At 43.9% G+C, this 143,167-nt stretch overlaps 7 protein-coding genes and 2 non-coding genes across 27 annotated transcripts in view; 2 read left to right on the forward strand and 7 right to left on the reverse strand.

The window, feature by feature from the left end:
* The first annotated feature begins 10,916 nt into the window (after nt 1-10,916).
* On the forward strand, nt 10,917-10,988 carry trnac-gca (transfer RNA cysteine (anticodon GCA)). Its single transcript has one exon. It is a non-coding gene; the product is annotated as a tRNA-Cys (tRNA).
* Nucleotides 10,989-18,071: 7,083 nt separating this feature from the next.
* On the reverse strand, nt 18,072-18,143 carry trnac-gca (transfer RNA cysteine (anticodon GCA)). Its single transcript has one exon. It is a non-coding gene; the product is annotated as a tRNA-Cys (tRNA).
* A 6,186-nt stretch (nt 18,144-24,329) lies between these two features.
* LOC118384473 (transmembrane protein 98-like) lies at nt 24,330-33,095 on the forward strand. 5 transcript variants are annotated; one of them, XM_035771046.2, is made up of 9 exons: nt 24,330-24,476; nt 24,864-24,911; nt 26,614-26,851; nt 27,341-27,412; nt 27,649-27,780; nt 27,988-28,021; nt 28,112-28,227; nt 28,325-28,384; nt 28,558-33,095. In XM_035771046.2, the coding sequence occupies exons 3-9, from the start codon at nt 26,721-26,723 to the stop codon at nt 28,757-28,759; spliced, it is 747 nt and encodes a 248-aa protein (XP_035626939.1). In that variant the 5' UTR covers nt 24,330-24,476; nt 24,864-24,911; nt 26,614-26,720; the 3' UTR covers nt 28,760-33,095. The 5 variants fall into 5 exon arrangements, with proteins under 5 accessions (XP_035626939.1, XP_035626945.1, XP_035626940.1 ...); XM_035771052.2 differs by lacking the exon at nt 27,341-27,412; XM_035771047.2 differs by lacking the exons at nt 24,330-24,476; nt 24,864-24,911 and adding an exon at nt 25,263-25,929.
* LOC118384474 (supervillin-like) lies at nt 32,893-79,822 on the reverse strand. 13 transcript variants are annotated; one of them, XM_052518668.1, is made up of 33 exons: nt 78,617-79,822; nt 68,213-68,902; nt 67,389-67,553; nt 67,000-67,173; nt 66,304-66,338; nt 62,635-62,696; nt 61,257-61,405; nt 59,463-59,694; nt 58,428-58,969; nt 58,000-58,108; nt 53,357-53,407; nt 53,100-53,162; nt 52,839-52,913; nt 52,596-52,752; nt 52,384-52,479; nt 52,210-52,290; nt 51,833-52,034; nt 51,438-51,610; nt 51,144-51,263; nt 50,881-51,017; nt 50,482-50,629; nt 47,249-47,394; nt 46,860-47,035; nt 46,623-46,761; nt 45,817-46,251; nt 45,506-45,608; nt 45,183-45,390; nt 44,939-45,072; nt 40,675-40,830; nt 39,887-40,030; nt 36,016-36,128; nt 35,624-35,779; nt 32,893-33,574 (listed from the first exon to the last, which is right to left on the reverse strand). In XM_052518668.1, exons 2-33 carry the CDS (start codon nt 68,545-68,547, stop codon nt 33,488-33,490), a joined length of 5,103 nt encoding a protein of 1,700 aa, XP_052374628.1. In that variant the 5' UTR covers nt 68,548-68,902; nt 78,617-79,822; the 3' UTR covers nt 32,893-33,487. The 13 variants fall into 13 exon arrangements, with proteins under 13 accessions (XP_052374628.1, XP_052374633.1, XP_052374632.1 ...); XM_052518673.1 differs by having other exon boundaries at nt 52,596-52,749; nt 68,213-68,905; XM_052518672.1 differs by having other exon boundaries at nt 51,144-51,260; nt 68,213-68,905.
* A 126-nt stretch (nt 79,823-79,948) lies between these two features.
* cdk21 (cyclin-dependent kinase 21) lies at nt 79,949-83,951 on the reverse strand. 2 transcript variants are annotated; one of them, XM_035771056.2, is made up of 7 exons: nt 83,787-83,951; nt 83,115-83,298; nt 82,798-82,930; nt 82,434-82,601; nt 82,086-82,246; nt 81,842-81,974; nt 79,949-81,727 (listed from the first exon to the last, which is right to left on the reverse strand). In XM_035771056.2, the coding sequence occupies exons 2-7, from the start codon at nt 83,174-83,176 to the stop codon at nt 81,650-81,652; spliced, it is 735 nt and encodes a 244-aa protein (XP_035626949.1). In that variant the 5' UTR covers nt 83,177-83,298; nt 83,787-83,951; the 3' UTR covers nt 79,949-81,649. The 2 variants fall into 2 exon arrangements, with proteins under 2 accessions (XP_035626949.1, XP_035626948.1); XM_035771055.2 differs by having other exon boundaries at nt 83,115-83,375; nt 83,787-83,948.
* Nucleotides 83,952-84,224: 273 nt separating this feature from the next.
* Nucleotides 84,225-99,436, reverse strand: LOC118384475 (all-trans-retinol 13,14-reductase-like). Its single transcript, XM_052518680.1, has 11 exons — nt 98,917-99,436; nt 97,865-98,047; nt 97,132-97,373; nt 93,271-93,472; nt 92,870-93,067; nt 92,669-92,788; nt 91,829-91,967; nt 89,705-89,814; nt 88,877-89,046; nt 88,526-88,685; nt 84,225-88,344 (listed from the first exon to the last, which is right to left on the reverse strand). The coding sequence occupies exons 1-11, from the start codon at nt 99,074-99,076 to the stop codon at nt 88,199-88,201; spliced, it is 1,830 nt and encodes a 609-aa protein (XP_052374640.1). The 5' UTR covers nt 99,077-99,436; the 3' UTR covers nt 84,225-88,198.
* Nucleotides 99,437-101,867: 2,431 nt separating this feature from the next.
* LOC118384477 (uncharacterized) lies at nt 101,868-108,935 on the reverse strand. The gene is made up of 8 exons (XM_035771058.2): nt 107,668-108,935; nt 107,235-107,431; nt 106,911-107,110; nt 106,683-106,782; nt 106,229-106,591; nt 103,813-103,969; nt 102,787-102,914; nt 101,868-102,602 (listed from the first exon to the last, which is right to left on the reverse strand). Exons 1-8 carry the CDS (start codon nt 108,218-108,220, stop codon nt 102,231-102,233), a joined length of 2,070 nt encoding a protein of 689 aa, XP_035626951.1. The 5' UTR covers nt 108,221-108,935; the 3' UTR covers nt 101,868-102,230.
* A 5,465-nt stretch (nt 108,936-114,400) lies between these two features.
* Nucleotides 114,401-130,003, reverse strand: LOC118384479 (glycylpeptide N-tetradecanoyltransferase 1-like). Of its 2 annotated transcripts, none has more exons than XM_035771063.2 (12): nt 129,835-130,003; nt 127,536-127,644; nt 127,125-127,269; nt 118,894-119,012; nt 118,628-118,719; nt 118,308-118,424; nt 117,946-118,116; nt 117,729-117,837; nt 117,400-117,570; nt 116,976-117,143; nt 116,152-116,289; nt 114,401-115,776 (listed from the first exon to the last, which is right to left on the reverse strand). In XM_035771063.2, the coding sequence occupies exons 1-12, from the start codon at nt 129,981-129,983 to the stop codon at nt 115,756-115,758; spliced, it is 1,509 nt and encodes a 502-aa protein (XP_035626956.1). In that variant the 5' UTR covers nt 129,984-130,003; the 3' UTR covers nt 114,401-115,755. The 2 variants fall into 2 exon arrangements, with proteins under 2 accessions (XP_035626956.1, XP_035626954.1); XM_035771061.2 differs by having other exon boundaries at nt 127,530-127,644.
* Nucleotides 130,004-132,796: 2,793 nt separating this feature from the next.
* Nucleotides 132,797-143,167, reverse strand: part of LOC118384478 (1-phosphatidylinositol 4,5-bisphosphate phosphodiesterase delta-3-A-like) — a 32,232-nt gene continuing 21,861 nt past the window's right edge. Inside the window, exons 3-15 of the mRNA XM_035771059.2 lie at nt 141,945-142,173; nt 140,714-140,843; nt 139,598-139,823; nt 139,058-139,259; nt 138,799-138,943; nt 138,178-138,330; nt 137,035-137,175; nt 136,767-136,920; nt 136,415-136,531; nt 135,774-135,952; nt 135,415-135,550; nt 134,809-134,958; nt 132,797-134,723 (exon numbers count right to left, since the gene is read on the reverse strand). Of these exons, the coding sequence (XP_035626952.2) occupies nt 134,575-134,723; nt 134,809-134,958; nt 135,415-135,550; nt 135,774-135,952; nt 136,415-136,531; nt 136,767-136,920; nt 137,035-137,175; nt 138,178-138,330; nt 138,799-138,943; nt 139,058-139,259; nt 139,598-139,823; nt 140,714-140,843; nt 141,945-142,173 (2,111 nt within the window). The 3' untranslated portion in view covers nt 132,797-134,574. The remainder of the gene's footprint in view (nt 134,724-134,808; nt 134,959-135,414; nt 135,551-135,773; nt 135,953-136,414; nt 136,532-136,766; nt 136,921-137,034; nt 137,176-138,177; nt 138,331-138,798; nt 138,944-139,057; nt 139,260-139,597; nt 139,824-140,713; nt 140,844-141,944; nt 142,174-143,167) is intronic.

Genomic DNA, 143,167 nt, shown 5'->3' on the forward strand with positions numbered 1-143,167 from the left:
TTAATGAGACTCTACATGCCACAACAGCAACCCAAACAAAAGCATTGACTGGTTTTATCTGCAGTAAGTGCTTTTTGTTGGGTTATCTGTTAATGGCCATTCGACAACAAGCATTCTGTGGTGCACTTCTGAACATGGTTAATCTCCTAGCTTCACATTAAAGTTACCTTAAATGGAAGTATACATTTTTTGCTGGAAGAATAAGTGCTTCTCTTTAGGGTAGCCATAACTGTTTTGCCACTAAGCTCTGCTCTTGAACATGCTGAATTCTACTTCAACTTGAGCACCTTTCTTTTATCACACAACAGAAAGTGCTATTAAGTTGGAGTATGATTCTGCATTGAATGACAGAAAACACTTTTTAATGAGACTACATGTACCTACATGCCACAACAGCAACCCAAACAAAAGCATTGACTGGTTTTATCTGCAGTAAGTGCTTTTTATTGGGTTATCTGTTAATGGCCATTCAACAACAAGCATTCTGTGGTGGTTTTCGGAACATGGTTTTCGGAACATGATGCAAAACACCTTTTCCTTTAGGAGGTACACGTTGTAATGCATTCTTCTGTTCTTTGGTGCCCAGATCTTCTTAAGTTTCAGCCTTATCTTAGCCAAAACCAGGTAGTGGTAGTAGGCTGCATCCACTCTCCTTTGAACCTGTATGCTGGCCCAGAACAGAACAGCATGTCTTGCCCTTCAATGTACACTTTGGGCTGATGTCAACACTATCTCCCTCACCAACTTCAAACATCTGCTATCTGAGCAGCTAACCGATCGCTGCAGCTGTACATAGTCTATCGGTAAATGGCCCACCCAATTTTACCCACCTCATCCCCATACTGTTTATATTTATTTACTTTTCTGCTCTTTTGCACACCAATATCTCTAGCTGTACATGACCATCTGAACATTTATCACTCCAGTGTTAATCTGCAAAATTGTAATTAATCGCCTACCTCCTCATGCCTTTTGCACACAATGTATATAGACTCTCTTATTTTCTACTGTGTTATTGACTTGTTAATTGTTTACTCCACTGTGTTGTCTGTTCACACTGCTATGCTTTATCTTGGCCAGGTCGCAGTTGCAAATGAGAACTTGTTCTCAACTAGCCTACCTGGTTAAATAAAGGTGAAATAAAAAAATAAAAAATAATAAATTAATGTCAGTCTCAATGTGGAGGAGATACTGACTGCATCAATTCTAGTTTTTTTTGTGAAATATTGTGTTTAATTCCAAATTGTCTGTATAATCAACTTCCATATAGCTTTGACCGATATACTTACCACACGAGACATGCCACCAGGGGCCTCTTCACAGTCCCCAAATCCAGATTAATTCAATGTAATGCACAATGTTATATGGAGCCATGATCACAAGGAACTCCCTTTCATCTCAAATTACTCAGGCAAACAGCAATATTAGCTTTAAAATACTAATAAAACAACACAATGCCTCCCCCCCGAGCTGACCCATAACCTATTTAAGGAATATGTATATGTAGTAATGTATGGTGTAAGTCTATAATGTCTATGTAAATGTTTTGAAATGTATGTACATTTTGGTCTATTTGTCTGTAGTGTCTATTTAGTTGTGTCAGACACCAGGAAGACTAGCTTTCGCCATTGGCATCGGGCAAAGGGATCCCAAATAAAATCTTCATCTAAATGTCTTGCATTGATTTCCTAAACGTCTGCACAATACAAATGTGATCTATTTGATTCTCTGTCCTCTGGTCTGGGGAGATCCATGTTGCTTTGTGTATTCTCTTATGGGGAAACACTCCCTCCGTTGACAAGCTTGTTTGATGCGCATATGTTTGCAAACATCTCCCAATTCTCATTAATCTCGCCGAGTCCATGATTTCCTCAATGCCACTGTTGTCTGCTCCTATCTTAGCATTGAAATCTACCATGAGTATTGTTACGTTTCTCCTTCTGCTTGTCCAACGTGTTTTGTAGTCCATGGTAGTGTTGGGTTCTGCGAATATGAAATATACTTATTCATGTCACTGAGGGAGGGCTGAGGTTTAGAGGGTCTACACCAGAAGTGAATGGTTATAGGAGGAAGGAATATAGTGTGTGCAATTAAGCTTGGAATGTGTTGAGTGCAGGGAAGCGAATACATGTGGCAGGCATTGATAAGGGGAGAGAGCCATGGATTAGTGATGGAGGAGGGTTTGAGGTCAGGTCAGGTCACCTTAATTAAGGGATAAATAAAAGTTTATGGCCCGTATCACTAGTGCCCTGCCTAGCAGTAAAGAACGATGTTTGTACAGATATGTAGGAGAAGAATCAGCCGATGAGGAAGGGTTAAATATCAGTGCTTGTGTGAATGTCTTTGTCTGAATGCAGCTGTTGATCCTCTGGGAAGAATAAACTTGGTTAAAGCTTTCATAATGTCCGTTGAGTTTTTTAGTCCGAGAATTAGAACCTAGCAGTAGAAAATATCCTTTGAATCCCTGTCCTTATCTTTGCTTGGGGCGTGGCATTGTATGATTGAGGGCTCGTTCTGATTAGCTTCAGGTTTTTGCTGTTTCTCCAATGTGTTGTTAGTGGAGTTGTCACGACTTCTGCCGAAGTTGGTCCCTCTCCGTGTTCGGGCGGCGCAATAACAAAAGTTTATCTCAATACTTTGTTATATACCCTTTGTTTGCAAAAACGTTTTCTGTAAGTCTTCACAAGGTTTTCACACACTGTTGCTGGTATTTTGGCCCATTCCTCCATGCAGATCTCCTCTAGAGCAGTGATGTTTTGGGGCTGTTGCTGGGCAACACAGACTTTCAACTCCCTCCAAAGATTTTCTATGGGGTAGAGATCTGGAGACTGGCTAGGCCACTCCAGGACCTTGAAATGCTTCTTACGACGCCACTCCTTCGTTGCCCGGGCGGTGTGTTTGGGATCATTGTCATGCTGAAAGACCCAGCCACATTTCATCTTCAGTGCCCTTGCTGATGGTAGGCTTTGTTACCTTGGTCCCAGCTCTCTGCAGGTCATTCACTAGGTCCCCCCTGTGGTTCTCGTATTTTTGCTCATCGTTCTTGTGATCATTTTGACCCCACGGGGTAAGATCTTGTGTGGAGCCCCAGATCGAGGGAGATTATCAGTGGTCTTGTATGTCTTCCATTTCCTAATAATTGCTCCCACAGTTGATTTCTTCAAACCAAGCTGCTTACCTATTGCAGATTCAGTCTTCCCAGCCTGGTGCAGGTCTACAATTTTGTTTCTGGTGTCCTTTGACAGCTCTTCGGTCTTGGCTATAGTGGAGTTTGGAATCTGAATGTTTGAGGTTCTGGACAGGTGTCTTTTATACTGATAACAAGTTCAAACAGGTGCCATTAATACAGGTAACGAGTGGAGGACAGAGGAGCCTCTTAAAGAAGAAGTTACAGGTCTGTGAGAGCCAGAAATCTTGCTTGTTTGTGACCAAGTACTCATTTTCCACCATAATTTGCAAATAAATTCCTTAAAAATCCTACAATGTGATTTTCTGGATTTTTTTTTCTCATTTTGTCTGTCATAGTTGAAGTGTACCTATGATGAAAATTACAGGCCTCTCTCATCTTTTTAAGTGGGAGAACTTGCACAATTGGTGGCTGACAAAATCATTTTTTGCCCCACTGTATATACTGTACTCTGTACCATCTACTGCATCTTGCCTATACTGTTCGGCCATCGCTCATTCATATATCTTTATGTACATATTCTTATTCATTCCTTTACACTTGTGTGCATAAGGTAGTTGTTGTGAAATTGTTAGATTACTTGTTAGATATTACTGCATGGTCAGAACTAGAAGCACAAGCATTTCGCTACACTCGCATTAACATCTGCTAACCATGTGTATGTGACAAAAAATACGATTTTCTTTAGTAGCCGTGGACTTTAATGCGGGGAAACTTAAATCAGTTTCACCAAATTTCTATCAGCACGTTAAATGTGCACCCAGAGGGAAAATAACTCTGGACAACCTACACTCCACGAACAAAGATGCATAGAAAGCTCTCCCTCGCCCTCCATTTGGCAAATCTGACGATAATTCATCCTCCTGATTCGTGCTTACAAGCAAAAAATTATAGCCGGATACACCAGTGACTAGATCAATAAAAAAGTGGTCAGATGAAGCTGATGCTAAGCTACAGGACTGTTTTGCTAGCACAGACTGGGATATGTTCCGCAATTCCTCCAATGGCACTGAGGAGTACATCACATTTGTTATTGGCTTCATCACTAAGTGCATCGATGACGTCAACCCCACAGTGACCGCACATACATAACACGACCTAAAGCAATGGATTACAGGCAGCATCCACACTGAGCTAAAGGCTAGAGCTGCTGCTTTCATGGAGCGGAACTCTAACCCGGAAGCTTATAAGAAATCCCGCTATGCCCTCCGACGAACCATCAAACAGGCAAAGCGTCAATACAGGACTAAGATCCAGTCGTACTAAACGACGAGCTCTGACGCTCGTCGGATGTGGCAGGGCCTGCAAACCATTACAGACTACAAAGGGAAGCACAGCCGAGAGCTGCCCAGTGGCACAAGTCTACTGACGAGCTAAGCTACTTCTATGCTTGCTTCGAGGCAAATAACACTGAAACATACATGAGATCACCAGCTGTACCGGAAGACTGTGTGATCACAATCTCTGCAGCTGATGTGAGTAAGACCTTTAGACAGATCAACATTCACAAGGCCGCAGGGCCTGATGGATTATCAGGACGTGTACTGCGAGGATGCGCTGACCAACTAGCAAGTGTCTCCACTGACATTTTCAACCTTTCCCTGTACGAGTCTGTAATACCTTCAAGCAGACCACCATAGTGCCTGTGCCCAAGAACACTAAGGTAACAAACACTAAGGTAACCTGCCTAAATGACTACCGATCCGTAGCACTCATGTCTGTAGCCATGAAGTGCTTTGAAAGGCTGGACATGGCTCACATCAACACCATCATCCCAGAAACCCTAGACACACTCCAATTTGCATACCGCCCCAACAGATCCACAGATGATGCCATCGCTATTGCACTCCACACTGCCCTTTCCACCTGGACCAAAGGAGCACCTATGTGAGAATGCCATTCACTGACAACAGCTCAGCGTTGAACACCATAGTGCCCTCAAAGCTCATCAATCAGCTAAGGACCCTGGGACTAAACACCTCCCTCTGCAACTGGATCCTAGACTTTCTGACGGGCCGCCCCCAGGTGGTAAGGGTAGGTAACAACACATCCGCCACGCTGGTCCTAAACACAGGGGCCCCTTGGGTGTGTGCTCAGCCCCCTCCTGTACTCCCCGTTCACTCAAGACTGCACAGCCAAGTACTACTCCAACACCATCATTAAATTTGCAGATGACACAACAGCGGTAGGCCTGATGACCAACAACAATGAGACAGCCTATAGGGGGGAGGTCAGAGACCTGGCCATATGGTGCCAGGACAACAACCTCTCCCACAACGTGATCAAGATAAAGGAGAAGATTGTGGACTACAGGAAAAAGTGGACCGAGCACGCCCTCATTCTAATCGACGGGGCTGCAGTGGAGCAGGTTGAGATCTTCAAGTTCCTTGGTGTCCACATCACCAACAAACTATCATGGTCCAAGCACACCATGACAGTCATGAATCAGGCACGACAAAACCTATTCCCCCTTAGAAGACTGAAAAGATTTGGCATGGGTCCTCAGATCCTCAAAGGTGTCTACAGCTGCACCATCGAGAGCACTGGTTGCATCACTGCCTGGTATGGCAACTGCTCGGCCTCCGACCGCAAGGCACTACAGAGGGTAGTGCGAACAGCCCAGTACACTACTGGGGCCAAGCTTCCTGCCATCCAGGACCTCTATACCAGGCGGTGTCAAAGGCCCTAAAATTTGTCGAAGACTCCAGCCACCCTAGTCATAGACTGTTCTCTCTGCTACCATGCGGTAAGCGGTAAGCGCCAAGTCTAGGTCCAAGAGGCTTCTAAACAGATTCTACCCCCAAGCTATAAGACTCCTGAACTCTAGTCAAATGCCCCCTCCCCTCTCCACACCACTGCCACTCTCTGTTGTCATCTATGCATAGTCACTTTAATGAACTCTATCTACATGTACATACTACCTCAACTAGCCAGTGCCCCCGCACATTGACTCTGTACCGGGAACCCCCTGTACTGTTATTTTTTTTACTGCTGCTCTTTAATTACTTGTTACTTTTATCTCTTATTCTTATCCATATTTTTTAAACTGCACTGTTGGTTAGGGACTCGTAAGTAAGCATTTCACTGTAAGGTCTACCTGTTGTATTCGGCGCATGTGACTAATACGATTTGATCTTCAAGAAACAGAAATTAGCAAAAAGTCAGTGGTGTATTTGACAAACATTTATTGAAAAAATATAGATTTCAGCAAAAGAAGAAAGGCAAGAACTACAGAGGACAAATAATCATAAAACACAGGACGAGATGTTAACAACTGCCCATTGTGCCAATAGATGGAATGCACTCACATGAGATTTGCCGTGATGTTGACAGATTGGCATGGGAGGTTTATTTCTTATACTGGGTTAAGATGTCCATTTTGGGACACATCCTCAGAAGTGTGCCTTCGAATCAGTGGGTGTTTCAGCCTTTAATCACTAAACACCCTCATCAAAGGTGGCCGGCTAAAGGGTGATCAAGCCTTAGCTTGTGTCCCATGCCCAATTAAGATGTCCCATGGGACTATGCAAGGCAGGGGCGTCCTCTTCCCTGAGCCAGCCCTACAGCTGACCGCATATCTCATATGCCCTCCTCAAGTTGGAGGGATCTGAATTGGGTTCTCAGGTGGGGGTCATGAAGTTATAGCCCAGCAAGGGTCCTTCCGTTTGATCCAGATCCACTGGCTGCCTCTTTCAGCTGCTTGAGAAACTGCTCTGACGGTCTGCCGCAGAGCCTGTCCATGGATTCCAAGTTCTTTCAGCAACCTGATGGCGGAAGAAGCCACGAATCCTCTGCATCCCACTTTAACTGGCCAGACTTTTGCATTCCAGCCACGCTGAGTTGCGTCTGCTGCCAACTCTGTGTAATGCAGTTTCTTACGATCATAGGCCTCTTCAACAGAGTTTTTTCCACGGGACTGTGAGCTCTATGATGTACACAGCCTTTCATGAAGGGGACCAGAGTACCATGTCTGGCCTAAGGTTGGTAGAAGCAATCTCAGGTGGAAAAATGAGTTGCTCGCGAATATCGACAAGCATCTTCCAGTCCCGGGCCATGGCTAGGTGTCCAGTTTCTGGATTCGTAGGAGGATACTTGGGCCTTTTCTGTCCCTCCCGGATGAATGTTGTTGTTTTGACGGGATTGCTTATTTTTGGAAGTAATGAATTGGTTGCACTCCTCTTGGTCTCAAGCGCTGCAGCCAGGCTCTTGAGGACCTGATTGTGCCTCCAGCTGTAGCGGCCTTGTGAGAGGCTGGTCTTGCAACCTGTCATTATATACCTGAGAGTCGCTGGAGCTGGGCAGAGGGGGCAGGTCGGGTCCTCACCATACCATTGATGTAGATTTTTTGGTGATGGAAGCACATCATAAACAGCTCTTATGATGAAGCTGATGTTGCTTGTCTCCATTTGCCAAAGCTCACTCCAGTTGATCTTTCTCCTCTCCGGGCCTTCCCACCACGTCCATTGCCCTTGTTTAGCAAGAGAGACAGCCTTTGCACCTCTTGCAGTCTCCTCCTGTCTGCACACCTCCTCGACCACCAGCTTCCTGCGTTCAGATGTTGTTGCCTTATGGAGCGTTGGTTTGCTTGCTGCCAGGCCAAAGTCTCCTCTTTCATGCTGGATATTCCCCACAATGTCTTGGTGTCTCAGGGCTGATGTTGCTTGCTGCACAGCCTTGGATGATGTCCATTTCCGTCCAGTTTGTAGGGGAGGTGCAGCCTTGCTAATGGTCTGGTCTTTGGAGTCCTTCAATGTCATCTGAAGTCTTACTTTAGAGCACTTGTACTCCTCCGTTAGACTTGTAAGAGGTAGTTCAAGGACCCCTTTGCCATAGAGGCCGATGTTACTCAGGCATCGTGGGATACCCAGCCATTTCTTCACGTATGAGGTAATGGTTCGCTCCATCTTCTCCACTGTTGTTATTGGGACCTCATAGATGGTGAGTGGCCAAATTACCCGGGGGAGAAGTCCAAACTGTAGGCACCAAAGCTTGAGCTTCCCATGCAGTAGGGTCTTGTTGATGTTCTCAAGACCGTCGGCGATGTCCTGCCTTACTTGCTGCACTTGATCTTTATCCCAGAGGCTTTCGTTGTACCATCTACCCAGGCTCTTGACGGGTTGCTCAGACACCGTTGGTATCGGGTCATCTCCAATGCAGAACCTCACATCTTTAAGCTGTCCCTTGACTATGGAGATGCTTCGAGATTTGCTTGGCTTGATTTTCATCCGTGCCCACTTGATGTTATTCTGCAGTTTTGCAAGTTGCCGCCTGGTGCATGCTGCAGTGGTGGTCAGTGTAGTCATGTCATCCATGTATGCTCGGATAGGTGGGAGACAGAGCCCTTCCTTAGTTCTCTCTTACCGCCGACCACCCATGTCGATGCCCTGATGATGACTTCCATGGCCATAGTGAAGGCCAGGAAATTGTACAGCCTGCCATTATGCCTACATCCAAACGCTGCCATGTTGTTGTGAAGTCAGGTGTTGTGAAACACAATTGCAGGTCTTGAAAATAGGCCTTTACCAGTGAAGTGATGGGTTCTGGTACGTGGAAAATGTTGAAGGATTCCCAGAGGAGTTCATGGGGAACTGAGCCAAAGGCATTGGCCAGGTCAAGGAAGATGACAGAGGTCTCTCTTGGCCTTCTGAGCTGTTTTGATCTGGTGCCAAATCATACTAGTATGTTCCAGGCAACCAGAGAAACCAGGAATGCCTGCTTTCTGTACAGATGTATCAATGTACTTGTTCCTTTCCAGATAAGTGGACAGCCTCTGTGCTATTATACTGAAAAAGATCTTCCCTTCGATGTTGAGAAGGGAGATTGGTCGGAATTGACTGATGTCTGTTGCATCCTTCTCTTTCGGGATTAGCACACCACCAGCCATTCGCCATGCCTTTGGTATCATTTCCTTCTGCCACACTATCCTCATGAGCCTCCAAAGAAAGTGTAGAACATCCGGGGCGTTCTTGTAGAGCTTGTATGGTACACCATTAGGCCCAGGAGCCGAGGCCGCTCTTGCTCTTCGGACAACGTTCTCTACTTCCTTCCATTTTGGAGGGTCAGTGTCCAGATTGAATTCTGGTGGTTGAATAGGTGGGATGTCATGTGGGATGATTATCTGCCTTTTTATGTCCTGGTGGACCTTTTTCCAGATGTTCTTCCAGTTCTGGCTTTGGAGTTTTTTTAGGATTCCGCACTTTTCCTTTGCGAAGAGGTCTTTGACAATAGACCTATAGAACTGTGTTCTTGAGTGTTCCTTCTTCCTACGAAGTTTCCTTAAGTTTCCTTATACATCGGTGTTTCATTGAATATATATTTTTAAAGAATTAACCAATGTTGTCAGAGCTAGATTCCACCACGCCTGGTCTCTGCTCCACTCTGTTGGTGAAGTTCATCATAAACATCCTTCGCCATGGAGTGGAGTTTAGTCTGCTAGAGATGGGTAAACGTTCAATGAGAACACACACACACGCACACACACACAAATTGTCCATCGTTGACAATGATAACAAATGCTCCTCTTGTGATTGGGGTAGGGGTGGTTGGGATCAACGCTTCTGGCCCTGATGCCACTTCATGTGGCTGTGGAGGCCGTTGCGGGAGCCGCATAATCTGCTGCTGGTGGGACACGTATGTTGGAATTCCGATAGCGTGATTCCAGCTCCGCGTTGGAGACTCTGGGTGCGTTTCTCACTTCTCTTCTATAGGATGGCACCTTCCAGGTGCTGAACCTCCCTGGCACAGGTGGACTGCCAGGTGGACCTGTCGAATACAAGGGTTTCCAGGCTTGAGGGATCAATGTTGCAGTGCTTCAGCGGGTCCATGCTGTGGCCTTTTAAAGTGCTTTTGTTTGACCTCCCGCAGAGCGTTTGGCTGCACTCAGTTGGCTGTAGAGAACTCGGCGTGGGAGGCAGTGTTCAGGCATTCGGATTAGCCGTTTAGCTTGCTTCGATACAGGTCGACGAAATCTCATTATGGGATAATCTGTCCTACCAGGTTATCCCAAAGATGCATTGGAGGCACCTGATGTCGAAGGCTTCCAAGATTTTGATGTGGCGCCTATACGGGGTCCAGGTCTTTGAGACATAAAGCAGGGTGGAGAAACAAACAGCATTGTATACTGCCACCTTGGTTTGGGTCTTGGGGTTTCGATTTTTTAAAGATCCTGGCACGATGGCGTCCAAAGGAAGCAGAGACTCTATTGACAGAGTGTGGACTTCGGGGAGAGAGAAGCACCTAGGGTGGTGAAATGGGGTACCACTTTGAGGGGAACACCACTGATGTTAAAGGTAGGGAGTGAGGGGGAAGGAGATGAGAGTTGTGCAGTTATTTCTGTCTTTTGCCACTTCATGTGTTTTTATATTGCTGCTTCTTGCTGTTTATTATCTATGCATAGTCACTTTACCCACCTTTACCTACATGTACAAATGACCTTATCTGTATCCCCACACATTGTTATTTTGTGTTACTTTGTGTTTTGTTTCTTTACTTTAGTTTATTTTATTTTATTTTATTTTGGCTTTCCAGTCCATCACCTAAACCACTCAGCCACAACAACCTGATTGTTTTGTCTGTGAGAACTCTGTGTCCTGACAAGCACACTGAAGTGACCTGAGCCTGAAAGAATGAAAAGAGGGTGGTGCACTGGCCTGGTAGTTGTGATCACATGGCCCTGGCCTAAACCCAACGACGTAATGATAACAATTCTGTTTGCAGCAAGATTTCAACAGGGGGTATAGCTCAGTGGTAGAGCAATTGACTGCAGATCAATAGGTCCCTGGTTCAAATCCGGGTGCCCCCTCATTTTCTCTTAGATTTTCCTAATTACCTATCAAAAATACAAGACAACAGTACACTGTAAAAGGGTTACTGTAAATTTGATGGTGATTTACAGGCAGCTTGTGGCAAGTAAAGTTATGTATTTAATATCTCAATAGTTACTGTAATATAAATATGGTATCAAAGCAAGCACTGTCTAATGACACACAGTCCAATAGCGTAAAATGCACTGTATTATACGGTAAAAAGGTCAATGCTACCGTAATCAGAACTAATTCAATTCATTGAGGGGAAGGGTTTGTATGTCCCATATTTTACTTTAATTACAAGGGATTGGTTCAAGCAGGTTGGCTGCTCGGTAAAGTGTTTACACAGTACAGTGTATTAATTAATATGCAGTGTTTTATATCGCTTGCACTTCTAGAGGCCTTAACAAAGGCTTCCAAACTGTGCTCAGGTACAGTTATTTGGTTGTAAAAATGTAACATCAAATTCAGTTAAACTTAAATTATAAACAATAAAAAATAAATTCAACTTAAGTTAATCAAATCATAAGAAAAAATAAACAATTAACAAAGAAATGACCATTTACTGCTCAACCATGCTACTCTAATATGTCCACTATACATTTTAAATTGATGGGGCATTATAACCACCATAGGAGTTAATTGGTACAGTATTCTCACACACACGTGCAAATGAATATGGCCTCCTACAAGGCACACCTCAAAATATGTTAATGAGACCAAAACAACAATACCATGCAACCACTAGTGGTCAAATGTTTTTTGCCCTCCAAAGATACGGTACAGTACGGTACTATATTCTGTGGAGTGGAATTACAGTACCATTTGAAATACAGACATTTTTTCAGAATTCATCATCATTTACAGTATGCTGCAGTAAAACGTTTCAGAGGTTTTTTACTGTTTTCCATAACAGTCTCGGGGGTGGATAAACATTTGGTGATACACATGCACACATTGACCTGCCTGAAGAAAAGTCTAACACTTGTGGTCCATCCCATAACTCAAAACAGATCATCAAAAAGTTTTTTTTTTTCAAAACTTTAAGCACATTTTCCATTGACTAAGTACAACACATAAAAAAAATCACATAGTAACTTTTTCACCACACCTAATCCGTGTTTCATCAAGAAATAGCTTTCATATAAAGTCATTGCCTTTCCCAATGCAATGCTCACAATACACATGACTCTCTTCTCATTTGTTTAAATACACTTAACTATCACTTAATCCAACTGCTCTTACTGGTTAATCACTTAACCGTTAAGTAAACCTATAGATTGTAAACTGGTTTGTCTACTATACTGTATATGGATTTTGAGAACTACAGAAAAAAAGTGTGTTTGTAAAGTATAAACATCCAAATGACATGTATGATACCTGATAACCATACATAATGACTACTGGTTATTGCTAATTGATTCCACATAGTGGTAACCACATTTGGTCACCATTTAAAAGGGCGTGTGTGAACCACTTGATATTTCTTTCAACATGGAGCAGAATAGACAGCAAGGCAGAGGAAGAAATCAAAAGAGCTCGTGGACAAGGGGCCCCTCAAAGAGGTGGGCCACATCTAAGAGGTGAACATCAGAGAGAGGGAAGCAGACGGCAGGAAACTGTTGCCTGATGTCGTCCGCGTTTTTGTCGTTGACCATGTCAATTTGATCCTGAGAACATTTCAGCAAGAAAAGCAGTAAGTCTGCAGGATATGCACAATGCTCAACCATTACATTTACATTAAATGACAGAATGCAAATTCACAAAACTTACTGTAATAATACTGTAACGTGATCTATTGACAGTACACTCTGTTTTACCCTCAGAATTGATAGAAGACCCCAGGGTGGTGGTCGTGGCCATGTGCTGCCCAACCAACAGGAGTGGGCAGTGGTGGAAATGGTGAGTGCATGAACAATGAGGACATTCATTGTGATGTGGTGTGAGAATTTATGGCCAAATGCTCAAGACAGGCTTGATGCAAGTTAATGCATGCTTAACCCTTAACATTGATTTATTTTTCATTTAATTTGTTTTATTTAATTTATATATATTTTTTTTTACAGACAGTACAACTATGTCGTAATTATATCTGATGGATTAAAAAAAGAAAAGAATTGCATAAACGATTGTAGAGAATGTCTTCGTTGATCACATATTGGATAGATATTATGGAAACTATAGCTTTTCTGTCAATTTTGCTAGGTAATGTTACCTAGCATTACCTACTGTGAACTGTGTAATCTACTATAATTTACAGTACTGTAGCATATTACTTTCAGCACTTCAAAGGGCGATTTGAAACACGTATCTTGCATTGTTTGCTATTGGATTAACTGGTAGTTAAAACTACTAAATTAAAAGTTATCATTAAGTTGCATTTGATTGATTTTGTACTAAGAGTTGTGAAAATGTGCCACATACTTGTGAAAATAGTTTCAAAGCGATTTTAAAAAAATCTAAGCTTCAGAACAATGGGGACTCATTATTCCATAAGGCTCTCACTGACTGGCTGGATGGCTTGCTGACTCACTGGCTGACGGACCTCTCCACAAACACACGCCATGCTTCTCTCTTTGTTTATCTCTGCAGGTGAAAAAAACAGCATTTTGAAAAGTTTCCTTTGGGAATATCTGGGATGTGACGCAAATTCCAAGTAAGGAAGAACTCATTATTTTGTCAGGTTTTCACACACTGTGTTATGTAACCTGCTACATGCAACCAGAGGTTCCATTTTTCAATTGAACCCAGTAATGAAAATAATATGGTGATTAGAAAGCCAGGGGCCCATTTTTATACACGCGCAATCTACTCTACGCATAAACCACTCGCTTCTTACACACACACATGTAAATGCACTCCCCCCACACACAATCCAAATGGAGTCATGCACGCACACAAACACCCCCTTCAACAGAACTACAAATGCCTTCCGGAGAACACCGCTAGACAATTATCCATCTTCAATGAAGGAGTCTCTCATACTAAACTCTAGTAACTTCTTAGCTGTGTAAGAGCACACACACACACACACACACACAAACACTATGGTTCCCAAAAAGGGTTCTTCGGCTTTCCACATAGGAGAACCCTTTGAAGAACCCCTTTTGATTCCAAGTAGAACCCTTCTGGGTTCCACGTAGAACCCTTTCCACAAAGAGCTCCACATGGAACCCAAAAGAGTTCTACCTGAAATCAAAAAGGGTTCTCTTATGGGGACAGCCACAGAACCATTCCAGAACCCTTTTTTTCTAAGAGCGTACACACACAGAAGAAAGCAAGTTCTGTGCTGGAGTGGAGCAGTGTGTGTCTATGTGAACTCTTCCCACTCTGGCACAGCAGAGTGGGCGAGATCCAGGGCTGAGGCAGGAGCACAGCCGTACCCAAATTCTAATTTCCCTGCTTCAAACAGCCAACATCCAGGCAGGCAGAGTTTCATGTGCAAGTCAAGGCTTCCCTCTGCAGCATTCTTACTAGAGGCAAGTACTCTCTCCCCCTCTCCCTCCCCTGCCGTACAGTCCATTCTCTCCCTCTAACCCCGAGTAGAACATTAACCCCAGGCCCCTTCTCAATCCGTCCTTTAAGCACTACCCAGCTAATTGAAGCATGCGGTCTTAATTAACAGCGTGTCTTAATAGTAAACGGCACCCCTCATCAACCTGCTGTTTTCCCTATGAGGGGGGACTTGCTCTATTCTGATGACCATTAACTCTTTGTGTGCTGCCCGCTCCTCTGTGGCCTCACTCTAACATGTGGTCAGCATTCCAAATGGCAACCTACATAGTGCACTACTACTTTTGACCCGACGCTGTAGTATCTCCACACGTTCAAATGGATGTAGGGGTTGATGGGAGTGAATCCCCGGGGTCGTCGTCCTGTAGTCGTCATGTGATTTATGGGTGCAAGTAGCAGCAGTGCAGAGCTCTAGGTACATGCAGGAATCAATAGCAAACGTAGTCACACCGAGATGAGGGCATAGAGCAACCGATGCACTTCAAAACTACAGGGATTTCAAATCGTGTGTGTGTGTGTGTGTGTGTGTGTGTGTGTGTGTGTGTGTGTGTGTGTGTGTGTGTGTGTGTGTGTGTGTGTGTGTGTGTGTGTGTGTGTGTGTGTGTGTGTGTGTGTGTGTGTGTGTGTGTGTGGTACAGAGTAACAACAACACACAGACTCATTTGGCCTAGTGTCTTTTCCTGCTGCTGAGTGAATGCTGGTGGCTTTGTACACATAGACAAATGTGCCCTACAGGAGCACCCGCTGCCCTGCAGCTCCCCCATGCCTCAACCTAATGAATTTTTAAGGACAACATAAATCAAACTGCAGGCCAGATCAATAGACCACAGAGTGGATATCATCAGTGTTGCAGTGTCGAGCAGAGCACGGCTGTTACACACATCGCTTCCAGCCGGGCGCCTTGTCATACGCTCACTCACCACCTCCATCAGGAAAAGAACATGCCTGCCCGTGTAACATACCAATGTAGTCATATTCTTATTTCTCTCTCTTATGGTTCCATTCAATCGGAGACTCAAATTCAAGTTAATTCTGCCGCTCTCCCCAGCCGTACTGGATGAGCTGATGCAGGTCTGCTTTGTTAAATGCCACACAGAGGGTGTTCTACTCCACAGGGGTTCTCTGAATGTTGGGTCTGTTAATTCACTTTAATTCTCCCATCTGGATGATGAAGGCTGGCTCTCTCCTTCGACTCCTCTTACTGCATGGCTTCACGACACCATTGAACACGTCCAATTACCAAGCTGGGCGAGTGATAAAAGTCCCCCCTTAACTATCACTGCTGTCTCTGTGTGTATCCCGAATGGCACTATATAAAAGGAGTAGAGTGCGATTTGGGACGCAAGCTCTCATACCCACACTTAGGCTCAGCGAGAGGAGAAATTGCTCAAAGATTGGATACAAGATCTGAGCGGGAACCATTTCTCTGAGATTGGAGAGAAAGATCTAAAGGTGGAGTAATAAAGAATTCAAAAGGGGAGTAATCGTATTAACTTAAATAAAAAAATGTAGGGGAGAATAGTCAATAAGGACAATATCATGGATGGAAGCCGGAGGAGAGTGATTTCTCTACAGGGAGCCTTGAAATACAGGGAGAAGAGTTTGAGAAATGAGACTTGTACAGACAGACTTTACGGTATGTTGCCTGTAAAAAATATCTGGCAATATTTTTTTTATCGAATCCATACTGTCCCATTTTTATCCGATTATTATCTCCAGTGCACATGCCGGCAACTTTAAGAGTGGCGTTACGTGGCTGATGTGGGTGTCTGTCCAGCCTATCGGCTACGTAGTTGCGCCACGCACATGAAATCAATAGGTATCTTGTTCATTTAACAGACATGGCTACCCTGATCACAGTCAACACACATATTTTACAGTAGGCTACATAATGAAATATACCAGATTAAAATACAAATAATATTATTACCACACAGCTTGCGTCAAGGCAACATGTGGAACTGCTTTCATATAAAAAAATATATATATTCTGAAACAGAGCCCAAGGCAAGTCTATGCTTTTTTGTTCCACGTTTTATGTCATTCCTACCATCACTCTGCTTTCTTAGGGAATAGGCGTAGGGTCTTACATTGAGAGTATCTTCATAATACTAATAGAAAATAATAGCAATCTATATTTTCAAGAGCATGTGTGTCTCGTGTTCATATTTCACAACCTCCGCAGGCTTTTGGAGTTGCCTATATGCGATCAAGCAAAAATAATAGGCCTACTTGATTTAGGCTACATTATAGCAGTGGCGACCCGTCATTCAGTTTTGCATGTTAAATGATTGTCCCACTAAAAAAAGCATTCCAGGTGAAGCTGGTTGAGAGAATGCCAAGAGTGTGCAAAGCTGTCATCAAGGCAAAGTGTACTACTTTGAAGAATCTAAAATATATTTTCCTTTGTTTAACACGTTTTTGGTTACTACTTGATTCCATATGTGTAATTTCATAGTTATGTCTTCACTATTATTCTACAATGTAGAACATAGTAAAAATAAAGAAAAACCTGTGAATGAGTAAGTGTGTCCAAACTTTTGACTGGTACTGTATTATTGAGTTAATAAAGCCGCATACAAACATGGTCTCTTTTTGTTTTCTCATTGCACCCATACAGCTCGCGCACGTCAACGAGTGCCTGGGGAGCCAAGCGCTCAAATAGAACTTGGTTCTATTTGTGACACTTGACGCGCTGCAAGTCTCGCATCTCCTCATTAGTTTTTAGGAGCATTTACCCACGTGGGTGATTGAAAGATGAACTGAGGTCCAGTTGGTGGTGTTAATGCACCTTAAAGTTGGTTGTCAACCGCCATATAAAGTCCAAACAAGAAGAAGCCTGAAGGAGGAGAGATCACTAGAAACTAACTATGTTTACCCTTTTATCTGTGGATTAATTGTCGCAGTAGAGGACCTTGTGCATTTCAGGTAAAATAACACCCAAATGTTTATATCCCAGGAAAAATTAGCTAGCGACAGCTACCTAGCTAAATTGCCATACATGTTTAAGGCTTTTCAACCTGTCCCCAAATGAATGTAGTTGGTTCAGAGTTAGTTTTGATATTTCAACCTGCATGACCTGATCTTGTCTGGTGTGGGTGGACAAAATTAACATGCACGCGATGGCACCTGCGGTCTTGTCAGCAAATAAGCCGTAGGCAGAACTTTACCGCAATTATGACTAAGTCGTTTGGCGGAAATAAAAGTAGGCTTTGTCTCCGGCAATACCATTCACATAAAACGAAAAGTTGGCAAAAAGTTGCCGGGATGCTAAAGTTGGCAGAGAAACGTATTGTTTTGAAAGGTGTATTGGAAGGCAGAAGCAATCGCTCCTGCAGATGGACAGGAGGATGGAGCGATCCCTGACAGATGAGGACTTAGATGGAGGGGGAGAGCAATCATTTGTCAAACATCTCCGTTCTCACCGGTGCTGTTTGCTGACTGACTGATATCGCGGGGTTATCTGATCTAATAAGTGACTACAGACAGAGAAAACATCATCAAATTGCATGAGTAAAGCAATTGTATTGTGACATTTGACTACTACAGAAATCCAAGAGAAAATGAGGGGGCACCCGGATTTGAACCAGGGACCTATTGATCTGCAGTCAATTGCTCTACCACTGAGCTATACCCCCTGTTGCAATAAAGTGCAAACAGAGGTGTTATCATTGTATTGTTGGTTTTAGGCCAGGGCCATGTGATTACTGCCAGGGCCATGTGATCAGACTGGGGAACCACCTCCTTTCTCTCATTGAGTATCGGTTATTGTGTGTGCATGTGTGTGTCAACAGCACCAGAGGACAGAAAGCCACTCAACCTCACACTGTAGCATGGGCCATGCACTGCTCTGCTGAGCAAACAATAGCAAACAAAGGAAGCTGCGTGGTGGTCACATACAAACTGGCACTCTGATACAGTCACACAAAACACACCTTTCCATCAGTCATTCTGAATAGGAACTGCTGAACCCTAACAATAACAGACACACACACCGAGACCCTGCATTGTGACCCCTTCATGCTGCTTCTGAAAAGTCAATAAGCATCAGGGCACTGTTTCTGTGTCAAGACTATCAGGTTGTCCTGGCTGAGTGGTTAAGCCAATGGACTAGACATCCATTGAGGTTCCTGTGCAGGTTTGAATACGGCTGACAACAAAAGCTTATGATACTGTCTCATGGATGTTTATAGTTCCTCAAGACTCTTCCCGGGTAGTCTCCAATGTTGTTTTTTTCATCTAAGAGATATATTGTCAATTGTTGTTATATTGTGGAGTGCCACTTTAATCACATTTTCTAAACTCTAAACGCTATGTTTGTTAGTTTATAAAGTCTCAACTGAGTAGTATCCAATGTCTTTATACTTTATTTTGTAAATACTCTCTGCCAAGAAGCTGATTCTCAACAGTCCTGTATTTACAGAGTAGAGAGACAAAGAACAACAAAGAAAAGCTCTCTGACTAAAAGCTGAATTGGTCTAATTTTTAAGGACGCTACAGTGTCCTCTACTCATCCCCATCGGCTCTGTCTCAGTGTCGGGGAAAGCTTGCCCTGCAATTCTCACTCAGCCGCTTATGGAACGTAGAGCCATGTAAGCCAGGAGGGGCTGTGGGAATTGAAAAAGCCAGAGGGCACAGCTAGGAAAGTTCACACTAAATTCTCTCTTTTAATTCTAACAGAATGGAGCAAGCACAGTTCTGAGAGCCAAAATTCCAGTGACTTTGAGGGTCGTGTTTCACAGAAAATGGGTTTTCTATAGATTTGACAGGCAAGAGAGACACATAATGATGCAAACACAACTTGAGGGAGATAAACAGACCAAACCATCAAAGGAAAAATGTTGCGCTTTTGCTCTTTTTCCTCTCTCTCTCAAACACATATTTGAATTAAGATTCGTCTCCATACTGCAAGATCCAGAACCTCATTAACTGTGACCCCAGCTCTTGACCCCTGGGAGTAGCAGAGTAACAACGAGAGGAGAGTAGGCCTTATTCTTCACATCAGCTCGGTAATCATCATCCTCATCATATGGATTCCCTTCCTTTCATCATTCCTGCTCTTCAAGTCCTTTCACCCACAGTCCCACATGGTCATAGTACCTTACATCAAGACAAGACTCCCTCTCCTGTCCATTGCCATGTCAACGGAACAACAGATTCCAATGGGCAGCATTCTCATGGACCATTAGGTGCTTGTTATGGGCAGGGGGCTCAGATGGCGTTGTCATGGTTTCTCAGTTTTCTCAGACAAGAAAGTACCAATAGAAAAGGCAGGGAGGACAAAACCACTCTAGTACGGGAACCCCTGTCAAGGCACAGGTATGGATGGACATATTTTATCATTGTAAAAATACCTAATTTGATGGCAATATGCAGAACACACACACAAGATCAGCATATTTCACAGATACCAATAACACTGATCCACCATGGTGAGGCAATGATATTAATCAGTATTGATCCCAATATTGTATTGATGGATCAATCCTTCAACAGTCTCTCGTTTAACTGCTTGGCTTATTAAAACAGCATCTTCACAAGGTCCTTTGCTGTTGTTCTGGGATTGATTTGCACTTTTCACAACAATGTACGTTCATCTCTAGGAGACAGAATTCGTCTCCTTCCTGAGCGGCATGATGGCTGCGTGGTCCCATGGTGTTTATACTTCCGTACTATTGTTTGTACAGATGAACGTGGTACCTTCAAGCGTTTGGAAATTGCTCCCAAGGATGAACCAGACTTGTGAAGGTCTACATTTTTTTTTCTGAGGCCTTGGCTGATTGCTTTTGATTTTCCCATGATGTCAAGCAAAGAGGCACTGAGTTTGAAGGTAGACCTTGAAATACATCCACAGGTACAACTCCAATTGACTCAAATGATGTCAATTAGCCTATCAGAAGCTTCTAAAGCCATGACATAATTTTATGGAATTTTCCAAGCTGTTTAAAGGCACAGTCAACTTAGTGTATGTAAACTTCTGACCCACTGGAATTGTGATACAGTGAATTATAAGTGAAATAATCTGTCTGTATACAATTGATGGAAAAATTGCTTGTGTCATGCACAAAGTAGATGTCATAACCGACTTGCCAAAACTATAGTTTGTTAACAAGAAATTTGTTGGTTGAAAAACAAGTTTTAATGTAAACTTCAGAATTCAACTGTAGCTAATTAAAAATCTCTCTCCCCATCTTCCCAAGCTTGTAACATCAGTACATTAGCCTGTTTCGGAGGGGGGAGGGGCAGGTAGCCTAAACACGTACAGGAAAGGTTAAGATACCCAGCTTGCAGGCAGACACTGAAATACGTTTCTGAGTGACAGAGTGAGTGCTTTGCATAGGTCAGCAACAGTCAGAGCCAGGCTCTCTCTTAATTCAGTTCAAGAGGCATTACAGGAGTGGGAAACATTGCTAAAGCAAGTGAAATAGATAAAAACATGAACAGTAATTGTTACACTCAGAAAAGTTCCAAAAGAATAAAGACATATTATGTTCATATACAGTGTTGTAACAATCTCTCTCTCTCAATTTCCATTCAATTCTCTCTCCCTTCCTCCCTCTCTTTTTCCTTCTCTCCCCCTCTGACTGTTAGCAGGAGATTGGATCTGCTGTTATGTTCACACAGCAGCTGCTGACTGACTACTCCTGCTATAATCACGACTACTGCTGCACAGCTCTCTGGCTGAGGATTCTATTAACACTACGCACTCTGAGCTGAGAGGTGGCCCACCTCAAAGCCTGCTCAGAGTAATACTGAACATGGGGTGATAAAGGGGAAACTTACTTTCCGGTTAGTGGAACTGTACAGGGAGGGTACACCTGTATGTAGTCTCTCATGACTCTCATTTTGAAATCGAGTAAATGGCCAAGTTCTGGGTGCCGAGAGGAACCTGTATGTTGCTGTTTGAGTGTACAGTGTAGATGCCCTTAATGTGAGGTAATAGGCTGTGGCCTGAGATGGATGCGTGTATTGTGGAGTGAACCATTTATATACTACCATCAGGTGACGACACCCGGCCATCATTCTGCTGGGCGATTCCACAGCATCGGAACATATTCTGGGTATCTGAAAATGTTTTGGTAATTCTCACATAGGAACTTAATTTTTATCACAAACCATGTTTAGAAAATCATGATGAAAGTGGCCATTTTAGGCCCCTTTTAGACCTACAGTAAATATGCCTCCTGGAAGACCCTATAATCTGTGAACCGTACAGAACACAGACAACATCTCGGTGTCATTATACTCCTTATAGTGTGCAGTAAAATATGGAGTATGTCTATATTCTGAAATAAAAATGTTCACATGAATTTATTCAACATGAAAAATATTCATATAAATATTTTAAAAAACACTGCTTTTTTATTTTGACATAGAGGATAGTATAAGGAGTATAATAACACCAAGATGTTGTCTGTATCATGTACGGTTCACAGAGCATAGGGTCTTACTGGAGGCATGCATACTGTAGGTCTAAAAGGCGCCTAAAATGGCCACTTTCATCATCATTTTCAAAACAAATTTTGATACAAATGTAAAAAGCATTTCAAAACATAATTTCTCCCAATTAAGTTTTTTTGTGAGAATTGCCAGAACAATCTGATATCCAAAAGATATTCCGCTCCTGCTGGCATGGAATCACCCTGCTTCTGTTACACACAACTATGTTACATTCCCGCTGAAAACACAAGGTGCTTCTCTTGAACTAGTGTACCAGAACGTGTTTTCATTGATTATTTTTCATTTTGTGCCAGGGTTATTCAAACTCAAACTACATGTGATATGCTGGAATTGTAGGGTTTGCTTGCCTGCACACTCCTGCACTAGCTGCCACTCCACCATGACACATTATTCTGATAGGAACAGAGGAGTAAACACTCTAACCAGCCATAGTCTCTGCAAAGAGCCCCTTACTTTATTGCAGGACACATACATAACAGTGTAGCCTATTATTATCTCCATCACTGCTATCTGGTGCACGGGATACTGTCATTACACACACTCGAGCTAGGAGTAGCACAGCAGCATTAGCAGAGCGACGACAAACAAAAGCAACCCATAGAGATTGATCACAAAGAGCTATGTGTCTCTAATCCTCAGTGCCTATTCTGTGAGATCAAGGGGCCAGACCCTTTCAGTGGGGTCGTAGCAGGGTTATAATATATAAATATATGCAAGATGGTTTTACCCAATGCAAGTAACAGTCATGCGTGCATACTGTACATTTCACGTTAAGGGTGGTCCCGGGAATCGAACCTACTATCCTGGCATTGCAAGAACCATGCTCTACAACAGGGTTCCACAACCGGCAGCCCGCAGGCCAGTGTTTTATTTGCCCCCCCCCCCCCAAGTTTTCTGAAAAACAAAAAATGAATAAATGTTTTATTTGTATTTTTTTTGTTTGTTGGACATAAAAGACTGGAAAAACAGGAGCAAATCAGATCCAATTGAGGAAATCTGTTTCAAACTATTCCCACACATTATAGATAGATATATGTGATCATGTACAAATGTAAACAAGATTTGAAATTCTATTTTAGCCCAATATTATATCTGTTTGGGCTTCTTGCGGTTAATTTGCAGTCTACAAATGATTTGTAATTATGTTCCGGTCACCTGACCATCCCCTCAAGTAAAAATCGGTTGATGATCCCTGCTCTACCAACTGAGCTACAGAGGGCTATCTGACTGTTCATTACACTATCTTTCTTGTCTCAATGGACTTTAGGTGTAGCCGCAGGAAGTAATTTGGGCCTGGGAGTGCTGTACATTTTTCCTCCAACGGGGTGGGGACTAATCTTTTTGCCCTCCCTGGTGCTGCAGACGATATATCGTCCACTAATAGATGACTATTAAAGGCCCTTATTTACTACTAAATAAAACTATTAATATATATATTTTATTAAGAATTTTCAGGAGGTGTTGCAGCACCCTCAGCCCTCCTACTTGATACCTGAAGGCAAGGGTTTGACGGAGTCTTCAACCATCGAACCTATGGCTTGCATGTATTTGATTTCATAATTGATTCAGGGAGTGTGTAACCTTAGCCATAATGTTTCGACTATATTTACTGACATGCTCCCCTACATTTAGCTAATGATTGTTCTTTTTTTATTAAAAGCTTACCTTTCAGTCCTTCAAAAGATGTAGGCTTCCGAGATCTGATGGACGGGCACGCCATCTAGCGGGTTTTTGAAGATCTGTTAAATGTTGCAGTTTTTTATTAATGGCCTATATTAATGGTAAAACAAAAAACGGATGCATTCTAGAGTTATCAAACATTTGACCAAAACACATGAATGTTATGATAATAATACTACACCTATCTGATGCTAATAGGCTGTATATAGCGTATTAATCGGTCTTACAAGTGAGGCCTAGTACTGAAGACATATTGGTCAATAACGTCAAAAAGGTAGGCTAACAATAAACTATAACCCTAATTATTTATCACCTCTGAAGGGCCCGTGGGTTCGATGAGAGTCTGGTTACAACGAAGTTCATTTCTATAGTTTAATCAGACTCCAAGTGGTTAGCCTGGCTGATGTCACATAATAAAGTCTCAGATATAAACCACATATCTATGATTATAAAGTTTTTTGTATTATTACAAAATGTATATTTTACAGGTTAAATCTTGTGCATGTCTATAAACCCTGTATAAATAAACTAGGCCTATTTCTTAGCCGGTTACAAACAAAGTATTTCAGCAAGCGGACCATACATTCTTGTGCGCGCGTAACCGTAATCATTTGCTCATGCACGGCACTGCTAATTTGAGTTCACTCTTGCAAAGTTAGGCGAACTTCCATCACTACTCACTCACCGGCTGCCTGCTCAGTGCTGAGCCGTTCACGTATGGCCTGTGCGCGTTCCCGTTTTGGAGAGGTCGGTGCCATCTCCGCTCGCCTTGAGGAAAAGGTGCTTTGTTTCTCAAAGCTATAATTCAAGAAAACGGACAAAATGTATAGGTAAGTCTATTATTCTCCAACACATTTATGATAGGTGTGTTTAGTTTACTTTCCGTATTCAGAATAGGATGATGCAAGTGTGAATTATATTAGGTTGGGGGGAATTAATTGAATTAATTGTATTACTCTATGAAATCTGAACTGTTCCTTGAGGAACAATAATGATTTGGGGGGTTATTTGGGGTTCACTGACCTAACAATTCTGCAAATATGGCAAATGCAGTTCTGATATGTAGGAAGTTAACCACAACACAACTGGGAAACTGTAACTGTAACTAACTAGTGAATAGGAATATATATTCATCATTATTTATGTATTCATTTCAAACATGTATTATTTCAAAGATTGGAGATGATGAGATGAGGCGCTGTTGCTTGTTTTTGCAGAACATTGTTCCATGAATGATCTGTAGTTGGAAATTCAACTCGATTCAGGTAAATCTTTGTTTTTAAAGAGCTTGGTCTCACATTGCAGATATTCCTCAAATGACTCGATACACCCCTTTCTCACTATTCCACCATCAACATTGTTGCTGTGGTGAATTTGGGGGTGTGGGAACTGCAATCTGGAACAGAATGTGGCCCTTCTTGAGGGGGCACAGAGATGTTTACATTAAGCCTACAAAAATGTCTCCAGGCTCTACTAGTCTACTGTCTACTAGTCTACTGTGTCTCACTACATAAGAATCAAGAGATGGTGACCACGGAATATTCTTTGGTCAGATGGTTGAAGGATGTATTAAATTGAAGTACTACAACGTTACACAATGACACACTATAGGCTGGTAGGGTTAATGAACAGTGGTCCAATGGATCTGGCCAAAATGACAGAATAAAACAGTCATCTGTCTATCAAATCATCTTTTTGCAATGGAAATGTGTGGAGAAACCAGTCAAAACTCCACCCTGAGTGAGTGCCTCTGAAACCAGAGGCCCTTGAACAGAAAAGGGAGTCCAAAATGATTGATTGAAAGAGAGCGGCGAAAGAACTGTATGATACAGCCAGTGTGCTGCAAATTAATCTGCTTAAAGAATTACAACATTCCAAAGCAGAATCTCATATAATCATCTGGATCAAAATGCTGGTTGGGAATGTTGTAATTCCGTAATTCCGTTGCCCATAGTGACTGCACAAAAAGCTGTGTTTCAATGGTGTCTCTCCACCGTATGAGTGCCAACTCACTACAAAGCTATTATGCTGTACCAGAAGTAAATTTGTCTTTCTGCTCATGGCCTCGTATGGTAGTAGTGAGACTCACACGCACACATTGGGCTCCCAGGTCGGGCAAGGCGAGGTTAATGAGTGACTACACCAGGCAGACGACAGGTAATGTATTTTGTGTAGTCTTTGTTTGACACATCCGGTGTGAAAACTACACACTGTGGTAAGACCATCAGAAGTACATTCCAGATTCGCACAACTAGGACCCGAGAACCCCAAAAGGGTAAGAAGGTAGACAACGGATATTGATTCTTTTGAAAGGATATTGTTTGTTTTTGCTGTGTGTAAATTTGGATCCTGAACAGCGAGTCATAAAGTACGTCCGATACCAAAAACACAACACTCACAGTACACCGTAAACAGCTCACATGACTCTGATTAAAAGCTTTCGAGAAACTCCGGTTTTGGATCTGAAATAGATTATAAAGCATTCACATCATTTTTATTGTGGGTTTCTTGTAGGAAGGATGTGGATGCACCGGGGGGGAAAAACATGCAATATTATGTTAATCTCTTCCTATAATGTCTGATTATATTATTTTAGGTTGAGATTCAGATGTTATGATCAACTAACTGTGTTGTATTAATGGACCGTATTTACTCTGCTACAGAAAACGAAGCAAACACAAAGGGCTTGTCCGCTGATAGCTTTCAATGAGTTCAGATAAAGATCTGAGTTTTGTTTATTTTGGAGGGGTTTCATATTTAGTAGCCACGTCACAGGGCATGTTCTCTGTGGTTTGTGAAGTAGGCTATATCTAACTAGGTAGTTGCAAATGGTCGAAATGGAAGTTGAAGTATGACGTTTTCAGATGGCTTCTCAGCTAAAGCGTCTTTAAGGTGTAACCATATGTCTAGAAATCGACTGTCTGTAACTACTAAACTACCAACCACTAATGACCAACTCCTCCACAGATGAGCGACCAGCCATAATCACATAGCCCAGACAACCAGAACCCTGGTCAGAACCCCTTTCTCTCCACCTGTTGCTGACTGCCGACACCCTGGGACCCGTCGTCGCCATGGAGACGGTGGTGATCGTGGCCATTGGGGTGCTGGCCACCATCTTCCTGGCCTCCTTCATTGCCCTGGTGGTGGTGTGTCGACACCGCTACTGCCACCCCCACCACCTGCTGCACCACTTCAACTCCAAGTCAGTGCCTAGTATACCTACGAGCTACATACAATACATCTGGGAGGGAGAGGGAGGGGACGGTGGCATCTTGGGTCATCAGGGTTAGGGCTTTACTCCTAGCCGTGCCTAGTATGCCTAGCTAGCTTCATCTGGGAGGGGGAGGGAGGGGACGGTGGCATCTTGGGTCATCAGGGTTAGGGCTTTACTCCTAGCCGTGCCTAGTATGCCTAGCTAGCTTCATCTGGGAGGGGGAGGGAGGGGACAGTGGCATCTTGGGTCGTCAGGGTTTTACTCCTAGCCGTGCCTAGTATGCCTAGCTAGCTTCATCTGGGAGAGGGAGGGGACAGTGGCATTATGGGTGGTTATGGGTAGTGCCCCGAGTTTGTCCAGACAAGGAAAACTCTTGGCCCTAGTGATGGGGTTTGTGGCCTAGGCCCTACAATGCATTAGGTGGTGGTAAGGGGTCCTGGATATAGCTGATTCAACTGTATCCCACTCTTACCCCAGGCCCAATGGACTGACCTGCTGGTTTGAAGCTATAAGTCTATGGATTGAACAGAGCGACTTCACAGCACTAAGGTCAAAACGATACACGGGATTAATACTAAGTCAACATACAGGGGCAAAGTTCTAGAGCCAGTAATATTTCTGTCTCACTCTCTCGCTCGCGTTCCCTCTCTTTCATACACACACACGCTTCTATTCAGAATACATACCCTCCCTCTCAAACACCTACTCAGTACACATTCCCTCCCTTTCTCTCTCACACACTCGCTCTCTCTTCCCTTCATCAGAACTTCTCTCCTTCCCCACAGACCCAGTGTTGACCTGATCGGTGCCATGGAGACCCAGAGTGAGCCCTCTGAGCTGGAGCTGGACGACGTGGTCATCACCAACCCTCACATCGAGGCCATCCTGGAGAACGAGGACTGGATCGAGGACGCCTCGTACGTCTGCCATGTGACACTGACATGTGCCAGGAGTAAATCAGGCCAGCTGTTGTAGCTATTCGTATATATAGCCTTCCGTGGTTACAAGAGTAATAACTTTAACATGAGCATAACATCATCAAGTTCAAATAAGTGATAGATCTCTGACATGATCATACAAAAAAATGAACCCTTATTTACAGCTTTTCTCTCTTTCTCTAACAGTGGATTGGTTTCACATTGTATCTCCATCTTAAAGGTAATGTCTATGTGATGTACACCCTGCACGAATACATCGTTTTCATTACGATCTAACTCAATGATATTTACACACTCTCTCCATTGGCAGATCTGCCACACCCTGACTGAAAAGCTGGTTGCCATGACAATGGGCTCAGGCGCTAAGGTGAAAGCCCCAGCCAGCCTCAGTGACATCATCACTGTGGCTAAACGCATCAGTCCGAGGTAACTGTCAGGTTATACAGTGCTATCACATAACCCTTAAATTATCTGACCGTGCTTCGTCCTTCATCACCTCCCATCATCCCGTGTGTGTCTGTAGGGTGGATGACGTTGTGCGGTCAATGTACCCTCCCCTGGACCCCATACTTCTTGATGCCAGGTACCTAATGAAGTTTGCTTTTGTTAGATGACATCATTTATAATGGTTCGAGGGGACAAAGATAGCTGGGCAAATAGACAATATAGACCATAGTTCTGCTGATGGAACTCATATGATTAAGAGGTCTCTGTTGGAGAAATTCTAAATGTCCTTTGTCTATTTTGTCCCCTCAGGGCCACCGCCCTCCTCCTGTCAGTCAGTCACCTGGTGCTGGTGACACGCAACGCCTGTCACATGTCTGGCAGCATGGACTGGATCGACCAATCACTGCACGCCGCTGAGGATCACATGGTGGTGCTGCGGGAGGCGGCGCTAGCATCTGAACCGGAACGGAGTCTACCTGGAATAGACGTGCAGAGAGAGCAGGCTATCTAGAACACACAGACATGTACATACACACATGCACGCACACATTCACATAGGCAAGCAGGCACATACACTCCTTCTCTATATATCATACAAATAGACACATTAATGCACATCTCGGGCACATTCTCACGCATACACAATGCTTGATAAACACACAATTTAAAAAAACTCAACACATTCCCAATGATCTTTCTCACTGTTGTTCTGTGCTGATTTACATACAGATTGGTTGCTAGATAATAGAAAAGAGCTGGTTTTAGAAAAGGATGGGTTGCCAGATCCTTGTGCTATTTTGCTCTTGATCCTTTCACTTTTACCATGTTTCTGGTTTTGTATATAGTTATGTATAACCATAATGTATGTTATGATTAGGATTTATATAGATTTTATGTTACACTCTCAGACTCAGATTGTATTGTAAGTGGAGAGCTCACTGAGACAGGCTTGTGTGTAGTTGTTGCCATGGACGACTGCCCCCTTGACATTCCTTCCTGGGTGTCGTCCATCTCCCAGCGGTGAGCTATAATCCACCCCGTTAGGAGTGCAGTCACATGGAAGCTTACATTTAGTCAGACTAATCCATGTGGGGGAAAACCCTGGACACCCAATAGGACCAAAGGCCTGGGAAATATATGCACACCTACTCAGAGCAATACACTCTTACTCAGAGCAATACACTCTTACTCAGAGCAATACACTCTTACTTAGAGCAATACACTCTTACTCAGAGCAATACACTCTTACTCAGAGCAATACACTCTTACTCAGAGCAATACACTCTTACTTAGAGCAATACACTCTTACTCAGAGCAATACACTCTTACTCAGAGCAATACACTCTTACTCAGAGCAATACACTCTTACTCAGAGCAATACACTTTTACTCAGAGCAATATACTCTTACTTAGAGCAATACACTCTTTCTCAGAACAATACACTCTTTCTCAGAACAATACACTGCTACTCAGATCAATACACTACTACTCAGATCAATACACTACTACTCAGAGCAACACACTCTTACTTAGAGAAATACACTCTTTCTCAGAGCAATACACTGCTACTCAGAGCAATACACTGCTACTCAGAGCAATACACAGCTACTCAGAGCAATACACTGCTACTCAGAGCAATACACAGCTACTCGGAGCAATATACTCTTACTTAAAGCAATACACTCTTACTTAGGGCAATACACTCTTACTCAGAGCAATACACTCTTACTCAGATCAATTCACTCTTACTCAAAGCAATACATTCTTACTCAAAGCAATACATTCTTACTCAAAGCAATACACTCTTTCTCAGAACAATACACTGCTACTCAGATCAATACACTGCTACTCAGATCAATACACTACTACTCAGATCAATATACTACTACTCAGAGCAATACACTCTTACTCAGAGCAATACACAGCTACTCAGAGCAATACACTGCTACTCAGAGCAATACACAGCTACTCAGAGCAATACACTGCTACTCAGAGAAATACACTGCTACTCAGAGCAATACACAGCTACTCAGAGCAATACACTCTTACTTAGAGCAATACACTCTTACTTAGAGCAATACACTACTACCATACTCAGAGAAATACACTGCTACTCAGAGCAATACACTGCTACTCAGAGCAATACACTGCTGCTTAGAGCAATACACTCTTACTTAGAGCAATACACTACTACCATACTCAGAGAAATACACTGCTACTCAGAGCAATACACTCTTACTCAGAGCAATACACTCTTACTCAGAGCAATACACTGATACTCAGAGCAATACAGTCTTACTCAGAGCAATACACTGATACTCAGAGCAATACACTGCTACTTAGAGCAATACACTGATACTCAGAGCAATAAAGTCTTACTTAGAGCAATACACTGATACTTAGAGCAATACACTCTTACTCAGAGCAATACACTGATACTCAGAGCAATACACTGCTACTTAGAGCAATACACTGATACTCAGAGCAATACACTGATACTCAGAGCAATAAAGTCTTACTTAAAGCAATACACTGATACTCAGAGAAATACAGTCTTCCTTAGAGCAATACACTGATACTCAGAGCAATACACTGCTACTTAGAGCAATACACTCTTACTCAGAGCAATACACTGATACTCAGAGCAATACAGTCTTACTCAGAGCAATACACTGATACTCAGAGCAATACACTGCTACTTAGAGCAATACACTCTTACTCAGAGCAATACAGTCTTACTCAGAGCAATACACTGATACTCAGAGCAATACAGTCTTCCTTAGAGCAATACACTGATACTCAGAGAAATACAGTCTTCCTTAGAGCAATACACTGATACTCAGAGCAATACAGTCTTCCTTAGAGCAATACACTGATACTCAGAGAAATACAGTCTTCCTTAGAGCAATACACTGATACTCAGAGCAATACACTGCTACTTAGAGCAATACACTCTTACTCAGAGCAATACACTGATACTCAGAGCAATACAGTCTTACTCAGAGCAATACACTGATACTCAGAGCAATACACTGCTACTTAGAGCAATACACTCTTACTCAGAGCAATACAGTCTTACTCAGAGCAATACACTGATACTCAGAGCAATACACTGCTATTTAGAGCAATACACTGATACTCAGAGCAATAAAGTCTTACTTAGAGCAATACACTGATACTCAGAGCAATACACTCTTACTCAGAGCAATACACTGATAATATAATAATAATAATATAATAATATAATAATATATGCCATTTAGCTGACGCTTTTATCCAAAGCGACTTACAGTCATGTGTGCATACATTCTACGTATGATACTCAGAGCAATACACTGCTACTTAGAGCAATACACTGATACTCAGAGAAATACAGTCTTCCTTAGAGCAATACACTGATACTCAGAGCAATACACTGCTACTTAGAGCAATACACTCTTACTCAGAGCAATACACTGATACTCAGAGCAATACAGTCTTACTCAGAGCAATACACTGATACTCAGAGCAATACACTGCTACTTAGAGCAATACACTGATACTCAGAGCAATACACTGCTACTTAGAGCAATACACTCTTACTCAGAGCAATACACTGATACTCAGAGCAATACAGTCTTACTCAGAGCAATACACTGATACTCAGAGCAATACACTTCTACTTAGAGCAATACACTGATACTCAGAGCAATAAAGTCTTACTTAGAGCAATACACTGATACTTAGAGCAATACACTCTTACTCAGAGCAATACACTGATACTCAGAGCAATACACTCTTACTCAGAGCAATACACTGATACTCAGAGCAATACACTGCTACTTAGAGCAATACACTGATACTCAGAGCAATAAAGTCTTACTTAGAGCAATACACTGATACTTAGAGCAATACAGTCTTACTTAGAACAATACACTGATACTCAGAGCAATACACTGCTACTTAGAGCAATACACTCTTACTCAGAGCAATACACTGATACTCAGAGCAATACAGTCTTACTCAGAGCAATACACTGATACTCAGAGCAATAAAGTCTTACTTAGAGCAATACACTGATACTTAGAGCAATACAGTCTTACTTAGAGCAATACACTGATACTCAGAGCAATAGTCTTAAGCAATACACTGATACTCAGAGCAATACACTGCTACTTAGAGCAATACACTCTTACTCAAAGCAATACACTGATACTCAGAGCAATACAGTCTTACTCAGAGCAATACACTGATACTCAGAGCAATACACTCTTACTTAGAGCAATACACTGATACTCAGAGCAATACAGTCTTACTCAGAGCAATACACTGATACTCAGAGCAATACACTGCTACTTAGAGCAATACACTGATACTCAGAGCAATAAAGTCTTACTTAGAGCAATACACTGATACTTACAGCAATACAGTCTTACTTAGAGCAATACACTGATACTCAGAGCAATACAGTCTTACTTAGAGCAATACACCGATACTCAGAGCAATACAGTCTTACTCAGAGCAATACACTGCTACTTAGAACCCGGAGTCAAATAATTCAAGCTCTGAAATTCAGCCTAAAAGAAGACTGCCAGCATAACTGCAGCCTACATCAGCTAAGCAGAGCTCTGTGATGGAATGATATTGATTGAGATGAAACATGAAAAGTGGCCACTCCTTTATTTTCCTGGTTTCCGTCGTTTTATTACAATTGATTGCTTTTGTATGTAAGCTCTCCTGTGTTTTCTCCTCCCCGCCCACCGTTCATTAGTGATGTTTCCTTATCTCCTGCCTTTTTCACCTTTCTCTTTTTTTCCCCTTCCATTGATTTGTACAGGTAAATTAAAGTTTCATAGGAAAATGTGTAATGCTGTTTCTTCTTCTTTCTAGTCAACATTTCTGAGGGAATCCACAGTCCGTAAGAAAACCACACACTCATGTAAACTCTAGGAATAAGACAATGGATCCAGTTGATTGATTGGGGATAAGGATGGTTGTCCTGCTGTTTGACGGTATAGGCAGTCTTGTCTCTCTGCAAGCGAGAGCGATTGGCTGAGAACGAATAAGGCCCTAAAGCACCATACTTAAAGAAGACACACAGACACAACTTTAATACAGCTACTAAGAAAACACTGTACACGATTTGTCATCACCTGACCGGGAAATATCATTCTCTTAAAAATAGAAAATACAAAAACATTTTCTCCTCGGGATATGTTGACATAAATAAAATGGGATCTTTTTGTGTTTGTTTAGGTTTTCAATAGAGTCCTTTGCTTTTTTTCAGGCTGACTTGTTTCCAGTTTGGGAGGGAGTCATATTCATCTCTCTTCATCTTCAAAATAGTCTGAAACATATAAACAAACAGACATTACTTCAGATACTGTAGGATATACTGGAGAAAAGCAAGCACCCACTGGTCTTAGGGATGAACGTTTGTGAAATATTTACATAGAAACCTACATACAGTGCCTTGCGAAAGTATTCGGCCCCCTTGAACTTTGCGACCTTTTGCCACATTTCAGGCTTCAAACATAAAGATATAAAACTGTATTTTTTTGTCAAGAATCAACAACAAGTGGGACACAATCATGAAGTGGAACGACATTTATTGGATATTTCAAACTTTTTTAACAAATCAAAAACTGAAAAATTGGGCGTGCAAAATTATTCAGCCCCTTTACTTTCAGTGCAGCAAACTCTCTCCAGAAGTTCAGTGAGGATCTCTGAATGATCCAATGTTGACCTAAATGACTAATGATGATAAATACAATCCACCTGTGTGTAATCAAGTCTCCGTATAAATGCACCTGCACTGTGATAGTCTCAGAGGTCCGTTAAAAGCGCAGAGAGCATGATGAAGAACAAGGAACACACCAGGCAGGTCCGAGATACTGTTGTGAAGAAGTTTAAAGCCGGATTTGGATACAAAAAGATTTCCCAAGCTTTAAACATCCCAAGGAGCACTGTGCAAGCGATAATATTGAAATGGGAAGGGGTACCAGACCACTGCAAATCTACCAAGACCTGGCCGTCCCTCTAAACTTTCAGCTCATACAAGGAGAAGACTGATCAGAGATGCAGCCAAGAGGCCCATGATCACTCTGGATGAACTGCAGAGATCTACAGCTGAGGTGGGAGACTTTGTCCATAGGACAACAATCAGTTGTATATTGCACAAATCTGTCCTTTATGGAAGAGTGGCAAGAAGAAAGCCATTTCTTAAAGATATCCATAAAAAGTGTCGTTTAAAGTTTGCCACAAGCCACCTGGGACACACCAAACATGTGGAAGAAGGTGCTCTGGTCAGATGAAACCAAAATTGAACTTTTTGGCAACAATGCAAAACATTATGTTTGGCGTAAAAGCAACACAGCTCATCACCCTGAACACACCATCCCCACTGTCAAACATGGTGGTGGCAGCATCATGGTTTGGGCCTGCTTTTCTTCAGCAGGGACAGGGAAGATGGTTAAAATTGATGGGAAGATGGATGGAGCCAAATACAGGACCATTCTGGAAGAAAACCTGATGGAGTCTGCAAAAGACCTGAGACTGGGACGGAGATTTGTCTTCCAACAAGACAATGATCCAAAACATAAAGCAAAATCTACAATGGAATGGTTCAAAAATAAACATATTCAGATGTTAGAATGGCCAAGTCAAAGTCCAGACCTGAATCCAATCGAGAATCTGTGGAAAGAACTGAAAACTGCTGTTCACAAATGCTCTCCATCCAACCTCACTGAGCTCGAGCTGTTTTGCAAGGAGGAATGGGAAAAAATGTCAGTCTCTCGCTGTGCAAAACTGATAGAGACATACCCCAAGCGACTTACAGCTGTAATCGCAGCAAAAGGTGGCGCTACAAAGTATTAACTTAAGGGGGCTGAATCATTTTGCACGCCCAATTTTTCAGTTTTTGATTTGTTAAAAAAGTTTGAAATATCCAATAAATGTCGTTCCACTTCATGATTGTGTCCCACTTGTTGTTGATTCTTGACAAAAAAATACAGTTTTATATCTTTATGTTTGAAGCCTGAAATGTGGCAAAAGGTCGCAAAGTTCAAGGGGGCCGAATACTTTCGCAAGGCACTGTACGTCACATTGTTTTTATCATCTTGAGACTACCACAAGAAGATGTTTCAATTGGCCACATCATTAAGACGTTAGTGGTGCGCCCTAGTGGCTGTCAGGTGTAGCTGCACTCTGTTTTATATAACGTCATAATACTGTACAAAACATTCAGCAGACGAATGTATCCAAAGTGTGCATACATAGTCCGTGCATACACTTTCATATGAGTGGCCCCAGTGGGAATCAAACCCATTATCGTGACGTTGCAAGGGTCATGCTCTACCAACTGAGCCACGCAGGACAAGCGTGTTTGTGTGTCAACCTGGAAGTCGTGGTCGGAGAGGTATATCTCCAGGCGCTGGGGGTCCACTCCCTCGGGCAGAGGGGTCTGCAGCAGCTCCTCTAGGGGGTACTGGGTCTTACTGAGCTGGGCCAGGGCGTCCTGCACCAAGGTCAGCTTGACCCGCCCGGCCTCCCCCTGGACAACAGCATTCACAAGTCAGCATATCTAAATCTAAAACATACCTGACTTTGAAAGACAAAGACTGTGGTGTTGCTATGACACAACAGTCTTTACCCAACCAGATCATACTGAACTGGGTTTACTGCTGTTGTGAAGTTATCACCGATGATGCTACTGATGCGTACAGATGCTATTATTGATAATGAAAATTATTATGAGGAGGAGGACGAATTAGTCCTCTTTTCCTGTACCTGTGTGGTGGGTGTGGGTCTCTTCTCCCAGCGAGGGAAAACGTTGGTGAAGGTGAGGGGTTCTACTCCGTCCTGGATGAGGTAGGCCTGAAGGGGGCGCCTCGGGTTCCTCTCTGAAACACCACCAACACACCCCAAACCGTCAGAGAACCACGGAGCAACTTAACCCCCAACTACAGCATATCCCCGACACACTCCAACCATCTAAACAACTCAGATTAAAATGTGGACCTCGAAGTCAGTTCCACTGCTTTTTTAACTCGTTCTTCCCCTCTAATCAAGGACTGATTTGGACCTCGGACACCAGGTGGGTGTAATTACCAGCAGTACTCTGGACCTCATAGGGTACCACAGATCTAAACAATCAAGGTTTTTTTACATGATGTATCTAGCATTGAATGGAATAGATGTAATTAATCCCTGATGTTGAACTAGCCTTTTCTTACTTCCACAACGCATTCCAGGATGTATGCAATAGGCATGCCCCTTTTAAAAAAAATCAAGATTACTAAAGAACTTACAAAAATCATAAGGGAACTAAATGCTATGTGGGCTAAAGAAAAAAGGGACTGGTTTGGCAGATGATCGGATGGCTTTTAAACGTCTTCGAAATATGAGTGTGGCTATGATCCGTACATTGAAAGCAGACCACTACCTGAAATCTACTTCACATAATTTAAATTATCCACCCAAATTCTGGAAAGGAGTGAAAGGTTTGGAGTGCAAAAAAAGATACACAGCTTCCCAAACAATTGTTGGTAGGCACACAGATTGTAACTGAGAGAACCTACATTCTGAAAGCCTTGAATCGGCATTTTTTAGATGCAGGCAGTTTATTTGAAAAGGTCAAAGGTATAATTGAGCCCTATGAGTTTACCTGACACCCCTGTGCACTCCTTCACCAGGTTCTCCTTTTCATCCTTCTCTGTTTCAGAAGTGTGTAAAGCACTGAAAGAAATTGATGGGAAAAATCCCCTGGCCCTGATGAACTAGACCCCCGCTTCCTGCACCTATCTGCAGACATCATTGCTCAACGCTTAACATGTATTTTTAAGCTCACGCTTAACGTTAAGGAAATCTCCAAGTTATGGAAATCTGCTTTTATACTGCCTCTCCTGAAAGGTGGAGATCCTTCGCTACTTGACAACTACCGACCCATATCAAAATAGTCTGTACTGTCAAAGGTACTGGAGTCCTTAGCTAGTAGGCAGCTAAAGGCCTACTTCCAAGAAAACAACATTTTAAATGGAATGCAATCTGGTTTTAGGTGTGGCCACAGCACTGTTTCAGCAACATTGAAGGTTTTAAATGACATCCACTATGCTCTTGATAAGAAGTTACATTGTGTGTCTGTCTTTATTGATTTGTCGAAGGCTTTTGACACCGTGGACCATGCTGTGTTAGTGCAAAGGTTCAAATGTTGTGGAATTACTGGTCATGCTCTAGACTGGTTTATAAATCACCTATCAAATCGTACACAATGGGCAATGACAGATGGTTGTAAATCTATAGAGGTGTGCTCAGGTGTTCCGCAAGGTACTATTTTGGGCCCACTGTTGTTCATTTTGTATATCAACAACATTGGGGATCTTATTTAAACAGCGGATGTTAATTTTTATGCAGATGACAGTGATCTTTATTCAAGTGGTAGTAGTTTATCTTCGGCTTTTGAAAATGCCCAAACAGCATTTAACATCATACAACAGAATCTGTAGGATTTAAAACTGGTTCTAAATTCAGGTAAAACAAAATGCACGCTATTTTCAAATGTCAGGCATGTTACTAATCATGTCATTTCCGCATTGGCAGAACATACTATAGAGCAAGTGTACAAATATTTGTGTGTGTGGGTTGATGATAAGCTGAGCTTCACGGTGCATGTAATGAACTTGATAAGGAAGCTCAAGCTGAGAATAGGTTTTTAATACCGGTATAAGGCTTGTTTTTCTTTTGAGGCCAGGAAGGAGCTGGTACGATGTACATTACTGGCAGTTTTAGATTTTAGTGATGTTCTTTACACATATATATATATATATACACACAGGCCTCAAACGCTACCCTGAGAGCACTAGATTCAGTGTATCATGCAGCCCTCAGGTTCATTACAAATCAAAAACGTCGAATCAAATCAAATTTATTTGTCACATACACATGGTTAGCAGATGTTAATGCGAGTGTAGCGAAATGCTTGTGCTTCTAGTTCCGACAATGCAGTAATAACCAACAAGTAATCTAACTAACAATTCCTAAACTACTGTCTTATACACAGTGTAAGGGGATAAAGAATATGTACATAAGGATATATGAATGAGTGATGGTACAGAGCAGCATAGGCAAGATACAGTAGATGGTATTGAGTACAGTATATACATATAAGATGAGTATGTAAACAAAGTGGCATAGTTAAAGTGACTAGTGATACATGTATTACATAAAGATGCAGTAGATGATATAGAGTACAGTATATACATATACATATGAGATTAATAATGTAGGGTAAGTAACATTATATAAGGTAGCATTGTTTAAAGTGGCTAGTGATATATTTACATCATTCCCATCAATTCCCATTATTAAAGTGGCTGGAGTTGAGTCAGCGGTGTTAGTGGTGGCTGTTTAACAGTCTGATGGCCTTGAGATAGAAGCTGTTTTTCAGTCTCTCGGTCCCCGCTTTGATGCACCTGTACTGACCTCGCCTTCTGGATGATAGCGGGGTGAACAGGCAGTGGCTCGGGTGGTTGATGTCCTTGATGATCTTTATGGCCTTCCTGTAACATCGGGTGGTGTAGGTGTCCTGGAGGGCAGGTAGTTTGCCCCCGGTGATGCGTTGTGCAGACCTCACTACCCTCTGGACAGCCTTACGGTTGAGGGCGGAGCAGTTGCCGTACCAGGCGGTGATACAGCCCGCCAGGATGCTCTCGATTGTGCATCTGTAGAAGTTTGTGAGTGCTTTTGGTGACAAGCCGAATTTCTTCAGCCTCCTGAGGTTGAAGAGGCGCTGCTGTGCTTTCTTCACGACGCTGTCAGTGTGAGTGGACCAATTCAGTTTGTCTGTGATGTGTATGCCGAGGAACTTAAAACTTGCTACCCTCTCCACTACTGATGTGGATAGGGGGGTGTTCCCTCTGCTGTTTCCTGAAGTCCACAATCATCTCCTTAGTTTTGTTGACGTTGAGTGTGAGGTTATTTTCCTGACACCACACTCCGAGGGCCCTCACCTCCTCCCTGTAGGCCGTCTCGTCGTTGTTGGTAATCAAGCCTACCACTGTTGTGTCGTCCGCAAACTTGATCATCATTGTGATCTCTACAGAGCTGTTGGCCGGTCGTCATTGACCTTGCATAGGCTTAAACACTGGTATACACCTTTATAAGGCCATATTAGGTAAAATGCCATTTTATCTCTGTTCTTTTTTTAGTCAGGTCTGTAAATAAATATCAATTACAATCCCATTCTCATGTGCTTCTAACAGAACCAACAATTAGAACAGGTCATGGTAGAAATAGTTTTAGTTACTTAGCTCCGTGGTCCAGGAACTCTCTCCTGAACATTAAAAAATTTGATGATCTTGTTTCGTTGGTGGAGTTTAAACCCTTGATCGATGTATATATCATAGAAGAGTGTAATTGTCTTTCGGACAGCTGTTTTTAGTCAAGTAAAATGTTTTTGTTGTACTGTGTGTTTATAGTTGTGTTTAATGTTGTGTTAGTGTATGTAAGTTGTTTTGTCTGAAACGTTGTTCCCCCTGCTGCTATTGGACCAGGTCTCTCTTGGAAAAGAGATGTTATCTTAATGAGAAAAACCTGGATAAATAAAGGTCAAATAAAAAATAAATATTCTATTTGCTGCCTTGCTTTGTCTACATGCTCTCACCTTTGCAGTACTGGAGCACTGTCTGCATAGCACACCTCCTCTCATTCGCCCAGCGGATACAGACTGAGCCAGTGGTCTGGCTGTCCTCAGGCTCACCTGCCTGCCACAGATACAGCTCCATACAGTTATCCAGCAGGAACAGGGCTGGAGAGGGATAAGAGAGAGAGAGACAGAGAGAGAAAGAGAGAGAGAGTGAGTGAGAGGGAGAGGGAGAGAGAGAGAGAGAAACAGTGAGCGAGAGAGAGAGAGGAGAGAGAGAGAGAGAGAAACAGAGAGAGAGGGAGAGAGAGAGAGAAACAGAGAGAGAGGGAGAGAGAGAGAGAGAAACAGAAAGAGAGGGAGAGAGAGAGAGAAACAGAGAGAGAGAGAGGGAGAGAGAGAGAGAGAGAGAGAGAGAGAGAGAGAAACAGCGAGCGAGAGAGAGAGAAACAGCGAGCGAGAGAAACAGCGAGCGAGAGAGGGAGAGAGAGAGAGAGAAACAGCAAGCGAGAGAGAGAGAGAGAGAGAGAGAGAGAGAGAGAGAGAGAGAGAGAGAGAGAGAGAGAGAGAAACAGCGAGCGAGAGAGAGAGAGAGAGAGAGAGAGAGAGAGAGAGAGAGAGAGAGAGAGAGAGAGAGAGAGAGAGAGAGAGAGAGAAAGGGAAAGAAAAGGAGGGTGAGAAAGGGAAAGAAAAGGAGGGATATTAGGTGAGTGTTTTGTACCTCGAGTCCTCGTGATAACAATGGAAGTTGTGTTTATGCGTGCGTGCATGCATACATGTGTGTGTTTGGGCTTTGAGCGGACACTCACCTGGCTGTGGCACAAAGTACAGGCTCTCCTGGACAAAGGGCATCGCCATGACAACCCCTGGCAACCGTGCAGGGTTCTGCAGCTCCTCCCCCTGGAAGGTTCCGGAACGGCCACTCAGATGGAAGAGGCGTGGCGTGAAGTTATACTTCCCTGGATCTGAGAGATAACAACACACAGCATCTCATCACATCAACCTCTCAACCTTCCAGCACTCAGTCAGGTCCAGCTGGTGTAAACCTTCTTACATTAGTCATATGTGTGTTCATTTAAAAAGAAGACATTTGGGCTGGGATATCTGTTCAGGTTATTCTGAGCTTTCAGGTATTCTGTTAAATACAGTGCCGTGAAAAAGTACGTGCCCCCTTTGTGATTTTCTCTACTTTTGCATATTTTTAGAATTGAATGTTGTCAGATCTTCAATCAAAACCTAATATTATATAAAAGGAACCTGAGTTTACAAATAACCAAAAAAATGTATACTTATTGTATATATTTAATTAACAAAGTCATGCAACATCCAATTCCCCTGTGTGAAAAAGTAATTTCCCCCTTACACTCAATAACTGGTTGTGCCACATTGACTGCAACCAAATGCTTCCTGTAGTTGTTGATCAGTCTCTCACATCGCTGTGGAGGAATTTTGGCCCACTCTTCCATGCAGAACTTCTTTAACTCAGCAACATTTGTGGGTTTTCAAGCATGAACTGCTCGTTTCAAGTCCTGCCACAACATCTCAATTGGGATTAATTAGGTCTGGACTTTGACTAGGCCATTTCAAAACTTCAAATTTGTTGCTTTTTAGCCATTTTCGCGTAGACTCCATTGTGTGTTTTGGATCATTGTCTTGCTGCATGACCCAGCTGTGCTTCAGCTTCAGCTCACAGATGGATGGCCTGACCTCCTGTAGAAGTCTCTGATACATGTCTACATAGAGCCATGACTACATGGAACTCTATTCCACATCAGGTAACTGGTGCAAGCAGTAGAATCAGATTTAAAAAGCAGGCACAGGTAACAGACACACACATACGCATACATTGTGATATTGTTGTATGGTGGTAGTGAACATTTTGTGTTGTGGATATGTGGTGGTGTAGGGATGTTATATGATGTCCTGTTTTATCTTTAGCTCATTCAGTACAAACATAGTTCACTGTTTTATATGTAATGTGGTGTGCTTTGGACCCCAGGAAGTGTAGCTGCTGCCTCGGGAGCAGGAAGCACCTGGAAGCACCTGGATGATCATCAAGACTCTTGGAAGAATGTTTTATGGACAGATGATTCAAAAGTCTAACTTTTTGGACGACATGGGTTCCATTATGTCTGGCTAAAACCAAACACTGCATTCCACAGTAAGAGCCTCATACCAAAGGTCATGCATTGTGGCAGTAGTGTGATGGTTTGGGGATGCTTCGCCGACTCAAGTCCTGGAGGAATTCCGCTATGTATCAGAGAATTCTACAGGAGAATCTCAGGCCATCTGTCTGTGAGCTGAAGCGCAGATGAGTCATGCTTCACGACAATGATCCAAAACACATATAAGCAAGTCTACATGAAAATGGCTAAAAAGCAACACATTTTACGTCTCGCAATTGCCTAGTCCAGACCTAATCCCAATTGAGATGTTGTGGCAAGACTTGAAATGAGCAGTTCATGCTTGAAAACCCACAAATATTACTGAGTTTCAACAGTTCTGCATGGAAGACTGGGCCAAAGTTCCTCCACAGCGATGCGAGTGACTGATCAAAAACTACAGGAAGCGTTTGCTTGGAGTCATTGTAGCTAAATGTGGCCAAACCAGTAATTGAGTGTAAGGGGGCAATGACTTTTTCACACAGGGGCATTGTGTGTTGCATAACTTGGTTTATTAAATAAATGAAATAAGTATGTCATTGTTGTGTTATTTGTTCACTCAGGTTCCCTTCATCTAATATTAGGTTTTGCTTGAAGATCTGATAACATTCAGCATCAAACATATGCAAGATAGAGAAAATTAGAAAGGGGTCAAATACTTTTTCACGGCACTGTATTTGAATGTGTGTTTTGTTCAGGTATGAACAGGAGCTGAGAGGTGTGTTTTGTTCAGGTATGAACAGGAGCAGAGAGGTGTGTTTTGTTCAGGTATGAACAGGAGCTGAGAGGTGTGTTTTTTTCAGTTATGAACAGGAGCTGAGAGGTGTGTTTTTTTCAGTTATGAACAGGAGCTGAGAGGTGTGTTTTGTTCAGGTATGAACAGGAGCTGAGAGGTGTGTTTTGTTCAGGTATGAACAGGAGCTGAGAGGTGTGTTTTTTTCAGTTATGAACAGGAGCTGAGAGGTGTGTTTTGTTCAGGTATGAACAGGAGCTGAAAGGTGTGTTTTGTTCAGTTATGAACAGGAGCTGAGAGGTGTGTTTTGTTCAGTTATGAACAGAAGCTGAGAGGTGTGTTTTGTTCAGTTATGAACAGGAGCTGAGAGGTGTGTTTTGTTCAGTTATGAACAGGAGCTGAGAGGTGTGTTTTGTTCAGGTATGAACAGGAGCTGAGAGGTGTGTTTTGTTCAGTTATGAACAGGAGCTGAGAGGTGTGTTTTGTTCAGTTATGAACAGGAGCTGAGAGGTGTGTTTTGTTCAGTTATGAACAGGAGCTGAGAGGTGTGTTTTGTTCAGGTATGAACAGGAGCTGAGAGGTGTGTTTTGTTCAGGTATGAACAGGAGCTGAGAGGTGTGTTTTGTTCAGGTATGAACAGGAGCTGAGAGGTGTGTTTTGTTCAGTTATGAACAGGAGCTGAGAGGTGTGTTTTTTCAGTTATGAACAGGAGCTGAGAGGTGTGTTTTGTTCAGGTATGAACAGGAGCTGAGAGGTGTGTTTTGTTCAGTTATGAACAGGAGCTGAGAGGTGTGTTTTGTTCAGTTATGAACAGAAGCTGAGAGGTGTGTTTTGTTCAGTTATGAACAGGAGCTGAGAGGTGTGTTTTGTTCAGGTATGAACAGGAGCTGAGAGGTGTGTTTTGTTCAGGTATGAACAGGAGCTGAGAGGTGTGTTTTGTTCAGTTATGAACAGGAGCTGAGAGGTGTGTTTTGTTCAGTTATGAACAGGAGCTGAGAGGTGTGTTTTGTTCAGTTATGAACAGGAGCTGAGAGGTGTGTTTTGTTCAGGTATGAACAGGAGCTGAGAGGTGTGTTTTGTTCAGGTATGAACAGGAGCTGAGAGGTGTGTTTTGTTCAGGTATGAACAGGAGCTGAGAGGTGTGTTTTGTTCAGTTATGAACAGGAGCTGAGAGGTGTGTTTTTTTCAGTTATGAACAGGAGCTGAGAGGTGTGTTTTGTTCAGGTATGAACAGGAGCTGAGAGGTGTGTTTTGTTCAGTTATGAACAGGAGCTGAGAGGTGTGTTTTGTTCAGGTATGAACAGGAGCTGAGAGGTGTGTTTTGTTCAGTTATGAACAGGAGCTGAGAGGTGTGTTTTGTTCAGTTATGAACAGAAGCTGAGAGGTGTGTTTTGTTCAGTTATGAACAGGAGCTGAGAGGTGTGTTTTGTTCAGGTATGAACAGGAGCTGAGAGGTGTGTTTTGTTCAGTTATGAACAGGAGCTGAGAGGTGTGTTTTGTTCAGGTATGAACAGGAGCTGAGAGGTGTGTTTTGTTCAGTTATGAACAGGAGCTGAGAGGTGTGTTTTGTTCAGGTATGAACAGAAGCTGAGAGGTGTGTTTTGTTCAGGTATGAACAGAAGCTGAGAGGTGTGTTTTGTTCAGTTATGAACAGGAGCTGAGAGGTGTGTTTTGTTCAGGTATGAACAGGAGCTGAGAGGTGTGTTTTGTTCAGGTATGAACAGGAGCTGAGAGGTGTGTTTTGTTCAGGTATGAACAGGAGCTGAGAGGTGTGTTTTGTTCAGGTATGAACAGGAGCTGAGAGGTGTGTTTTGTTCAGGTATGAACAGGAGCTGAGAGGTGTGTTTTGTTCAGGTATGAACAGGAGCTGAGAGGTGTGTTTTGTTCAGGTATGAACAGGAGCTGAGAGGTGTGTTTTGTTCAGGTATGAACAGGAGCTGAGAGATGTGTTTTGTTCAGGTATGAACAGGAGCTGAGAGGTGTGGCTCTGGATAAGAGCGTCTGCTAAATGACTTAAATGTAAATGTGTGTTTTGTTCAGGTATGAACATGAGCTGAGAGGTGTGTTTTGTTCAGGTATGAACATGAGCTGAGAGGTGTGTTTTGTTCAGGTATGAACATGAGCTGAGAGGTGTGTTTTGTTTAGGTATGAACAGGAACTGAGAGGTGTGTTCAGTACCTTGCAGCATGCAGTCATAGGTCTTCCTGTCCTGCTGCCCAATAGCGTTCCAGAACTCCACAGGCTCCGCCCCTTCCTCCACTTCCTGCACCCTCGAAAGGCTATCACTGCTGAGGCCCAGTTCAGGAGGGCACCTAACACAGAGACAGCAGAAAGCACACATAACCACGTATTAATACTGTTTGCATTCCAACGAATGAATACATACAGAAGCACAATAACACATCCATGAAGTGAGACTTACATCTGAGTGAGTCGCTCCACAGCCCTCTTACCCGCCTCCCGGGAGCTGGCGTGGACCTTACAGCCGTACCACAGGTAGAGCGCCCCCTGTTGACTGTTGAGCAGTATGAGAGAACCTCGGGAGCGCAGGCCGCCACAGCTACAGTCCACCTCCAACAGACTGGCCTCCTCAGGCAGCTCCCCACGCACACAGAACAGACGCCAGACCCCTGCAAGACACAGAGAGAGTGCAGTTAGGAACACACATCTATGCAGAACACAGACACACAACCAGACACACACACCACCTAAATCAGAGGAGGTAAAGCCAAGGTAATATCCCACCTGTGTTGTTGGTGGTGTCTGCTCGGCAGCCTTTGTGGATGACCAGACCTCCCTGGAAGAGCTGAAGGAAACACGGAGGCTCCTGCCCCTGAGGCACCATCACCTTCAACAGGACAACAACAACACAGGTAGAAACATCAGTCAGAGAGCCAACTGTACTCAACAGCAATAACACTGGATAAACTCAGGCCTCTGAAATGCTAGGCAGGTTTAACCATAGACATCCTATAACGTGCATGTTCTATATGTGACTCTATGGTTTTAACTGAGGCTATGGGTGGTTTAAGAGTTTAATTGGAAGAACCACCCACCTGTGTTCCCTCATGACTCCTGAGTGCAGACGCGCCTCGCCCATTGATACTGGAGTGCCGGCCCTGCCAGATGAAGACAGCAGAGCACTCCCTCCCAGGCTGCCCGCTTTCATCCGCTGGGCTGAGAGTATAGGTCCAGCGGACCAGGTATGTGTCTCCTTCATGTAGCTGCCCTGGGCTCTCCAGCTGGGCCTCGCTGTCCTCAAACTCCTGAATGTGCCAGGTATCCACGGCAACAGTGCTCAGCTCCACCTGCCGCCCGTCCTCCAGGGGTACGACCCCATGCCCCCTCCGAACGTCCACCCCCTCCAGGACTGTAGAGACCACCCCGTCCCCTGGCAGCGCCACCCCCTGCCCTGCCACCAACGCCTTGGCATCGCACGCACACAGAGACACACCCTCTATCTGCTGCTGGGGCCACACTGGCATGGCAGTCTGCACAGAGAGACACAGTAGAGAGAGGAAGGGAGAGGAGAAATACAGTCAAAGAAGACCAGGCATCTTTCTCACAGTCACTCTGAATCTGTACAGGATGGGTCCTATTTGGCTTTGAGTCATGTGTTTCGCACATTGACTCGGGACCGGTATCCCCTGTATATAGCCTCGTTATTAGTATTTTATTGTTGCATTTTTTAAACTTTTTTTTAAAACTTTAGTTTATTTAGTAAATATTTTCTTGACTCCTATTTTTCTTCAAACGTTATGTTGGTTAAGGGCTTGTAAGTAAGTAATTTCACGGTAAAGTCTACAGCTGTTGTATTTAGCACGTGACAAATACAATTTCATTTAATCTTTCTGTAACTAACCTGTGCCTCCTCTACCACCATTGCAGCCGTCTCCTCCTTATCTGCAGCCCAGTCCAGAAACTTCTCCCTGAAGAGGGCTGTCTCCTTGTGCTCAGAGACACAGCCAAACAGGGCCCAGTTGGGCCGTCTTTCACCTTGCCTGTACACAAATCACACACATAATGTATCAATGAATACAACAGTATGTATGTAAATGAGGTATTTTACTATGTAAGCGCCTGTGTGGTGTGTACCTACGGCTGTATGCTGGGGTTGCAGTGTGTGGGGTCCAGTGGGTTGACCCTACAGTTGCTATAGTCGTAGGGACCACCCCACACCTGCTGGGCCAGCTGTTCAGCCACATTCCTGTCACCAGGGGCAACATCCTTCCCATGCCACAGGTACACCTCGCTGCCAAAGTCAAACACCAGGGCCTGGTAGAGAGACAAGGGAACAAGCAGAGACAGAGAGAGATAACCATTCAGAGATCAGATTCTATCTGTAGTGTTGAAAATCACACACACGAGTAGACAGATGGCATTCCAGTTTAGAATCTTTGTTTTGAGTTAAAACCCATTGATTGATATGTAGGCAGCAATGGCTGAGAAGCCACAGAAACACACAGGGGAATCCAGGGAGGGACTGACCTCAGTGGATCCCAGTAGGGAGACAGTAGGGATGGCTGCCCAGGCCTGCTCATGGGGTACTAGTCTGTTCTCCACCAGCCTGTACAAACAGTTAGACTCCACCACCCCACTCTCATACAGCTCATCCTCTTCTGGGGCTCCCGCTCCTACAGGGAACACACACATATACGATCACACCAACAGTACACAAAGACAGATGCAAATGGACACTTACTGGTTGCTTGCATACTTACGTTCTTGGTTTCTTACTTACTGACTGACTTACTTAGTTTACTGGCTGTTTGACTAACTTTGTTTACTGACTGACTGACTGGACTGACTTATAGTTTACTGACTGGACTGACTGACTGGACTGACTTATAGTTTACTGCCTGACTGACTGGACTGACTTATAGTTTACTGACTGACTAACTTAGCTTACTGACTGACTGACTAACTTCGCTTACTGACTGACTGACTGACTGAGTTTACTGACTGACTGACTGGACTGACTTATAGTTTACTGACTGACTGACTGACTGGACTGACTTATAGTTTACTGACTGACTGACTAACATAGCTTACTGACTGACTGACTTAGTTTACTGACTGACTGACTTAGTTTACTGACTGACTGACTTAGTTTACTGACTGACTGACTGGACTGACTTATAGTTTACTGACTGACTGACTTAAAGTTTACTGACTGACTGACTAACATAGCTTACTGACTGACTGACTTAGTTTACTGACTGACTGACTTTGTTTGCTGACTGACTGAGTTATAGTTTACTGACTGACTGACTGACTGACTTAGTTTACTGACTGACTGACTTAGTTTACTGACTGACATAGTTTACTGACTGACTGACTAACTTAGCTTACTGACTGACTGACTGACTGACTAACTTAGCTTACTGACTGACTGACTAACTTAGCTTACTGACTGACTTAGTTTACTGACTGACTGACTTATAGTTTACTGACTGACTGACTGGACTGACTTATAGTTTACTGACTGACTGGCTGGACTGACTTATAGTTTACTGACTGACTGACTAACTTAGCTTACTGACTGACTGACTTAGTTTACTGACTGACTGACTTAGTTTGCTGACTGACTGACTTAGTTTGCTGACTGACTGACTAACTTAGCTTACTGACTGACTGACTTACCTTACTGACTGACTGACTTAGTTTACTGACTGACTGACTGGACTGACTTATAGTTTACTGACTGACTGACTAACTTAGCTTACTGACTGACTGACTGAGTTTACTGACTGACTGACTTATAGTTTACTGACTGACTGACTGACTAACTTAGCTTACTGACTGACTGACTTAGTTTACTGACTGACTGACTAACTTAGCTTACTGACTGACTGACTGACTAACTTAGCTTACTGACTGACTTAGTTTACTGACTGACTGACTTATAGTTTACTGACTGACTGACTTATAGTTTACTGACTGACTGACTGGACTGACTTATAGTTTACTGACTGACTGACTGGACTGACTTATAGTTTACTGACTGACTGACTGACTGGACTGACTTATAGTTTACTGACTGACTGACTAACTTAGCTTACTGACTGACTGACTTAGTTTACTGACTGACTGACTTAGTTTGCTGACTGACTGACTTAGTTTGCTGACTGACTGACTAACTTAGCTTACTGACTGACTGACTGGACTGACTTATAGTTTACTGACTGACTGACTAACTTAGCTTACTGACTGACTGACTGAGTTTACTGACTGACTTATAGTTTACTGACTGACTGACTGACTAACTTAGCTTACTGACTGACTTAGTTTACTGACTGACTGACTTAGTTTACTGACTGACATAGTTTACTGACTGACTGACTAACTTAGCTTACTGACTGACTGACTGACTAACTTAGCTTACTGACTGACTTAGTTTACTGACTGACTGACTTATAGTTTACTGACTGACTGACTTATAGTTTACTGACTGACTGACTGGACTGACTTATAGTTTACTGACTGACTGACTAACTTAGCTTACTGACTGACTTAGTTTACTGACTGACTGACTTAGTTTGCTGACTGACTGACTTAGTTTGCTGACTGACTGACTAACTTAGCTTACTGACTGACTGACTAACTTAGCTTACTGACTGACTGACTTAGTTTACTGACTGACTGGACTGACTTATAGTTTACTGACTGACTGACTAACTTAGCTTACTGACTGACTTACTGACTGAGTTTACTGACTGACTGACTTATAGTTTACTGACTGACTGACTTATAGTTTACTGACTGACTGACTTATAGTTTACTGACTGACTGACTGGACTGACTTATAGTTTACTGACTGACTGACTGGACTGACTTATAGTTTACTGACTGACTGACTAACTTAGCTTACTGACTGACTGACTGACTGAGTTTACTGACTGACTGACTTATAGTTTACTGACTGACTGACTGACTGACTAACTTAGCTTACTGACTGACTTAGTTTACTGACTGACTGACTTAGTTTACTGACTGACATAGTTTACTGACTGACTGACTAACTTAGCTTACTGACTGACTGACTAACTTAGCTTACTGACTGACTTAGTTTACTGACTGACTAACTTAGCTTACTGACTGACTGACTAACTTAGCTTACTGACTGACTTAGTTTACTGACTGACTGACTTATAGTTTACTGACTGACTGACTTATAGTTTACTGACCGACTGACTGGACTGACTTATAGTTTACTGACTGACTGACTGGACTGACTTATAGTTTACTGACTGACTGACTGGACTGACTTATAGTTTACTGACTGACTGACTAACTTAGCTTACTGACTGACTGACTTAGTTTACTGACTGACTGACTTAGTTTGCTGACTGACTGACTAACTTAGCTTACTGACTGACTGACTTAGCTTACTGACTGACTTAGTTTACTGACTGACTGACTGACTGGACTGACTTATAGTTTACTGACTGACTAACTTAGCTTACTGACTGACTGACTGACTGACTGAGTTTACTGACTGACTGACTTATAGGTTACTGACTGACTGACTTATAGTTTACTGACTGACTGACTTATAGTTTACTGACTGACTGACTTATAGTTTACTGACTGACTAACTTAGCTTACTGACTGACTGACTGATGTACCTAAAAGGGAGTTCTGGTTGTTTTAATAGGACTTTCACATAGTTTGTCTACTGAGTGTGTGACAGAGTGGTTGGTGACTAATTCTAGTCCGACCTCTGTATTGTGTCTTTCCTCCCAGAAGGTTCCAGAAGTCAGAGGCCAGGCTGTTGTCAGTATTGACCCCCTCCTCTAGGTGGATGATCTCACAGGCCAGGCAGCCCAGGTCCCCCTGTGTCTGGATCAACGAGGCCAGCTCTGACGCCTGGATCGAGACAGCAGAAGACAGGCAAACATCATCACCAGTTATAACAGACATGAATCAGTGGCTTCACATTGTGTTAAACTGCAGAATGTTAAATGTACTTCAATGGTATTATTCAAAAGTCATATATAGTTTGAATTACAGACGAATAAGACGCCCAACGGGAATCCCTCATGAACAATACAAGACAGGGATCTAGAGAGTAGACCGCCAGTACGTGATACAATGTGTGTGTCGCGTGGAAGTCGTACCTTGGCTTTCTCTGTGGCGTTGGCGAACTCTCCGCTCCAGAGGATGCAGTGAGTGGGTGTGACCAGCAGGAAGCAGTCTCCACTGTTCAGAGACCTGGCTGTGGGCTCCACCAGACGCACTTGCACATGATGCCAACCTGGCACCGTAGGAGACACACACACACACATGTTGAATAGAGAGTTTGTATCCACACACGCACATGCACACGTACACACTCATAAACGCAATCATATGCACGCACACACACACAATCTGTGCTGACCTTTGATGTGAATGAGCATGAGGTTGCTGATGGGCAGGTTGTTGCTGTTCCTCACTGATTCTGTGGAAGTGACATCACGCAGGTGGACGTTACTGAAGTCCTCTGTACTGGCCAGACCTGCTAGAGTTCAGACATGGGACAGAGAGATCAGAGATGAGAAAGTCGTAAACAGTATATGAGAAGACTGATGAAAGAAAAGAGAGAAAGAGAGAGAGGAGAGAGGAGAGAGAGAGAGAAAAAAAATAGAGAGAAAGAGAGAGAGATATCTCTCTGGTATATGTTAACATCACTCACACTTCTCCACTTGTGTCCTGTTAGTGTTCACGGTAGCCATGGTGATTCTCTCTCCCATGACGTCCTGTCTGATGTCATCGCGGGCCGCCAGAGCACGCAGAGGGTTCCGGGAGCCCTGGGTCCTACGGGAAGGACGCACCGACCGCCTGTGCTGCGCTACTTCTGATGTCAGCCTGCACACACACACACACACACACACACACACACACACACACACACACACACACACACACACGCACGCACGCACGCACGCACCCACACAACACAAAGGGGCATTAAGACACAAACACAGGCAATGAACACACTCATACAATTAGATAGAAGTGTACATGTAAACACATACACACAGCCCCCCCCCCACACACACACACACACACACACACAAACAAACTCACATGGGTGTGTTGGTCTGGCAGAGGGCACTCAGGTCCTGTTCTGGGTCAGTTCCAGTGGCAGCTCCAGCCCCAGCAGGGAGGGCAGAGGGTGAGTGGGGAGACACCTCCCTGCAGAAACCACCACATGTCTCCTGGTCATCAGGGGTCATGACCTCCTTCTCCCCCACTGAGGTCACCTCCAGGGGCGTGTCCTGGGGAGCGGCTGGGGGAGGAGAGGGGGACAACATGAGAGAAGTTACAGGTATTCTACTTCATTAGGATACTCAAAGCATCACTGAGAAAAACACAGTAAGTGATACAATAGACACTAGTGGACAGACTTCCTCTCTTAATCTGAGGTTTGGACAAATCATCCTAGAATAGATAATAAGACGTACTATTCAACCTGTCCACAATGGAATCCAGTTTGTCCAGCTTTGTGTCCTCTTCCACCTCCATCCCAGGGTGACTGGAGACCTCTGTTGAGAGGAGAACCAGAGGTCAGGGATAGGATCTACAATCACAAACCAGACACAAACATTTTTTCTCTTTTCTTGATGGGGTATGTTTACCTTCATATGGGCATGCTGTTGCTGTGGCTCCTGTGGAGGGTCTCTTAGTGTGAGATGGAGGGGTCTCGTCTATGTCTGATACAGGGGTCACCAAACCTGCAATGGGACAATCCCACACAGGTCTGAGTGAGGGAAAGAAAGAGAGAACGAGAGAAAGAAAGAGAGAACGAGAGAAAGAGAGACAGAGAAAATGAGAAAGAGGGAAACCTCACCTCTTTTCGCCATGCGTCCGGCCACAGTGTACTGGGCTGAGTCGTTGGCGGCTCCTCTCCCTCTGGTCTTCCACTGCTCCTCGCTGTCCTGTAGGGTTCTCATGCGCTCAGCCACCGACGCCTGTGGCAGCTCCTCCGCTTCTACTGGTCTAGTCTGCTGCATGGGCAGAGAACGGGATCAGATGCCATACAGTAACACCTACCAGTATGTGTGTGTGTTTTTGTTGTGTGTGTATGTGTCACCTTCTGTCTCCATTGGGGCTGAGAGCAGACCTGGGTAGGAGAGGAGACCTCCTGGGCCTCGTAGGAAGAGCTGGTCTGAGGAGGGAGAGAAAACAGGATATATGAAGGGGAACTACGTCAACATCTTTCACTGCAGTATCAACACAACTCACATCACAGCACTCAAACAAGTACATTTAAATGGACTATTGAGGGGCAATGGCGTGCAATGGACACACTTCACACTCACACACCTGAACGGGTGCTTGCACACACACTCACCTGATTGTAGCACATGACATATTGAGGTGTACTGTTAGAATAGACAGAGGAAAAGACAGGAACCTGGGAGGAGGATAAAGGAATAAGCCCAGGATTGGGTAGAACAGAATAGAATAGATGTGATATGACTTGAACGAGCAGCATAGTCAACAAACCAGGGTAATAAGTTCGGTTGAAATAACCAAACACAGAGGTTTGTAGGCAATGAGGTGCACTATGTAGGGAATAGGGTGCCACAGAGCCTGCACTCCGCTTACCCAGCACTGAGGGTTGACGACTGGTGCATCATGGGATATCTCATTGTCTTCCTACAGGAGCAGAGAGGGGGTGTGGTCAGCAAAGCCAAGAAAAAAAAAGAGTGTGAGAGGAGCGAGCAGGTGAAGAGAGATGGCAAACAGGAGAAAGAGAGGGTGAAGAGAGATGAGAAAATGTATGGAGGTCTCTCACACACACACACACACACACACACACACACACACACACACACACACACACACACACACACACACACACACACACACACACACACACACACACACACACACACACACACCCAGAGAACTGTCAACACTGTCCAGCTAGGGGGGCCTAATTGGGTCAAGGGGGTGTTCATGGAAGCATCTCAGTCTATCTGTTAACATTCCATGCCATTCAGAGCCATTCAGCCCATTCCTGGGCATTAGCACCAGTAGAAACTGCACCCATATCTAAGTAAAGCAAGGTAGCTCTCAGTGATTTAATACATAGTAAGATATAGGGCTGGTGTAGAGGTGCTATGATATTAAACACATACCATAGTAAGATATAGGGCTGGTGTGGAGGTGCTATGATATTAAACACATACCATAGTAAGATATAGGGCTGGTGTGGAGGTGCTATGATATTAAACACATACCATAGTAAGATATAGGGCTGGTGTGGAGGTGCTATGATATTAAACACATACCATAGTAAGGTATAGGGCTGGTGTAGAGGTGCTATGATATTAAACACATACCATAGTAAGATATAGGGCTGGTGTGGAGGTGCTATGATATTAAACACATACCATAGTAAGATATAGGGCTGGTGTGGAGGTGCTATGATATTAAACACATACCATAGTAAGATATAGGGCTGGTGTGGAGGTGCTATGATATTAAACACATACCATAGTAAGGTATAGGGCTGGTGTAGAGGTGCTATGATATTAAACACATACCATAGTAAGATATAGGGCTGGTGTGGAGGTGCTATGATATTAAACACATACCATAGTAAGATATAGGGCTGGTGTGGAGGTGCTATGATATTAAACACATACCATAGTAAGATATAGGGCTGGTGTAGAGGTGCTATGATATTAAACACATACCATAGTAAGATATAGGGCTGGTGTGGAGGTGCTATGATATTAAACACATACCATAGTAAGATATAGGGCTGGTGTGGAGGTGCTATGATATTAAACACATACCATAGTAAGATATAGGGCTGGTGTGGAGGTGCTATGATATTAAACACATACCATAGTAAGATATAGGGCTGGTGTGGAGGTGCTATGATATTAAACACATACCATAGTAAGATATAGGGCTGGTGTGGAGGTGCTATGATATTAAACACATACCATAGTAAGGTATAGGGCTGGTGTGGAGGTGCTATGATATTAAACACATACCATAGTAAGATATAGGGCTGGTGTAGAGGTGCTATGATATTAAACACATACCATAGTAAGATATAGGGCTGGTGTAGAGGTGCTATGATATTAAACACATACCATAGTAAGGTATAGGGCTGGTGTAGAGGTGCTATGATATTAAACACATACCATGGGACAGATATAGGGCTGGTGTGGAGGTGCTATGATATTAAACACATACCATACCATGGGACAGGTATAGGGCTGGTGTAGAGGTGCTATGATATTAAACACATACCATAGTAAGATATAGGGCTGGTGTAGAGGTGCTATGATATTAAACACATACCATAGTAAGATATAGGGCTGGTGTGGAGGTGCTATGATATTAAACACATACCATAGTAAGATATAGGGCTGGTGTAGAGGTGCTATGATATTAAACACATACCATAGTAAGATATAGGGCTGGTGTGGAGGTGCTATGATATTAAACACATACCATAGTAAGATATAGGGCTGGTGTGGAGGTGCTATGATATTAAACACATACCATAGTAAGATATAGGGCTGGTGTGGAGGTGCTATGATATTAAACACATAACATAGTAAGGTATAGGGCTGGTGTAGAGGTGCTATGATATTAAACACATACCATAGTAAGATATAGGGCTGGTGTAGAGGTGCTATGATATTAAACACATACCATAGTAAGATATAGGGCTGGTGTGGAGGTGCTATGATATTAAACACATACCATAGTAAGATATAGGGCTGGTGTAGAGGTGCTATGATATTAAACACATACCATAGTAAGATATAGGGCTGGTGTGGAGGTGCTATGATATTAAACACATACCATAGTAAGATATAGGGCTGGTGTGGAGGTGCTATGATATTAAACACATACCATAGTAAGGTATAGGGCTGGTGTAGAGGTGCTATGATATTAAACACATACCATACCATGGGACAGGTATAGGGCTGGTGTAGAGGTGCTATGATATTAAACACATACCATACCATGGGACAGGTATAGGGCTGGTGTAGAGGTGCTATGATATTAAACACATACCATAGTAAGATATAGGGCTGGTGTAGAGGTGCTATGATATTAAACACATACCATAGTAAGGTATAGGGCTGGTGTAGAGGTGCTATGATATTAAACACATACCATAGTAAGGTATAGGGCTGGTGTAGAGGTGCTATGATATTAAACACATACCATGGGACAGATATAGGGCTGGTGTGGAGGTGCTATGATATTAAACACATACCATACCATGGGACAGGTATAGGGCTGGTGTAGAGGTGCTATGATATTAAACACATACCATAGTAAGATATAGGGCTGGTGTAGAGGTGCTATGATATTAAACACATACCATAGTAAGGTATAGGGCTGGTGTAGAGGTGCTATGATATTAAACACATACCATAGTAAGGTATAGGGCTGGTGTAGAGGTGCTATGATATTAAACACATACCATAGTAAGGTATAGGGCTGGTGTAGAGGTGCTATGATATTAAACACATACCATAGTAAGATATAGGGCTGGTGTGGAGGTGCTATGATATTAAACACATACCATAGTAAGATATAGGGCTGGTGTGGAGGTGCTATGATATTAAACACATACCATAGTAAGGTATAGGGCTGGTGTAGAGGTGCTATGATATTAAACACATACCATAGTAAGGTATAGGGCTGGTGTGGAGGTGCTATGATATTAAACACATACCATAGTAAGATGTAGGGCTGGTGTGGAGGTGCTATGATATTAAACACATACCATAGTAAGATATAGGGCTGGTGTAGAGGTGCTATGATATTAAACACATACCATAGTAAGATATAGGGCTGGTGTAGAGGTGCTATGATATTAAACACATACCATAGTAAGATATAGGGCTGGTGTGGAGGTGCTATGATATTAAACACATACCATAGTAAGATATAGGGCTGGTGTAGAGGTGCTATGATATTAAACACATACCATAGTAAGGTATAGGGCTGGTGTAGAGGTGCTATGATATTAAACACATACCATAGTAAGATATAGGGCTGGTGTAGAGGTGCTATGATATTAAACACATACCATAGTAAGATATAGGGCTGGTGTAGAGGTGCTATGATATTAAACACATACCATAGTAAGATATAGGGCTGGTGTAGAGGTGCTATGATATTAAACACATACCATAGTAAGATATAGGGCTGGTGTAGAGGTGCTATGATATTAAACACATACCATAGTAAGATATAGGGCTGGTGTGGAGGTGCTATGATATTAAACACATAACATAGTAAGGTATAGGGCTGGTGTGGAGGTGCTATGATATTAAACACATACCATAGTAAGGTATAGGGCTGGTGTAGAGGTGCTATGATATTAAACACATACCATAGTAAGATATAGGGCTGGTGTGGAGGTGCTATGATATTAAACACATACCATAGTAAGATATAGGGCTGGTGTAGAGGTGCTATGATATTATGATGCTCTTTTAGTTTCAGTAGAATGGCAAAACTTTAACAAACTCTCAAATTAAGCACTGCTTGCTGAACCAGCCCACACAACATATCTGTTCAACCTTCAAGAACAGATATGACAGCTAACGAATTCCTCCTACCTGGCCACGCACAACGGCACCTTTCAACCTTGTTCTAAATAAATATCCTATTTCGATATCATTCCTGGGTGGCGTGCGGACAGCATCCCCTCTTATCTCCCCTGTGATCGGTCCCCCTGGTGACCCTCATCCTCCCTTCTTTCCCTGGCTGACAGGTTACACTAAACCCACTGGTTCCAGACAGCCACCCAGAGGATTAGAGATTACAAGTGGAAGCCAGGGCCTTTTCTCTGGGCTGGTGTGTTACAGTGGTGGCCAAGCCTTTAGTATCACAGACCCTGGGGACTAGGGATTGTCTGGGAGCCTCCTGTGGATCTATATATCTATATCTGACTGAGAATGATATGTCCACAGCTGTCCGCTGCTCTGCTTTCCAGGCTAAGACTGGATTTGCCCCACTGTAATTCTGAGCCAACATATTCAAGATGCTAAACACAAGTGCAGACCCAAATCAACTATAAACAGCCAACCAACTGGCTCCAAAACACATGAGCTCAGTCCGTGCGAGATTTCCAATGCAAAACAGTGATGTCAGCATCTATCCACTGTCCACCATTCCCAGTAGCTGCCTGCTCTGACTGAGGTGTGTCTGTGTGTTTAGACTAAAGCGAGGTCCAGTAAGACGGCCGCTGGTCTTACCTTCCTCTGGTCCGCCAAGGTCACCTGGACGTGTTGTCTGGGAGGAGTGTCTCTTCTCACCCTGCCCCACTTCTCCTCCTCTCCCTCCTCCCTGGAAGCATCTGACAGCCTGCACAGAGGCAGAGGGGAGGTCTAAAAAAATAGCCATGCAAATCTCTCTCTCGTGCTCATGCTTGCTCGCACACACACACACACACACACACACACACACACACACACACACACACACACACACACACACACACACACACACACACACACACACACACACACACACACACACACAACCTTCCATGACACTCAGCAATAGAGATCCCTCTTGCAGCACACAAATGTCAATACACGCTCAGGGTCACAACGTTCCCTCAACGTTCACACACAAACACAATTTAAAAGGCCCGTATGTTGGCTCTGTGTTAATTGTGTACCTGTCTCTCCCAGAGGTGTTCCCAGGGGGGTCCATCTGCTTTCTCTGTTCAGCCAGGGAAGGCCTCTCCTCCTGGGGGTGACCCTGCTCTGAGGAGGACCTGGCTGGGCTACACACGGCCACCGTCTCCCTCCTGTTCCTGTTCCTCTGCCTCCAGGGGGCCGAGGAGGCTGGTCTCTCTCTACAAGGCACTGGTACATTGTCATGTCTTTCTGCCCTCCTCTCCTCCACCTCGTTCCCCCCCTCCCCTCCTCCATCCTGGTCCTGCTGTCTGTCCTCCCACATAGTGTCTCTGTCTCGGTCCCATACTGGTGCTCCAGAGGCGCTGTTCCTCAGGATGCCTCTGATCTCTCCTGGCTCAGAGTCCCTGCGCTGCTGCTGGCCCTGCTGGGACAGGTCAGGTCCTGTGGCAGGCTCCACATCGGGTTGAGGCTGGGCCTGACGCACCTCACTGGGCCTCAGATTGATGGACCGCTCCTGCTGCCTGTCGGACAGGGTGGGGGACAGGCGCAGCGGGGGCAGTCGGATGGGGCCTTTCTGGAGCTGAGGGAGGACAAAGCGAGGAGAATACTGTCAGAGACATGGAGATTATAGATTCTACTCATCACAATAGTGTAAATTAGTATGAAAACTATAAGAAGAAGAGGTTCCTACATATTTCTGAGTCATCCATTTGGACCTGTCTAATTTTAGTGTGATTGAATTGGACGCGAGTGTAGTGTTCCCCTCTGGACAGTGTTATGGTCGATACTGGCTTGATACTGATCAAATAAAACTATTGATCAATCAAGTGCTCACAACAGTTAGAAGCACAGAGTGTGACATTCAGTTTGGTGTACACATACACTTACTCACTCCCTCATGCTCACGTCAACATCCAGTATACACACACACACTCACTCGCACTCATACACACACTCACCTGTGTCACAATCCACATTTCTCAGCAAAAGAGTGACACACACGCAATTGCCAATCATCTCTAATATTCCCTCTTCCATTCCTCTGAGGATGTCTTGGTCCCACTCCCACTCACCAGGCTGACCTCGTCCACGGTGATGGGCTGTGTGCGGTAGCGCGCCCCCTTCTGCCTGCGTCTCTCTGTGGGGGCATGGGGAGCGGCATCCCCCAGGTTCCCTGGCAGGGACAGCTTGTTGAACAGAGCCAGCTTCTCGCTCATAGTCAGCTTATTGTTCTCATCGTCCTCCACTGCCTCCGCCTCGGCCTGCACAGCCTGGGCCTCGCCTGACTCTCCTGGCTGGGGGGTGCTGCAGGGATATGGGGTAGATAGGTAGGAGAAGGTGGTGAATGGAAGTCATGGATGAAGAGTTAATAGTTAAAACAGAGAAACAGCCATGTTAATTCAAATGTGGATTGACAGGAACTGTGGAACACAATGTGAGATATTTTTAATGCATGGCAGTAAATCAGTGTTTTAGCCTCCTCTCTGACTGCCCCCTGTTCTAATTAGGGATAGGAATCTCTGTCTAACTCAGTAAAGGACAAATTCTTATTTACAATGACAGCCTTCTGGGGAACAGTGTGTTAACTGCCTTGTTCAGGGGCAGAATGATAGATTTTTACCTTGTCAGCTCGGGGATTTGATCCAGCAATCTTTCGGTTATTGGCACAACGCTCTAACCACTAGACTACATGTAGTTAGCCAGACAGGACGTCATTATGAGTGAACAAACCCTGCCAGCTCTAGGTTTCCAATAAAAAACAGTGCCACATTAAACCTGCTCAATGTAATGGCAAAATGTAGATCTCTACCTAAATAGACATACACTAAATTAATTTTTATAATAAGAGGGCCATAAAAAATGTTTTTACTGTGAGAAATATTAAAATCTCACCTTTCTGGTAAAAATTGTTTTAAATTCCTGAGGTGTAGTCACTTTTGAGGACACAAGCTCAAGAACACAGTACAAATTTGACACAAATACAAAATGTTTTATATCATGTATTTCCTACTCAACAAAACTGTATGAATAAGACTTGGAATTACTTCAATGCATTCTAAATATAGTACAATCAAATGATAAAATAACTTAACTATAAGATTTCACCTTCCTTATAACTGTAAAATAAATAATTTGTATGTTTAGTGTCCGAAAAAATGTGGCATATTTTCTTAAGGTCTCTCTCGTTTAAAACTTCTGCACCCTTCTGAAAATCACACAGGGCTCTAGCTTGGCCTTTCATCTCATATTAATCCTGTCCATCTATGACAAATATAAATCGTTTTTTTGTTTAATATCTATGAATTATTTTAGGTTACTTTGATAAAATTGGTGATAAATTGTTATCTGAATGTCCTAGAGCGACGAACCCACCCTCTCCTGCTGCGCTAGGATCTAAAGAATTGCAGGCATGTGCTTTGTCAGCCAGGAGTTGATGGACAGTCGGAAGAGCGAATGAAATGGTAGGTGGGACATAACCCAGCTTCAAGTGGTGTAAGATTTCACAGCCTGAGTCACACAGGCGGAAGAGAACTAGGGCTGCTAGTTTCATATGTGAAAATGTCGGTCGGAACAGGTACCAAACGCATGCTAGTCCCCTCTTTAGGGGAGTTTACACCTAAGCGGTACCATACCAAAATGCTTTATCTAGAATGCTATACATAAACCAAATACCATAAACCGTATCACAACTATAATCAGTTATGATCTCATGACCATTCCATGTGGATTCCATAACCCACTGGGCAAGGAATTTTAATGTGTGAGAGGCTATGTTTTTTTGCATACGGTATGCCAACACCTCATTGCCAACAGATACAATATATCGTTGTACATTGACCAGAGGTGTGACCCTTGACCCTGCTCACCTGGTGGCCACAACCATCTCCTCACAGGTGATTGGCTGAGTGAGTGAGCGGTGCTCGTTGCCACGGCGTACTCTGCGTTCATACGCGACGCTGCCAGAGCGAGGCTTCAGAAAGGAGGAGGCCTCAGGGGCTGCTGACTTCTCTAGCTCCTGCAACAGAGAGAAAGACGGAGACGAGAGAAAGAAAGAGCGAGAGAAATAGTCATTCATAACATTTATGTTCATATTTGATAGGTAATACTACATCTTGAACAATAATGCCTTTGTCACAGCTGTATAATCAACATTTAGATCAAACAGAGCATAAAATAGTCAATGAGAAATGACAAAATGTCCTCTCCTTTTTTCATCTCTTTCATTTAAAGTGTCCCTCTTTCCTGGAATGTGAATGGAGGTGCAGTAGGCAGAGGAAGTGGGTGCGATAGCTGGTGAATAAACCAGGGATCTGTAAGGAGCTGTGGGTGGCCTATGTAAGAAGGTAGAGGAGAGGGATAGAATGCCAGGCCTGCAGGTCACAGTGTAACCAGAGCTCCCTTAGTAGTGTACAGTTACCCCCCTGGCCCTCCCCTCAGCCCCCTCCCTCCTGGCCCTGCCTCCCTCCTCCACCAGCCAGCTTGACAGGAGCAAGCTGTGGGCTAATTATAACCACCTGTTAATGGCTGTTCATGGCTTGATAGTCCCTGGCTACTTTTCACCTAGGTTTTGACAGATGCTACGTGACTAAAACCCACCAGGAAGTGAAATATTGGGGGGGCAGTCTGTCTTATTAACAAAACAGACTGCCAAAGGCTACTTAAACAATAAAACATTAACCAATGGGAGTAAACTAAGAGCAGAAGGGTCCATCTGCATGCACTCTGTGGTCTGGCTTCCTATATGTCCTATACTATACTCTGTCTGCATACCTGGTCTTATTCAGGCACCATGTACTGATATATTAGTACAGTACTAATATGCAAGGCCCTGTCTGGATCAGAGAGCAGCACCTGTTTGGCCATTCATATTCCTCAACATTCGTTCAGTGTATTCAGTTCTGCATGCTCAGCTCAGCCTGCTGGCTCATCATGTGTTGCTCCGTGACTGTAAGGTGAGCAGCCTCTCTCTCTCTCTTTCAATTCAATTCAAGGTGCTTTATTGGCATGGGAAACATATGTTAACATTGACAAAGCAAGTGATGTAGATAATAAACAACTCTCTCTCTCCTCTCAACATGGGCTCTGTCGTGTCTGTTGATGTGCTGTTGTGAGACCTGGTCTCCATGGTGATGACCTTTTGTGATCAGGCATGGAGACGGACAGCATGGTACAAGGGAACAGGAAGGGGGTCCTGGGAGGGGGTCCTGTTTCACAGCCAAGGTTGAGCTAGATGGACGTGCTTACTTTAAACAGAGACATCTTGGCCGCCACACTCATCTTGGCTCTGTCGTCTGTCTTCACATCAGCTGGGGGGGGTACATGACATTAAATATATACATCAAGTCAGGCAAAGAGAGGTAAATACATTAGAGGTAAGTGCATACACACTCAAAGACACACTAAATCCCTGTCAGCCTGTCTGTGTCATCAGCAGGGATATCCTTTTGGCATCACTGAGCCTGTCAAACACATTAAGCCGAACCCTCTAAATAAAAATAGGCAAACAAAAAAAATGTAACAGCACCCCCACACACCTTGTGAATATATAGCAGTCCCTGTCATACAGAAAAACACAGTTAACCTGCTCATAGTAGCCTGGGGAGAGATACAGTCCAGAGAGGCTACCTGTTAGTCAAGCCGCCAGTCCACTGCAACACAATGAGATGGACAGATCTCTGTGACTGATCCCTTCATGTGAGGCCATCGCTCTGCACCTGGCACTCAGTAGACTGTCACATGTCACCGCCACCACTATCTCCCAGCTGGCACCGCTAGCTGCCTGCTTCTCCTCTCACCTGGCACTCACTAGACTGTCACATGGCACCACCACCACTATCTCTCAGCTGGCACCGCTAGCTGCCTACTTCTCCTCTGCATCTGGCACTCACTAGACTGTCACATGGCACCACCACCATATCTCTCAGCTGGCACCGCTAGTTGCCTACTTCTCCTCTGCATCTGGCACTCACTAGACTGTCACATGGCACCACCACCACTATCTCTCAGCTGGCACCGCTAGCTGCCTACTTCTCCTCTGCATCTGGCACTCACTAGACTGTCACATGGCACCACCACCATATCTCTCAGCTGGCACCGCTAGTTGCCTACTTCTCCTCTGCATCTGGCACTCACTAGACTGTCACATGGCACCACCACCACTATCTCTCAGCTGGCACCGCTAGCTGCCTGCTTCTCCTCTGCACCTGGCACTCACTAGACTGTCACATGGCACCACCACCACTATCTCTCAGCTGGCACCGCTAGCTGCCTGCTTCTCCTCTCACCTGGCACTCACTAGACTGTCACATGGCACCACCACCACTATCTCTCAGCTGGCACCGCTAGCTGCCTACTTCTCCTCTCACCTGGCACTCACTAGACTGTCACATGGCACCACCACCACTATCTCTCAGCTGGCACCGCTAGCTGCCTGCTTCTCCTCTGCACCTGGCACTCACTAGACTGTCACATGGCACCACCACCACTATCTCTCAGCTGGCACCGCTAGCTGCCTGCTTCTCCTCTCACCTGGCCTGAACTTAATGACCACACAGTTCATCCTTTTGACCAGGTAGTTGGACAGCAACACCGATCGAGTGAGTGTCAACTGTCTCTGTTGTTTCTAACACTGCTCTCAATGGCCATTTAATCATGTATTTTAGGTGGACAGTCAAATGAATGCATGAGAGAGAACTTGGACAGCTACTGCGTACAAGCGGGGACTATTTTTTATAGTGGCGGTGTGGTGCTCAGGCATGCTTTTATGGCTCATAAATCCATCGCCACCGAGGAACTTCAACATTCTACCGTCACCCTGTGCCCATCTGGGTCTGGTGGAGTGTTTAAAAATAAAATCACTTGATTTATTTGATGTTCTGTTTATTATAGATGTTCTGTAAAGGCAGCTACAAAGTGGGGTTGAGTGTAAGTAGAGGTCAGACTATATTCATCAGGATAACTGTTAAATGCACTGTTATACAGTAGCTATTAATAATAATAATATAATATATGCCATTTAGCAGACGCTTTTATCCAAAGCGACTTACAGTCATGTGTGCATACATTCTACGTATGGGTGGTCCCGGGGATCGAACCCACTACCCTGGCGTTACAAGCGCCATGCTCTACCAACTGAGCTGTTGATATACAGTGTCTCCTGTCCCCTCCTGTCTCAGCCTCCAGTATTTATGCTGCAGTAGTTTGTGTCGGGGGGCTAGGGTCAGTTTGTTATATCTGGAGTACCCCTCCTGTCCTAATTCGGTGTCCTGTGTGAATCTAAGTGTGCGTTCTCTAATTCTCTCCTTCTTTCTTTCTCTCTCTCGGAGGACCTGAGCCCTAGGACCATGCCCCAGGACTACCTGACATGATGACTCCTTGCTGTCCCCAGTCCACCTGGCCATGCTGCTGCTCCAGTTTCAACTGACCTGAGCCCTAGAACCATGCCCCAGGACTACCTGACATGATGACTCCTTGCTGTCCCCAGTCCACCTGGCCATGCTGCTGCTCCAGTTTCAACTGACCTGAGCCCTAGAACCATGCCCCAGGACTACCTGACATGATGACTCCTTGCTGTCCCCAGTCCACCTGGCCATGCTGCTGCTCCAGTTTCAACTGTTCTGCCTTACTATTATTCGACCATGCTGGTCATTTATGAACATTTGAACATCTTGGCCATGTTCTGTTATAATCTCCACCCGGCACAGCCAGAAGAGGACGGGCCACCCCACATATGCTCTCTCTAATTCTCTCCTTCTTTCTTTCTCTCTCTCGGAGGACCTGAGCCCTAGGACCGTGCCCCAGGACTACCTGACATGATGACTCCTTGCTGTCCCCAGTCCACCTGGCCGTGCTGCTGCTCCAGTTTCAACTGTTCTGCCGTGTTATTATTGGACCATGCTGGTCATTTATGAACATTTGAACATCTTGGCCATGTTCTGTCGTAATCTCCACCCGGCACAGCCAGAAGAGGACTGGCCACCCCACATAGCCTGGTTCCTCTCTAGGTTTCTTCCTAGGTTTTGGCCTTTCTAGGGAGTTTTTCCTAGCCACCGTGCTTCTACACCTGCATTGCTTGCTGTTTGGGGTTTTAGGCTGGGTTTCTGTACAGCACTTTGAGATATCAGCTGATGTACGAAGGGCTATATAAATACATTTGATTTGATATACAGTGGGGCAAAAAAGTAATTATAATTATAATTAATACCATAATTTGCAAATAAATTCATTAAAAATCCTACAATGTGATTTTCTGGATTTTTTTTCTCATTTTGTCTGTCATAGTTGAAGTGTACCTATGACGAAAATGACAGGCCTCTCTCATCTTTTTAAGTGGGAGAACTTGCACAATTGGTGGCTGACTAAATACTTTTTTGCCCCACTGTAGGTTTGGGTGTTAATATTAACGGCTGTTTATGAGTGAAAATAGAAAAAAAAACAGTTATTCCTTCTGACCCGATGTTGTCCTCCCCCCTTTTCTTTCTCTCTCTCTCTCTGTCTTTCTCTCTCGCTCTTTCAGCTACTGTGTGATGACAAACGCCTATTACAGTAGCTGGCTGAGCCATTTTATCACACACTACTTGTAGAGACAAGTGCTGATCAGAGAGCTTTGCCACCTCCTATCGCCTATGTCGGCATTTCTGTGATATAGAGAGAGTAGAGAGAGTAGAGAGAGAGAGAGAAGGAGAGCGAGAGAGAGCACGTGCTCTTCTTTGTCACAGTGTTAAACATTAACACTGGCAAGCCACACAGCACTATGCCTGTGACCCCCCCTCTCTCTGTCCCTCTCTGTTTCGCTCTCTCGTCTCTCGCCCCACTCAGTTAACACAGAGGCTGTACAATAGGCAATGGATCAACCGTTTGTGTGTGGCAAAATAAAACAGGCCATGTGAGAGCCAGGTGGGCGGGGTTTGGTACCTTTAGCGTTCTCCTCTTCCTCTGCTTCCAGCAGCCTGTGGGACAGACAGAGAGAGAGAAAGAGAGAGAGAGAAAGAGAGAGAGAGAGAGAGAAAGAGAGACAGCGAGAGAGAGAGCGAGAGAAAGACACACAGAGAGAGAGAGCAAGAGAGAGAGAGAGAGAGAGAGAAAGAGAGAGAAAGAGAGAGAGAGAATCAACACGAGGTCAAGACAAAAGATGAGAGGAGTTTGACCATGCTCATTCCTGCCTGGTATAATTCTCTCTTTTCACTCTCTCTCTGATGTCTGTGCGGGTTACTGTATCTCACACACAGGGTCATATCTGCTCAACAAAGCAACACTGTTCATGTCACGGTTGCTATTAAGCGCAATGAACAGATGCAAACATACATGCAAATCATGCCTCTTGCCAGTGTACCAAGACCAAACTATTTCAATAAATAACCACGAGGACCACCAAAAGCGATGCTCCGATATGAGAGGACAGCAAATATCTGGGAAGCATTTATATGCACGCAAACCATTATCACACACCCTATCAAAACCATCAGCAAAGAAAAGAACCACGGCAATGGCACAAAACACTGCAAACCTCTCCACCTGAAGAGTAACCAAACTAGGGCAGAGCCCCTGGCTTGACCTGCATGCTCTGATACTACATGGTTGATATGGCTGGCCTCAGCACACAGTCCCTACCCGCCGCTCTCCTGCACCTCACAGGCTGTGATCGGCTGTGTCCTGAAGCGCTCGTTGGTTTTGCTGCCCCCGCCTGACAACCCAGGGACATAGCGACGGGTGCGCCGCCGTCCCCCCTCCGAGCCCGGCTTTGCAGCCAGGTCAAGGGAAGAGGCCGCACGGCCACTGTCAGGACTACTATCCCCAACCACAGAGGAACAGGGTGAGCATCGGGAGAGAAGGGGAGAGAGAGATGAGAAAAAAAACTCCAACTGGAAGCAGTGGGACAACTCCCACTGACACACACCGCAGACGCATGCAAACAGAAAGAAATAGAAGACTGACGCCCACACATATTCAGAATAACAACACACACACACACATAGGCCGTTTCATGCAGGAGACCCTACACTTTCTCAGGCTGTGTTCCAGTCCCAGTCTGCTGCAGCAGGGCACACCTCAACTGGCCCACCGACACCCGCGTTTGCAGCTGGGCCGCGTCGGGTCCAGGGGTGCCTGGGGGAGCTAGGGGCTCCACCCCACTCAACACGCCGGCAGAGTCAGAAGAACACTTCCTGGAGGCGGGGGAGGAGGGAGGTGGGAGAGAGGTGGCGTACGGAAAGTGGCAAACTACCACAACTACACCCATTCCTAAAGAGCACCCCTGACAAAGTATTGTACCTCTTAAAGGAAAGGGAGCCCAGGTCAGGAGGGTATAAAACACACATGGAGGAATCAACGGGATCTCTGCTGTACTAGTACTGCATGACGCTGGAAGTCAGGTTTAGCTCGCTCCATATGAATTAGCAACAAAGGCCATAGAGCACAGGTGAACCCTGACAACTGTTTTACGAGGCAGAAAGGTCGCAGGATAGAGTTTTCACTGGAAAAGGAGCTTGGCGACTGGAAGGGGGTTGTTTTAAGAGGTGGTTACACATAATATGGTTGTTTCTATTCATCAATCTGTTGTTAGGGAACCGGGAAAAGAAACATGGCCTGATACTGTATAACACAGAAATTCACTGGCCAGCAGGCATTACCTGCATTCGTTCAGCATAACTAGGTTCAGTGGTCTGAGTCAGCATGTGGGGTGACATCAAAGACCGAAACAAAGAAAATTGTCAGTGTCTGCCACCTGTCTGCTGCATCACTCTTTGTTTACTTGTCTTCCTGATGCGGTTGAGACGGATCGTCACTACTGATTGGCTAATGGCTACACATGGAAGGGACTCACCTTTGGAGGTATGTTGGGTCTGCAGCGGTGTCTGCCTCAAAGCCGTTGGAGAATCTCAGAGGTTCTGACTCCAGAGGGGTGTTGCTCTCCAAGTGGAGGCCCCTCCAGCCACCGTCCGGCCCCCCCGCTCTGCCATTCAACCCCCCAGAGAGGGTCCTGTCTGTGGAGGGAGGTGCACTGTCTGAGTTCATGAGAGCCCCATCCCTCCTCACCCACTTGGATGGGAGCTCCTCCATGTTGCCATAGCGTTCTTGCAGCTCCCGCCTCCTCTCGGCCTTGTAGCGGGCGATCCGCTCCGATCTGGGCTCCAAGTCGGGGTTCTCGATAGTGTCCATGCTGCCTATTTCACTCCCTGTCTGTCCGTTAGTCAGAAGGTCTCAGTAGGTCTCCTTTAACAATGGCCTGAGCATTGATGACTCAAACCTCAAGAGACTCCCTCCCTACGTCACTTCTCAGCTATCAGACACCAAAGGATAAATGGATGTTCAAAAATCAATTCCTCCTCCAGTAAGTTAGTGTGTGCTCCAAACAACAGCAGGCACCAGTCAGATATCCTAATGTGCTTCACCAATCAAAAAGTCCAAAGTTGGCATGTGGAACCAATCAGCACCTCCGTCGTTGGCATTGGGAACGTCTTCTTCCAGTCAGCAGGCTGTCAGACAGATGAATCCTTCCTTTGAGCTCATCGCACTGCTGAGACAGAGGGTGCAATAGAAACATCAGATAACTGCGCCATCCCACTTTCTCCATCAGTTAGCCACGCATTCATTCTCTACCAGTTGAATAACTCATTCACCGTTTGTTTCACATCCGCATGTTCTTCGTTAAGTCAACCACCGCGACATAAACAGAGGACCAGCCTACAAGTGCACTATTAAACCAAATAACATGTCGCTATGATGACAACACAAAAAAAAGGTTGCCATGGTTGCCATCTGTAGGCAACCAGCTACATTATAGCTGCCCCCTCTTTTCCTTCCCACGCCCCTGTCGCCCGTCTCCCTTCTCTCGTCTTTCCTGCTGAAGCCCTGTAAGTTGACCTGTTGTAGGCTGCTCTGCAAAGCAGAAATCTCCCCTTGCACTGAAACCCTATACTGCCAGCCAGCCAGTCAGCTCCACTTCAGTCCTACAGTACATGGCTGACTGTCTGCAGGTTGGACAAGATCAGTCCCTCTTGCTTTCAACGTTAGTTAGTGCCATCCTATGTTAGCGAGCTGAATAGTTGGAGACGCTGTCCGGCAAGCACTAAGTTCACCAACAAAACAAAATATTGCATTTACAAAGTAAACAATATTTCAAAGAGGTATAGTTTGCTGGTTGTTCAAACCCAATCATGGTTCAGGTAGGCTACAGCATTCTGATCCTCTACCAATAACATGGTACTAAACATGTCATTGGGAATGTATGTCCCTCGAAATATCCCTGAGCAGGAATGTCCATAATCACTCATCTGACAGTCTAATGTCTCTCTCAACAAGCAAATACATGCAAAACCTCCATCCTGGTTACTAGGTTGCCTGGCAGTTTGAACACAAACAAGGACCTGAACCACAAAACATACAGTTGAAGTCAGAAGTTTACATTAGGTTGGAGTCTTTAAAGCTTGTTTTTCAACAACTCCATAAAATGACTTGTTAACAAACTATAGTTATGGCAAGTCGGATAGGACATCTACTTTGAGCACGACACGAGTAATCTACCCGACAGATTATTTCACTTATAATTCACTGTATCACAATTCCAGTCGGTCAGAAGTTTACATACACAAAGTTGACTGAGCCTTTAAACAGCTTGGAAAATTCCAGAAAATTATGTAATGGCTTTAGAAGCTTCTGATAGGCTAATTGACATAATTTGAGTCAATTGGAAGTGTACCTGTGGATGTATTTCAAGGCCTACCTTCAAACTCAGTGCCTCTTTGCTTGACGTCATGGGAAAATCAAAAGAAATCCGCTAAGACCACGTTCATCTGTACAAACAATAGTACACAAGTATAAACACCATGGGACAACGCAGCTGTCATGCCGCTGCACAATCGAGAGCATCCTGGCGGGCTGTATCACCGCCTGGTACGGCAACTGCTCCGCCCTCAACCGTAAGGCTCTCCAGAGGGTAGTGATGTCTGCACAACGCATCACCGGGGGCAAACTACCTGCCCTCCAGGACACCTACACCACCCGATGTTACAGGAAGGCCATAAAGATCATCAAGGACATCAACCACCCGAACCACTGTCTGTTCACCCCGCTATCATCCAGAAGGCGAGGTCAGTACAGGTGCATCAAAGCTGGGACCGAGAGACTGAAAAACAGCTTCTATCTCAAGGCCACCAGACTGTTAAACAGCCACCACTAACATTGAGTGGCTGCTGCCAACACACTGTCATTGACACTGACCCAACTCCAGCCACTTTAATAATGGGAATTGATGGGAAATGATGTAAATATATCACTAGCCACTTTAAACAATGCTACCTTATATAATGTTACTTAACCTACATTATTCATCTCATATGCATACGTATATACTGTACTCTACATCATCGACTGCATCCTTATGTAATACATGTATCACTAGCCACTTTAACTATGCCACTTTGTTTACTTTGTCTACATACTCATCTCATATGTATATACTGTACTCGATACCATCTACTGTATGCTGCTCTGTACCATCACTCATTCATATATCCTTATGTACATATTCTTTATCCCCTTACACTGTGTATAAGACAGTAGTTTTGGAATTGTTAGTTAGATTACTTGTTGGTTATCACTGCATTGTCGGAACTAGAAGCACAAGCATTTCGCTACACTCGCATTAACATCTGCTAACCATGTGTATGTGACAAATAACATTTGATTTGATTTGATTTCAGGAAGGAGACACGTTCTGTCTCCTAGAGATGAATGTACATTGGAGCGAAAAGTGCAAATCAATCCCAGAAAAACAGCAAAGGACCTTGTGAAGATGCTGGAGGAAACAGGTACAAAAGTATCTATATCCACAGTAAAACGCGTCCGATATTGACATAACCTGAAAGGCTGCTCAGCAAGGAAGAAGCCACTGCACCAAAACCGCCATTAAAAATCCAGACTACGGTTTACCTGCACATGAGGACAAAGATCGTACTTTTTGGAGAAATGTCCTCTGGTCTGATGAAACAAAAATAGAACTGTTTGGCCATAATGACCATCGTTATGTTTGGAGGAAAAAGGGGGAGGCTTGCAAGCCGAAGAACACCATCCCAACCGTGAAGCATGGGGTGGCAGCATCATGTTGTGGGGGTGCTTTGCTGCAGGAGGGACTTGTGCACTTCACAAAATAGATGGCATCATGAGGTAGGAAAATTATGTGGATATATTGAAGCAACATCTCAAGACATCAGTCAGGAAGTTAAAGCTTGGTCGCAAATGGCTCTTCAAAATGGACAATGACCCAAGCATACTTCCAAAGTTGTGGCAAAATGGCTTAAGGACAACAAAGTCAAGGAATTGGAGTGGCCTTCACAAAGCCCTGACCTCAATCCTATAGAACATTTGTGGGCCGAACTGAAAAGGCGCGTGCAAGTGAGGAGGCCTACGAACCTGACTCAGTTACACCAGCTCTGTCAGGAGGAATGGGCCAAAATTCACCCAACTTATTGTGGGACGCTTGTCGAAGGCTACCCGAAACATTTGACCCAAGTTAAACAATTTAATTAAAGGCAATGCTACCAAATACTAATTGAGTGTATGTAAACTTCTGACCCACTTGGAATGTGATGAAAGAAATAAAATCTGAAATAAATAATTCTCTCTACTATTATTCGGACATTTCACATTCTTAAAATAATGTGGTGATCCTAACTGACCTAAGACAGGGAATTTTTATAGGATTAAATGTCAGGAATTGTAAAAAACTGAGTTTAAATGTATTTGGCTAAGGTGTATGTAAACTTCCGACTTCAACTGTCTATAAATAATGACATCACCACATTTGTATTCTCAATCAGTAGGGACTTGAGCCATTTGCTAGGCTGCCAAAAATTGGTGTGTGAGTGGTGTTCTGAAATGGCTAAATGTTAGCGTCAGCATTCCTGTCCCTTTCCCACCACCGCTGACACACAATGGGGCCTATGGAACAATGAGCAGAGAGAGCTATGGGACTCATAGGACTTAGTACAGTAGAGCTACTGCAGGCCTAAAGGGCACCGTGTACTCTGTGGTGGTCTGTAACAGTCATGGTTTCACCATATACAGATAAACACAGACATCAGTTACACTATAGATACATCGCTTGCTCTGGGAGTATTGGGAATGGTGTGAGACAGAGTGTCTTCCAGATTGCAAGCTTATATACAGAAGACATGATTGACTTACATTGATTTGGATACACCCCTGACTTTGACTACAGCTCTCAGACAGTGTGAGCAAGCGACTAACATAGAGCCAGGTGGATCTCCAAATCTGACGTGTCGCAGACGACAGCAAAAGGCCACGCACCGAAAGCTGAGCTGTCAGACGCAGTGATCCCTACGGGACATCAAGATCAGAAGGGCAGCTGTGTTTGTGTGCTAAGTCTGTGTATGTGTGTGTGCTCACGTGTGTATGTTTGTGTATGTGAGGTCAAGTTCAACACAACCACAAAATTGACTACCACAAGAATAGAGACAGCTTGGTTGGTATAGCCCTACCTTCCCAAGAGTAACAGAGGGCAAGATGAGAAACGTCCCAATACCATGTAATTGACTGAGAGTAAGACAATGAAGACGGAGACAGAGTGCCCATCTTTTTGGCAGACTGGTGCAGAGGTCATGTCACGGGCTAGGCAGGGCTGGATTGGGTGAGAGAGATTGGTTGCCATTGGAGCTCAGCGTGGATCATCAGTCTCTAATCCAGTAACACTAATAAACAAGCTTGTTCTAAAGCACCCGGAAGAACAGACAAGTTAGTACTCGCTAGGAATACACAGAGCAATGATACTGTTTTCACTATTTGCCAAGATAGAGTTGAATCAGCTTGCAAAAGTAAGTTCACAGAGAGGTTTTAATGAGGTAAAACGGAAGGTGAGTATCATATCTCCCCGCATGTCATTGTAAACAGAGCTGAGGTGAAGTAGTCACGGACACCATCTTTTATGTCCCTCTTTCACCCCAGTCCCACGCTGACCCTGAGGACACACAGGGCATTGAACGAACAGCTTTAATGTACACTATATATGCAAAAGTACACTACCGTTCAAAAGATTTGGGTCACTTAGAAATGTCCTTGTTTTTGAAAGAAAAGCAAAAATGTTTGTCCATTAAAATAACATCAAATTGATCAGAAATACAGTGTAGATATTGTTAATGTTGTAAATGACTATCGTAGCTGGAAACTGGCGATTTTTGTGTGGAATATCTACATAGGCGTACAGGCTAATTAATCATTAGAAAACCCTTTTGCAATTATGTTGTTCTGATTAAAGAAGCAATACAACTGGCCTTCTTGAGACTAGTTGAGTATCTGGAGCATCAGCATTTGTGGGTTCGATTACAGGCTCAAAATGGCCAGAAACAAAGACCTTTCTTCTGACACTTGTCAGTCTATTCTTGTTCTGAGAAATGAAGGCTAATCCATGCAAGAAATTGCCAAGAAACTGAAGATCTCGTACAACGCTGTGTACTACTCCCTTCACAGAACATGCTGGCCTTCTAGGCAGAGTTCCTCTGTCCAGTGTCGGTGTTATTTTGCACATCTTAATCTTTTCTTTTTATTGGCCAGTCTGAAATATGGCTTTTTCTTTGCAACTCTGCCGAGAAGGCCAGCATCCCGGAGTCGCCTCTTCACTGTTGACATTGAGACTGGTGTTTTGCGGGTACTATTTAATGAAGCTGCCAGTTGAAAACTTGTGAGGCATCTGCTTCTCAAACTAAACACTCTAATGTACTTGTCCTCTTGCTCAGTTGTGCAACGTGGCCTCCTACTCCTCTTTCTATTCATGTTAGAGCCAGTTTGCACTGTTCTGTGTTCTGTGCATGAATGCATAGTACCAACTGTAAAGTTTGGTGGATGAGGAATAATGGTCTGCGGCTGTTTTTCCATGGTTCGGACTAGGCCCATTAGTTCCAGTGAAGGGAAATTTTAACGCTACAGCATACAATGACATTCTAGATGATTCTGTGCTTCCAACTTTGTGGCAACAGTTTGGGGAAGGCCCTTTTCTGTTTCAGCATGACAATGTCCCTTGCACAAAGCGGGGTCCATACAGAAATGGTTTGTCGAGATCCGTGCAGAAGAACTTGACTGGCCTGCACAGAGCCCTGACCTCAACCCCATCGAACATCTTTGGGATGAATTGAACGCCGACTGCGAGCCAGGCCTAATCGCCCAACATCAGTGCCCGACATCCCTAATGCTCTCGTGGCTGAATGGAAGCAAGTTCCTGCAGCAATCTTTCAACATTTAGTGGAAAGGCTTCCCATAAGAGACAAGGCTATCATAGCAGCATAGGGGGGGACCAACTCCATATTAATGCCCATGATTTTGGAATGAGATGGTCGATGAGCAGGTGTCCACATACTTTTGGTCATGCAGTGCAGGACAGTGGCAGCTCCTGAATGGAGGACGGCACATAATAATGGCTGGAAAGGAGCAAATGGAATGGCATCAAACACGTAGAAGCCATGTGTTTGATACCATTCCACCTGTACAGCTCCAGCCATTACAACAAGCCCGTCCTCCCCAATTAGGTTGCCACCAACTTTCTGTGATGCAGGACATATTACCTCTCTGATTCAGAAGGGTTGGGTGAAATTGCGAAGACATATTTCGGTTGAATGCATTCAGTTGTGCAACTGGCTAGGTATCCCCTTACCTGTCATTCAGGGCAGGTGGGGCAGAGCCCCAAAAATAAAAATGGAGGCTTGCCTGTTTTGCATGTTATTTTGTCACATATCAGTTTGAAAACAATCTAATATATATATATATATCATTGAGTTAATAAAGCTGCATACAAACATGGTGTCTTTTCTGTTTTCTTGAGTCAGGCAGCTCCAAAATGCAGGCGTTTCAGCCTAGTTCAGTGCTTTCTGTGGTGGTGGTGGTGGGGCAAGCCAGCAGAAAAATACAGTGTATTGTGTTGGGATTGGCTCAGTGTTTTGTCACTCATGGGGACACTACGTCACCGCCAAGTCTAAGGGTAGACCTCGAAAATTCAAGCCCCTTGGGTGCTGCCATAGAGTTAGATTAGAAGTGCCCATTGAAGAAAGCTCAAGGTTATTGGCTACAGAAAAAAGTCTTAGCTAGCAGTCATCATCATGAATCAAGTCAACAATCTACTGGCAAATCCTTTTTAATCCTTGTCATATTTTAAAATTGTATTTAACCAGGCAAGTCAGTTAAGAACAAATTCTTATTTACAATGATGGCCTAGGAACAGTGGGTTAACTGCCTTGTTCAGGGGCAGAATGACAGATTTTTACCTTGTCAGCTCAGGGATTCGATCTAGCAACCTTTCAGTTACTGGCCCAATGCTCTAACCACTAGCCTTCGTTCTGCCCCAATATGAACAGAAATTATAGATAAAACGTATCGATGCTCATTGGCCATTGGGCATAAACATTACACGACAAGTTGGATATCTCAAAATCGACAATGAGTGGTTTGGAAGGAATCAGTGGCTAACTGCAAGCATTACAAAACAATCATTAGCCTACTATTCAGTAGATTGGCTGTGTTTTTTTTAACCTTTATTTAACTAGGCCCCTTATGCCATAGTTTGTACATCTCAATTGTTAGTAGAAACTATATTTTTTCAAGCAATTTAGCCATATCAGCTATGTTTTTTTTAATGAGGCTGAATGAACTGTCTCGCTGCCAGACAAGGCTCAACTGATAGCCAGGTGTATCAGTGCTAAGGTGTTGGGACTGCTGTTGGGACAGCTTTATGTAGGCCCTAACAGTTTGTGGGTACCGTTTGTCACCATTATAGTGCAATTAATGTATTGTTTAGTGTTGTGTATTGGCTTTGCTGGCATGCATCACACATTTTAAAGATTTTGCCCCACCAAGATTTACATGCTAAAATCACAACTGCCCCTTATCCTATTAGCATATGTTTTTTTGTTTAACAGAACTCAAAATGCCCACACAGCAATCTATAATTATTAAAGGATTATTCATAGATAATGTCCATACTAAACCTGTCACGTTCCGACCTTAGTTCTGTTATTATATCTTTGTTTTAGTATGGTTAGGGTGTGAGTTGGGTGGGCAGTCTGTGTTTGTTTTTCTGGGTGGGCAGTCTGTGTTTGTTTTTCTGGGTGGGCAGTCTGTGTTTGTTTTTCTGGGTGGGCAGTCTGTATTTGTTTTTCTATGTTGGTTTTTGAGTTCGGCCTAGTATGGTTCTCAATCAGAGGCAGCTGTCAATTGTTATCCCTGATTGAGAATCATAATTAGGTAGCCTGGGTTTCACTTTTGGGTCGTGGGTGTTTGGTCCACACGGTACTGTTTTCGGTTTTGTATATTCACGTCATCGTTTGTTGTTTTGTTCCAGTGTTCTATTGTCTTTATTAAAAAAAACATTATGGACACTTCCCACGCTCCTCTCAGAAGAGGACGAGAACCCTTACAAAACCTTAGAACTTTCAGTACAAATGCAATGGATTTTTCCCAAACATGGGGTCTCTGAACTCACATCTTCCCCCATTGAAGTTAAAGGAGTTACATCAGATGATGTCATCAGGTTCAGGAATGGAACAGACTGCGAAGGCCAGATTAAAGAGAGGAATTACACAGGATTAGATCTGTAGCCCCTCACTGGGCAGCAGTGTAATTTAAGGGCAAATGAGCAGTGGCTTCCCATCCACTCTTCCCATTCTAAAGGCGAAGTCTACGCCCCTTCTACGGTGATTGGTGAACAGTATGGATTCTTTAATGAAGTGTTTATTGTCATTCAATGAGAGACTAATCGTTTTCATGCAACATTTTTTTCACTTGAGAAATACTGCACCAAACATCTTAGTTGGGTGTAAAAAGATCTCCTCGGCAGAAAATGTCAAAATTAATGACAGATTTGAGTTATCTTAAATTACTTCTATTTTGAGGAAGTGTATACTGGCTATGGCGTCTCAAGATGGACAAACAGTACTATTGCCACTTTTTTCTAGCTTTTCAAGTGAATGTCTAAGGGAGTATGCGAGCACACGTTCGGTTCGGCTAGCATGCGGAAGGCATAAGGGGTGTTACCTCTCTCTGTACCCATGTTCTGGATAATCACTGGACACAATGGACATGTGATGCAGGTAAATTGGGGATAGATTTAACCAGAACCTTGTATTTAAAATAAAATGCTCTGGGTTTAAATAGCTTAGAATGCTTCTATCACTGGGGCAGACTTCTGCAGAGCCTATACAAAGACACTAATTGAGTTTAGAAATGATAACAACTGCAGCTTCTAGGACTTGTCTACACTACAGAACATAATGCCTCTTGAGCAGCTGTAGCTCTCCTCCTCCTCCTCCACCCTTCATACTGTAACCCACCCCTCAGCCCCTGGAATGATATGACACATTAACAGTTGTCTACTGTGTGACATCCAAGTGTGAACTATTGGGAACATTTTACTCCACCAATGCCAGATGGCATCCAAAAGATCTAGCCTAAATCACATGAATTACAATGTGAGTATCAGTGATGACATCACTGTTCCTTTCTGTACATATAGTTCAGTCCTAGATGACATGCCAATCCACTAACTTTCAGCCACAACACAGTCAGTAGCTCACTACTTTAAGAAAACACCATGGCAACAAACGTCATTACCACCAAATATTTATCCAAAATAGGATCTCACAGTATAGTATGTAAGAACGCAAACGAAGAACAAAAAAACGACAAAACAAGACATGAGTCATGGCACGAATTAGAGCAATTTTCCTATGCAAACGAGTCTCAAGTCAAATGTTTGGAAAGATAATGAATGACATTAGGCCGACCAAGTCTCTCCGCAGTTTGATATTACAGATCTGTTAACAGAGTATAATCACTATTTGATACCAAATGCCAACGAAAAAAAAACCTGGGGGAAGACCTTCCAATCGGGACACAATTACTTGTCAGTAACTGACGCGTAATGGACACAATTCGAGGGTCTATTTTCCTTGCCACTCGTGCGCACTGAAGAGGTTTTTCTAACTGTGTACGATTACGATTAATAGATCAAATTCGTATTTAAATGCAAATCATTTAAATGAACTATGTCCTTAAATGTGTCCGTTTATTTGAGTCAAATCAACTGTTGTAATCTAGTTGTGCCAAAGCGCACTAAAACTCACGGTGTCATTTACAATGAACGAAAAGCTAAACAATTCCCATTGTACGTTGGCTTTCAACATGTTTTGTTTTAGAAGCCTACATAAAGGAATTTTGCTAGGGTACTTACATGTACTCGAATCGTAGGGGACCGGCTATGGCCACTAACAACAGCAGGGACTGGGCATTTGTGCGCCGCAGCAACAGAGCGTGAAAGCCCATTTACGGCGAGCGCAGACTGTCCCGGTTAAAAATATAACCCCCTCCCCTTGCCCGGGCGCTGCCACATGCAGGGGACAAGGCTGGGAGAGCTATAGACAGCAACTGACAGAACCAGTACAATGTCAGCAAACTGTCATTAGAGCATGGTCTTCTCTATCGTTTAAGCTATGATTGGATGTGTTCATTTTCTTTGCAACAGCATAGGCTACATCTACAATGTCAAGTCTGGCCATTTCATGGATCAAGATACGCTTGAATAAAGATAACTTGACATCCAAAAATGACCCGTTTGAAAGATAACAGAAAATACTGTAAGGCAAACTCATTTGAGAAGTACCCTACCACCTCTCAGTATAAAATACTGACTCCAGTGCCCAAACAGGCACTTTGCCATTTCACTTAAAGGTAGCGAAATGTTGCACAAGCAGTAACGAAAATATTGCAATGAGTGAGATGCAAGACTTCGCTCTCAAACAGTCTAACTAGGGCGGCAGGGTAGCCTAGTGGTTAGAGCGTTGGACGAGTAACCGAAAGGTTGCAAATCCCCGAGCTGACAAGGTACACACATCTGTCGTTCTGCCCCTGAACAGGCCCGTCATTGAAAATAAGAATGTGTTCTTCACTGACTTACCTAGTTAAATAAAAACAGTAACTGCGCTTGCGCAAAGGTTCGCATCACACGCTTACAACGTGGAAGCCACGGGACCAAAACAGTGAAGTTTAGCATTGTGCTCCAATGCTCTTCGTTGTTGCGGAAATTGACCCACTATGCTGTTTACTTTGTGCATCCACGTCATATAGTTGACTCTGCCTTTAAATTAACAGAGTACAAGGCCCAGAATATATTGAAAAGGGGGGTCAGATCAGAGAGCTGGGACAGAGGCCCGTGTACAAATTAGGCAACAAGGGAGAGGGCAGGATGCAGCACTGGCAGTCCCACATTTGAAGAGGCCAAAGATACAACTTCTAAAATAACACCAAGTCACAGATAACTACTTAGAATAACCTCTCCCTTAAGTGCAGTATGCCAGAGGAAGTCTGAAGTTTGATTCATACTCTAGCTTGGACCACTTCAGGCCTAGAACAATAAGAATATAAACATTATAAACATCATTGCACTTGACCCTGTGTGGCCATACGAAGGTCAACGGTCATGAAAGGAAAGGGTAAATACACTGTGGCTGTGTGACAACAGCCATGTTTCTTGTACAAAATAGTCAAAAGACATTTGGTAACATGATATTGTGAAAATATCTTCATTAAAATACTTGTAAGATGTGGGTGAAATCAAACCAAGTCCAATAACAGGTGCCGCTCAATTGAATGAATGAAATGAAGACAGTAACACCTTCGAAAGTACTAATAATCAAATGAATTTACATTTGATCAAATAAAACAAGATCACAGAATGTTCTCTGTCCTGAAAAAAAATGCCCCTAACATTAAAATTGCACCTCAAAACTGAAAAAAAGTGGATGTTATGGCCAATAAAACAGATGCACAAGTATGACCTTTCCAAGTATCTAAACAGAGAATATATATGACATTTAAAAAAGGGCCATTAAGAACCAAAGGTGCAGTTGGAACAATAATACAAAAAATCATGCATTCACTTATATGCTCATACAGCAGGGTCATCCACTTGCAGCAACTTCAGATGAATAATATCACTTGTAACAACAATATGCCTCAGTAATAAAATAAAGCATACACATTCTGAATTATTAACATTTTGTTCTCCTGCAAAATGTTCTAGCAGCTCTTGTTACTGCATTCTTACTTCCTGGTGTCAAATACATAGTGGAAAACAAATCAAGCAACAATGTATTTTTTTTTGTTTTTGTTGAAACAATAAAAAAGTGGCCACCCCACCTCTGATTTGGTTAAAAGCTGAGGGATGGGCCTGGGGACATGTAACCACTCTCAAATTCAAAGACAGCGCTATGGATGCAAGGACTGACCATCTATAATATGAAAAAGTATCAGTTTAAACATGTTTTGAGGTTATACAGTGTTTGTTTACATCATTCACAAACAAGCTTATATTTTGGTTTCTGATGGGGTACAACAGTTGAACTAAGCTCATGAGGCATTTATAAGTTATATTCTTCAAGAATGAATGGGTATGTATTATTAATTTATAAGTTTAAAAAAATGGATGTAGCAATTAAGGATTCTAGCTATAAACTAATTTGTTGTAGTAAAGCAATATATTTATTGTAATTTCAATTACTGTCAACTTTCCTTTTCCTTCCACTTTGGGTTTTCATGCCATATGAACTGCAGTTTCAACATCGCTTGATATGAATGTGTTTTTTCATAATACGAAACTCGTCTTCAGAAACGCATTTCAGATAAAACCAGTCAAGATTTGGATATTCATGTTGAACAAATTACCTTTAAAGGGCCGACGCTACATAAATGTTTTCACTTTTAAATTGATGATCTATACCCATTGATTGTTAAAGAATATAACTTATAAATACCTAATTAGCTTAGTGCAACTGTCGCACCCCATCGGAGTCCAACAAATAAGCCTGTTTAACTTCATTGTCTGTACATCATGCAATTATAAACAAACACCGTATAGCTTTAAACACAGTTAAATCTATAATTTTGATATCATGGATGGTCAGTCTTTGCATCCTCAGCTCTGTCTATGAATTTGAGATTAGTTCAATTTCTCCACCCCAATCTCTCAACCTTTTACCAAAACAGTGGCATGGTGCCCACTTTATTGCTTAACCTGCAGATTTACCTTCTAAAAAAAAATCACTTTTATTTCCATTCCCCAAAATTCTACATTTCGATATAGGTACATTGGATCTTACGGCACGAGAACCCTCAGTGTTCTATAGGCTCGGTGAAAGGATTCCAAGGGAAATTAACCTCTGTCCCAGCTCTCCTCCTTCCTCTCCACATCCTGCCAGGTTATGAGTCCTCAGGCGCACACCAGGAAAGGGTGGGAGAGGGCTCTGGAAGCTGAGATGCGATTGGTCGGGCTGAACTCTAGACATTGCTGCAGGCAGAGAGCAAGTGTGTGCTTTAGAAGTACAATAGAATTCAATGATTCATTTACTTGGAAAATGCCTTGTAACAGAAACATGACTCAAAATGTGTATATTGTACATACAAGGAGTAGGTTGTTCTCCTCCTGGCCCAGGTTGGATAAGAGCTGGGTGCAGGGGTCCCTGGGGCACCAGCTACGGGAGTATGAGATGGGGCTCTCCCTGGGCCAGTCCTCCTCGCTGGGCAAGCCAATCACCCTGTGGGACATGGGGAAGAGCACAGGCACACACCCAACACAAGGCACTGGTAAAACACACAACACACATTATTCAAATCAGAAGTTGGGCACGGTAGAAGAAAGAACTCACTCAAAGATTTTCTGGAGCTGCTGAGCCTCAGTGTATCCACGGAACAACGGTCTCAAAAGGAACAGTTCGGCAAAAATGCAGCCAGCGCTCCACATGTCCACGGAGGACATGTAACCAGAGTGGAGCAGCACCTCGGGGGCCCTGTACCACAGTGTCACCACCTGAAGAGAGAGAGGAAGGAGGGAAAGGAAGGGAGAGGGTGTGAGACGTTGGATAGGACATAGAGAGAAAGATACTTTTTACTTTTAAGTATAGCTCCTTTACCTTAGCTAGGCTTGGGGACAATGGCACTGTGACAATTGAACAGATTGTGCATTGAAAGGAGGATGTTCTACTCTGTAGACTTACACAGGGTGTAAGGGCGATGTGATAGGTGTAGATGCGTGCCAGCCCAAAGTCAGCGATCTTCACCTCTCCACGGCTACTAACCAGTACATTCTCTGGCTTCAGGTCGCGGTGCACCAGCATGTTGGTGTGCAGGAAGTCCAGCCCCTGCAGCAGCTGCACCATCACATCCTGTACAGACAGGAAGCAGCATGACAGCATTGCTCAAACACTTTCTCTGACTGTGGCTTATTCTGAAAAGATAGGACATTTGTTATGAAAAGTTCAAAAGAGAGTACAGTAAAATGTTATACTAATTCTTAATGGCGTGCTTTGGAATCATTGAGATTTTATTCAGCTGCGGGTATATAAGGGGGAGAATTCACACTTTAATTTTGTCAAGACTCAGTCCAGTGCTGGGGACCGTGGTGAGGAAGGTAGACAGGTCTTGGTCGATGTACTCAAACACCAGCGTCAGGTCCAAACTCCTGTTCTTCAGACCAGCAGATACGTCCAACAACCTTTCAGTAAGATCAGCAATTAAGGTCAATCATTGTGAACCATTTCTGCTAATGAAATGGCATGACACCATGGTATACAATTATAAAACACCAAACTAATTTTAATCCTAAAGATAATTATGTTTAATTCATAGGCTATGCAAACATTTTCAGATATAATTACATTCCAGAAAAATGTACTTACTTTACAATGTTGGGATGGTTGAAATACCCGATCTTACGCAAGAGCGCCACCTCTCGGATCATGAAAGCAGGAATCCCACTCTCCGTGTGTCCGGGTATGTTCAACTTCTTCACCGCTACGAGTCGCTGTTGATCGCGGACCTCTCTGGCCTTGTACACCTTGCCATATGCGCCTTCGCCTATCTCTGCAAGTATTTCATAATTCTGATGTTCATCGCACCCATTGACCTCCATGACCGGTCGATTTCGTAGTTGGTTGCAACTAGGATGGAATAGACCATGCGTAAATGCATGTAAACACGCGGTCAAGTAATACACTGCTTCCACAAGCCTAGGCCTTTTACTGGTAACGTTAGCCAGAGGCCTGGGAGGTGAATAAGTTCCCGATACTTATTGACCGAGCTAAAGTAACTACTTATGCAAGAGAGAAGTTCATTATTGAACAGTTTAGTACGCTTTACACGAAACAACGATGTTATGCATTGCCACGACATAGTTAACGTTCGCTAGCTAGCCAGCAGTTAAGTAACCAGCAATCTTCCTCCAGCTCCACCTAGCAACCACTTAGGAACCACTTGCTAGCTAATCAAAATGGAATCTTAAAGATGCTTTGTGCAATGTGTGGTTAGCTACACTTAGCTAGCTAATATTTAATTCATTGTGATTAACTTACCTTCTCACACCATAAACTGCAGAGATATGATATACATTTTCATGATGCTTATAAATGATGGGACCACATTCTGGTACGGCCCCTAATTCTCCTCAACTAATCAGATCTCTCACCACCAACCGATAGACATCTTGCAGAAGACCTCTGTGCGCGTGCCATCATGTCTTACACATTATGAGCGTTTTCTTATTAATATATACACACACACACCACCGTTTATTCATGGGATATTTTGTTACTTTTATCATCATAATAATCAATCAATATTCCAGGCCAGCCAGTATCAATAGAATTCTAAGGGATAATAATGACAGAAAGGTTGGGGGAAAAAATCTATTCAATCTCTGAGTCCTTCATTATCACAGTTTGTGCTATTGTTACAAAGTCTCCCCATACATTTGGAGTGGAATAATTCAATTTTACAACGATCAGCGTGAATATGTTTTTGTATTCAATGTTTAATAATGAGCAATTAACTTTGTACATTTGAAGCAAAGCATGTTGATTCAAAACAATCCAGTCTGTACATTGTACATGTCTAATGCCTCCGTTTGAACACAATGGTTAGTGTTACAGCGCTTTTAAACCTGGTCCACAATTTTGTTTTATGGCTTTTTTGCACCAATAAAGAGAGTGTGTGCAGCAGTTGTACTGGTATCAAAAGTATTGGTAACTTAATCTACTCCACCCAACACTTTTTGTTCTCAATATATTAAGAGTGAAAATATGAAATGTGCTAATCACATCTATCTGAACACTTCATTTCTGAAAACATTTAATTTTTAAAAAAAGCTATCTATCCCTGGGAAATAATTTCCAAATGTCGAAGGGAATGGCAGCTTAGTGGAGTCTGCCACTAACTAGCACAGTCAGTGAGTGTAGTCAGCTCAGGTATCCCCATTGAGACCATGTCTGTGCCTCGGTCTAGGTTGGTCAAAACTAAACATGGCGGTGTTTGCCTTAACAATCTCACTGGAATAAAGACCTCCCCCATTCCTGTCATTATTGAAAGAGATATTTCACATCTCAAAAATAGGGCTACTTAAATGTTAGATCCCTCACCTCAAAGGCAGTTATAGTCAATGAACTAATCACAGATCATAATCTTGATGTGACTGGCCTGACTGAAACATGGCTTGAGCCTGATGAATTTACTGTGTTAAATGAGGCCCTCCTCCTGGTTACACTAGTGACCATATCCCCTGCGCATCCTGCAAAGGGAGACTGCACTTGTGAAGGTGGTAAATTACCTTTTAAATGGCATCAGACCTAGGCTCTGCATCTGCTCCTAGACCTTAGTGCTGCTTTTGATAATATAAATCACTACATTCTTTTGGAGAGATTGGAAACACAAATTGGCCTGCACGGACATGTTCTGGTCTGGTTTAGATCTTATCTGTCAGAAAGATATCAGTTTGTCTCTGTAAATTTCAGTGTTCCTCAAGGCTCCGTTTTAGGACCCCTATATATTTTAACTCTTGGTGGTGTCATTTGGAAACATATTAACTTTCACTGCTATGCGGACGACACACAGCTGTACATTTCAATGAAACATGCTGAAGCCCCAAAATTGACCTTCCTGGAAGCCTGTGTTTCAGACATAAGGAAGTGAATGGCAGCAAATGTTCTACTTTTAAACTCAAACAAAACAGAGATGCCAGTTCTAGGTCCCAAGAAACAAAGAGATCTTCATTTGAATCTGACAATTAATCTTGATGGTTGTACAGTCGTCTGAAATAAAACTGAAGGATCTTTGCGTTACTCTGGACCCTGATCTCGCTTTTGACAAACATATCAAGACTGTTTCAAGGACAGCTTTTTTCCATCTACGTAACATTGCAAAAATCAGAAACTTTGTCCAAAAATAATGCAAATAAATACAGCCATGCTTTGTCACTTTTAGGTTTGACTATTGCAATGCTCTACCTTCCGGCTACCCAGATAAAGAACAAAATAAACTTAGTACAGTTAGTACTAAACACGGCGGCTAGAATCTTGTCTTGACAAAATATGATCATATTATTCCAGTGCCAGCCTCTCTACACTGGCTTCCTGTTAAGGCTAGGGCTGATTTAAAGGTTTTACTGCAAACCTACAAAGCATTACATTGGCTTGCTCCTACCCATCTTTCTGATTTGGTCCTGTCTTACATACCTACACGCACGCTAGTCACAAGACACAGGCCTCCTTACCATCTCTAGAATTTCTAAGCAAACAGCTGGAGGCAGGGCTTTCTCCTATAGAGCTTCATTTGTATGGAATGGTCTGCCTATCCACGTGAGAGACGCAGACTCAGTCTCGACCTTTTAAGTCTTTATTGAGGACTCATCTCTTTAGTAGGTCCTATGATTGAGTGTAGTCTGGCCTAGGAGTGTGAAGGTAAACGGAAAGGCACTGGAGCAACGAACCGCCCTTGCTGTCTCTGCCTGGCCGGTTCCCCGCTCTCCACTGGGATTCTATGCCTCAAACCCTATTACAGGGGCTGAGTCACTGGCTTACTGGTGCTCTTCCATGTCATTCCCAGGTTCATAGAGTGGGGGAGATGTTCATGGGCTATACTCACCCTTGTCTCAGGATGGTAAGTTGGTGATTGAAGATATCCCTCTAGTGGTGCAGGGGCTGTGCTTTGGCAAAGTGGGTGGGGTTATATCCTGCCTGTTTGGCCCTGTCCGGGGGTATCGTCAGACGGAGCTAGTGTCTCCAGACCCCTCAGGTCTCAGCCTCCAGTATTTATGCTGCAATAGTTTATGCGTTAGGGGGCTAGGGTCAGTCTTCTATCTGGAGTATTTATCCTGTCTTATCCGGTGTCCTGTGTGTATATCCTCTCTTTCGCTCACTCTCAACACTACCTGGCCTGATGAGTCCTTGCTGTCCACCTGGTTGTGCTGCTGCTACAGTTTCAACTGTTCTGCCTGCGGCTATGGAACCTTGACCTGTTCACTGGACGTGCTACCTTGTCCCAGACCTGTTGTTTTCAACTCTCTAGAGACAGCAGGTGCGGTAGAGATACTCTGAATGATTGGCTATGAAAATCCAACTGACATTTACTCCTGAGGTGTTGACCTGTTGCACCCTGTGATTATTATCTGACCCTGCTGGTCATCAATGAACATCTTGGCAATGTTCTGTTATAATCTCTTATCTTACGTCAAAGACACTAGTCAAATCAAATCAAATTTATTTATATAGCCCTTCGTACATCAGCTGATATCTCAAAGTGCTGTACAGAAACTAGTCACATGATCTCATTGAAAGAGGGCTTAGGAAGGATACTAGAGGGCACCCTGCTGGCCACTTTTGATGTGGAGAGCTTGTACACTAAGATCCCACACACTGGAGGCTTGCAGGCGCTGCAACACTTCCTCCAGCAGAGAGACTCTACCCTTGCTCCAGCCAATAATTGCATCTTACAACTTACTGAACAGGTATTATCCAATAACTACTTTGTCTTTGAGTTAAGACTTTTTACTTAAAATTCAGAGTGTAGCCATGGGCCCCCAATACTCCTAATATGTTCCCCCTGTTGATGACACTCATTATACATTAAGATTGAACCAAAAGATTATATGTAACAAATATGAAATACAAAACTATGTGAATTTCAATTCAACAATAATGTATGTTGACTCTAATATGTATAATATTCAATTATGTTTCTATATGATAATAGCGTAATATATGTACTATGCCATAAACAAAACAAAAAATGTAAACAGTTTGTGCCTTCCTACCCTGAGGAAGGCACAGTGATGCCGAAACGTTGGTAAATATCCATTAAATTGCTGGGAGTTTATATGCTGTTAGTCAGAACCTCCACACCATTTTTTTCTGGGTGTGCGCCAGCTCATGTTTTTTTAGTAAGTCTTCACCAGGCACAGCCAGAAGAGGACTGGCCACCCCTCATAGCATGGTTCCTCGCTAGGTTTCTTCCTAGGTTCCGGCCTTTGTAGGGAGTTTTTCCTAGACAACGTGCTTCAACACCTGCATTGCTTGCCGTTTGGTGTTTTAGGCTGGGTTTCTGTACAGCACTTTGTGACATCAGCTGATGTAAGAAGGACTTTATAAAATACATTTGATTGAAAGATTCCTCGACTTTCAAATGTGTTTTCCCTTAACAGTGAGAGAGCACAGTTCTCCACACTTATTGATAAGAATAGTTACACACTCAAACACAGTAACCGTCTTGAGGCATCTTTTCACTGTAGGACCAGAGATTGAAGCCTGTCCCTGCGCTTGTGTTATTGTAGCTTTGGTGAGTTGGATGGAGTAGGGTGAAGTTGCCCCTAGATGCTGATCCTGGGTATTTTCCCCCACTAATGTGGATTTGGGGAGAGGAAGTTGATCCTAGATCTGTACTTAAGGGAAACTTCACCCGGAGCAACAACGGGTTGAGGGAGGTGGTCAGTAGCGTGCTACTTCAACTTCTTAGTGTCGACACGTTTGGTCTTCTTGGCCAGAGTGATGGCATCCAGGTGCAGGTTACGGTTGAGGATGACAGAACCACAGGTCAGAGCCCCAGCCAGTGCACCAGCAAAGCCACACACAAACACATCCTGACCTGTACACAGAATACAAACATCAACGCGCAGTAGAAACCAGAGCCGATAGACCTTTAACACTGAAGTCAAACGTATGACTTATCCATATGCTAAGCCATTAGTTAGCCTATCGAAAACAGACATATAGCTAGCTTCTCTATGATATATCCTTGGACCCTATCAGCCATATAAGTATCTGACCTGTGAGGTAGAGGTTCTTAATGGGTGTCTGGGGCCTCACGGTGGCATTGCACTCAGCGCTGAAACGAGCTGTGCCATGGTCTGCTCCATAGATCTCCCCCTTTGGGGCTCCAATGTAGTGTGTGTTTGTTATGGGTGTACCAGCCTCGATGAACTCAACCTAAAGACAGACCGAGAGAGAGACAAAAGGGAGACGCATGTTTCCAGCGAGGTATTAAGTTACACCATTTGTAAAAATTGAAAGGAAGGGTGTCTATGTTCCAACTTACTAGTGCATCCTCCATTGAGATGTTAGGTTTCCTGGAAAAAGCATTCTAGCAGAGTTTAGTACAAATGGACTAAATGCTCTACCTTGTCCCTGGTAATCTTGGGGAAGACGCTCATCACCACCTCCAGAATCGAGTCACAGAATATCTGCTTCAGCTCCTTGTAATCAGTCCCTCTGTTGGTCACCTTGTCATCCTTCCACTCCTCAAACCACTCATAGTTAGCAAAGCTCACCAGACTCAGGGTGGACTTGCCTGTGGAGAATAGGAAACGAAAAAGGGGTCAAAACATTCTGATGGCATCAGACATAGTTAGTTGTGTGCACTTCCAAGAATCGATATTACAAAATGTTTTGGTATGGTGTAGATCAGAGAGCAGCAGGCTGGGTTTAGGAACACATTGCAACACTAATGCATTAACATTGGACAGTCAATAGAATGGAACTAATCAACTTAAGACTCTGAAAAGGCATTTGATAGCCTGGACAGAGCAACCATCTGGTACCTAATAGAAACAATGATTCTGTAGTTATGTTATCGTTTAGTATTTTGTTCCAACTGTTGTCTTGTCTGTGTTTCCATTCATAAAACATTTCACAAAAAAAAAAAAAAAAAAAAATCTCACATCAGGAATAAAACTAGAACAAACATCTAACACGGCAACCCTCAGGGGAAAGGGTCAACCTAGAAACACCTGGAGGAGAGGTGTCCAGGCAAGAGCAGCCTCAACTGGCACAACCTGGAAAAACTTGCCTCCGAACAGAGTAAGATGTAGGACAGTAGTCAATGGATTATACTCCTTATCAGGAGCCACATGTTTAAATAAGTAGTCAGTCAGTGGATGATTCATTTCCAAGGATAAAATAATTTATTATGGCGAATATCAGTGCAAACACTAGTCTCGTTTCTGTACCTGGTGATCGTTCCTCCCAGGTGGGATCTTTGGCTGATGGAGAGGCAACAAAGAGGATGGGAACACTTTTCGCCGACTCCTCCCGGTTACCCTTCAGATAGGTCTCAACGCTGTAACATCCAGATAAATGGGTATAGTAAGACACTGTAGGCTCTTTAAAAACTACAGTGAAGAACACGTCACCCTTCTCAGACTCCGATGCACATATACAGTGCATTTGGAAAGAATTCAGATCACTTCTTCCACATTTTGGTACGTTACAGCCGTATTCTAAAACGTATTCAATTGTTTTTCCCCTCATCAATCTACACACAATACCCCATAATGACAAAGCAAAAAATGTTATTTTTGTTATGTTTGCAATTGTATTCATATAAAATATTACCTTTACATAGTATTCAGATCCATTAAATCAGTACTTTGTGGAAGCACCTTTGGGTATGACACTACAAGCTTGGCACACCTGTATATGGAGAGTTTCTCCTATTGTTCTCTCTAGATCCTCTCAAGCTCAGTCAGGTTGGATGGGGAGCGTCGCTTCACAGCTATTTTCAGGTTTCTCCAGAAATGTTTGATCGGGTTCAAGGTTAGACTCTGGCTGGGCTACTCAAGGACATTCAGAGACTTGTCCCAAAGCCACTCCTGCGTAGTCTTGGCTGTGCGCTTAGGGTAGTTGTCCTGTTGTAAGGGGAACCGTCGCCTCAGTCTGAGGTCCTTTTAATCAAGGACCTCTTTGTACTTTGCTCTGTTCATCTTTCCCTCGATCCAGACTAGTCTTACAGTCCCTGCCGCTGAATAACGTCCCCACAGCATGATGCTGCCACCACCATGCTTCACCGTAGGAATGGTATTGGCCAGGAGACGAGAGGTGCCTGGTTTCCTCCAGATGTGACGCTTGGCATTCAGGCCAAAGAGTTCAATCTTGGTTTAATCAGACCAGAGAATCTTGTTTCTCATGGTCAGAGTCCTTTAGGTACCTTTTGGCAAACTCCAAGCGGGCTGTGATGTGCCTTTTAATGAGTGGTTTCTGTCTGGCCACTCTACCCAAAAAAAAAAAAAACGGATTGATGGAGTGCTGCAGAGATTATTGTGTTTCTGGAAGGTTCTCCAAACTCCACAGAGGAGCTCTGTCAGAGTGACCATCAGGTTTTTGGTCACCTCCCTGACCAAGGCCCAAGGTTTGGCCAGGCAGCCAACTCAACGAAGAGTCTTGGTGGTTCCAAACTTCTTCCATTTAAGAGTGATGGAGGTCACTGTTCTTGGGGACATTCAATACTGCAGACATGTTTTGGTACCCTTCCCCAGAAGTGACAATATCTTCGATCGCATGGCTTGGTTTTTGCTCTGACATGCACTGTCAACTGTGGGACCTTATAAAGACAGGTGTGTGCCTTTCCGAATCATGTCCAATCAATTGAATTTACCACAGGTGGACACCAATCAAGTTGTAGAAACATCACAAGGATGATCAATGGAAACAGGATGCACCTGAGCTCAATTTCAAGTCTCATAGCAAAGGGACTGAATACTTATGTAAAATAAGGTATTGTATTTTTCTATACTTTTGCCAAAAATTCTAAAAACCTTTCGCTTTATCATTATGGGGTATAGTGTGTAGATTGAGGATTTATTTCTCTCTTTTTTACTTTTTAGAATAAGGCTGTAACAACAAAATGTGGACAAGGTGAAGGGGTCTGAATACTTTCCGAATGCACTGTAGACCGTGCTTGTTAAACAGTGTGAATATTATTGAGGTTCCAGCATGTGAAATTAGTGTAGTGGTGAGTGTGAACTGATACTATTTTGACAACACCACATTTTAGTTTATACCAAACAGATTACTGTAACAGCACAATCTTTGATGCACAGCAAAAGGTAGGGAAATACAGAATGTGACTACATAGACTCACTATCACAGTCTCATGTACCGTAGGTTATGTAATGTCACTTCTCTCTCGAAGTCCACACCACGATACCTTACACAATATTTGCCTATGCAACACATCAGATATATGTTAATAAGGACAAATAAGGTGTAAATTAAAAATCGACAAGTCATTAGACAGTGGGGCCTACGGGGACACACCAAACATTTAGGGTTAAACAAAGAGAGGAAGGACCTACAGTTCATCCATGTTGTGCTCTGTGAAGATCCAGTAGTTGTCTGCTTTGAGGCCCAGGTCCTCCTTGGTTCCAGTCAGGCCCAGGAAGATGCTCAGACCTCCCGCCCCGTTTTTCATCATACCAAGCTGCTTCTGGATGGCTGAAGGGCATCACAAGATCATACAACATTCATGATTAGTAGGGATGTGCATCTTTCCCTTTCAAGAAGATTCGATATGTATCAAGATAAATGGGTCTCGACACACTAAGTTTTGGTTTGATTAGAGGAACAAATCGATGCGGTTCGATGCACTAACATTTCTTGCATAAACACATTCATTTTCAATTCAAATCTGCAGCTGATGGAGCTGTGTGTGTAAGTGATGTATAGATCTATGGTGTATGATTAGGAATAGGCCTTCCGCTCATTGGTCAAAGCGATGGACAGAATGCAGTTTAACTAGGCTACTGACATTGCCTGGGGTTGTTAAATATGACTTGAAGATCAATGACTGTCAACATAATTCCACGCTTAGTTTGACACTGAAGTAGAGGAAACAAGTGTCACAAAATATTAGGTATTTACAGAAGGTAGAAAGAAAGTAATTTGAGCCCCCAAAAATTCCTGTACCTGCAATTTGTAACATTTGAATCGATTATCTGACCGATGCATGCTACATTTGGATCGGGCTGGGGTCTCGATGCACAGATATCTTTTGAACCGGGGACCGATGCCCAGTGGTGAACTGTTACATCATTAATGATTAGGCATCACAAGAAACATTATCTAGACAAGTGTCAACTAACAATTCAGTCTTAAACACAGACATCTTGAACATACACCTTAATACCCTCACCCACCTGGCATGTCCTGGAGTTCCTTAGGCAGCAGCTGCTGATAGGTGTTGAAGATGCCGGCGTTGGAGATGACCATTGGAGCATGCACATGGACCTCCTCCTGACCCTTCATCACGCTCACACCTGAAATCATGGGAACCAGAGGTGGTCAAATCTGACCATCTCTGTGATCAATCAATTCATCTTTCAACCAGTCCTATTCACCAATAGCCTCCTTGTTGTCGTTGAACAGGATGCGGTTGACTGGGGCGCGGACGAGTACGGCCCCCCCGGCTTTCTCAACGATAGGGATCATGTGATAGGCGATCTCACTGGCTCCTCCTATTGGGTACCAGGCACCAGTCAGGTAGTGGCAGACCATCAGGCTGTGCATGGAGAAGCTGGCTTCCTTGGGCATGTTACCTGCAGTTACACAACAAAATGGAGTCCTAGAAAAAACCAAACACTCTACAAAATTGATGCAATTCATTTGTTCCACGTGGAGAGAATGTGTGTCCCCCAAAACAGCATAAATTAGTGAACCACATAGGGAATAGGGACACAGTCTATCATTTGAGATGGCTGTGGTTATGCTCTCCACTATCAGGAACTACAGCCTACCCTACCGTAAGTGCCAAAAATGTAGCTGAAGATGACTCTGAGGTCATTGTTCTTAGTCAGCTCGTTGACCACCTCAGTCACACTGCGAGACGCCATGCGGAAGAAGAATGACAGACGATTGGCCAGGCCTGTGTACACCAGGAACTTGGCTAGGGGGACAGGAATGAGCTTCAGCAGACCCAGGAACCAAATGTTGTGTCCTGCTTTCTGTAGATAGAATACATACAGTACCAGTCAAAAGTTTGGACACACCTACTCATTTAAGGGTTTTTCTGTATTTTGACTATTTTCTACATTGTAGAATAGTGAAGACATCAAAACTATGAAAACACACATGGAATCATGTAGTAAGCAAAAAAAGTATTAAACAAATCAAATGATATTTGTCACATGCACCAAATACAGCCTTCACCTTACAGTGAAATGCTTACTTAGAAACCATTAACCAACAATGCATACAGGAAGTACCGGTACAGAGTTAATGTGCGGGGCACCGGTGTCGAGGTAATATGTATGTAGGTAGAGTTAAAGTGATTATGCATAGATAATAAGAAGAGTAGCAGCAGCATTCTGGGGAGGGGCAATGCAAATACTCTGAGAAGCCAGTTGATTAGATGTTCAGGAGTCTTATAGCTTGGGGTTAGAAGCCGTTTAGGATCCTTTTGGACCTAGACCTGGCGCTCCAGTAGCACTTGCCATGCGGTATAGCAGAGAGAACAGTCTGACTGGGGTGGGTGGAGTCTTGACAATTTTTATGGCCTTCCTCCGACACCGCGTAGTATAAAGGTCCTGGATGGCAGAAAGCTTGGCCCCGGTGATGTACTGGGCTGTACGCACTACCCCCTGTAGTGCCTTGCGGTCGGATGCCGAGCAGTTGCCATACCAGGCAGTGATGCAACCAGTTAGGATGCTCTCGATGGTGCAACTGTAGAACTTTGAGGATCTGAGGACCCATGCCAAATCTTCTCAGTCTCCTGAGGGGGGAATAGGTTTTGTCCTGCACTTTTCACAACTGTCTCGGTGTGCTTGGACCATGTTATTTTGTTGGTGATGTGGACACCAAGGAACCAAGGAACTCTCAATCTGCTCAACTACAGCCCCGTCGATGAGAATGGGGCCGTGCTCGGTCCTCCACAATCATCTCATTTGTCTTGATCACGTTGAGGGAGAGGTTGTTGTCCTTGCACCACATGGTCAGGTCTCGGACCTCCCCCCTATAGGCTGTCTCATCGATGTCAGTGATCAGGCCTACCACTGTTGCATCATCAGCAAACTTAATGATGGTGATGGAGTCGTACCTGGCCATGCATTCTTGAGTGAACAGGGAGTACAGGAGGGGATTGAACACACACCCCTGAGGGGCCCCCGTGTTGAGGATCAGCATGGCGGATGTGTTGTTACCTACCCTTACCACCTGGGGGCAGCCCGTCAGGAAGCCCAGGATCCAGTTGCAGAAGGGGGTGTTTCGTCCCAGTGTCCTAAGCTTAGTGATGCGCTTTGAGGGAACTATGGTGTTGAACGCTGATCTGTTGTCAATGAATAGTATTCTCACGTAGGTGTTCCTTCCAGGTGAGAAAGGGCAGTGTAGAGTGCAATAGAGATCTGTGGAGATCTGTGGATCTGTTGGTGCGGTATGCAAATTGGAATGAGTCTAGGGTTTCTGGGATAATGGTGTTGATGTGAGCTATGACCAGCCTTTCAAAGTATTTCATGGCTACAGACGTGAGTGCTACAGGTCAGTAGTTATTTACGCAGGTTATCTTAGTGTTCTTGAATACAAGGACTATGGTGGTCTGCTTGAAACATGTAGGTATTAAAAACAGAGAGGGAGAGGTTGAAAATGTCAGTGAAGACACTTTTGCATGTTGGTCAGCGCATGCTCAGAGTAGACGTCCTTGTAATCCGTCTGGCGCTGCGACCTTGTGAATGTTGACCTGTTTAAAGGTCTTACGTCGGCTACAGAGAGTGATCACACAGTTGTCCGGAACAGCTGATGCTCTCAAGCATGTTTCAGTGTTACTTTCCTTGAAGTGAGCACACAAGTTATTTAGTTAATCTGGTAGGCTCATGTCACTGGGTATATGTAGTCTGTAATAGTTTGCAGGTCCTGCCACATCCGCCGGTGTTGTACGAGTCGATCTTAGTCCTGTATTGACGCTTCGCCCGTTTGATGGTTTGTCGGAGGGCATAGCGGGATTCCTTATAAGCTTCCGGGTTATAGTCCCGCTCCTTGAAAGAGGCAGCTCTACCCTTTAGTTCAGTCCGGATGTTGCCTGTAATCCAAGGCTTTTGGTTGGGGTACGTACGTAAGGTCACTGTGTGGACGACGCCCTCAATGCACTTATTGATGAAGCCAGTGACTGATGTGGTGTACTCAATACCATCGGAAGAATTCCGGAATATATTCTAGTCTGTGCTAGCAAAACAGTCCTGTAGTTTAGCATCTGCTTCATCTGAGCACTTTTTAAATAGACGAGTCACTGGTGCTTCCTGCTTTAATTATTGCTTGTAAGCAGGAATCAGGAGGATAGAATTATGGTCAGATTTGCCAAATGGATGGCGAGGGAGAGCTTTGTACGCATCGGTGTGTGGAGTAAAGGTGGTCTAGAATTTGTTTCCCTCTGGTTGCACATTTAACATGCTCATAGAAATTAGGTAAAACTGATTTCAGTTTCCCTGCATTAAAGTCCTCGGCCCTTAGGAGCTCTGCTGCTGGGTGAGTGTTTTCCCGTTTGCTTAGTGGTATACAGCTCATTGAGTGCGGTTTTAGTGCCAGCATCGGTCTGTGGTGGTATGGAGACCGCTACAAAAAGATGCAGATGAACACTAGGTAGATAGTATAGTCTACAGCTTATCATGGGATACTCTACCTCAGGTGAGCAAAACCTTGAAACTTCCTTAGATATCGTGCACCAGCTATTGTTCACATAAATGCGTAGGCCCCGGCTCTTACCAGAGGCTGCTGTCCTGCCGATAGAGTGTATAACCTGCCAGCTGTATGTTCTTAATGTAGTCGTTCAGCCCGTTGGTAGGATAACCGTGCTTTCAGTTCGTCCCATTAATTTTTCCAGCGATTGAATGTTAGCTAGCAGGATGGAAGGCAAGGGCAGATTAGCCACTCGCCCCCTGATGCTCACAAGGCACCCTGATCTCTTAATGCGAAATCTGCTTCCTTCTTCAGCAAATAACGGGGATCTGGGCCTGGTGTCTGTATTATATACCTCCCATCTGACTCATTGAAAAACTCTTCATCCAGTTTGAGGTGAGCAATCGCAGTTCTGAAGCTCTTTTCGGGGATAAGAGACGGTAGCAGCAACATTATGTACAAAACAAGTTACGAACAAAAAAAATATAATTAAAAAATAGCATGGTTGGTTAAGATCCGATAAAACGGCAGCCTTCACCTCCGGCACCATCAGCCAAATATATTTTATGTTTGAGATTCTTGAAAGTAGCCACCCTTTGCCATAATGACAGCTTTGCACACCCTTGACTCCACAACCCTTGCCCTCAACACAGATGACAAACAGACCAGTCCCCAGATGGTAGCTCCTCTTCGCCAAAGTGCAATCTCACAATTCCTTGCATTTGGCATAGAGTCCAACCTATCCCTGAAATAAGTAGGGAAAAGGTTCTGAGCTCAGATAACAGCACAAGGCAGTTAGCATAAACCAGAATAAACCACAATTTCCAATAACAGCAGCAACATTAGCACAAGCATAGCAGTCTATTCATCTTGCAAAGCTTATTACTTAATTGACCTTAAACATCAAAATAAACAATCACCATTACTGTTCCATTCAAACACTTGTCATCAATAACTTCATACCGTAGACATCGGTTGACATCATGTAACAGCACCATACCTTGACCAGCCTCATGTACTCATCGATGGCCGCCTCCTCCCCAGGAAATAACTTCTTCAGCTCGTCAGGGAAACGGTTCCTGCCACTGTAGATGGGGTAGGTGCGCCTGTTTCCAGGAGGGCCCAACACCACCTGGTCAAAGGGGTTGTCCAGTGGTTCCCACTGCAGCTGACCATTGGTCAGCTGGTCAAGCATGCAGCGGAAGGGCTTATGTTCCAACAGGTCTCCGATGTAGTGGATACCTGAGGTGGAGGCATGATTGATAGATGCATTTTATTATTAGATCGTCTTATATATTTAGGATGTCTAGCTCACATCACATGGGCTTATAAGACACAGTATTATTGATACATAGTTTGCATTTACAGTGTTTCACACTTGGACACAAACTCACAATTTTTCAGTTGTTGAGAAAACCAGGCTAGGGTCAGCCCAGGACATGTGGTCAGGACATGAGTCTCAACTAGACTAAATAGACTTGGTTCGTCGCCACTACCAAGTCTGAGTAAAGGAAGGTATCTACCACATTTGGTAAGGAAAGGTAAACTGATTAGCTGCCTTCTAGGTAAGGAAAGGTAAACTGATAAGAGCCTTCTAGGTAAGGAAAGGTAAACTGATAAGAGCCTTCTAGGTAAGGAAAGGTAAACTGATTAGATGCCTTCTAGGTAAGGAAAGGTAAACTGATTAGCTGCCTTCTAGGTAAGGAAAGGTAAACTGATAAGAGCCTTCTCACCCACGTCAAACTCAAAGCCTTTCTCTGTGAAGGTGTGGCAGCAGCCTCCAGCCCGATCATGTTGCTCCAGAACCAGGACCCGCTTTCCAACCTTAGCCAGCAGCACCGCCACCCCAAGACCACCAATTCCACTGCCAATGACAATGGCATCTAGTTTCTCAGGTACTTTACTGGCCAAGAAACCTGGTAAGGAAGAGTAATAAAAACATACAATTAACACAGATATTGTCAGTTAAATCTTCTTGCATGAAACAAATAACGATGTGTTCCAGCAACATTATCCCACGGCATGTGCAAAGACAGCCTCGAACCACGTTTCCTTCTAACCATTTCATGCTAATGAATTACCTGACCCATGAAAAAAAAGTTACGAACGCATTTTCATGGAAACATTCAAATGCAGTACAATTAAATAAGAATAAATGCAAATCTCATTTGTTCGTTCAACATGGGTGGGATCTTTGTGTCGGTAAAATGAATTATGCGATAAATTAATTATGTGCACTACGTAATTACACAGCGTTTTATCCGCAAAAAAAGTCTGATGGAAACATGTCTGGTGGTTTTATGCTGATTTTTGAATATTCGAATGAAAGTCTGTCACAAATTGGATGAAAACCTAGCTAGTGGTACTGAAACAGGTGTTTGTGTAGCAGCTATAAACATGATATAGTGCGGAGTGGATTTCGTTTCAAGAATGAGTTTAGTCACGAGTCCAGTACAGCAGCTTTGGCCAGCTTGTGACCCAGTCCCGTCGGTGACAATCAGTGTAGTCATAAGATATTGTAGAACCATTGACATGGTTTAACAGACGAAATATTTGCCTGACCTGCTCTCCTACTTCAAATGAATGCTAATACTCTTCGATACATGTGAACTACAAAGCCATTTAATTATGCAACAATATATAACTTTCGAAACACACACACAGGACAAGGGTGACTGTCAAAAAATATTTACAGAATGTAAATCTATTTGCGCACATATTCCTAGGAAACTATATTTCGTGCATGCATTGGTGATCGGTCAAGCCTTGTGTCCACGAGACTCACCCTGCTTCAGAACTTTGTTTTTCTCCTTCTTTTGGGTGACCAGTGGTTTAAGCGGCTCACGAGTGTCGATATCGAAAGGATTTGGTCCGGATGTACGGAACACATATTTGTATAGTAATGCAGCTGGAGCAGCACAAATGATTGCTACAATGATCCACATTTTACGAATTTTAATCGGGGCACCTTCTCACTTTTCGAAGTGGACACACACTTCCGCGTGCGAACAAGTGGTTCAGAGCCACTTAATAATAATAATAATAATAATAATAATAATATATGCCATTTAGCAGACGCTTTTATCCAAAGCGACTTACAGTCATGTGTGCATACATTCCACTTGGAACCCTTCCACGCATGACAGACAGCACATGTGTTTATGGTCGTATCTCCGTCGTTTTCAGCAAAATAACATCAGGATGACTAAATACTGTAAAAACTACGCCCACAGCTGATTCGCCCAGACGGTATAATGAGGACTCTATTAAAGTGACCCGGGCTCAACGCGCGTAGTTTCCACCGGGTGAAAAGCGAGCTGCCTCCCAGGCATTAGCCGGCTGCACGTAAAACTCAGTTTTAGTCGAACTAACGTCAGGTTTGACTTTTCGCAGCAGGTTAGGAGAATTCACGTAGCAGGTTATGATGATTAGGTTGAGGTTAGGAAAATAGTTATATACTGAACAAAAATATAAACACAACTATTTCAAAGATTTTACTGCGTTACAGTTCATATAGGGAAATTAGTCAATTTAAATAAATTCATTAGACCCTAATCTACGGATTTCACATGACTGGCCCCCACAAAAGGGCTTTATTACAGACACAAATACTCCTGTTTCATCAGTTGTCCAGGTGGCTGGTCTAAGACGACCCCACAGGTGAAGAAGCCAGATGTTCACTAACAGGGATGTAAAACAAATTTGTTTAGCTTTTTGTGCATATGAAAAAATTCAGCTCATGAAACCAACACTTTACACGTTGCGTTTATATTTCTGTTCAATATAAATAGTCTCAAAACAAAAGTGACGTAGGTCAGCACGTGGAGTAATGAGTAGGATTCTGTTTTCAATTGCGAAAGTGTTTGCTTTTGACAAGCTATCTGCCTTCCACATAAAACTAGTTTGAAAATTTGAACATATAACATATGAAAAAGAGATGTTTCTGAACGATGGATCATGCTGCCTTATTGACGACAATAAGGGAGTGGCGCAGATTGTTGGGCACTCCTCCCTCACTGGCTTCACCTGGTGAAGTGATGGCCCATGGCCACGTTCAACCGAGGCCATATTAGACTGCTGCCACCGATTGAACATAGACTATACAAAGAACATATCACTTAGTCATGCATTACTTAAATGTGTTGACAGAACAGAAAATGATACCATTACATACTTCACCAGTTTTTCACATATTCAAATCTTTTTTTTTATTTAAAAAAAGCAAATCACAACAGTATCATGAGCAAGTTAAATACTAAAGCAATTGAGCAAAAACTGAAAAGGTATCCTAAAGTACAACATACAGTATCATTTCCCCCCACAGAAGATTCATACAAGATGTTAATTTTATGCAAGTATTTGCATTGTCAATGAGAAGCTCAGTGAATATACAGTACCAGTCAAATGTTTGGAAACACCTACTCACTCAAGGGTTTGACTTTCTTTTTACTATTTTCTACATTGTAGAATAATGGCGAAGACTTCAAAACTATGAAATAACACATATGGAATCATGTAGTAACCAAAAAAATTGTTAAAATATTTTTCTATTTGTTTATTTGACATTCTTCAAAGTAGCCACCCTTTGCACACTCTTGGCATTCTCTCAACCAGCTTCATGAGGAAAGCTTTTCTAACAGTCTTGAAGGAGTTCCCACATATGCTGAGCACTTGTTGGCTGCTTTTCCTTCACTCTGTGGTCAAATTCATCCCAAACCATCTCAATTGGATTGAGGTCGGGTGATTGTGGAGGCCAGGTCATCTGATGCAGCACTACATTACTCCCCTTCTTCGTCAAATAACACTGGAGGTGTGTTGTGCCTGTTGAAAAACAAATGATAGACCCACAAAGCGCAAACCAGATGGGATGGCGTATCGCTGCAGAATGCTGTGGTAGCCATGCTGGTTAAGTGTGCCTTGAATTCTAAATAAATCACTGACAGTGTCACCAGCAAAGCACCCCCACACCACCTCCATGTTTCACAGTGGGAACCACACATGCAGAGATCATTCTTTCACCTACTCTGCGTCTCACAAAGACACGGCGGTTGGAACGAAAAATCTCAACTTCGGACTCAGAATTCCACTGGTCTAACGTCCTTTACTCGTGTTTCTTGGCCCAAGCAAGTCTCTTGTCCTTATTGGTGTCCTGTAGTACTGGTTTCTTTGCAACAATTTGACCATGAAGGCCTGATTCACACAGTCTCCCCTGAACAGTTGATGTTGAGATGTGTCTGTTACTTGAACTCTGAAGCATTTATTTGGGCTGCAATTTCTGAGGCTGGTAACTCTAATGAACTTATCCTCTGCAGCAGAGGTAACTCTGGGTCTTCCTTTCCTGTGGCGGTCCTCATGAGAGCCAGTTTCATCATAGCGCTTAATGGTTTTTGTGACTGCACTTGAAGTAATTTTAAAAGTTTTTGAAATTTTCCAGATTGACCTACCTTCATTTCTTAAAGTAATGATGGACTGTCTCTATGCTAACTCTTTGCTTATTTAAGCTATTCTTGCCATAATAAGGATTTGGTATTTTATCTTCTGTATACCACCCCTACAACCCAACTGATTGGCTCAAATACATTAAGGAAAGAAATGTCTCAAAAGCATTAAGGAAAGAAATTCCACAAATTAACAAGGCACACATGTTGATTGAAATGCATTCCAGGTGGCTACCTCATGAAGCTGGTTGAGAGAATGCCAAGAGTGTGCAAAGCTGTCAAGGCAAAGGGTGGCTACTTTGAAGAATCTAAAATATATTTTTATTTGTTTGACACTTTTTTGGTTACATGATGCCATATGTGTTATTTCATAGTTTTGATGTATTCACTATTATTCTACAATGTAGAAAATATTAAAAATAAAGAAAAACCCTTGAATGAGTAGGTGTGTCCAAACCTTTCACTGGTACTGTATAATGAAGGTATAACACCAGTGATCCATCAGCATTTCTCAGTTCAGTCTGACATACTTTAATTTTGGGGCAAATCCAGAACATAGTAAAGGAGGTGTTCTGTAAAGGACGGCTATAATAAAATATTTAAAAAATAAAAGGTAAGTCTGTGAGGCGAGTTCAATTCTTGTATAGACCTATGCCTTCTGTCAGGAGGGCATGTGGAGCCGTGATAAAAGTTCAAGCACTTTTGACCCCTTGCCACTGGGGGAGTCATGGTTATCTTGTGGGGTCATCTCCAGCCCATACAGGTGCTCAAGGAAGCCATACAGGGAGGCTAGCTGATCTGGGTACCCCAGTTCAAACACACGCAGAAGCTTGAAAAGCTTGTCCAGTGCATTGCTCAGGCTCTCCTGAGGCAGGGGGATTGCAATCCTATCAACAGGGAACACGATGCAAAGCTGCCGGCCAGGGGCCTCCAGGGGCCCCACGCTCAATATGTAGGGCTGAGCGTGGGACACAGACTCTGGGCCCTCCAAGGAGGTAAGGTCACAGAATAAGGAGGACACCATGGTGTCTATCTGTAGAGGAACAAAGGAGGAAAGGTCTTTCAAGGGGATTCTTCAATTACATTCCTTCAAAACATCATTGTTACCTTCCCTTCTAAAATTCCACTAGTTCACAAACTTAATCTATATGGCAATGAGGAAATGTCTGGGTTTTACTGCTCAGTCTGACCAGGAAGAAAAATACTGTGTTGCTCACCGGTACAATGTCCACCAGATACCGAATGGCCTGCCTGACACTGCTCCTGGAGGTTAAGGAGGCTCTACTGGTGTTTGTTGGTGGTAGCACATAGATCAGGACTTTCAGCATAGTCATGGTGTAGGAGTCTGCAGAGGAATCAGAGAGGAACAAATACGTTCAAAAAACTTAACCACAGTAATCTACTCTCCTATTACTCTAACCACTGAGTAAATCATACAGATCATTTTCAGTCAGTCTGTCAATGGCTGATTAGGAGGTTGACTGTAAAGTGTCTATTCTGTGTATACTGGTGAAAAAAAAAGAAAAGCAACATGCAACAATTTCAAATATTGTACTGAGTTACAGTTCATATAAAGAAATCAGTCAATTGAAAAACGTATTAGGCCCTAATCTATGCATTTCCGATGACTGGGCAGGGAGGGGTGCAGCCATGGATGGCAGCCAGGCCCAGCCAAACAGAATTAGTTTCCCCCTATAAAACAGAAATACTCCTCAGCACCCCAACCAAATTATCCCACAGGTATAAAAAAAATAAAAAAAAATGTGGAAGTCCTGGGCTGGTGTGGTTACACATGGTCTGTGGTTGTAAGGTCGGTAGGACGTACTGCCAAATTCTCTAAAATGACGTTGGAAGCAGCTTATGGTAGAGAAATTAACATTAAATTATCTGGCAACAGCTCTGGTGGACATTCCTGGAGTCAGTTTGGCTCCAACAAAACCTGAGACATTTGTGGCATTGTGTTGTGTGACAAAACTGCACATTTTAAAGTGGCCTTTTCTTGTCCCCAGCACAAGGTGTGCCTGTGTAATGATCATGCTGTTTGATCAGCTTCTTGATATACCACACGTGTCAGGTGGATGGATCATCTTGGCAAAGGAGAAATGCTCACTAACAGGGATGTAAACAAATTTGTGCATCAAGTTGAGAGAAATAAACTGCGTATGGAATTCAGCTCCTGAAACATGGGACCAACACTTTACATGTTGGGTTTATATTTTTGTTCAGTGTAGTTAACCTCTGACCTCCTTGCTGTGTGGCAGCCAGTTGGAGAAGTGCAGAGATGTCCGGGTGTTTTTCACACTCTGCAATCTGGTACAGCCTTGGCAACACGAACGACGACCACTGGGCCAGGAAGGAGTGGCCTTTACCTGGGAACATCCTCTCAAACTCCAGGTCAATCTGAACAAACAAACACCTTCAGATCCCAATAATACACTTAGTCAATTATCATTCCTGCAACATTATTTTGTTTAAATATAATTTGATCTCTGAGAAATTAAGGTAATTGATCGCATCCAAATTGTCCATTTGAATTTGTAGGATTCATATAACATTCAATAAATAGACATGAAGAATCCAAAGGAATAGTCAAAAGCCACACACAGACCCACCACGACAATCCCACCCCAACAACTAGTATATAGTATCAGTTCTCTGTGTTTGTCAAGTAGTATGGAGCGTGTTCTCAGAGAATGTAGTGACGTTTTCTATCCCCTTGTTCAGAGAAATTTGTCATTGAAGTTCTGTTTATGTCCCATCCTATGGACTGATAGTACCAGGTTGACCAATAGATGGTGCTGTTCCTGCTATTAGGTTTTTAAAACAAATTTGAAGCTACCCACCCCCTAAACTCAATGTTTAAAGGAACTGTTCCCAAATTACAAAATGCTATTGGTATCCTTACCCTGTAAGGGGTCAACAGACAAGGTATGACAGCAGTATGAAATGCTAACTTTTAAGCGTTTGTGTCAAAAATCTAATTCAAGTCAATGGTACCTATATTAGCATTTCATGTTCAAAATCAGCCTAAAGTATTTTAACATTTATTGTGTAACTCAATGATGTTACTTATACCGGTAAGTGTCAAAATAATGGAAACACTTGAGTAAATGAGGGATACAAAGTCTATTGAAAGCAGGTACTTCCACATAGGTGTGGTTTTTGACTTAAAGCAACAAACATCCCATCAAGTTTAGGGTCATATATAAAAATGCTGGGCAGGCCATTATTTTGGCCACCACAGGGCACGAATGGTTTGATGAGCATGAAAACGATGTAAACCATATGCCATGTCAGTCACCAGATCTCAAACCAATTGAACACTTATGGGAGATTCTGGAGCGGCACTTGAGACAGCGTTTTCCACCACCATTTGGGACGGCAGGTAGCCAAGCGGTTAGAGCGTTGGACTAGTAACCGAAAGGTTGCAAGATCAAATCCCCGAGCTGACAAGGTAACAATCTGTTGGACAAGGCAGTTAACCCACTGTTCCTAGGCTGTCATTGAAAATAAGAATTTGTTCTTAACTGACTTGCCTAGTTAAATAAAAGGTTTTAAAAAATGATGGAATTTCTCATGGAAGAATGGCGTCGCATACCTCCAATAGAGTTCCAGAATCTATGCCAAGGAGCATTGAAGCTGTTCTGGTCACCCTATTAAGACACTTTAAGTTGGTATTTCCTTTATTTTGGCAGTTACCTGTCAATGATTTGGATAGGAAACGCAAAAATGCTAAAATTAGGTACCACTGACTTGCATTGGATTTGTGCCACCGATGCTGAAAAGTTAGCATTTTAAACATTTGTCAGGTAAACAAAACCAAACAATTGGCTGATGTCATACCTTGTCTATAGACTGCTTACAGGGTAATGAAACCAATGTGTAATTTTGTAATTTGGGTGAACTATCCCATTAACATTGAAGGGGGGTTATCATCTAATGGTCCTGTGGTCCTTCTGGTCCTTGTGGTCCTTCTGTAGCTCAGTTGGTAGAGCATGGCGCTTGTAACGCCAGGGTAGTGGGTTCGATCCCCGGGACCACCCATACGTAGAATGTATGCACACATGACTGTAAGTCGCTTTGGAGAAAAGCGTCTGCTAAATGGCATATATATTTTTTTATATATATTTATATATAATAAAATGAACAGCACCCTCTAGTGGTCAAATCTGGTAATATCGGGATGTAGGATGTGAGGGGGGCAGATTACATAGGATGAAGAAACAATTCTCTGGGCCGCAGCTCCATACTACTCGTCAGACATAGAGAACTGATACTATATACTCTGTTGGGTGTGTGTGGTGGGGGGGGGGTGCAGTGGGTGGCTTTTGACCACTTTGATTCCTCATACAGTATCTTACCTCATTGTTAGAATGGAATATTGGAATATTATATGAATCCTATCAATTAAAAAAAAGGGCAATTTTGGGTGCAATCAATTAGCTTACTTTCTCAGAAATTGAATTCTATTTCATCAAAATAATGTTGCAGGAATTCTGATCTTATCTGTTTCTAACTTCAGAAACAATTTCATATCAATTTGAGATGGTGGGTGTCATATCTGGCTAAAATGACATGGAATGACCCGAATACAAGTTTATCTGTGGCCTTTCTAGTCTTGTGAGCATCCGTAGCTTTCTCCATGAAGACTGGACTCACCGTGGTGGGAACGTCAAGAAAACGTGGGTACTCGGCCAACACAGCCCTCATACTAGGCCGTGTGTTGCTGATCCACCTCCTGCGTGCGTTGAATGTGAGGTCCATAGCACTGTGGATGGTAGGCAGGTTCCTAGTCAGGGGCCTGGTTCTCTTCATCAGCTCCATCCACCTCTGGGTCTCCTCACTGGACTGTGTCTCCAGGAGCCCAGACCCCAATCTAGGTACAGGAGGGTCCGCCAAGCCTGGCTCTGGCCGACGCCTCTTCAGCACATACTTCTTCTTGTGGTCTTCAAGGGTGCGTCGAGAGTTGCGCAGGCGCGTCTCAATGTAACCCGTACGGGACAAAGGGTCGTACAAGTGTTCCTACACAGGGAGAAAAAATGATAGGACAGTCGTCTACTCAGTAACTGAGAATTATGTGAATCTTACACTACTAATCAATTTACTAGCTCACTATGCCGTTGATGCCAGCAGAGGGTGCACAGAGCCTGAGTCCTGGGAAGAGCTCCACTATGTGCTCTGCCAGCATGGTCTTCTGAGCAGAGGTAGGGTAGCTGCAGATGACAGGAGATTAAACGTCAGAAACACTCACAAAACATTGAGTCGAAATAGAAGAGCAACATCTCTGCTCTCTCAGACACGTCCCTTCTCAGCCCAAATACACATACAATCAGCTCCTCACAATCCAAACTCCTCCACGATGAAGGACACAGAGAACTTGATAAGCTTCCTGCGGGACAGCTCACACAGACAGCCCTCCCTCTCGTACTCCCGGACCACCTCAGGACACAGCTGCTCCAGCCACAGGCGCAGGCGACCTACAAAGTCCTGTGGACCAGCCTCCACCTGCTCCTGCCCAAACTCACCGGCCTCCACACCACTCTGAGAATTACAGGTTTAGATAAGGACTGAGGCGCAAATTATGTCAGTGAACATTTAGTGCCTTATATTGTTTATGAGATTGCGAGGTCGGCATTTGAGGACTGAGTAGATGTGCTTTACTCACATTGGCAGGATGAGCCAGAGGCAGAGCAAGGGCCTCCTCAGCCATGCAGCATCTCTCTATCTCAGGTCGCTCTGTTTTGATGTTGGCTGGGCTGAAGCAGGGGTGCAATGCGTCCTGGGGCTTGGCAGCCATCTCTCCCTCCAGGGACACAGCCACAGTCCTCTGGTCTCCTTCATGCAGCCTGTGGTCATCTGCAACTGAACATTTGCAGAGGGGAGACAATGGGGAAGCGCATGAGAGGTAACCTAGCAAGCCGCCAGACCCCGTTCGCTGTACGGATATACCATTCACGTAAGCTTGAGATATCAGGCAGCTTGCGAGGCTACATGAAAATACTGCAAGTCAAGACATCAAGAGAGGCTCTCACTAAAGCTGCCTTTTCTCTGAGAAACTACATCACAACCATCTTTCACTACATTGAGTCAGGACTTACATTGAGTGGTACCGCCCCCATCAATAAGGGCCATGTCTTCATTGTGCTCCGTCTTGTACACTCTGTTCATCAGTTCCCACTCCTCTGGGATCCCCATGCCCTGACCCTCCTCATAGTCCACCATCACTGGCCCAGCCGACACAAGGTCAAACGGGTCAGGCAGTCCAGCACAGTCCTCCACCACCTCCTGGGGATGGAGCTCCACGGTGGTCCTTTGTGATGCTTGGGTGGTTGAGCAAGTGGTCTGACCCATTGGATTCTTAGTGTTGCAGCGCCCACCACTAACCCTCGGTCCTGTGTTAGAGAATGCCCCTGAAGACCCAGCCTGCACCCTCCAGTCACCCCCACTGGGGGCCTCAAACCTCTGCTTCAGTCCCAAGGTGTCCTGGTCCCTCTGGGTCACTGAGGAAAGTCCATGCTGCTGGTCCCCTTGGAGCCCGGTTAACAGACGCACAGTCTCACACAGCACAGACTCCACTGCTGTACGCACTGCCTCGTCAATGGCCCCGCCCAGTCTGTCCCTCAGGAAGCTGATGGACAACTGGACATCCATTTTGGCACAGCTCTACCTGGTTGTCTCGGTGACTTTAGACACCAACCACAGGTTAGAGCTCTATGGGATTGTATGTAGCTAGTCTATTAAAAAAAAACACCAAAAACTGGGTATTGTCAAAGATTTTCTAGTGTAAGTTATTGTTTAATTTATTCCTCTCTGATAATTGATATGACCACAACATCTCGAAGCAGCTCTCGCTTGGAGCGTCAACCAGAGAAACACACTGAGTGATATGAATTTTACTAAGAACAATCATATTAGCTAATTACCCTAAAACTACAGCTATCTTGGCAACTCAAAAAACAATGTCAACATAGCTAGTAGATACTGGATCACTAACTAGTTACATTACTACCAAATTATGCTGAAGACACATGTCGGTTGAATACATTGTTGTGCAACTGGCTAGGTATCCCCTTTTCCCATTGTTGCTCCCATTACTCTTGCTAGCAACAAAACAAGCTCGCTAGCTAATCATTTCCTACAAGCTATCTCTGTAAATGATTCGATTAATTAAATTAGTTAACGTCACCAACATTTCACTGCAAATGATCGAAACAATACTTGAAGTCTACGCAGGATTGGGACTTTAAACCAAAGCTACAATGCGTAAAACATGAATATATACATTTTGAAACGTTGTAGCTAGCTATCGATTCTAGCTAACTGTCGTCCCCTAAATAAAACGTCATCAGCAAGAGACCGCAAGCGTCAAAAAAGAGAACGGTGTGAGGCCAGTCAGTGTACAGAGATTTGACTGTAATTATTCAGCAGTAATGGTGCCTATTACACATAACATTTGCCTACACACCGCAGAGAGGAAATGTCATAAAGATAATTGTTTCCCCAGAGACTCGACCCCTTTGCTTTTAATGGATAAATATACAAATGTAATAGTTCTGACCAGCCCCCAGACAGGGTTGTAAGAGCTGACAAAATACACTGAACAAAAATATGAACGCAACATGTAAAGTCCCATGAGCTGAAATAATTTTCCATATGCACAAAATACTTATTTCTCTCAAATGTTGTGCTCAAATTTGTTTACATCCCTGTTAGTATTTTCCTTTGCCAAGATAATCCATCCACTTGACAGGTGTGGCATATCAAGAAGCGGATTAAACATCATGATCATTACAGAGGTGCACCTTGTGCTGGGGGACAATAAAAGGCCACTCTAAAATGTGTGGTTTTGACACACAGCACAATGCCACAGATGCCTCAATATGAGAGAACGTGCAATTGGCATGCTGGCTGCAGGAATGTCCACCAGATCTGTTGGCAGAGGCTTGAATGTTAATTTCTCTATCCTGAGCTGCATTCAATGTCATTTTAGAGAACCTGGCAGTAAGGCCAACTGAGTCAAACCACAGACCACGTGCATGTCGTTGTGTGGGCAAGCGGTTTGCGGATTTCAACGTGGTGGCAGTGGGGTTATGGTATGGGCAGGCATAACCTATGGATAACAAAAACAATTGCATTTTATCAATGTCAATTTGAATTCAGAGATACCGTGACGAGATCCTGAGACCCATTGTTACAGACCTGTATTGATCCTACCCTGCCTTTCTAAAGCCAAGTTAACAAAACAGATCACCGTTAATTTCAAATCCCACCGTACCTTCTCCGCTATGCAATCTGGTTTCCGAGCTGGTCATGGGTGCACCTCAGCCACGCTCATGGTCCTACGATATCATAACCGCTATCGATAAGACAGTACTGTGCAGCCGTATTCATCGATCTGGCCAAGGCTTTCGACTCTGTCAATCACCACAGTCTTATCGGCACACTCAACAGCCTTGGTTTCTCAAATGACTGCCTCGCCTGGTTCACCAACTACTTCTCAGAGTTCAGTGTGTCAAATCGGAGGGTGTGTGGTCCAGACCTCTGGCAGTCTCTATGGGGGTGGGTGGCACAGGGTTCAATTCTCGGGGCGACTCTTTCCTCTGTATACATCAATGATGTCGCTCTTGCTGCTGGTGAGTCTCTGATCCACCTCTACACAGACAAAACCAACCGATCTCTGCTCGCACCTGCCCGCCGTCCAGCATCACTACTCTGGACAGTTCTGACTTAGGCATTTGTAGTTGTCCACATGTTCTATGTGTCTGGTTAGACTAAACTCTCCTTCCAGACTCACATCAAGCATCTCCAATCCAAAATTAAATCTAGAATCAGCTTCCTATTTCACAACAAAGAATCCTTCACTCATGCTGCCAAACATACCCTTGTAAAACTGACCATCCTACCGATCCTTGACGATGTAATTTACAAAACAGCCTCCAACACTGTACTCAGCAAATAGGATGCACTCTATCACAGTGCCATGCATTTTGTCACCAAAGGCCCATATACTACCCACCATTGCGACCTGTATGCTCTCGTTGACTGGCCCTCGCTTCATATTCATCGCCAAACCCACTGGTTCCAGGTCATCTATAAGTCTTTGCTAGGTAAAGCCCCGCCTTATCTCAGCTCATTGGTCACCACAGCAGCACCCACCCATAGCACGCACTCCAACAGGTATATTTCACTGGTCACCCCCAAAGCCAATTCCTACTTTGGCCGCCTTTCCTTCCAGTTCTCTGCTGCCAATGACTGGAACCAGTTGCAAAAACCACTGAAGCTGGAGACTCATATCTCCCTCACTAACTTTAAGCATCAGCTGTCAGAGCAGCTTGTACATAGCCCATCTGAAAATAGCCCACCCAACCTCCTCATCCCCATATTATTATTTTTTTTGCTCCTTTGCACCCCATTATCTCTACTTGCACATTCATCTTCTGCTCATCTATCACCTCAGTGTTTAATTGCTAAATTGTAATTATTATTTCACCACTATGGCCTATTTATTGCCTTTACCTCCCTAAATCTTACTTCAATTTCACACACTGTATATAGACTTTTCTATTGTGTTATTGGCTGTACATTTGTTTCCTCCATGTGTCGTCCAGGTAGGCAAGTTGAGAACAAGTTCTCATTTACAATTGCGACCTGGCCAAGACAAAGCAAAGCAGTTCGACACATACAACGACACAGAGATACACATGGAGTAAAACAAACATACAGTCAATAATACAGTATAAACAAGTCTATATACGATGTGAGCAAATGAGGTGAGATAAGGGAGGTAAAGGCAAAAAAAGGCCATGGTGGCAAAGTAAATACAATATAGCAAGTAAAACACTGGAATGGTAGATTTGCAGTGGAAGAATCTGCAAAGTAGAAATAAAAATAATGGGGTGCAAAGGGGCAAAATAAATAAATAAAATAAATACAGTAGGGAAAGAGGTAGTTGTTTGGGCTAAATTATAGGTGGGCTATGTACAGGTGAAGTAATCTGTGAGCTGCTCTGACAGTTGGTGCTTAAAGCTAGTGAGGGAGATAAGTGTTTCCAGTTTCAGAGATTTTTGTAGTTCGTTCCAGTCATTGGCAGCAGAGAACTGGAAGGAGAGGCAGCCAAAAAAATTTGGTTTTGGGGGTGACCAGAGAGATATACCTGCTGGAGCGCGTGCTACAGGTGGGTGATGCTATGGTGACCAGCGAGCTGAGATAAGGGGGAACTTTACCTAGCAGGGTCATGTAGATGACATGGAGCCAGTGGGTTTGGTGACGAGTATGAAGCGAGGGCCAGCCAACGAGAGCGTACAGGTCGCAATGGTGGGTAGTATATGGGGCTTTGGTGACAAAACAGATTGCACTGTGATAGACTGCATCCAATTTGTTGAGTAGGGTATTGGAGGCTATTTTGTAAATGACATCGCCGAAGTCGAGGATTGGGTATGTTTGGCAGCATGAGTGAAGGATGCTTTGTTGTGAAATAGGAAGCCAATTATAGATTTAACTTTGGATTGGAGATGTTTGATGTGGGTCTGGAAGGAGAGTTTACAGTCTAACCAGACACCTAGGTATTTGTAGTTGTCCACATATTCTAAGTCAGAGCCATCCAGAGTAGTGATGTTGGACAGGCGGGCAGGTGCAGGCAGCGATCGGTTGAAGAGCATGCATTTAGTTTTACTTGTATTTAAGAGCAATTGGAGGCCACGGAAGGAGAGTTGTATGGCATTGAAGCTTGCCTGGAGGGTTGTTAACACAGTGTCCAAAGAAGGGCCAGAAGAATACAGAATGGTGTCGTCTGCGTAGAGGTGGATCAGAGACTCACCAGCAGCAAGAGCGACATCATTGATGTATACAGAGAAGAGAGTCGGTCCAAGAATTGAACCCTGTGGCACCCCCATAGAGACTGCCAGAGGTCCGGACAGCAGACCCTCCGATTTGACACACTGAACTCTTATCAGAGAAGTAGTTGGTGAACCAGGCGAGGCAATCATTTGAGAAACCAAGGCTGTCGAGTCTGCCGATGAGGATGTGGTGATTGACAGAGTTGAAAGCCTTGGCCCGCTCAATGAATACGGCTGCACAGTAATGTTTCTTATCGATGGCGGTTATGATGTCGTTTAGAACCTTGAGCGTGGCTGAGGTGCACCCAGGACCAGCTCTGAAACCAGATTGCATAGCAGAGAAGGTATGGTGAGATTCGAAATGGTCGGTAAACTGTTTGTTGACTTGGCTTTCGAAGACCTTAGAAAGGCAGGATAGGATAGAGCTAGGTCTGTAGCAGTTCGGGTCAAGAGTGCCCCCCCCCCCTTTGAAGAGGGAGAGATTTTTGTTCAGTATATTTATTGCATTCATTCATTTGATGTTTTAGTACTTTGTGCCAATCATAAATATTGAATCTCATTCTAGATCTGTGGTGCCATTGTACTTAAATCTCTGACATGAGCATTGACAAATCATTATTCTTGAAGTGTGCAGTTTACTGATTTCCAAATGAACAGACTACTAATTTAGAAAATATGCTTGCTATACAAAGGTTTAGACTATTAGTAAAAACATATAATTTTGCATATGCTCTTTTCAGCAGAGGCAGGACAAATCTGCCAGTGGAAGACAGCCCTCTCCCTGTGGGTTGTTTCAGACAGTCATCTGGAGGATACAGCAACAACCTTGAAGAGCTCCCCCCAGCCACCGGAAAAAACGTAAAACAACAAGATTGAACAGTCAGACTTTTATTGCAAACTCAGATACATATATTTATTTGAGATGTATGGCTTTGGCCAAATGGTTTTCTGTAATAGTCAAGCATAAACTATTATAGATTGTGATTAACCGATCGTAAATCCTTAATCTAAAGGGAGTGTGACCCACCCAGATCCACGTACCCTCCATGAATCAGTGAGACCAATCCTGTGAAGTGAAGAGCAACCGATGCTGCCAACCCTCTCTGCAAGAAAATCCTTGGAAAACAATAGTATGCTCAAGAGCTGAAGAGATTTAAAGACAAAAATATTTCCTTACCACAGGACACTACACTCAGAGAAGGTGTCGAACCCTCGAACTCGACTTCAAAGCCAGTTCCACTGCATTTTTTAATTGTTGCCCTCTAATCAGGGACTGATTTAGACCTGTGCTGCACTTAATTATTCGTATGTATTATGGATACCCATTAGCTGCTGCCAAGGCAGCAAAATTAAGACAGTTCATACAATTTAAAAATATTACAATACATTCACAACACACCTTGTGCCCTCAGGCCCCTACTCCACCACATATCTACAGTACTAAATCTATGTGTATGTATATGCATGTGTCTGTGCCTAGGTTTGTGTTGCTTCAAAGTCTCCGCCCCAGGTTGAACAGAAAACCGAACCTCGTAGGGGAAGAGTTGAATACCCCTGGTGTAGAAGCTGCTGGGGGCCTTCACCTCCCTGTTGCTCCTCATTCGTCACCAAAGGCTTGGAGTAACCCTGGATTGTAAATTGTCACAGTCAAAACATATTGATACAACAGTAGCTAAGATGGGGAGAAGTCTGTCCATATTAAAGTGTTGTTCTGCCTTCTTAACACCACTATCAACACGGCAGGTCCTGCAGGCCCTAGTTTTGTTGCACCTGGACTACTGTTCAGTCATGTGGTCAGATGCCACAAAGAGGGACTTAGGAAAATTACAATTGGCTTAGAACAGGGCAGCACAGAATCCAAATGAATTATTTGGACTGATTTTGGAGTCACACCTCTTAAGTCGAAGGGGTGATGGGTAAGGCAGAAGTAACTTAGTGAATATCTTCATGATAAACTAAAGGATAGAAATCACCTGAGAGCAACCATTACAAAACCTCACAGCAACTTCTATATTTTATTTTGCACAAAAATTCCCCTGCATCTTCACATTTGTTTTCCTGCATCATAAAACCATGAGACCCGTTATTCATTTCAGTTTGCATCCCATCCAACACTCTACATAAAAACAAATAGGTTTACTTGGGGTGTTACCCAGCCCCCGGCCCCCAAATCCTTGACAGTTTCAATTCTCAATTTCAGAGGCGTTCTACCCACAAACAGTATCCAGTCCCTTCCGTGCCCCGTCTCAGCAGCCCCCACCCAACCATTTCCCTACTCCAAATAACTGCTCTCCCGGCCGCAGCTTTCAAAAAAAAAACTTTAAAAATAAGTCCCAACTACTGCACTTTGTTAAGTTCTTGTTGAAAGCTGTTCCATTTATACGGTCATCGATGTATTTTCTTCTGAACAGGGCTTCTGAATGGGTCATGACAGTTAGTAAAGATGGGACAAAAAAAATATATATATATAAAAGAAAAAGATGAAGGACAAAACCCCTCATTTACCCCTTGGTCAGCTGTGTACAGAGTCAAGTCTAGAACGCGTACAGTGAAGAAAATGGAGGGGTTGATAGTAAATCTGCAGTTTCAAGCCTCAATAGCAAAAGAAGAAAAACATTGACAGAAGCCCTTGTCTTGTGTCCACTTCGAAAATTAATTACATTTTTTTTTGTTCTTCTTCCTTTTTAAATGTTTTTGATTGTTTCGATTTTTTTCTCTCTAACACTGTACTTCGGGGATTATGAGAGATTTGTTTTGAAAAAGCGCATTGCACACATGAAGGAATATAAAATGTTAGCGTCTAGTGCAGGGTGGGCAATTCCAGTCGAGGGCCTGCTTGGTGTCCCAGTCTTGCCCCAGCCACAGCTAACACACCTGACTCCAATAATCACAATTTTCAGTTTAGAATGCAATTTGATTAAATCAGCTGTGTTTGCTAGGGATTAAGAAAAAAATGTGACACCAATCAGGCCCCGGAGGACTGGAGTTGCCTACCCCTGGGTCAGTATGTGTTAGTATAATTTTCCTGTCATGTCTGTCTTACTGTACATGTATGTTGTGTAGTTACACGTGTGTGTTATTTGGCGAATTGTGCAGTGTGTGTATAAGATATCTAGTACAATCATGACAGACTTCAGTTGGGATGGTAACAAAAAGGGCTTAAGGTCCATGTGATGAGAGAGAGAGAGAGAGCGTGGAGAAGGGCCAACTCCCCCGACTCCCTGCCTGGCAGCGGTAGTGCAGGTCAAAGTTCAAAGGTCAAGAAGTAAAAATGGGCGGTGGGTTCTCTTTCCTGAAGCAGGAAGTCCATCTGTCAGGTGGTCAGTGCGTTTTGTGGTCTCCTGGGGGGTGTCACTGTAGTACTAAGCCAACCTGTGAACCACAGAAAAAGGAAGCTTATGATAGTTGCACCAGAAGCTAAAATGAGAAAACACATGATGAGTTCTGTGAGGCCTGTATACTTCTCTGCCTGGCTTAACTGTGATAGCAAGATAATCAAGTCAATGGTTCCCTCCCCCTCTCATTACACTCCCTCCTTTTGTACTAGAAAAAATAACTATTTAGCTCTTAGTGGTGGATATCTCCATAGGCATGATCTAAATACCCATTGGTTTACAGTACAGTCTAGGGAACACAAAACACTGTTTCAATATCATCATATTATCATGGATAATTTATATCAATGTGAAAAATAGTCATCTCTCTAGGAACTGACTGAACTATCAGTAAATATGAACAATGACACACCTTCTCTGATCCCATGCTAGGACACTTCCAATTGTACAGATAATACTGTAGATTCCCATCTCCGATGCCAAACTTGAGCTTCTCAAGGAAAGTCTTATTCTCCATCAGGTCCAGTGCATTGAAAACGTCAAACCCTTTCTGGATATTGACGATAGGGATGAAAGTGGGGGATACAGAGAGATGGGGGAGAGGGATTGAGTTGTGTATAATTCATCGTCATCTGAGTATACAACAAATTAAGAACACCAGCTCTTTCCATGACAGACTGACCAGGTGAATCCAGGTGAAAGCTATTATCCCTTATTGATGTCCCTTGTTAAATCCACTTCAAATCAATGTAGATCAATGGGAGGAGACCGACTAAAAGGATTTAAAGTTGAGACAACTAAGATATGTGTGCCATTCGGGGAGTGAATGGGCAAGACAAAATATTTAAGTGCCTTTGAACAGGTTTGGTAGTACGTAACAGGCACAGCAGTTTGTGTCAAGAACTGCAATACTGCTGGATTTTTAACACAACATTTTCCTGTGTGTATCAAGCACGGTCCACCACTCAAAGGACATCAAGCCAACTTGACACAACTGTGGGAAGTATTGGAGTCAACATGGGCCAGCATCCCTGTGGAACACTTGACACCTTGTACAGACCATAGCACGACAAATTGAGGCTGTTCTGAGAGCAAATAAGTGGGGGTGCAACTCAATATTAGGAGGAATCATAATGTTTGGTATACGCAGTTTACACAGTAAATATTTGACCTGGTACCCAAATCCAACTCCCATTTGACCGCCGACCCCCAGCCACCTGAAGAGGACCAACTCACCGACTTGGCCAGAATGAGTGCGTCAGACATCAGGTCGAGCAGGGTGGTGGTGGTGTGCACGTTGTAGAAGGAGTAGGCTGCCTTGAGGCTGCGGTGCACTGGATGGTTCATGATAGTAGAGGGGAGCGTGTAGAAGCTCAGGAAGTCCGTCACCTTGCCCCCAGAGGACTGCCACAGGGAGAAGACACACGTCCTCCAACTTTACATTCACTCTATTTTAGATGTGTGTGAAATGCATTTCCAGAGCACTGACATAATGTGAACAATGTTGTCAAGAGGTAGAAGAGTAGAGGGTATCTGGGTAGCTGTCCATATATGGTCGTGTGAAATGGTCTACTTAGTGTATACCATATATACTAAGCGTGTAAGGTGTTGTAATGTTATGGGTGTCTACGGTAGTGTACGTTTTATCAATGGTACTGACTACGACCAGGTAGGTGTCGATGATGCTCTCCTGGGGCAGCAGCCAGTGCTCCACCTCCTCGGGGCTCATGACAGGGGCCAGGTGAAACTGGCTCAGGTACTCCAGGAGCAGGCGATGCACGGCCGGGACATCCTTCCTGGTCATCGGCCGCAAGCCAGACGTCTTTGGGGACTGGAGAGAAGGAGATGTGAGGTCATGGCAATCATTTTCAATTGGAGAGTTTTATGTCAACACAATAGACATTTCAAATAGAGGCATCAGGTGATGGCTGAGCGGTCAGGCGTTGTGCAAAGGATAGCCTCCTAATGGCGCTTTGCTCACTGACTCACCTCATTCAGACGGTACAGCTTCATGGTGCGTTGCATAGTCATGTTCCGGCTCAGGTGAGAGAACTTCACCTCGATCAGCTTGCGTGGGTTCAGAGAGCGATGCCAGTACCTATACAGAGAACAGATTTTATAATCACTGTGTTTTTGTGTTTAAGAGCATATGGATTTCGTTGGATGGGTATCTGTCTGGTGTGGTTGGTGTGTCTCTGTGACCCACCTGCAGGTGCCCACGGGTTTGGGCAGTACCACACCAGCGGTGTAGACAGCCTGGAAGATGCCCTTCAGGTTGACCCGTCTGGTGATCTCTCGGATCAGGACTGGGGCTACCCGCTTGGAGCGCAGCTTCTTGTGGACGCACAGGAAGTTGATCTCCACCATCTTCTTATCCCTAAATGACAAAAACAGTCTAAAGTGACTAAGGCCTCTTAATGTCTGCCTTCTTACAGCAAATGAACACAAGAGATGATATAGTCAAGGAGCAAATGAATATTACATTCCTATTGTTAGCTATATTAAAATACTACAGTGTATGGGAGCAATGAAAGTGTGTGAACAAGAGCATGATGTATATTCACTGACTGGTCATAGATGCGGATGTTGGCAGGGATGGCACTGATGAAGCCTACCAGCTTCTGGTTGGAGTTCACCCTCACCCCACAGTGCCACTGGGGCAGCCAGCCGGGGGGGCGCAGAGCCCTGAGGTAGAGAGACATTACAATTACAGGTCAGTTCCCAACTATGAAAGAAAATCTGAGGGCCAGGTTTTCCTGGTCAGAAAAAAAAAAACCTGCCTTTAAACGAAAAAAACAACATGAAATAGCTGTCTATTGAAAGAGATTGTTACTCAGCTTGTCTCATTTATGTAACAAAGGTGACGTAGCTAAGTAATAAAGAGTTACCAGAGCAGAAACTCTGGGGAGTAGTCGAAGCGGAACATGTTGTCATCATCCTCCACGTAGTTCTCATTGAGCAGAGTGTACAGCTCCTTCAGCTAAGAGGAGGAAGAGTAACAGACTGAGCCATGGGAAAAAGGTCTAGGGTTAAATTGAGTAATGGTAAAGTGGGGTCAGCTGTTGGAATAACCACAAGTGAAGTATTTTGATTGCTATCACTATATTGTTTTGGGACACTCTGGGGTGGAGGGGTTGTAGAGGAGCCTGCTCACCACAGCGGCGTTGCCCAGGTCCAAGGCGTCCCACGTGAAGCCTGGAGGAAGGCTGTAGGGCTCCTCCCGGATGTTGTCTTTGTCAGGCTCGATGGAACCATGTGATGTCACCATCTCCCCTAAGGTAAACAACAAAACGCAATGTAAGAGGATATTAGCAATCTTCATAATCAATGTAAAGATACAAAGTATACATTTTATTTAACCTTAAACTAGGCAAGTCAGTTAAGAACAATTTCTTATTTTACAATGACCGCCTACCCCGGCCAAACCCTACGACGGGATTGAACCAGGGTCTGTAGTGACGGCTCTAGCACTGAGATGCAATGCCTTAGACCGCTGCGCCACTCGGAAGCTATTTTAGGAGGTTTAGTCCAAAAACAGAGTGCCCAATTAGACTACTCATATCAAATCTCTTCAGGTCACTACCGCTTTTTAGAAGAAACAAAATAAAATCATTGGCCTATTTTAACAATGAAAAGCCTGTCTAAATATAATTCATCTACACTGAACAAAAATATAAACATGCAAAGTCTAGGTCAAATGTTTCATGAGCTGAAATAAAAAAGATCCCAGACTTGTTTCATATGCACAAAAAGCTTCTCTCTCAAATGTTATGCACAAATATGTTTACATCCCTGTTAGTGAGCATTTCTCCTTTGTCAAGATAATCCATCCACCTGACAGGTGTGGCATATCAAGAAGCTGATTAAACAGCATGATCATTACACAGGTGCACCTTGTGCTTGGGACAATAAAAGGCCACTAAAATGTGCAGTTTTGTTACACAATGCCACAGATGTCTCGAGTTTTTAGGGATTGTGCAATTGGCATGCTGACGGCAGGAATGTCCACCAGAGCTGTTGCCAGATAATTTAATGTTAATTTAATAATAATTTAATTTAATTCAAAAGCCTCCGTCATTTGAGAGAATTTGTCAGTACAGCCTCACAACAGCAGACCACGTGTAACCACGTCAGCCCAGGACCTCCACATCTGGCTTCTTCACCTGCAGGATCGTCCGAGACCAGCCACTCAGACAGGTGATGAAACTGTGGGTTTGAACAAACAACATTTCTGCAGAAACTGTCAGAAACAGTCTCAGGGAAGCTCATTTGCGTGCTCGTCGTCCACTCCAGGGTCTTCACTTGACTGCAGTTCAGCGCTGTAACCGAATTCATTGGGCAAAGGCTCACCTTCGATGGCCACTGTCAAGCTGGAAAAGTGTGCTCATCACAGCTGATCCTCGGTTTCTACTGTACCAGGCAGGTCTCGTGTATGGCGTTGTGTGGGCCAGCGATTTGCTGATGTCAACATTGTGAACAGAGTGCCCCATGATGCCGGTGGGATTATGGTATGGGAAGGTATAAACTACAGACAATTAACAATTATTCCATGGCCTGCATACTTGTCACCCACTGAGCATGTTTGGGATGCTCTGGATCGACATGTACGAGATCCCGCCAATATCCAGCAACTTCGCACAGCCATTGAAGAGGAGCGGGACAACATTCCACAGGTCAATCAACAGCCTGATCAACTCCATGCGAAAGAGATGTGTCATATATATTTCAGTGTATGTGACATTGCTACACACAAGGATAAACGACGACTGAAATTCTTAATTCAATAAAACAACCTTTTGAATGTAGTTTTTATGACGTGCGCCCCATAAAGACAATGTAGCCTATACGGGTTACACGCTTTTGTTATTATGGTCAGCCAATTAACGTGGCACTAGCTCCATGTGTGGCAAGCAACCTGGGAGATCTTTAATCAATGCAAAATGGAATTAGCTAAACGAGAAGGTGAAAGCTACACCGAGCGATCATCAGGCCTGTTTATTCTGAATGGAGTTGTAGTAAACAAGGACAGGAAGAGCAGCAAAATAGCCTCAAATACCCTAGGTACAGTGCATTAGGAAAGTATTCAGACCCCTTGACTTATTCCACATTACAGTCTTATTCTAAAATGGATTAAATTGGGGAGGGTTCTCATCAATCTAAACAGAAATCTTTGCAAATGCATAAAAATACTAAGTATTACATAAGTATTCAGACCCTTTGCTATTAGACTTGAAATTGAGTTCAGGAGCATCCTGCTTCCATTGATCATCCTAATGAAGTTTCCAAAAGTTGATTGGAGTCCACCTGTGGTAAATTCAATTGATTGGACACAATTTGGAAAGGCACACACCTCTCTATATAAGGTCCCACAGTTGACAGTGCACTTCAGAGCAAAAACCAAGCCATGAGTTAGAAGGAATTGTTTGTAGAGCTCTGAGACAGGATTGTGTCGATGCACAGATCTGGGAAGGGTACCAAAATATGTCTGCAGCAAGTCCCCAAGAACACAGTGGCCTCCATCACTCTTAAATGGAATCACCGAAAATGTCAAATCCCACCGTACCTTCTCCACCATGCAATCTGGTTTCCAAGCTGGTCATGGGTGCACCTCAACCACACTCAAGGTTCTAAACGATATAACTGCCATTGAAAAAATACAGTACTGTGCAGCAGTCTTCATTGACCTGGCCAAGGCTTTTGACTCTGTCAAACACCGCATTCTTATCGGCAGACTCAATAGCCTTGGTTTCTCAAATGACTACCTCTCCTGGTTCACCAATTACTTCTCAGACAGAGTTCAGTGTGTCAAATCAGAGGGCGTGTGGTCCAGACCTCTGGCAGTCTCTATGGGGGTGCCACAGGGTTCAAATCTCGGGCCAACTCTCTTCTCTGTATACATCAATGATGTTGCTCTTGCTGCTGGTGATTCTCTGATCCACCTCCACACAGACGAAACCATTCTGTATACTTCTGGCCCTTCTTTGGACACTGCGTTAACAACCCTCCAGGCGAGCTTCAATGCCATACAACTCTTCTTCCGTGGCCTCCAACTGCTCTTAAATGCAAGTAAAACGAAATGCCTGCTCCTCAACCGATTGCTGCCCGCACCCGCCCGACGAGCATCACTACCCTGGACGGTTCTGACTTTGAATATGTGGACAACTACAAATACCTAGGTGTCTGGTTAAACTGTAAACTCTCCTTTCAGACTCGCATCCAGCATCTCCAATCCAAAATTAAATCTAGAATCAGCTTCCTACTTCACAACAAAGCCTCCTTCGCTCATGCTGCCAAACATACCCCCATAAAACTGACTATCCTACCGATCCTTTACTTCGCCAATATAATTTACAAAACAGCCCCCAACAGTATTCAGCAAATTGGATGGAGTCTATCACAGTGCCATCCATTTTGTCACCAAAGCTCCATATACTACCCACCACTGCGACCAGTATGCCCTCGTTGGCTGGCCCTCGCTACATATTGGTCGCAAAACCCACTGGTTCCAGGTCATCTATAAGTCTTTGCTAGGTAAAGCCCAGCCTTATCTCAGCTCACTGGTCACCACGGCAACAGCCACCCGTAGCACACGCTCCAGCAGGTATATTTCACTGATCATCCCCAAAGCCAACACCTCCTTTGGCCGCCTTTCCTTCCAGTTCTCTGCTGCCAATGACTGGAACAAATTGCAAAAATCACTGAAGCTGGAGACTCATATCTCCCTCACTAACTTTAAGAATCAGCTGTCAGAGCAGCTTATACCGATCACTGCACCTGTATACAGCCCATCTGTAAATAGCCCACCCAACTACCTCATCCCCATAGTTATTTTGCACCCCAGTATCTCTACTTGCACATCATCTGCACATCTATCACTCCAGTGTTAATGCTAAATTGTAATTATTTCACCACTATGGCCTATTGCCTTACCTCCCTAATCTTACTACATTTTGCACACACTGTACATCGATTTTTCTATTGTGTTATTGGCTGTACGTTTGCTAATCACATTTGTAACTGTTGTTGTTAATGTCGCACTGCTTTGCTTTATCTTGGTCAGGTCGCAGTTGTAAATGAGAGTGAAATAAAAACACAAATACATTTTAAAAAATGGAACAAGTTTGGAAACACCAAGATTCTTCCTAGAGCTGGATGCCCGGCCAAACTGAGCAATCGTCTTGGTCAGGGAGGTGACCAAGAACCTGATGGTCACTGACAGAGCTGCAGAGTTCCTCTGTGGAGATGGGAGAACCTTCCAGAAAGGCAACCAACTCCGCAGTACTCCAAAAATCAGGCCTTTATGGTAGAGTGGACAGACGGAAGCTACTCCTCAGTAAAAAGCCTGCTGGGAGTTTGCTCTCAGGACTCTCAGACCATGAGAAACAAGATTCTCTGGTCTGATGAAACCAAGATTGAATTCTTTGGCCTGAATGCCAAGCATCACATATGGAGGAAACCTGGCACCACTCTTACGGTGAAGCAAGGTGGTGGCAGCATCATGCTCCGGGGATGTTTTTCAGCGGCAGGGAGACAAGTCAGGAATGAGGGAAAGATGAACAGAGCAAAGTACAGAGAGATCCTTGATAAAAACCTGCTCCAGAGTGCTCAGGACCTCAGACTGGGTCGAAGGTTCACCTTCCAAAAGGACAATGACCCTCAGCGCACAGCCAAGACAATAGAGGAGTGGCTTAGGGACAAGTGTCTGAATGTCCTTGAGTGTCCCAGCCAGAGCCTGAACTTGAACCCGATCGAACATCTCTGGAGAAAACTGAAAATAGCTGTGCCGCAACGCTCCCCATCCAACCTGACAGAGCTTGGGAGGATCTGCAGAGAAGAATGTGCCAAGATTGTAGTGAAGAAGCCTGGAGGCTGTAATCACTGCCAAAGGTGCATCAACAAAGTACTAAGTAAAGCGTCTGAATACTTACGTAAATGTGATATTTACATTTCTAACAAACAGTTTTTGCTTTGTCGTTATGGATAATTGTATGTAGATTCATTAGGGGGAAAAACCATTTAATCCATTTTAAAATAAGCCTGTAACATAACAAAATGTCGAAAAAGCCAAGAGGTCTGAATACTTTCCGAATGCACTGTGGCTCGCTAAAAATGAGATGGCTAACATAGCTAGCTTCTTTAAATCAAATTGATGCAGTCAAGACAGGCACTACCAGATGGGATGACAGACAAACTTGTAGAGGCCATAGGTTATCTAACTAGGGCGAGTGTGTGTGGGACTTTGATCGACAATGACGTTGTTTTGAATTGCGAAACAGGCCCTCCATAAATATAGAGTGTTATTATGTTCCTCAACTAATTCAGAGCATAGTGTGTTCTCGCTCTGCACTTGTTCTCGCTCTGCACTTGTTCTAGATCCAATGGCTGTTTCCTGGTCTCTTTTTACTCCGCCTCCACTGCTGTTTCCTAGAAATCTGTCTTTTTTCCCCCGGGTTCATTTGGAGCGAACCATTACCTCATACGTGAATAAATGGCTGGGTATCCCACAATGCCTGAGTAACATCGGCCTCTATGGCAAAGGGGTCCTTGAACTACCTCTTACAAGTCTAACGGAGGAGTACAAGTGCTCTAAAGTAAGACTTCAGATGATATTGAAGGACTCCAAAGATCAGACCATTAGCAAGGCTCCCCTACAAACTGGACGGAAATGGACATCATCCAAGGCTGTGCAGCAAGCAACATCAGCCCTGAGACACCAAATCATTGTGGGGAATATCCAGCATGAAAGAGGAGGCTTTGGCCTGGCAGCAAGCAAACCAATGTTCCATAAGGCAACAACATCTGAACGCAGAGCTGTTTATGATGTGCTTCCATAACCAAAAAACCTACATCAATGGTATGGCGAGGACCCGACCTGCCCCCTCTGCCCAGCTCCAGCGACTCTCAGGCATATAATGACAGGTTGCAAGACCAGCCTCTCGCAAGGCCGCTACAGCTGGAGGCACAATCGGGTCCTCAAGAGCCTGGCTGCAGTGCAACCAATTCATTACTTCCAAAAACATGCAATCCCGTAAAAACAACAACATTCATCTGGGAGGGACAGAAAAGGCCCAAGCATCCTCCTACGAAGCCAGAAACTGGACACCTAGCCATGGCCCGGGACTGGAAGATGCTTGTCGATATTGGCCAGCAACTCATTTTTCCACCTGAGATTGCTTCTACCAACCTTAGGCCAGACATGGTACTCTGGTCCCCTTCACGAAAGGCTGTTTACATCATAGAGCTCACAGTCCCGTGGGAAAACTCTGTTGTAGAGGCCTACGAGCGCAAGAAACTGCGTTACACAGAGTTGGCAGCAGACGCAACTCAGTGTGGCTGGAATGCAAAAGTCTGGCCAGTTGAAGTGGGATGCAGAGGATTCGTGGCTTCTTCCACCATCAGGTTGCTGAAAGAACTTGGAATCCATGGACAGGCTCTGCGGCAGACCGTCAGAGCAGTTTCTCAAGCAGCTGAAAGAGGCAGCCAGTGGATCTGGATCAAACGGAAGGACCCTTGCTGGGCTATAACTTCATGACCCCCCACCCCCACCTGAGAACCCAATTCAGATCCCTCCAACTTGAGGGCATATAAGGTATGCGGTCAGCTGTAGGGCTGGCTCAGGGAAGAGGATGACCCTGCCTTGCGTAGTCCCGTGGGAAATCTTAATTGGGCATGGGACACAAGCTATGGCTTGATCACCATTTAGCCGGTCACCTTTGATGAGGGTGTTTAGTGATTAAAGACCGAAACACCCACTGATTCGAAGGCACACTACTGAGGATGTGTCCCAAAATTGACATCTTAACCCAGTCTAAGAAATAAACCTCCCATGCCACTCTGCAAATCTCATGGGAGTTAAATTTTTTAATTTATTTTTTATTTCACCTTTATTTAACCAGGTAGGCTAGTTGAGAAAAAGTTCTCATTTGCAACTGCGACCTGGCCAAGATAAAGCATAGCAGTGTGAACAGACAACACAGAGTTACATGGAGTAAACAATTAACAAGTCAATAAGACAGTAGAAAAAAAGAGTCTATATACATTGTGTGCAAAAGGCATGAGGAGGTAGGCGAATAATTACAATCTTGCAGATTAACACTGGAGTGATAAATGATCAGATGGTCATGTACAGGTAGAGATATTGGTTTGCAAAAGAGCAGAAAAGTAAATAAATATAAACAGTATTGGGATGAGGTAGGTCAAATTGGGTGGGCTATTTACCGATAAGACTATGTACAGCTCCAGCGATCGGTTAGCTGCTCAGATAGCAGATGTTTGAAGTTGGTGAGGGAGATAAGTCTCCTGCTTCAGCGATTTTTGCAATTCGTTCTAGTCACAGGCAGCAGAGAACTGGAACGAAAGGCTGCCAAATGAGGTGTTGGCTTTAGGGATGATCAGTGAGATACACCTGCTGGAGCGCGTGCTACGGTTGGGTGTTGCCATCGTGACCAGTGAACTGAGATAAGGCGGTGCTTTATCTAGCATGGACTTGTAGATGACCTGGAGCCAGTGGGTCTGGCGACGAATATGTAGCGAGGGCCAGCCGACTAGAGCATACAGGTCGCAGTGGTGGGTGGTATAAGGTGCTTTAGTAACAAAACGGATGGCACTGTGATAAACTGCATCCAGTTTGCTGAGTAGAGTGTTGGAAGCAATTTTGTAGATGACATCACCGAAGTCGAGGATCGGTAGGATAGTCAGTTTTACTAGGGTAAGTTTGGCGGCGTGAGTGAAGGAGGCTTTGTTGCGGAATAGAAAGCCGACTCTAGATTTGATTTTAGATTGGAGATGTTTGATATGAGTCTGGAAGGAGAGTTTACAGTCTAGACAGACACCTAGGTACTTATAGATGTCCACATATTCTAGGTCGGAACCATCCAGGGTGGTGATGCTAGTCGGGCGTCCGAGTGCATACCATCTATTGGCACAATGGACAGTTTAACATCTCGTCCTGTGTTTTATGATTCTGATTCATTTCTGTGATGTCGGACCAGGGCTCAGGTTTTCAACTCACCGAGCTTGGGTCAGACCAGAATCAAATTTTCAGTTCTGATAAGAAATCTAAACTGCATTCCGGTCTCGTCTGCAGACCGGCAGTGTCAAGTATGCATGAACTTTGAATTTATGGCGACTTTGTGAAGTAAATACGCTAGGTTCAAGGCTTCCATATTGTGCTATTTTATTTTTGACAATCTGCTACTGCACATGTGTATTTTGTGGAATTGCATTAGTGCGACATTGGGGGAAAATTATGTAATTTCTTGCTTTTCGGGAAATGTGAAGAGTGGTCCCGGTACAGTCCCGGGATCCCGGTTACCCGTGTTAATCCCTACTAGTCACTACAGTGAGGTTGTGGAGACATTTCTGAACCCCTGCCAAATGTCATACCTAGCTTGGGGACGGGCTGTGTGTCCCAGAACTGGTAGCTGCGTCGGCTTGCCTCCTCCATGGTTTTGGCAGGGCCCTGGCCCACAGAGAAAAGTTCAATTGCCTTTTGGATCTCCTGCAGCTTATCAGCAGGCAGCGAGTTCACCTGTGTAGAGAGAGAGAAAGAGTAATGTAGGGTTGAAAAGGAAATAAATTGCCAAATGCAAAACAACGTCTGCACAGACAAACACACCCACTAATCTCCATTCAGTTTTGTAGAGGCCGTTCTAAAAAGTTACAGAACAATAAGTCAATGTCGGTCTTTCTAGCACTACTCTCGCAAAAGGAACAAACAGAGGGACACAAACACAAAGCAAAAACATTTGCCCCCACACTCACTCATGTGGCCTACACACATGTACATACATCTACCTTGCCTAGCGGATCCTCCTCTGCAGGTTCTTTATTTGCCCCAGACTTCTTCTTCTTCTTTTTGTTTTTCTTCTTCTTGGCACCGCTGTCATCTCCCTGGACCTTGTCACTACCATAGGACAACAACAACAACATGTAACTATAAGACTTTCCATAGGCCAGGAGAATGCCACAACTGTTTCAGTCCTCTTCACTACCATCCCAGAATACAGTTTTTCTAAAGATAGGTTGGCAACAAACATGCAGTGACCTTTTGTCTCAAATATACACATAACTTACAGTTCATCCCTAAGCTAGTTTAAATTGGTTGGAGTTATTCCTCCATCCCCTGATCATCAATGACTCTAGAAGAGCCCCCCACCCCCACCCAGAGGCCCATTTCCTGGGCAGGACAGGGAGTTAGCAGTATACTTACAAGAACAGGGGATAATCCCATTAGCGTCCAAGAGGGGAGTGAGGCTAGGGACTGGCCTGTATTTGTAACACCAGGACAGATGGTGAATCACATGACCCCCGGGGGGAGTATGTGTGGCTATGCGTGTCAGTGTGTACGTGTGTATGAGGGAACAATAGACGACCAAGCATTCAATGGCTTATTCGACAGGCTTCCATTCCAGCAGTCGAGCCTAACTACCATCCAGAACCATTCACCCTTTCGTTTCATTTAGCGAACTAACATTAACATGAATATTTGATTCGATAGCTAACTTATTTATCTACCTAGCAGGGTTCCAGATGCTCGCATACATGCTGACATCGTCAAGCCACACAAGGGCTGTAATCCACACCTAGTTTAAATAGGTTGTTGTTGAAAGAACAAATATAGCTTCAATGCAAGCAAGAGACTTTTAACAATGGTTGCATCCCAGCTAAACAAATATCAAGCTAGCTATATGTCACTATATGGTTAGGCCAACCCTGCAATTTACAGAAGGAATGTTGAGCAGTTACTTTCATTTTCTCCTGGCAAAATAAGGGCGCTCTAGGGCTCAAACTCTGGCACTTATCTTTTGTTTAAAAAAAAATTCTTCCAACTAACAGGGTGGAACCTAACTGGGTAGAGATTTGGACACAAATTAGCCATAGTTCTGTGAGTGAGCAAGAATGAGCTAGCATAATAGTGATCCCTTGAACAGATATGAAATGTGTTTAATTTTCTCTATAATTTAGCCTGACAGGGTAGAAATGTATGAGTGGGCCAAACAGACTAACAACATGAAACATGGAAAAATAGATAACAAAAATGTGTGTTTATATTGTTGCACCTCTGCACCACCGTTTTCCCACCAAAGAAATTATGCAACTTCCTGAATGTGGTGTCATTTTAGAAAGGGATTGTTTTCATAAATGGAGCATTACAACAAACTATCAGGGACACAAAGAACATCTGAAATAATAAATACAATAACCATGAAAAAAACGTTATTGATAAGATAATTTAACAAGGACTATAAAATAATGTAGATTTAAAATATCATCAGGCTTATATTTCATGGAAGTTGATAAATAATGTTTAAAAAAATGCATAACATTCCCTTTCAATGGCCATATTTATGTGTTATGGTAAAGTACACCTGACCATATATTTAATGCCTTTTGGAATCCACATTTTACACTAAATAAGAAGTGACATTTCCTGGGGACAAAACATGCAGCGCATGGTAGGAATGAACCAAATATACTAAATACATTAGCACCCATCATGCTGGTGTTGCTGTGCTGAAAAGGAAAATAGACGATGCATCATTAGAATAAATCATATGTTGATTGTTTTTGACAGACACTGTCACAAGTTCGGGAGTCAGCTAGCTAACAAGTCAACGTCGTAAAAAGTCATAGCTGGCTAGCTAGTTAGCTAACGTTATTAGTTTCGCATTTGAGTTAGGACGTGGTATTTAACATTTGGGCGCTGTTCTCGATTCAAATGCCAGGTGTTCCAGTTTAATATTTTACTGCAATCTGATTTGTGTTGGTCTTCACCGCCTAACTGTATTTAATTTATCATAATAATGGGTTCAATTTCTTGTACAGTGACCAAAGGTAGTTAACTATAACTCGCGATAAAAGCAAAAGGAGGAATGGGATGAAACCACGCCCACAACAGGAAAATACCCTATTTAGATCCAATCAGAGCGAAAAGCAGGTAATTAGTAAACCGTTATCACCAATCGTTCAAAAGAAAGTGGGAGGGATTAGTTGAATTGGTATGCCCAACCTTAGGCTGCATCGTATCTTTAAAACGAGCGTAAGAGCATGACACATTTTCTATAATGCTACAAAAATAAGTTTGCACCCTTACCAATCATCAAAGTGATGCTCTTCATTTTCGCAATCACTGCAATGTCCATGGTCTTCTTCTACCTCCTCTTCTTTCTCCGGCTTCGGTGCTGTCTCATTCTCATCCGCCATCTTTAAACCAGGAAGTGAAGAAACACCGCGTGCATTCATCTCCTCAACACAACCTGCGATACTATTGGCTGACTGTTGTGGTACATTCTGGTTCCTGTAGTCATTCATGTGACAGGTTGTGAAATTGAAATCTGAATTTTAACAACACTTTCGATGCAGGCAAATGGATGCATAAGGCTTCATAAGGTACAAGTCCCTAAACAGGTTTGAGCCTCAGTTGCCTATTAAGCAATGTCACGTAGTTGTGACTCACTCAATGATTTATAAATACACACTAGATGATCGCTCAGATATGAACTAAAAATACAAATTGAAACAATTTAATAAAACAAAATTCCTTTAACTATTGTTTTTAAAAAGTACCTATTTTACTGTCCCCACTACAACAAAAGTTACTTAAATACATGTAATTTGTAATACTGTAGACTTCCATTCATTTCTATGAAGGACGGCTCATTCTGGGAAATACAAATTATGACATCAGCAATCCAGAGATTAGATACATCATTGGACTCACCTGTGTTGATATGTGCCATTCATAGACAGTATGGGGGTGCCAGCAAATCTTGTCACCTGACCTGGGTATAATCATATGATACCAGTGGTGTATAGTAGCTAAGTAAAAATACTCTAAAGTAGTACTTAAGAAGAGTTCTGGGGTATCCAAAATCAAATCAAAAGTTGGAGTCTTTGACAATTTTTAGGGCCTTCCTGTGACACCGCCTGATATAGAGATCCTGGATGGCAGGAAGCTTGGCCCCAGTGATGTACTGGGCTGTACGCACTACCCTCTGTAGTGCCCTGCGGTCGGAGGCCAAGAAGCTGCTATACCAGGCAGTGATACAACCCGTCAGGATGCTCTCGATGGTGCAGCTGTAGAACCTTTTGAGGATCTGAGGACCCATGCCAAATCTTTTCAGTCTCCTGAGGGGGAATAGGTTTTGTCGTGCCCTATTCACGACTGTCTTGGTGTGCTTGGACCATGTTAGTTTGTTGGTGATGTGGACACCAAGGAACTTGAAGCTCTCAACCTGCTCCACTACAGCCCCGTCGATGAGAATGGGGGTGTGCTCTGTCCTCCATTTCCTGTAGTCCACAATCATCTCCTTTGTCTTGATCACGTTGAGAGGTTGTTGTCCTAGCACCACATGGTCAGGTCTCTGACCTCCTCCCTATAAGCTGTCTCATCGTTGTCGGTGATCAGGCCTACCGCTGTTCTGTCATGAGTGAACAGGGAGTACATGAGGGGACTGAGCAGGGTGCGTGCTCAGGATCAGCGTGTTGAGGATCAGCATGGCGGATGTGTTGTTACCTACCCTTACCACCTGGGGGCAGCCCGTCAGGAAGTCCAGGATCCAGTTGCAGAGGGAGGTGTTTAGTCCTTAGCTTATTGATGAACTTTGAGGACACTATGGTGTTGAACGCTCAGCTGTAGCCAATGAATAGCATTCTCACATACTGTAGGTGTTCCTTTAGTCTAGGTGGGAAAGGGCAGTGTGGAGTGCAATAAAGAATGCATCATCTGTGGATCTGTTAGGACGGTATGCATATTGGAGTGTGTCTAGGGTTTCTGGGATAATGGTGTTGAAAAGAGCCATGACCAAACTTTTAAAGCACTGCATGGCTATAGACATGAGTGCTACGGGTCAGTAGTCATTTTGGCAGGTTTCCTTAGTGTTTCTGGGTTACACGGACTATGTTGGTTTGCTTAAAGCATGTTGGTATTACAGACTCGGACGGGGAGAGGTTGAAAATGTCAGTGAAGACACTTGCCAGTTGGTCAGCGCATGCTTGCAGTTCCCGTCCCGGTAATCCACCTGGCCCTGCGTCCTTGTGAATGCTGATCTGTTTAAAGGTCTTACTCACATCGGCTCCGGAGAGCGTGATCACACTATTTTCCGGAACAGCTCGTGCTCTCATGCATGTTTCAGTGTTATTTGCCTCGAAGCGAGCATAGAAGTAGTTCAGCTCGTCTGGTAGGCTTGTGTTACTGGCCTTTACTATTTATATTTTTGACAACTTATACTTTTACTTCACTACATTCCTAAAGAAATATTGTACTTTTTACTCAATACGTTTTCATTGACAACCCAAAGTACATTTTGAATGCTTAGCAGAACAGGAAAATTGTGAAATTCACACACTTATCAAGAGAACACATGGTCATTCCTACTGCCTATGTTCTGGTTGACTCACTAATCACAAATGCATCTTTTGAAAAGAATGTCAGTGTTGTAGTATGCCCTAGCTGTTCATACATTTTAAAAACAAGAAAATGGTGCCGCCTGCTTAAGGAATTTGAAATGATTTATACTTCTACTTTTGATACTTAAGCATAGTTTAGCTATTACATTTGCCTTTGATACTTAAATATATTTAAAACCAAATACTTTTAGACTTTACCTCAAGTAGTATTTTACTGGGTGACTCACTTTTACTTGAGTAACTTTCTACTAAGGTATCTATACCCTTACTCAAGTATGACAATTGGGTACATTTTCCACCGCTGTACGATGCACTGATTTCTGTCTTTTGATTTCAAATTACTCGTACATCTTTACAACATCTGGATAGATGAAACGAGTACAACTTACAAATGGGGCTTTAATCATCTACACTGATACTAAATGAGTTGTGATAGTTTGATGTTCTCCAATGAATCCAGCACGACAGACGAACTAGACATGTATACGGCAGAAGGAGGCTCTGTGTGTGTTGTGTGTTAGGATGTTGTGAATACTAATCTCCTACTTCACTTCCCTCAAAAATAAATCTGTTTTCTCACACAAACACCATTCAAGCACAAAAACATTGGAATAGGATGCCAAATTTGAAAATACAGAAAGGCACAGTTGGGTTAAAATATTTTTTATAAAAACTGAACATGCTACTCTTGGCTTTCACACAGACAAAGAAATACTGTACTAATGTCATTTACTATACTAATGTCAATGAGAATATTGCTCCCGAAGCTCAGGGAAATGATTTGTTTCTATAGTACTATAAATACGTACCATCTTCAAAGTTTGGATTCAAGTGCTTTTGGTTGTTAAATAGACTGGGAGACCTTTCAGATTTGGTGGCTGGATTTAACACTGACCCATATGAATCTGATGCCCACAGAAATAAAAGTCACAACAAAGTACACAATGAAAGAGACACTAAGGTAAACATGTAAGAATATACTGTCTTAGCAACTGCAAGAAAGAATACTAACAGCTGCTTCCATTGAAATAAGGCAAATAAGGCATTTCAAACTGTCAAAACCATTTGCCGGTTTTCAAAATTCAAGTGACTTTGAATTTAAATTTAAATGACCAGAAGAAAGAACACAAATAATAAAAGTCTAGTAACAATACATTCTACTAGTGCATTATGGATTATGAAAACTGACCTTAAATTCATGAAAGCTTCAATTATATGTATTCAACATAATCGTGGTCAATTGCATTAGTCTTGATTTGACCCTCTAACTTTGATGCTGTTTTTATTTAGCAAAAGGAAGTTAGTGTCAGAGAAAGTACATGCAGTATGCAAATGAATTCATTTCACTGAGAGAATTAGAATACTGTAACTACATTAGAATATAACATTTTACAACAATGTTAAATATAATCTAAACTTCTATCAGCAATTTCACACAGAAAGTAGTGTGTTTCATCATTTGCAACACAATTTGTTGCAAACACATTAAGTGTTGAAATGTATTAATTCTGTCACTAAGGTTAAGGCATTCATTCAGTATTTTGGACTGTGTCATGCCAAGTGTGACAGACCAATACCACGACAAGTAGACTTAATTTACAGATAAAATTGAGTCAATAAACACTATCGTTGTCTTGGAAAAAGGAGCACAACTACAAGTCTTGCCCTGATAAAACACTTCTATAAGTTTCAACTATAATATTCTGTAATAGTAAAAAAAAAAATAATAATTGATTCAATATATATATAGTGCTTTTCTACCAACCGAGGTACTCTGAGAGCTTTACATAGTAGAGGGAAACTCACCTCATCCAGCATCAATGTGCGGCACCCACCTGGGTGATGCCCGGTGACCATTTTTGTGCCAGAACGCTCACCACACATCAGCCAAAAGTAGCAAAAACGTTAAATATTTCTTAACTTTAAATATGTAAAAAATGTCGGGAAACATCTTCATGATCTGCTCTTGGGACTCCAGGACACAAATCTGGCTTTGAATATAAAAACAAAAACTCTATATTGGCTTCATAGTAGGCAGACGGCTGCCAGGTAGAGTTCTGGTGTAAAACAGGTCAGTGCCAAAGTCATGTCTCTATGGAAACAGACACGAACACTCAATGCACTGATAACAGTACAGAATACTCTCACAACAGCAACATGCCAGTGACTTTCTCTCCCAGCCAACACTATTCATCAATAGGCAAGACTATCATCCAGGTTTCACTGAGAAGGAATGATGTCATCCTCTCTGTAGCCAGGGAACCTTAGATGTCCTGACAATTCTAAATTGGGTGTATGAAAAGAGTACTGGGACATAGGCAGGTAGCAGCTTGTCCTTTTCACCCCAATTAGGGAGACTTTCCCCCCCAAAAGAGAAGCATGACGCTTATCAGATAAGTGTGGCACTAGTTCAGGTAGATATGAGTCATGCTTTGCCCTTGCTCTTAGCCAAGGCCATGCGATCGGACACAGTCTTGATGGGGACCCCCTTACCGGACACCTTGACATGGATGAAAAGGGTGGATGGAGAGAGGCTGGAGCCATCTGCCTTCAGCAAGTGGACATGGCGGTAACCTAGAAAAAAATAGACCCACTGGTGTCAGTGTCACCTCACAGACACACTAGCTACACAAACACCCCTACAATACAGAGACCGTACCTGTACGGAGGCTGGTGAAGGGCAAGGTGTACTGGCCCACAAAGTCGTTCTTGGCTTTGTGGTCATGGTCTTCCACTACAAAGCGTACCAGGGCCAGCTCAGGGACCTGCAGCTGGAAGCTCAAAGTGCTGTCCCAGCGTGGGTTAAAACCTGCAGGGGGCATAGGAGAGCTGTCAGACACTGCCATCCAACACCATTCACAGCCTGAAACTACTCAACAGACCGGGATAATGGCACTCTACACGAGAAGTATAATTTTCTGGTAATCGCATGTCTCAGAAAACCTGTACTGAGCAAAGATAATGGAGTAGCTGGGGTATCTATCATGTTTTATTATCGTTATGGTAAAAATGAAATATGGGAGTACGGAATAACATTCCTGATCAATTTCCTGTGTGGAAAAGTGCCAAAGGTGGTGGGAGTCATACAGGTGCCCTGGAATACTTATGTTATTTCATGGTAAAAAAATAATTCCTAATACTATTATGTTCTTCTAATTCTATTTCTAATATGGTTCATATGTGAACTCAAGGGCGTATACAACCCTTGTGATCCATTTTTTGAATGGGAGTATAATAGATGTGCAATAGATGAGTGGAAGGTTACCATTGTTGTCGATTCGGGGGGTTTTGTCTCTGGAATTATCAATGGCCACCCCGTGAATTTCCACCCACACCTGCGGGTCCACAATGGAGTTGGGCTTGTCTGTGTTGATCTTAGGCAGCTGCTGTGCTGATATTATCTGAACACAAAATCACCCCAATTACTTTTTTTGCCTTTGTAAATAAAACTCTAATATAAAAATGATTCAAATGATTTTGCAGAATTACTAATAAGGTGAAGTAGTTTACTACCTTGGTCTGCTTCCATAACACTGCTAACTAAAATGTGCCCTACTATTCCAACAAGGCAGTTACCACATCTAAACCACCACAACAGAATCTGATTCCCAGCAGGTTTCTCACCCGTATGGTGAGCTGTGTTGGGATGTGTCCTGGCCCACCTCCTGTGATCTCTGGGTTGAAGCTGGAGCTGGGGCTGCACAGGAAGCTGGGCTTGAGGACGTATCCGCAGCGGCCGTTAGGCAGGAAGCGGCCCTGGTTCAGATCCATCTGCTCCCCTGGAGTCTGGAAATTCAGAGCCACTGCAGAGAGACAGAGACAGAGAGACAGAGACAGAGACAGAGACAGAGACAGAGACAGACAGAGAGAGAGAGAGAGAGAGGACAGACAGGGGTGTGAAAGGAGACAACAACTACTCACAACTACTCATAATAACTAATCTCACACTTTGCTGCCTGGTAAAGTGTGTTCTGTTGTTCACCCCTGTGAGTAGAGAGCTGGGGACAGGGGTGAGTAGAGAGCCTGGGACAGGGGTGAACAACAGAACACACTTTACCAGGCAGCAAAGTGTGAGGTTAGTTATTATGACTACTGAAGTGAGGAATAGGAGGCAAATACCTAACATTTGCAATGCTCTCAGAGGAGGCCCAATGTAAAATAGCTCCACGGACTTCCAGGCTAGATAATGTTAAATAAATGAGCCACCTGTACCAACTCCCTCCTCCATCCCACCTCCCACAACCCCTCCAGCCCAGAGTGCTGACCCATCGAGCAGCCGCCGTTCCACATATCCTGGGGGTCGTAGTTGGAGGATTGGAGGCGCTGCCCGGAGGGGTAGATCCGGCTCAGCTGCCTGCTGTTGTGTCTGACAAACAGCTTTCCTGGAAGGTGATGAGAGGACAGGGTAAGAGATCCACTACAGTACCTCAAACGCATATAAAAAGACAGACGCACACAAATGTGCACGACAACATGATGCACAAATGCACCCATGTATACAAGGACTCTCTCTACAACTACAGTGCCAGTAAGAACTAGGAGTCATTATAGGATCTAATCAGGAACTGATTCACAGAAAACTGTTCTGTTCGAGTTATGTCTTCCTAAGCCCCTTGCCTGTGTCCTTGATGTGTTTGAGGGCGTCATTCTCATTGAAGGATGACATCTCATCGGGTGGTTTCTGGGCAGAGTGTTGGAATCCGCGGAAGGGGACACTTCGACAGTACACCACCAGTTCAGACAGCTCTGGGCTCAGCTTAGATGAGACCGCCTGAGCCAGAAACACAGAGTGCACATGAGAAAAGAGTTGATATATTGTATGTTCCTGATCAATTTCTGTAGACTTAGTGCCGTCTCAGTCACATGGAAGGTAAATGTGTAGCACCTTGGCAGGATCCTTTTTGTCCTTTTTGTTTCTGCTTGATGCCTCGTCGTCCGAGCTGGTATCAACGCTGCTGGTTTTCCCCAGCTGGTTCAGGTGCTGAACATCCTTCTTCCCCTTCACCAGGATACGACCCCTAAGCTCCTGCAGAGGGAATAGAGATGCTTCAAAACATATGTAAATATTCCTGTTAGTATTCCACAATCGTTCCATAAACATGCGACGGATGGGAGAGAGAGGAGAAAAATACAATGCAAAAGGGGACAGGGGTGAATAGAGAGCCGGGGACAGGGGTGAGTAGAGAGCCGGGGACAGGGGTGAATAGAGAGCCGGGGACAGGGGTGAATAGAGAGCCGGGGACAGGGGTGAATAGAGAGCCGGGGACAGGGGTGAATAGAGAGCCGGGGACAGGGGTGAGTAGAGAGCCGGGGACAGGGGTGAATAGAGAGCAGGGGACAGGGGTGAGTAGAGAGCCGGGGACAGGGGTGAATAGAGAGCTGGGGACAGGGGTGAGTAGAGAGCCGGGGACAGGGGTGAGTAGAGAGCCGGGGACAGGGGTGAATAGAGAGCAGGGGACAGGGGTGAGTAGAGAGCCGGGGACAGGGGTGAGTAGAGAGCTGGGGACAGGGGTGAGTAGAGAGCAGGGGACAGGGGTGAGTAGAGAGCCGGGGACAGGGGTGAATAGAGAGCCGGGGACAGGGGTGAATAGAGAGCCGGGGACAGGGGTGAGTAGAGAGCCGGGGACAGGGGTGAGTAGAGAGCCGGGGACAGGGGTGAGTAGAGAGCCGGGGACAGGGGTGAGTAGAGAGCTGGGGACAGGGGTGAGTAGAGAGCAGGGGACAGGGGTGAGTAGAGAGCTGGGGACAGGGGTGAATAGAGAGCCGGGGACAGGGGTGAGTAGAGAGCCGGGGACAGGGGTGAATAGAGAGCCGGGGACAGGGGTGAATAGAGAGCCGGGGACAGGGGTGAATAGAGAGCAGGGGACAGGGGTGAGTAGAGAGCAGGGGACAGGGGTGAGTAGAGAGCAGGGGACAGGGGTGAGTAGAGAGCTGGGGACAGGGGTGAGTAGAGAGCCGGGGACAGGGGTGAGTAGAGAGCTGGGGACAGGGGTGAGTAGAGAGCCGGGGACAGGGGTGTGTGTCGTACCTCAGGAGAGGGCAGGTCCTTCAGAGGGTGGTCTTTGAGGGGCTTGGTGAGCAGCCTCTTGCCCAGGATGGTGCGCAGGTGTCTGGCCATGACTGTCTGCTGCTCCACCGTACAGTGGTTCTCAAGGGACAGGATCAGGGGGTACGGGGAGGCCTAAAGGAAAAAACAAGGGTTGGTTCATAAGAGGCCACTCATTAAAATGTAAGAGAAACCATAAGCTCATTAGGAAATAAGCCAGGGTTTATTCTGGACTACACGGAGGCCAAGAAGCTGTTGGACAGTCTTATTAGACTCCGAGCCAAGACTATGACTGTATCTTGAACTGCATGTTGGCAGAGGCAGAAAGTCAACAGTCTAGATTGGTTTTCAGCCACTGGCCTGCTGCCATTTACTTGTTAACTCTATTTTGTTGAGATGAGGAATACTTTGCTTTCCATAAAGAGTCACATACGGAAGACATATGGGCATGATGGTTAAGGAGAAACATTTGGCCTCCCTATAAACCACACACCCCTCTGTCCATCATCCCCCCCAACCCACTAAGAGGGTCTCACAGGTCAGGTGTGCTCCCTTTTTGTTGTACTCATTTTGTTGTTGTAATTTTTGTAATAAATTGCTCACCTTGAAGGCATACTGGGCGATGGTCTCGATTACCTCTTTGAAGGGCACCTTAGAAGTAAGGGTGTGTCCATGGTAGATGACAGGCTCTCCTTTGTCCCCGTCCCAACAATCCAGCTCCACACAACGACAGCCCTGGTTCAGAGCTCTGGTTCACACAGCACATGTTCTTAGTGTGCGCGTGCATGCGGGTTTATGTGTGTGTGCGTCTACGCGCATGCATATGTATGTTTGCGTGTGCGCATGTGTGTGCATTCAATACCTGATGTATGGCTCGGCGCTGCTGGCGCTGGTGACCTGGTCCTTGGTGAGGTAGGTGTTGTGTGAGGATGAGATGAAGTAGTGGGCCAGAGGTCTGGTCATGTCCTGGTGCACCCTGGCGTGGTCGGGGTTAAACACATCGTTCTCCTGGGACAGCATGTACACGGTGAAACCATTCTGGGTCATGAACTGGTTGTTCTGGGCTGCAGGGAAGAGGAGCACATCAAACCATCAACCTTTTCTGAGGGTTATAAACAGGAAGAGACGGGTACAGACATGCTCATACGATTGTGGGAAAATAAAGTCAGGTGCGGAACTGGCCCTGAATTTGCAGCAATTAAATCACGTAAAACGTAAATGCATAAAACATTCAGATGAATGAAAGCACAGCGAATATAAGGAATGTAGTATAAAAAGATGTGAAAATGTATTCTGGATTAGTCGCTCTGGATAAGAGCGTCTGCTAAATGAATCAAATGTGAAATGTAAGGTCAGAAAAATCCAAGGCTAAAAGGATGTTCCCGTGTTTCTTCGGGCCTACCCCAGTCGTTGAGCTCGTAGGTGCGGATGAGGCTCTGAGCGTGGATCAGTGACGCGTCCTCCCCCTGGTCTCCCAGGAAGTCTCTCAGCTCAGCGGTGGACAGAACACAGCCGTTACCAGAGTAGTGTCTGAACACCGCGTCCAGCTCCGGCCGCCTCATCAGGTCCCTGCAGAACTCCTCGATCTCTATGTGGTCCAGACGGCCGTCACACGACCGGTCAGCTTTCTGAGAGAGGGACGGAGGAGAGGGACGGACGAATAGAGGAGAAGGAAGGACAGACAGAGAGGGGAGGGAGGGACAAAGAGACAGATGGGCGAACGGACAGGCGGACAGACAGAGAGACCTTGGTTAAGGCTGATCTGATTAAAAACACTAAAACATTCACAACCCCTCCACGCATTTTCAAAGTAGTTCCCTAAAAACAGAGAGCTAGATCAAAGTTAATATCTTCAATTCTTATAGGTGAGCCATGTTTATATTATCAAATGCCCAGCAAACCCATCCACTCCCATAATTCATACCATATAGACAAACATACACTCCACACATACTGCACTGCAGTTCGTTTGATATTCAGTCTCTGAGGAGAGGGCTGGGCAGGGTTGGAGAAGGAATCACATGGCGAAGGAAGGAGCAGGAAAACAACTGGACATTAACGGAGAGAGGAGCTGAGAGACGTCGCGGTAAATCCTCAACTATGGACAAATGACTGGCTGCCTGATCATTTGAGAAGGGGATGGGGAGAGGGGGAGAAAGGAGAGGGGGAAGATGGAGGAAGAGGGAGATGGGGGAGGACAAGACCTTCAGGGGAGACAGAAAGACAGCAGTAGAGAGAAGAGGGCTGGAGAGAGAGAATGAGTGTGTGAGTGAGAGAGTGAGAAAGAGAGCGAGGGGCCTCCTGGTTGGCTTGCCACTGGGTTGGTAATTGAACACAGACTCCAGGCTGGGAGAGAAACGCAGCCCCAAACAGCACACTGGGTAAACAATGGCCTTCAACCAACAACAACATCTCACTCACACACATAAGCACACACCCATGAAGTCAAGCCCTATACACATTCAACATTAACGTACAAGCATACTAAATGCTGCACACACATACAGCATGTGCTCACCTTGAATAGCGAGCGTGCGTACTGTTCATTCAGGTCTATGTTGATCATCTGCAGCAGGCGTTTGACCTCGTCGTAACTCATCTTCCCATCGTCGTTCTCATCAGCCCGTCTCAGGTAGCCACGGATCCAGGTGTGGGTGGTTAAGGAGAGCAACCAGGGGAGCATTCCGAACCTCTAACCCGAAACACATCCTTAAAAGTACATATACTATGGTATATACACAAAACACATCTATACGTACAAGCAGAGTTGATGCACATGCATACTGTATATAGGCACATTACAGCCCACATCCAACTATGGGTAAGGGTCGGGTAAGAGTCAATTGCATCATTTCTTAATTTACAGCAATCCAGGAATCAATTGTGTAACTAACCGTTCAGAGGAGGATAGGTGTCTAATTCAACTACCAGGAATTGAAATGGAATACACCCCAGTCTATGATTCAGATGTGTGTTGGCTGTAGATACACATGTCCTGTTGTGCCAACATCCATCTGAAGTCAAAGTACTAAAAGCCTCCTCCAAGGCCACTAGCGGAATAGAACACAGGGCTGACGTAGAGAGAGGAGACTATATGACACCTCCCTCTTCCAGGACACACACAACAATAGGAGCTATTGCAAACACTGCTGGGACCTGCCAGTGTAAAACCACACCGCACTAGCCTGGACATGCCCCAGAGCCCCTACTGCTCTGTCTGTTCTCAAGATCTGGCTTTGCCTTTTACACAAGTGTGTCTGTCATACCCACGTGTCGCTAACAACGCAGCGGCTATACCAGGGATCATGTTTGACAGGATATCCAGACTATATTTAGACGCTGCTTTTTTTGCTGGGCCATTGCTGCACATCTTAGGTATGCTGTGGATGCGGGATGGTTCATGTGACAGTGTTATGTTCAAAAGTCAGTCACCATAGCGATCCTGGCTGCCCAGCCTGCACTATATTTACCTTGAGTCGAAAGCTGGCAGCCTGGCACAGCGCAACAAAGGCCCACAGGGGGGGGTAAAGGATATTGGTCATCCAATGTCTCGTTATTTTAATTTTTTTTTATTGTAATTTTTTAAAATTTATTATTGTATGTTTGTTTATAATTATAATTCATTTTTGTTACGTTCGTCTGTTACTGTCACTTTGTCCTATCGTTGTCTAATATCTTTTCACTTTTGTTTTGAATGTTCTTAATTGGAAAATGCAAAATAAAATAAAAATAAAATAAAAAAAGGATATTGGTCTAGTTTCTCCTTCTGGGTCATGTTGGCCACGCGCTCCTTCAGTGTGCGTATCCCCTGGACCCAGCGCCTTGCCTCCTCCTCACAGGGGCAGAGGAGGTCCAGACTCTTCCTGGCTCCTCTGAACACCACCGTGAAGCACTGATTCTCTGGTACCGACCCGGATAGCCTCCGCAGAGCCTCAGACTGGCAGCCCTCACGCACACACTCCACCTCTGTCACTGAGACTGGCACAGGGAGAGGTGGGGGAGGGGAGGTGGGAAAGGAGGACGGTGGGGGAAGCAGAGAGGGGGATTGCATTAAATCTGGGTGTACGAATAAACAGAATTACAAACGGCACCAAAACACGTGGAACTTGGGAGGGAGGCTCGGAGCTGAAAGGTCGTGAACTTCAGGGGGAGTGTGGTAACACCCACGTAGCAGTGTGACATGGCATCTCGGTGCTGGGGTCCTGATTTGGCAGTTAAATAATACGACCTGTACAGACACAGACCTGCGTCAGCTGCGTCTGCACAATATGTTTGCGACTCAGGCCGACATTCATCTGCATGACAAGGTCCAAATTTAACTAGCAACTCAAGTGTAGGCAGGACCTTTGGCCCAATACCATGACGTGTTTGTGTGTGTAAAGAGATAAAGGAAGAAAGAAGGATGCCGTCTCATTGACTTTTAGAGAGATTATCATGCATTTCAGCTCTCATTGATTTCTAGAGAGAATATCATGTACTTCAGCTCTCATTGATTTCTAGAGAGATTAGCATGTATTTAAGCTCTTATTTATAACAGTAACAACTGTGGGAGTGGGCAGGGCTTTACACGTGATGGCTGACCCTCTGCCCAGCAACACAACACCAGCCTACTACCACATTACCCTTCATGCACCACATCCAGAATAAAGCCTGGTGAAGATTTCAAACATATGACTATCTCCACTACAACGACAAACTCCCTTCATTAATTTAATAGCTGGAATTGTGGTTGGGTTGGTGGAGTAGCTTTCAAATCAGTCAGTTGATTTAAGTACATTTAGGAATGCCTTTCTACACTGGGATCAGCTTTCCAGGCAAATAGTGACACAGATCAACGATGGCTCAGCCACAGGGCTGACAGTGCCAGAGGCAGGGGCAGCCACTAGACAACTGTCTCTTCTGACAACGGCCTCTTTCTGCTGAACAGCCCCCGCCTCTCTGCCTCCTCAAAATCGCTGACAAATTCCTGCCA

Source organism: Oncorhynchus keta, chromosome 5 (assembly GCF_023373465.1).
Source record: "Oncorhynchus keta strain PuntledgeMale-10-30-2019 chromosome 5, Oket_V2, whole genome shotgun sequence".
Classification (NCBI taxonomy): domain Eukaryota; kingdom Metazoa; phylum Chordata; class Actinopteri; order Salmoniformes; family Salmonidae; genus Oncorhynchus; species Oncorhynchus keta.

Bases quoted from the DNA above. Each gene is read 5' to 3' on its own strand.
- LOC118384479 (XM_035771061.2), bottom strand. From the start codon at position 129,983: ATGAATGCACGCGGTGTTTCTTCACTTCCTGGTTTAAAGATGGCGGAT. The intron at 127,270-127,529 runs GTATGTACATGT...CTCTCTACACAG, and splicing joins ATCCGCTAGGCAAGGTAGAT to GTGAACTCGCTGCCTGCTGA. The intron at 118,117-118,307 runs GTCAGTGAATAT...TTTGTCATTTAG, and splicing joins AACATCCGCATCTATGACCA to GGATAAGAAGATGGTGGAGA.
- LOC118384474 (XM_052518668.1), bottom strand. From the start codon at position 68,547: ATGGACACTATCGAGAACCCCGACTTGGAGCCCAGATCGGAGCGGATC. The intron at 52,035-52,209 runs GTACGTCTTATT...CTCCTCCCCCAG, and splicing joins CATTGTGGACAGGTTGAATA to CCGCTCCCCAGGACACGCCC. The intron at 46,762-46,859 runs GTAGGTACACAC...ATTTGTGTACAG, and splicing joins TGCAACCCCAGCATACAGCC to GCAAGGTGAAAGACGGCCCA.
- LOC118384473 (XM_035771046.2), top strand. From the start codon at position 26,721: ATGGAGACGGTGGTGATCGTGGCCATTGGGGTGCTGGCCACCATCTTC. The intron at 27,413-27,648 runs GTCAAAACGATA...CCTTCCCCACAG, and splicing joins AGCGACTTCACAGCACTAAG to ACCCAGTGTTGACCTGATCG. The intron at 28,385-28,557 runs GTACCTAATGAA...TTGTCCCCTCAG, and splicing joins CCCATACTTCTTGATGCCAG to GGCCACCGCCCTCCTCCTGT.
- cdk21 (XM_035771055.2), bottom strand. From the start codon at position 83,347: ATGGAGGTCAATGGGTGCGATGAACATCAGAATTATGAAATACTTGCA. The intron at 82,602-82,797 runs GTGTGAATTCTC...CTGTCTGTACAG, and splicing joins TGAGTCTTGACAAAATTAAA to GATGTGATGGTGCAGCTGCT. The intron at 81,728-81,841 runs GTATGTACAATA...CTCTGCCTGCAG, and splicing joins AGGAGAACAACCTACTCCTT to CAATGTCTAGAGTTCAGCCC.
- LOC118384475 (XM_052518680.1), bottom strand. From the start codon at position 99,076: ATGTGGATCATTGTAGCAATCATTTGTGCTGCTCCAGCTGCATTACTA. The intron at 97,374-97,864 runs GTGAGAAGGCTC...CCTCCACCTCAG, and splicing joins AGGCTTTGAGTTTGACGTGG to GTATCCACTACATCGGAGAC. The intron at 93,473-97,131 runs GTATGGTGCTGT...TTCTATCTACAG, and splicing joins AGTACATGAGGCTGGTCAAG to AAAGCAGGACACAACATTTG.
- LOC118384477 (XM_035771058.2), bottom strand. From the start codon at position 108,220: ATGGATGTCCAGTTGTCCATCAGCTTCCTGAGGGACAGACTGGGCGGG. The intron at 106,592-106,682 runs GTGAGCTAGTAA...CTCCCTGTGTAG, and splicing joins CTGCTGGCATCAACGGCATA to GAACACTTGTACGACCCTTT. The intron at 103,970-106,228 runs GTGAGTCCAGTC...TTGTTTGTTCAG, and splicing joins TTCTTGACGTTCCCACCACG to ATTGACCTGGAGTTTGAGAG.